The sequence below is a fragment of the Eucyclogobius newberryi genome, unplaced genomic scaffold (genome assembly GCF_026437365.1).
Source record: "Eucyclogobius newberryi isolate DKJ021-1_F unplaced genomic scaffold, fEucNew1.0.hap1 SCAF_10, whole genome shotgun sequence".
NCBI lineage: Eukaryota > Metazoa > Chordata > Actinopteri > Gobiiformes > Gobiidae > Eucyclogobius > Eucyclogobius newberryi.
In genome coordinates, this window is record NW_027315724.1 from 32,940,203 (window position 1) to 33,052,920 (window position 112,718).

At 41.3% G+C, this 112,718-nt stretch overlaps 4 protein-coding genes across 5 annotated transcripts; 1 reads left to right on the plus strand and 3 right to left on the minus strand.

Annotated features, from left to right (window-relative positions):
- Positions 1 to 32,828: 32,828 nt before the first annotated feature.
- LOC140368441 (serine/threonine-protein kinase pim-1-like) lies at positions 32,829 to 77,743 on the minus strand. 2 transcript variants are annotated; one of them, XM_072455482.1, is made up of 5 exons: positions 77,526 to 77,743; positions 60,776 to 60,823; positions 60,303 to 60,690; positions 60,009 to 60,179; positions 32,829 to 32,964 (listed from the first exon to the last, which is right to left on the minus strand). In XM_072455482.1, exons 1-5 carry the CDS (start codon positions 77,592 to 77,594, stop codon positions 32,873 to 32,875), a joined length of 768 nt encoding a protein of 255 aa, XP_072311583.1. In that variant the 5' UTR covers positions 77,595 to 77,743; the 3' UTR covers positions 32,829 to 32,872. The 2 variants fall into 2 exon arrangements, with proteins under 2 accessions (XP_072311583.1, XP_072311591.1); XM_072455490.1 differs by lacking the exon at positions 77,526 to 77,743 and adding an exon at positions 60,897 to 61,071.
- On the minus strand, positions 33,177 to 33,955 carry LOC140371999 (serine/threonine-protein kinase pim-2-like). The gene is made up of 3 exons (XM_072459245.1): positions 33,540 to 33,955; positions 33,244 to 33,414; positions 33,177 to 33,181 (listed from the first exon to the last, which is right to left on the minus strand). Exons 1-3 carry the CDS (start codon positions 33,880 to 33,882, stop codon positions 33,177 to 33,179), a joined length of 519 nt encoding a protein of 172 aa, XP_072315346.1. The 5' UTR covers positions 33,883 to 33,955.
- Positions 51,888 to 55,270, plus strand: gal3st2 (galactose-3-O-sulfotransferase 2). The gene is made up of 2 exons (XM_072455315.1): positions 51,888 to 52,387; positions 54,258 to 55,270. The coding sequence occupies exons 1-2, from the start codon at positions 52,109 to 52,111 to the stop codon at positions 55,185 to 55,187; spliced, it is 1,209 nt and encodes a 402-aa protein (XP_072311416.1). The 5' UTR covers positions 51,888 to 52,108; the 3' UTR covers positions 55,188 to 55,270.
- Positions 76,275 to 77,492, minus strand: LOC140372009 (serine/threonine-protein kinase pim-1-like). Its single transcript, XM_072459257.1, has 4 exons — positions 77,442 to 77,492; positions 76,967 to 77,354; positions 76,671 to 76,841; positions 76,275 to 76,389 (listed from the first exon to the last, which is right to left on the minus strand). Exons 1-4 carry the CDS (start codon positions 77,490 to 77,492, stop codon positions 76,298 to 76,300), a joined length of 702 nt encoding a protein of 233 aa, XP_072315358.1. The 3' UTR covers positions 76,275 to 76,297.
- Positions 77,744 to 112,718: the final 34,975 nt, after the last annotated feature.

Here is a 112,718-nt window from a genome sequence, read left to right on the forward strand (position 1 = left end):
TAACCGCCCTCAAGCGTTAAAGCGCCTGATGTCTCTCAAACGCAATTTTGAAAGAAACCCAGATATGAAAGACCATTTTCTCAAGTTCATGGATCAGATGTTTAAAAATGGTCATGCAGAGTTAGCCCCACCTCTGGCTGAGCAAGAAGAAGCATGGTATTTACCAACATTTGGTGTGTACCACCCAAAAAAACCTAAAAAGATCAGGGTGGTGTTTGATTCTAGCGCCCAATATGAAGGTGTTGCACTCAATGACGTTCTGTTGTCTGGACCGGACATGAACAACACCTTGCTCGGTGTGCTCATACGTTTTCGCAAAGAAGCAGTCGCCTTCACTGCAGATATAGAACAAATGTTCTACTGTTTCTTTGTCAGAGAAGAAGATAGGAACTTTCTACGGTTCTTGTGGTTTAAAGACAACAACCCCTCAGAAGATGTGGAATGTCGGATGCGTGTCCACGTATTTGGTAACAGCCCATCACCAGCTGTAGCTATTTATGGCTTACACCAGTCTGTTCTGAGCATTGAGATCCAGGCCGACCCCGATGTCAAAGACTTTGTGATGCATGATTTCTATGTCTGACGGACTGAAGTCCTTGCCAACAGTTGAGGCTGCAGTTGACCTCCTAAAAAGGACGCAAGGCACTCTATCCAAGTCAAACTTGAGGTTGCACAAGATTGCATCGAACAACAAACAAGTTCTGGATGCCTTTCCATCGAAAGACCACGCAAGTGATCTCAAAGATCTTGATCTAGAGGCAGACATAGTTCCAATGCAGCGTAGTCTTGGACTTAACTGGAACCTCCAAACAGACTCATTCTCCTTCAGCGTTTTGGACGAAGTAAAACCGTAAACTCGACGAGGTGTCTTGTCTTATCTCCAGTCTCCATCCAAGGCAAACACATCCTAAGAGAACTTACCATCAATAGGGGAGTGGGACTGAGATGCTCCTTTGCCTGAAGAGATGAAGGATGCCTGGGCATCGTGGAGAGCGTCTTTAACAGAGTTGTCCAATCTGTCAATCTCCAGACCTTACACTGAAATTTCACCATCCGCAGCAGCCAGACGAGAACTTTGTGTCTTCTGTGACGCTTCCACAAAATCCATTGCTGCTGTTTCATACCTAAAAGTCACAGATATTGCTGGTAACAACCATGTGGGATTTGTAATGGGTAAAGCCAAGTTATCCCCTCGTCCAGAGCATACTGTGCCACGACTGGAGCTGTGTGCAGCAGTTCTTGCTGTTGAGTTGGCAGACTTAGTTTCAGCTGAACTGAACCTCACATTTGACGCAGTGAGCTTCTACTCAGACAGCAAAGTAGTCCTGGGTTACATTTGTAACGAATCTAGACGTTTTTACGTATATGTCAGCAACCGTGTTCAGCATATTCGCAAGTCGTCCCATCCGAACCAATGGTTTTATGTGCCCACAGATCAGAATCCTGCAGACCATGGTACACGATCTGTCTCTGCAAGCCATCTGGAACACACAAACTGGCTCACGGGACCAAGGTTTTTGTTGTCTTCCGAAACTCAACACAGAAATGACTCCTACACTCTGGTTGAGCCCAATCAAAGACCTCAAGTGTCTACATTAAGCACTACAATGTCTATCAATCTGTTTGGTTCCCAAAGATTTGCCAAGTTTTCAACTTGGAAGACTGTGATTCGTGCAATCAGTCGCCTTATTCACATCTGCAACTGCTTTAGTTCAACCGTGCCAAGGACAAGCATCCGTCGAGGCTGGCATTACTGTAAAGCAATGATCACTGTTGAAGAAAAAGCAGCAGCTTCAAGAGTCATCATACAAACAGTGCAGAAAGAAGTCTATGCTCAGGAAATAGAATGCATTCACAAAGACAAGGAAATTCCTGCAAACAGTCCTCTCAAACGTTTGGATCCTTTCATTGACCCTCAAGGCATGCTAAGAGTGGGAGGTCGTCGACACCATTCACACTTAGAGCAGAATGAAAAGCATCCACTTATTATTCCTGGAAAACATCACATAGCCGTTCTACTTATCAGAGAGTACCACGAACAGGTCCACCATCAAGGCCGTCTTATCACCGAAGGAGCAATACGCGCTGCTGGATTTTGGATAGTAGGTGGAAAGAAAAAGGTGAGCAGTATCATTCACCAATGCACAACCTGCAGGCATCTCAGAGCTCCTGTCGGTGTCCAGAAAATGGCCAATCTTCCTGCAGATCGTCTTTCTATGGCCCCACCTTTTACCAATGTTGGACTTGATGTCTTCGGCCCCTGGAGCGTGTCCTCACGGCAAACTAGAGGAGGCTTTTCACAGAGCAAAAGATGGGCTGTAATCTTTACGTGCATGAGCGTACAAGAGGTTCATATTGAAGTTATTGAGTCTCTGGATACGTCATCCTTTATCAATGCACTACGTCGGTTTATCGCTGTTCGTGGCCCTGTCAAACACATTTGTTCAGACCGCGGCACTAATTTTGTTGGTGCAAGTAAGGAGTTTAAGATTCCCTCAAACATTGATGGCACAACATTAAAGACTTTCCTGACAAACCAAGAATGCTGTTGGACCTTCAACCCTCCACACGCCTCTCATTTTGGAGGATCATGGGAGCGTATGATTGGTATTGCAAGAAGGATTCTCGACTCAATGTTTCTTCAGCTGAAAGACAAACTCACGCATGAAGTTCTAGTAACCTTTATGGCAGAAGTTGGAGCTATAATTAATGCCAGACCGCTTGTTCCTGTCACAACGGACCCGATGGATTTGTTCATACACACCCCAGCTGCTCTTCTCACACAAAAAGTGAACTGTGTACCTGCTCCCCAAGGTAACTTTGATGCTTCAGACTTATTCAAATGTCAATGGAGGCAAGTCCAGCATCTTTCCAATATTTTTTGGGATAGATGGCGCAAACAGTTTCTTCCAACACTACAGGCAAGAAGAAAGTGGCAGTCCACTCGTCCAAACATCAAAGTTTGATCTATTGTTCGCATGAAGGACAGTCAAGTAAAGAGAAATCAATGGCCTCTCGGACTAATCACTCAAACCTTCCTCAGTAACGATGGTAATGTGCGTCAAGTTGAGGTGAAGATTGCCAAACCAGGAGGGACTACACTCTTCCTCAGACCAATAACAGAGGTTGTTCTCCTGCTCCCGCCGGACTGTTAATGCTTATTGGTTTATGGTGGCATTTAATCATGCCAGGCGGGGAGTGTTCTGTTTTTGTTTTGTTTCAGTACACTAGAGGGTGCTGTTGTTGTGTAAGTTAATGTCTTGGGCGCTTACTGTGTTCTGTCCCTTTAAGAAAGTGAGCGGTAGTTAGGTCATGTGACACTATCAGGAAGTTTCGTCAGGAAGTGAGGCTCTGAAGCACATTGTTGTTCATCTAAGTTATCCACCAACATCTACATGCATCTTATGCCTTTGTTAGCATCGTGGGTACGTATGGATGTGTTAGTTAAAGATCTTTATGTGTATATGATTATTTTATTTCATGTGTTTGAAATGAATGTGTCTCCAGTTTCACCATATCTTGAACCATTAAACCTGTGGACAAAGAGCTACTGTCTTCAGAGTCTTGATGTCAAGAAGGAGTTTGGCTGGCTGTCTAGTTATATATCGCACGTATGGCGAGGGCAGTACAATTGCACATAATATGAAATGAAAACAAGCATAGTCTTTAAACATTCTACTTCCAGCCAGAGTATGTTCTGTCTGCTCCATATGTGACCGGATCGTTCCTGCGTTGTGGATTAATCGAGTGGCCACGAGACACGGTTTATCCGTTTATTCTCTGGTAAACAGAAAAACACAAAAATAAGTTCAAATGTGCCACGAGGCAACTCCAGCCCAAACTCTTCCCCGCACGGAGATAATAAAAGGGCATTAAAACATACCTGGTAAACAGAAAAACACAAAAATAAGTTAAAATGTGCCACGAGGCAACTCCAGCCCAAACTAAAAGGGATATAACACAATTAAATCAATATACAACAAATAAAACATGAAGGACGACACAAGGGATGACTGACCTCTTCCCCGCACGGAGATAACAAAAGGGAAGAGGAATTCACGTCCATCAAATTTACAAAGGGAACACACGAAGAAGAAGGGGCTGGAGGACACTTACAGCACAATAAAACAAATACCAGGCATGTCGAACATAATATAAAACAAAAATAATAAATATTTTGTGTGATTATACAACAATAATACACAAACTGGTTACATTCTATGGATAAAACACTTTAACCACTTTTAGTAACATGGTTAGTCGGTAGGTACAAAAAAGCATCTGGTTCCCTGCGCAACTGGATCTGGCTTGATGAAAAATGTGCGGAAAAAACGCTGATAATTGTAATTGCAATTCTGAGCGAGGGAAAACCAGGTCTGCCAGACGGTACTTAACCAGATTATACACTTTCCTCCCAAAAGTCACACAAACCCCGATATACCACCATCAGCTGCTTTCTACTCGCTCCAAATCCCCTGAACCACTTAAGCAGGACGTATGTCAAAGCTCACTGCTTAAATGCTGTCCGACAGGCGGTGTTGGCGGGGGCTCTCGGCGGTGCATTCAGGGATCTGGATTCGCTGCGTGCAAACGAGGACCGCCGCCGGTAAAGGTTAGCGTTTTCAGAGGAGAACATGACACGCCTGCTTTGTGCGTCGAAATGCCTCCGCTCCAACAATGACCCACTGTCCGGCCTCATTCATTCAGTCGGAGCTCACCTGTCTCCATCGAGACCTTTCCTACATCCATTTTAATCAAGACTATATTTAGATCAGGCCTTTTCATTCACTAGACTTTTGATACACTGCTCCCGGTGAATCATAAGCAGCACTCTTTTCTCTAGCTCACAAAAATATGCTAAATTGAGAACATGGAGTGCTTTTAAGAAGATTATAGGATGACAAAGAGGTTGTGTTTGTATGATTTTATGCCCAGACTTTAAAACTCAGGTGGAGAGCGGGCAAGGAATCCATGGTAAAAGGGTACAAATGATCTGTAGTGGCATTATTCAACCACGAAGCTGAGATTGTTGTTTGTTGAAAGGACTAAAATGAATAAGAATAATTTAGTCAACTTGTGGACTTCAACATTTAAAGGTAAACAGCGATTGATAAGTTTCAACATCTCTATTGAGACAAGCAGGTGACCAGAAAAAACAGTGCTCCTTTCACATATTGTGCATTCAAACGTGTTCTTTATTTCAGACAAATCTCCTCCTTTTTCCACAGCCTTGTATTTCCCTGTGGTTTGTCAAAATGCTCACCACATTCAAATGGAAACACGGCACATGAGGAGCACACTTAAGCCACAACCAGTCTTTCTGTCATTTCCTTTTGCCAACGCGCATTTGGAAAAACGCACACACTGCCAAAAGTCTAGACCAAAAGCTAAGAAACCCACGCTAAAGGGAGTACAGCAAAAGGCATTACGTTACCACAAAGAACAGCTTATAAAAGTCAACGATGGTTTCAAATCACAGTCAGTCGTATCCAGGAGCCTCGCGGTTCAGATGCATGATTAAATAGTTTGAGTTTGAGCCTGTTTCATCTTAGTTTTGGTTCAGTTTTCTTTCGAGCCATTTGTGTATATCGGACCTCATTGTGGTTGATCTTTGTGCTGCTCTGAGTGAGTGACAGATTAAACCAATGACAGTAAAGTGCAAACTCTTGAAATTATGATATTGATATTGTGACGTATCCATGGCTTTTGGAATGATGAGAAATTAGGACCATTGTCAGAATTTTTGTCTTTCAAAGTACTTGTATTTAAATGTGTAAGAATCTCTGTCAAATTTAAAATAGTGTTGGAAAATGTGAGCAAACTTTGACCAGTCGCAGATACAAAACGTGTCTTCATGGCTCATATTTCCTCCCCCAGCCTGGAGTAGACAGGTCAGATCCTTTGAGGGCACAGACATTGGCCCTCGCTCACCCCCCTGTCGGACCCCCGCTGATACATATTCATCATGAACTCAGTGCTGCTCCTCTGAGGGGGCTCCAAACTCCAGCGCAGTCCATTAGAGACTCAGAAACCAGAGCATAATGACGGGAATAGACGCTAAAGTGGAGCATTTATCTAAAAGACCAATGACCACAGGGACGCAGGGAGGAAATATCAGGCCTAATTCATTGTGCGACCGCTTAAAGATATGCTGCGTTACCTGGTCATGTTACATTTACTTTAACACAATACGTTTGACTCTCCTGAGATGGTGAATGAGAGCATGGCGCCACATCTCCAAGATGAATTGGCGTAATATTTTAGTAAGACAAGCGCTTTGGTGGGTAAAAGTTGAGAGGAATATATTATTTCCACTACAATGAACTCCCATGTAATTTGGAACTACCGTATGTTGGACGTTTTCATCCGAATGTGCCATCTTCTAAAGAAATTCAGCTTTATTTCATCTCACAGTACAATCTTTTGGCTTTAGTTTAGTCTCGCTTGTTGGACTTGTGGCTTAGGCCTGATTCAGACCAATTTTGAACCTGATTTAAGGCTGGAAATCTGGTTCAAAATTGGACAAATTCAGTTTCAGCAAATTTCACCTGATTACTAATGATGGCTGGAACTGGTGATTTTTGTTTCAATCCAATACCAAGTAATTCTATGGCAAGTTTTGCAATATCCAATTCTGATCCAATATTAACAAGAATGAGTTTTGTATTGAAATTTACTAGATAGGATTTTCCCATAGTGTCATTTTCCTTTCTCCAGTCCATCTTGAACTATCGTATTTTCCGTACTATAAGGTGCACTTAAAAGCCTTTAATTTTCTCCAAAAACAACAGTGTGTCTTATAATCCAGTGCGCTTTATAAATGGATTCATTCTGGTGCTTTATGACCTCGAAGCGATTATGTGTTGTATAAAATAGGTTAATAGACCATTCATTGACAGTGCGCCGTATACTCCAGTGCGCCTTATAGTGCGGAAAATACGGTAATCTAAAAAAATAAATTGTGCACATACTACAATAAACAATGTATTTAAAAAATGTGTTGACACAGGAGAATAGGTCATTGTCGATACCTCAGTCGGTATCGATATAACAATATCTGGCATCGGTTTGTACATCACTTGCGTTTACTCCTGTTTGTTTTGCATTTTTTGTTGAACATGGGTTTTGACCAATTCTTTCTTTGTTTACTCCCTATTCAAAGCGCCTTTCACTTTCTTCATGCGATATCCGTGCCCTGGTGTGGGTCTTTTGTGTTGGCCACCGAACACCACCACGCGAACTTCCTCAGACACAGAGCCAGCGCTGGCGGGACCCGGCCCGTCCACAATGCCATGTTCACTGCCTCCGCGTCTCCCTTTACCTCTGTTTAAACTGGACAAAGGGCATCATTGTGAGTCCGGAGCGGCCCCGCAGCCTCCCCACCTCCAGCCCTTCAATCAACACCAGCCGCCGGACCCACGAAACCCCCACCAGGCTCCAGAGGCCTCCCAAATCTGGACAAGAGGAAGAGCCAAATCTGGATTACAAACTTACTATGGAGGAAGGAAGTTCTAGTTTTACACAGATCTGTTTTCTTTGCAAATTTCCCCAAGTATTTGCAAGATGTATATTTATAATGCCATGGGAAAATACACAGCACACTGGCAGAAAACCTTCTTTATTGCGTTTCGACAAATAGCCTTCTTCAGATCATTTTCTTTCCTTGGGCCACAGTGTACCAATCTTTTTCTGCTTCAGGATTAGCATGTTATTACTGTCTCTCGGCAAGGTAATCTTCAATAAATCTACAAATCTATCCCATCCACAGCGTTTCTAACACCAGTATTGAAATGTTTTGCTGATGCGAGTCTTTTTAACGTGATGCAGGCAGGTCACAAACCCCTTTCATCCCACATCTGTTCAATTATAACAATTATGCCATGAGCCGAAGCCGAACACACTTTAAATACCAATTAAAATGAAACCGCACTGTCATAAAAATTACACCAAAATGTCTGGGGATACAGTCGTGCTTTTTGCTGATCCAATACAAAAAATAGAGCAGATGTACAGTGATATCCGCCAGATTAAATTTGGAGTCTGTGGTCTCCCATCTATTCACCTGCTTGTGGTCTATTATTATTAATACTTCACATATCGAAAGGTTCATGTTGTGTCATCGATCTGCCCATTATAGACCAAGATAGAAACCAGAAGCCCAGAGCTAGAGAAGATCGTGTCATGATAACGCAAACGAAGTAAGTAAACCAATGGAGAGATTTTACCATTTTAAATCTAGGGATGTAACGATATATACAAATCTCACAATATAATATTTTTTGGGTATGAACCATAGTGGGAATGCTCACTGTAACGTCGCTTATCGTCGTGGCGAAACCAAACTGCATCTGGGATTTCAAAGCACTACTCTCTGCTCGGCTTCACTCTCTAATCCAGTCGTTGTTCTTTGCAAACGGCACATTTTTTCCACTGAAGTGAACTTGGAGCTACTATTTTATCAACGGAAATGAGTTAGCGTTCAATAAAAGGTATTCTGACACCCGTGAACCCTTTTGATTCTTCGCCACCTTAACATTATTCTAAAATATCCACCGGGAAAAATGCATAGGTTCAAAAAAACATCCATCCATCCATTTTCTACCGCTTGTTCCCTTTCGGGGTCGCGGGTGACTGGAACCTATCCCAGTGACTTCGGGCCTTAGGCGGGGTAAAAAAAAACTATTCTTGTAAATTTATACACATAGTTTAATTGTATGATTGTAAAAGTTGTGACAAAATGAGACTGCTGTGTCCTGCCTGCGTTCCGTTGCCAAACATTGTGTTGATCGCGAAGCTAGAATAAAGTGTCCGACAGGTCGTTACCGTTTGGGATGAGAACGGATCGTGGGTGCGTTGGCGGTCCACCTCTGGCGTCTTAAAACACGGTGGAAACTACAGCCATGTATAAAGGGTTTGTGAACTAGTTGGACACTTCCTCCTTTCAGCTCGAACATCAGGTACAGCAGCTGTTAACGCCTCACCGCGGATCTGTCTGGACTAGATATAAAGCTGTACAATCGAGACACGTCACTCCCAAAGGCTACAATAAAGCCACCAGTTAAAAATTAAAAAGAGGTCAGGCCCCACGAGTGAGACAACCACGCAGTGTCTGATTCTAGTTATTAGTCACCGCCAAACAAACAAAGGCTATTTCAGGAGAATGAGCCCAGAGGGAGCGGGCGATTCCCTGAATGAGTTCAGCAAAGCAGCATGTCTGAAAAATCCATCCAGGCGGCACAGTCTGCCTCCACATTTTGGGTTTGACAGTTTAACAAGGTCTGTGTCCTGGTTTTAAAAGGTTTACACATAACATTCATTCTATATAGGGATTTGGCTATAACAGAGGGGCAAATGGCAAGTATAGTAATAACTGAAAGCATTAAGTGAATATTTCAAAGCAGATACTTTATTTATTTATTTATCTATCTCAGGGACAGTGCATATTAATATTGTATGTTCCGGATTATAAGTCGCACCGGAGAATAAAAAATGCACAATAGAAAAGAAAAAACATATATAAGTCACACTGCAGTATACGTTGCATTTTTGGGGGAAATGTATAATCTAAGACCAAGGGCAGACATTTAATTTTGAAATGCAATTTAAAATAATGACAGATTAAATAACATGGTGAATAACACGTCACAAAGGCGCTGGTACAGCTGGCAGCCCGGTGTAAACGCTCTACTCTTTTCTCACACTTTTTTCACACTTATTGTGCTTTATCTTCTATATTTAGTAAATATTTTTTTCTATTTTACTGTACGATAGGGACACGCGTTAGAATCGTTTTTAATTCAACTGTTTTTGACTTTTTTCGGCTGAATATTAAGTGTTTTTCGTCCTGTCGTCGTGATGTACGCTAGCTCTGAGCTAGCCCCCGGCCCCCCCGCGCCCTCCGGCCGCAGCTGACGTACGCCGTGCCGCGGTACACGTTTATATAAAAGAGGAACTTCACGAACAATCGGGACACGCACTGGAATCGCTTTAATTCAACTTGTTTTGACTTTGTTCGGCTGGATTGAGTGTTTTCGTCGTGTCGTCGCGATGTGCCTCGGCTCCGTGCCCCCCCGGCCCCCCCGCGCCCCCCGCGCCCCCCGGCCGGCACCGGTGCGTGTTTACACAAAGGAAGAACTCATGAAACTGCGGAGTATCGTCGTCTTAGCCGGAGATCGTCACGTTATCCCGGCGGACATCCTAAGGAAAACGCAAAGTTTGACATGGTCTATAAGAGATCTTCTACTGAGAGTGTTTTTCAAACTTCCTATAAGTGATCTGTTCTTCTGTATCTACCTCTGTATCTACCTGCGTTGCATCAATGAAATTTCCCCATGTGGGACAATAAAGGAATATCTTATCTTATCTTATAAGTGTACGTATGCTAACGCTAACACATTCAGCTTGTACAACAGCTACGAACTGTCGTAACTGTCTGGTATGTTAACGTAACATATTAACAGTTATTCAGATAACTATCTTATCTTATCTTATCTTATAGCAACGACTCCACAAACTCTGGAGGTAGAGGAAGTGCAGATTCTTCTTCTGCGTCGCTTAGAGCCTAGAGCGCCCTCTTGTGGTTGTCAGTGTGAAAATAATCGACATGTGAAATGCGGTTGCCAGTGTGAAAGTAACAAATAATATCCCATATAAGTCGCTCTGGAGTATAAGTCGCACCCCGGCCAAAACTATAAAAAATCGTTGCGACTTATAGTCCGGAAAATATGGTAAACATTTCTGTAAATATGCCAGAATTAGCGAATAGTTGACAGGCACCAAATTGTATAAGCTTCTTGCAGTACTTTCTATCTACCCCTGTTTAAAAATGTTACAATTGTCACATTGTTTAAGCGCTTTTTCAAATGAAGGCACAAACATCAGGGAACTAGCCCCCCACTCACACGTTCATACTCCAGTGCACACGGACACTCGAGAGGGGTTTAAGTGTCTTGCCCAGTGTTCACACGAGGGAGCTGAGATCCCACCGCTAGAAGATCGGACCACTTTACCAAGGATGTTTTTTTGTTGGGTATTATTCATGTCTGGAGCGTGATTCCAAAGCGCCGACCTTCAGATCAAAGGACAACTGAGCAACTGCCGCTTATTTTGGCAAAGTACTACCAGCTGAGGACGTCCCATCGAGATTCAAAAGAGGGACACGACCAAGGTTACAGCCAACACAATCAACACAATACAAAACAACATATTTCATTGTAGAAACAACAACAAAATGGACAATATGTGTTCTAATGCAAGATTGTTCAGTCGTTTTGGCAATGGCGCAATAGTAGCTCAGCTTTTCGAATGGTTGTATTATAACAGAGAGGTTGGTTGCTGTATCTCAGCTACGACCACTGTTGTTGTGTCCCTGGAAGCGAGACACTTCCCAGAATGTTTAGTGTTTTATGGTGCTTGGAGAGACTGTTGGTCGCAGATTGCCAAGCACATCGCTAACATTGAGCCCCGGGACAGTCATTTATACAGTTAAAAAAGGCAATTGCTTTTCCATAGGTGTATTTTACCCATTTTTTATAAGTTCATTCTGGTTCTTATAGACCTCGTATAGTCCACTATTAGCCCTGATACGTCATTAAAATGCCTCTTACTGCTAAAGTCATTACAGCACTTTATTCCCAGTCCCAGTTGTTGTTAATGGGCCCATAAATGCCATACGCCTAATATCCCACACACATACATCTCTTTTCACTATAGGCCTGTAGAACGAGCAGCGCTGGGCTCAAAGGTAGTTAAACTCACCCCGAGCAGCTGTAAAGTCACTCAAACGTCCAGACCACAGTCCAGATGAATGAGCCTGACGCTTTTATGAATGAAATATGAGCCGAAATATGGCCATAACACAAAAGTACTACTACTAAATGTAATAGGTGTCAAATGGATTTTGGGCTAAACTGCACAAAGAATCGGTTTATTATCATAATCGCAGGTAAATGCACGTGTCAATGAGTGAAAATAGCTTGAGCTTACGTTGTTTGGTACCTGCTGTTGATAAGTTTAGGTTTTGTTGCGAAAGTCCACAAATTGTAAAAGCATAATTCTGTTTGGAACACAGCCATAAACATGTGCAGAAACTCATTTCCTCACTCTGATTGTGTGTTTGGAGAAGATTGCATTAAGAAGGCTTTTCAGTGTAAAATCTAACTCATTATGCAGCCCATTCTTCCTTAACTTCCTGACACCTTGCATGCCAACACACTGAGCTGCTGGACCACTCTTTGTCTAATTGTTTTTGGTAAGAGAATCTACGCCGTGAAATTATTTCTACCAAAAACAAAAGAAAATGGTCCTTATGGCCATAATTTCACAGAGATCTCGAAATTCTTTTACATTTTTAACGCACTTGGCTCAATTCAAATGGCAGACCCTCCTCCAGAAATGTTACATAATAATTACAATCTTTTTCAAGCTGTTCAGATCTCTCATTTGTTGTTTTCATGCCAGATTCTATGGTTGTTGTTTACTCCAGTCTCACAGCAGAGCACAGATTTATTTCTAAATTGAAATGCAATCTTTCAGTCCTGGCGTTACCTTTATCTTCTTGAATCTATGACTTCAGATGAGCATTTTCTGACATAAATAACTGAGCGCTGGAAGAATTTGTTTGCCCTTTTCTGTGCACTAAAAAATAAATGAGCGCTGGAGGGAGATGAAGGTTTGTGGAAAATCTGACAGGGCTGAATGTGTCGGAGCAGGTTGTGGTTTTAGGAAAATGAGACAGAACGCTTCAAAACATGGCTGCTGTTTTCATTACTAAACTCACTAAGAATGGCGAGTATTAAGAACGAGTATTAGGAAAAAAGTGCAAAAAAGTGCTCAAATAAACTTTTTAAAATTGCAATAGATCAAATGCACGTTTCATTCGAAGCCTTTACTTTTATTTGGATGAGCGATTTGGTAAAAGTGAGATATTAAACCTTTACTTACTACCTATATTTAAGTTATTTTGAAAAATGTTTATATTTTTTATGAAATTACCATAACAACTACCACATATTTTATTCATTTATTCTATTGACCTTTATTTAACCAGGTAAGAACCCAGTGAGATTGACACCTCTTTTTCAAGGGTGACCTGTGGCAAAGTGAAGACATAGCAGCACACGCATTTGAATACATTACACATTTAAAAAACATTTAAGAAAATGAAAGGAAATTTACAATAAAAAGCATTTTTTTTTTCTTTTTAAAGATTCACTCTCTTTGTCTTTTAAAATTGAACAAAATCCCCATAATTGAGCCCATTTCACGCAGTCTCAACTTCCCCAGTCAGTCCTCACTGGCGGGACAGACACACCAAACAGATCACCCTGCAGCAGGGCACACAAGTAGGAACGTGCACAGCCACATATAACTTCTACACTAAAAGCATCCAACGTGTGAACCTCCTGCACCCAAAGAAGGTCATCCAGCCTTGGCATAGAGTTCACAGTGATGGGAGAATCCAGCCATCTCAGGCAGTTTGCAGATGCATTTATGTATAGGGCATTGCTATAATCCAACAGAGGCATACAAGTGGCCATTACCAGACATTTGCAGGCCTCAAGGGCAAAACAGGCTTTATTATGATAATAAAAAAGTTTATCTTCAATTTCTAACCAGGTTTTGCAAGTGAGCTTTACAATGTGATTTGGTCCAATCTAAAACCCAATAGTCTTTCTCTGTACGGAACGCCCACGCAACAAGATATTTTGTTTTGTTCACATTCAACACTAGTTTGAGGGACTAAAGTGAGACTGCATTATTACAAAGGCCGACTGTAATGTCTCAATGGCCCATTCCAGTGAACGTTGTCGGCATAAAACTGGTTCATGACATCAGACAGCTCACCACAAAGATTATTTACATAAACGGAGGATAAACTTGGTCCTAAAATGGAACCCTGAGGCACTCCCTTGGTCACACTCAAAAAAGAAGAGGAAGCTCCTGTTAATTTCACACATTGTGAACGATTTGTTAAGTATTTGGCAAACCAGTTTATGGCCTGGTCAGAGCTAAAAGCTAAAAGCTGAGGATCTAGTGTCAAAAGCCTTAAATAAGTAAATAATCTAGAACCCTGTTTCTTTCTAAAACCAGACTAAAAGTTAGATAAAATATATTTCAATCGGAATTTTGGCAACGACGCAAAGTTTAGAAATGGGCCTGTAGTTCTTAACTTCATCGGATTTCCACCTTTTCACAACGGGAAAAGAAGAGTTCAAGATCTTTTTTAGCATAAATGTAAAAGGTGCATTAGCATCTCAGCTATATAATCAACTGCCAGTTTCAAGAAAAACTGTTATAGGTTATCTGTAATCGGGCCTTATTTTAGCCCAGTGATTTCAGCTCACTGAGAACTTCACCAATGGACAGTGAATTCAAGTTAAAAGAGCAATAATCCAGACATTGGCCTCCAACGTGGATTTCAGAACCAGCATTTGAAGCAAAAAGCAAACCAGCAGATATAAAGTTTTCATTAAAGAGACATTAGACCATCCTTGTTCAAAAGAAACATTCTCATTGTTGTAGTTTTTCACATCTGCAATAAAAGGTACGCTATGTATATTTCAGCTTGGGGTCTGCCACTTGCTTGTCTCCATGGAGATGTGATATGCTCCACAGTATGGCATTAAGGTTGGTTCAGGGTTCTATCTGAGGGTTTTGCTGAATTTGAGTCATTCATACAGTATATGACATTGTTCCTGAATATCTTCTACACTTTGTCAAGGCAAAGGTTTGGTGCATTTTTAGGTTTAAATATGCAAAAGACAATTTCCACGTTCCATTGTACTAAAGAAGTTGTCAAAACTTTAAACCTAAATATCTCAGAGCTACTTAGAATGCAGCCAGAACCCTATAGTTCAAAGGAGATGCATTGCTTACCTCTTCACAGATCTGAGATCTCATTTACGAAGCGATCATACATAAATGTTTTTATTTAAATTCCACATTTTGTTTGGGATCTATACAAAAACAGCAACATAATATGGTCCAATCCCTAGACTCTAAATGTTCATATATTCAGATATGAGCAAGGAGTCAATCTGAGCTCAAAGAGGACAGTCTCAAATAGGTCAGCAGGCTTGAGGGAGCTTTTATTTGTATATTACCACTTTTAGTCAGAATTCGACTTTTTTTTATAAATAAGATCTCAGTCTACAATCCAAACAATAGAGTAAAATAAAGTCAAACTTTGTTTTTTCATTTTGAATGTATTTATTGTGCTTGGTCCGACTTCGGTCCCTCAAAAACGACTAATCATGCATTTCACCTCCAGACAAGCTGTTACTTTGAGCAGAGAAGTTGCAGCTCTGCCTCTCTTTAGTCACAATAGTATAGACTCCCTCCTCCACCTCAAGTATGTGGAGGAGGAGTTTTTAATTGACTTTGGCTTTAGACAGGAGCATATCAGTTATAACAAGGTGTTGGTGCTGCATTGTTGGATCCTATGACCTGTCACTCCTCACAGTGAAAGTGCTGTGACCCACCGGCTGCTCGGGGCATGTACCCGGCCCTACCCGCGGACGGAGGCAGCTGCGCGCGTAATAACCCCCCTCCAGTGACTCCAGGCTGCGCCCCGCACACGCTCCCCGCGCCTCGGTGATGGTCACAACACAGCGGGACACACTGCGAGAAAGCCGCTTAGACCGACACCGAGCGAGCGCAACCGGAGCCTCCGGTGTCCGCGTCCCGTTTGGATTGAAAGCGGAGAGAGAGGCGCAGGCGAGCGAGCCGTAACTTGTAGCGGAGCGCGCGGCGGAGGTCACCCCGGCAGAGGCACCGCGAGCCGGGCAGAGTAACGGCAGGACAAACCGGCACCGCACAGCAGCGGGAGAAGGGAAAACGCCCGCCTCGACGGAAAGCCACCACGGAGACGCAATCAGGCGCCACCGGGGGAGAGATTTTCCGCCACCGGAGCGCAATTAGCGGACCGGGCAAGCGGCGCGTAAAAGAACCAACTTTTGCGCACGACGGAGCGGCGGCCGGAGCCGGAGCAGGAGCGCGGGTGAAGTCACGAAGTCACGCCCGCCGCGAGCGACTCTGAGCGGCGTGAGAAGAGAGACGCGCGGTGGCTGGAGCGCTGACCGCGGGTGGGAGCGGCTGTTGTCCCGGGGAGATGCAGAGCCCTTCGAGGAGATGGAGCCACGCTGGACCCGCGTAAGTGACATGTTCTTTTCACAGCTGAGTCAGTTTGATTGTGTTTTATTCCTCCCGGGGCAGAACTCCGCGCGGGTTTTTTACTGATGCTTTTATGGCCTCGTTGACAGGTTGTTTTACGCGCACACTTTGGTGATGAAGTGATGCAGCCGGTTGGGCAATATATATGGGCAAAAATGAATATGTCCATGTTGTTTGGGAGTATAATAATATTTAGACGATATTATGAAACTTGTTAAGTCATTTATTAATTTAAGGTTTAATTGTCAATTAAACTAATCACAGAAATGCAGAAATGTCACCTTTTACCCTTATTTAAAACATGACATCACATTGTTTATTTAAAATCAGCTCTTTTGACCTATTCTCTTTTGACTATAAATGATAAATCCATTCAAATTAGCATATCTTCAGATTATTGTCTAAATGTCAATATATTGCCCATGAGTTGGACGGGCTGGTGGTTTTTGAATCAGTTCAGTAGGATTTAGCATAAACACATTTGCAGGATATCTTGCAGCCCTGCTTTGAATGTTTCACCGCTTCAGATGAATCCAGATGACTACAACTGACTCTTTTTCTCCAATAGGTTATTCACCTTTTGGATGTCCTGAACTCTGCCTTTACCTCTGTTAGGTTTTGTTCTGTTTCTTTATATCATGTTGTGTTGAAAAGCATCATTTGTTGCAGTTAAACAATAATCAAATGCCATACTTTGTCATGTATCAATTTTAGGGGTTAGTGTAACTTTTGCATTCACAGTTTTGGGAAGTGTCTAGCCTCTTATTGGAAGAGAAGATGGAGAACTGGACTGCATCTTTTTTGTTGTTGCAGAGGCTGTGATTTGGCTATTGATTAGGGCTGCAACGATTAATCAAAAAGAATCGTGACTCGTAATTGTATTTTAATAATAGCAATTGTTATTTGGAATTTACAGACTCTAAAAAACATACAAAAAGACGTTTTATCACAAAGACGGTGGCATTATTGAATCAAAATGTGTGATTTTCAATACATTTTATTGGTATCACTTTCTCTATCTTGAAGCCGTCAGTCACCATATTTTAACATCATTTGGTTTAAAATGTGTTTAACAGATTCCAATGTAATATAGAAATATTAGTTTGACTAGTCGACTATACAATAATCATTAGTTGCAGCCCAGATACACTTTTTTTTCTTTTTTTAACGGTAGCAACAGTGTCAGACATGTTTAGTACACAACACCCTAATGAGGAAAAATGAATAATTTGACCTCCAGCTCAATTTAAAAAAACATTAGCTTTGATGGGTCGTTAAATAGCGCCTGTTAACATTTAGGCAAGCTCTATGATTATTTTAATTGGGCCATACTATGTTATTAAAAGAACAGAGTATGAAAATCCCCCTTTTTTCCACTTACATTTTGAAACATGATTTATTCATTACACAGAGCGAGTGGAGAGTCCATAGATAATGCATGTTAAGTTCAGGTTCTTCCTTGTTGGTTGGTTTTGGACACGTCCTTAAATGTGTCTTTACACTGGAGTTGAACCTGCTGCATGTCAACACAGTCATGGTGGACAAATGAGAGTAGATCTTTTTGCTTTTGGATAAAGACTGGGAGGTACTAACTGTGAAATTAATTATGTCAATATGTAGATTTTTGGTTTCAGCTTTTTTTTTATATATATTAAATAACATTTTGAGGATCTTTTCCCATTCAAAAGATATATGTTGTTCTAAATGTTTAATTACTTTGGCAGCCCTAATTCCTCATCCACCCTTGAATATAGCAATGTCAATGTCTGATTGCTTAAATGACCACCTTCTTAACTGCATGGCAAAAAAAATATAATGACTAAGGCTATTAAAATCAAATGCATTATTATTACTATTAAGTGAATTGGGGCATTAGTCGACTTAAGACAGGCATGTCCAAACTGTGGCCCGGGGGCCAAATGCAGCCCTCAGACCAATTTTTGTTGGCCCTCAGGCTTCCTGCTAAGTTGGCCCAAACATCAAAAAGTAGTATTTTTTACTGTAAAATTGGAAAAATTCAAACATGGGTGTGCTATACCAACCTAATATTAATGTTCCAAGTCTTATTAAGGGCGTGGAGCTCATCAAAACCATGTTAAATGGTTACATTTTGAATGGTTCGCTTCATTGTCAGGTTGTCTGTCGCCCTCTGCTCAGTGTAAACTTCAAAATACAGCACATGGGGAAAAAAGTTTGGACACTCCTGACTTGAAATCCTTGGTTGACTAAAAGGAGGCATGGCACTGTCAAAAGCTCTCAAAAGTATTCAGTACCATGTGTTTCTGATACAAACTGCACTCAAAAGATCACAAGCTCATTCATGCTCACGCAGATGTAAATAACTGCTTAGAAATAGCACATAAACAATAGATGAATAAAGCTCCCATTTGCCTCCCTAATCCAGCTAATTTACCTACTTGTGTCCTCCTTTGTTGTGCATGGAAATACTTACAATCCAAATCAACAAATAATAAGTTGAGTTAGACACCACTGATCGGTTGATTGATTAAATGACTAAAGGTTCACAGTCCTAATCTGTTCATGCTTTGATTTAAATAGATTGAGTTACCGGTAGTTGCCAGTAATTGAAAATGTACCACAAAAGCAACAAAAATTTCAACAATTTATATATACATTTGTGTTGACTCTATAGGCGTCTTCTGAATGAAAGGTTTATTAATAGTGGTGAAAAATGATGCCTGGACATGTGAGCGGCTCCATGTGATTCAACAACAGACGGGCATCAGATGAGGAACTTCTGCCTCCGGGGCTCAGAAAATACATTCAGATATTAATAATGAGTCAAAGCTGGATGTCGCGGGCAATGTTTCCTTTAATAGAGACGTGACAAAGATGTGACGAGCGGAAATGTCCACGAGCGATGTATTTAAGATGATAGATATGTCAATTATGTCAACATTTATGCGTCTATGTCATATAGCGGCAATAAGTGACCTTAGTTATGACAGGTTTTTACGATTTCTAATTTTCACTTTATTTGGTGTATTTTTTTTACATATAAATTACAGTTTCACACCAATGGAGCAGGTATTTGTGTGAAAACTTTGAAAAATCTATAGTAAATGACATCACACCAGGGACATTCATTCCAGTTCATGCATAATTTACACAAAACAAACTACCTTTTTGACATTCTAAACATTAATTCAACAAAGTAAAGGTGCTCTCATATATTTTTATTTGTTAAATAAAATCATTGTGACATTAGATGAGTTTTGGCCCAATGTCTGCTGGGTAATTTCCTAGTGTGATGTCATCAATTACAAACAGGAAGTGAAATTATAAAGTGCATTTTAGTTCAATGAGTAGTCCAAGCTGTCAGAGGCACTTTAATGACATACTGTGGAACATTCCAGACAAGGCACAAAGTCGGTGACACAAATCCTGTAAATAACTCTTGAATTTGTGTCAATGTTGCTATAGTTCGTTACACTGACTATTATTGTCATACTTCAAACAGTAAACAATGTTTTCTGTCATTTAGTCTTTATGTGCCATCCATATATGTTAGAGTTTGTAAAGAAAGTTTCATTGGGTTTATTTTTAGATATAAACATGTAAAATATTGCACCTGCGTAATCACCTAACACATACAATTTCACACTTAAGTCAGTTTACTTCCATGTTTCTCTGCACTGATCTGTTTTCTTAGGTTTAATAGCATAGCATAGTTCATAAATACCTTCAAGGAGATATATCATGCTTGTTTCCCGGTACATAGTATTGAACTATAACATAAGCAGGTCATCATTTAACATTTTGTTAATTGTAAAACACAACGTTGATCCAAAACGGCTTTATAATAGAAATAGGTCCGACGACTTCCTGTTCAAACCTGCCGAACTGATAAGCCCCGCCTCTTCATAGTGACATTTCACCGTAAAAAGCAACGGATTGTCAGTTACATTACTTTTATTTGTGAGTGTCTACGTGACATTTTAGAAGCCTACGTGTATCACTGAGTATTCATTTGTCAAATAATCGCAACCAAGTACTGCGATGTGGGCGGGGCTATAGAGGATAGGTGGAGACAGGAGTTTTCTGCGGACTCACTTATTCAAATAAGCACGAATCAATCGATCAAAATACAACTCTGTGTAAACTAATGGTGAGTACAAAAGTAAAAGTACCGTACTGTAGGTTTTTACAACAAGCAAAACGAAAATATATAACAAAAATGTATTGATTCAGTCGCCTTTGTTGACTGAGAATCCGCACAATTCTTTATTAAGATCACTACATTTGACTCTTACAAAAGTTTTGTGAAATACTTTACTCTAAAAGTACATTTCACTGGCAAGGACCACACTACAACAATGGAATATGAGAGAATCTTTGTCGATAATAGTCGAGAGAGCAGAGGCAACACGCGATGCTGGGATAGGCCTGTATAAATAGGGCTTCTGGGTAATTAGAGGTGTGGTTAAAGAGTAGAGGCGTGGTCCCTGGAGGTTGAGCATGGTCATCATCAACTACACTTTGAACAGGGTCTTTTATACTTTAAGTTGATTTTTTAATGTAGTACTTTTACTTAAATCTTTTTACTCCTTACTATTTACTACTCATGTATTTGTACTTCATACCAAAATTAACAAACAAAAGTAACACAATTGAGTACTTCATCCAGCACTGGTCATGTGGACAGCTGTTTATGAGCGATTACACGGACATATTATAACTTCTAAAGACTAAAATATCCTTCTTGGGCTTGAACGTTCCACCATGTTCATTTGGCTGTACTTGTGGTTGTTTTTTTGTGTCGGTGGAGCCGGCCCGACCTTGGCTCGGTCCATATCTCAGCCGCAGTGGATTTCGGTTACAGACCCCAGCTTCAATCGGCCGGGTGTACTGTAACGCGCAGACTCCTCTTTCACCGCGGCTCTCAGTGGCCCCCGTCGGATCCCGTGGCCACAGCGGGCACCACGCGCAGATTTGGGCTCGGGTTTCGGCTCTCACACGCTCGGGCTCGGCTTTTAGAGCGAAACACTGCACGGGACTGAAAGATGAATGAGCGGCGCGGGTACAGACACCAAGTTAACAAGCTTGTTTCTTATTGACCTGAGATTTTAGTGCCAACTTTCTCAATAACACACAACAGAGATGCAAAGATGCAACTTCTCTGGTCCGCCACCTACTTTTACCATGAATATGTAGTCATTTTAGCTCAAATGTTCCACAATATGGCATTAAACGTACCGATCTTCATGGAGAAACGCAGGTACAAAGGAAGATTATTCAAGTTTTTTTGAAAATATCTGGCTTGCAATCAAACATCTGCAACTGAATAAGAAGAATGTAAGTGAAAGTACATAAGTGGAACATTCAAGGCAAAGCAAAAGCCGTAGAGACGAGCAGGTAACGGAAAAGTTACACACAGCGGCTTTAAAGCTGGCGTTTCATTTCAGGCCAATCATCACAAACATGCAGCTTTCTTATTACCAGTTTGCGACATTGCGACATGTCAAATTGATGAACAAACAAACAAATGACAAACAATAAATGTCCATTCTGTTGCCTGGTGAATGTGGCTGTTTTTAGACCTGGGCTTGTAAGGTTTTAGGTTCCAACATGATGTCAGATAAGTGCTAAAAATATCTGCCCCGAGAGAAGCTGTTTTGATAAAGCCTGTGATAAGAAACTGCAAATATCCCTTAAGACCCAAGCAGTGTGAAGGCATTTGGCCAAGTATCCCAAATAGAACCCAGTAAGTGCAGATATAGTCCTGCTTGTACAGTACGTCAAGTTTGCAGGCAATGTTATAACAAGAATAATACGTTAAAAGTGTTATTGAACGTACTTAAAGCAGACGTATTATGCTTTCCCCCCATGCACTTCAGTAGATCATCAACTTAGTGATAGAATTGGGTTCATTGACTCTCCACGGCGATATTATTTCTTATTTCTGAAAAGTGTCTACGTGACATTTCAGAACCGTGCACGGATTGTCTAATTTTTCATGGGGGGTAGGAGAAAACTGAACATTTCTGAGCACTTGAGCCTCAGTTGCAGGACAATACAGTATTACTCACATGAACGGATCAATCACAATACAAATTTGTGCAACCTGATGTTGAGGAACCACTGTTACTCGGTTAAAAGCTGATTAAAGTTGATTTTGCTGAGTTTAGTTATCCAAGAATGCTAATGGCATCAGTAACGCCAGGTCAACATCCTCCATTGAGACTTGATGCAGTGCTAAATATATAGGAAATGTATTAGAAGCACCTTAAAACCAGCTGAGGTAGTTTTAAGACTGACTTTGGACACCTTTAAATCGCCATTATATCTATTTGGAGTTTGCTGATTAATCGACCAGAACTAGAAGAATATTTGTGATTACTTTTGAATCAACAGAGAGTCATTCAATGTATAGACTAATATTCTAAAAAGAAAAAGTTGCCAAAACATTTAGCTAATTGCACCGAATCCCCAAGACAAGTTCCTATGTAGTTGCAAATTACAGGTAGTCAATAAAAATATGATTCTGTCGTAGAACGAATTTGGTTTAGTTAAATGTCTTCCACAAAACATGGGTCATGAGGAAATCCTAAGGAGGAGGACTGCATGTGCCCGGATATTGTCGATTCAATGTTATTATGAATCAGTCATAACTTCCATCTTTTGTCTGTCTCAGATCAAATGTTACGTCCTGAACACGGGTCACGTTCTCTGGGAGTGGTATCCTCACGAACAATGGATCACTAAAACTATTTATTTTCTCCAATGGGACTGTTTGTGCAGATAAAGACCAAAGACCAGCATTAAAGAGTTATTGTGTTTAAAAAAAAAAAAGGTCAAGCAGAGGAGAAAGTTGCATGTGCTCTGACAGTCCTTGTTTATGTGACAGTTTTAATGAACACGTGCAAAGCTTTAGAACAGCCTTTTCAGACGGACCACCCAAGCACAGCCAATAAGACCACTGCTTTTGGCTCTTTCTTCCGGGTTCTAAAGAAATAAAATACTTGATTATTAGCTGCAGTATCCTATTGTTACAAAGTGCTGATTTAAAACACAAATTTCACTCAGATATATATAAAAAAAATCCAGACCCCAGCTTTATCAATCCCTACTCATTTTATCTTAGATACTCTCAACATTTTACGAGTATATAATAATATAATAGTAATACATAACTATAATAATGATCCGCTCTATCCAGATGTTATTTGGACAATATCATCTCAATGCGTCAGGAATGTGTAAACGTCGTGGTTAAAGTTCAAGTTTTAATAATTCATAACATTCTAATTTTGCTGCACAACAACAACCGGGATTTTATCTAATTTGCGATACGCCGCATCCACCGCATCCACCGCCCACGGCTCCCGACGAGAGAGCAGACATCTCCTCCCATGTACTAACGTTTAGATGATCGCCATTGTGTCGTTGAGCAACACACGCTTCCCCACCATCTAAAACAGAACGTACAAACGCGGCTTCAATTGCCAATCCCCCCGTGTACATGAAGTATTGTCTTTTCCTGTCCTTGTGGAAGTACTGCATGCACATTAGTTAGAGATACTATTGTTTGCAGTGTAAATGCGACTTCCTCCACTTCCTCCTGATATTTACAGCTGTGTTGACTTGAAGTGTATGTGAAGGTGTGAGGCTGATGGGAAAATGCTTCACCATTTACCTCTTATCAAGCGTGGGATTTGATCTGTGCGATAAATTATGGACCGATATAGATAGATTCACCTTGTCCAATACGTAAATACACCGGCTTTATGAAATGCAACGACATGAATGATATATGAAGTTATGCAAATGTGACAAAACATTTCCGAGTAAAGATTCAATTACAATGACTTATTAGTTGCTTCTGAAATGGTGACTGTTATAATATTTTAGTTCTTGCGTTTAAATTGCGACCTTTGTCATCTTGAATATTGATTGAACAGTTGATGGAATGTGCAATCTCTTTCGGAGCTGATTAAATTGTGATGGTACTGGTTTGCATAAACACCACAACACCATCTAAAATGGTAAGATTAAGCCTCTTTTTGTATGACAGTTAAGGATGTCTTAAACCTAAAAGAATGTTATATAGTATTATTTTATCCTATTTCCTTTGATTAATTTATTGCATAATACATTTTTATTTATTTAAACTACAGTATTTATATTGTTGTACCCTCAAAAACCTCAAAAGTCTATTGACCGTATTCTGCCCCGCCCACTTTCCCCTCGTTTCCCACATGATCGCCACTTCCGTTCCAATGACAGGCTCCGGAATGAGGTGAAAACCCTCAAAAGCCTCGGTCTTGTCCCGGTCTCGACACTCAGCGACCCTGGTCTTTTCTCTCGAGACCCTGTGTCCCCGTGTAGGTCTTGGTCTCGATTAGTGTGGACTTGAACGGCCCAAAATGTCCCCCAAAGGACAATAAAGGATTATCTTAAATTATCTTAAAGAAAATGAATCTTGACATCCCTAATAGCTTAAACATGATTTTAAAAGCAGTGGTTTATCTTTACACTATGAGTTTAACAGGCAAAATGTGAAAAGACTGAAAAATTACCCAGTAAAATGTAGTAATATCACTTGTTTGAAAGATTATAACTAGTATTCCATTTATAATAACATGGTTTGACTAATCCCTTCTAGATATTATCACTTTTATGGTCAAACCCCTCAATGGAACTAAACATATAAGATATTTTATCTCCCTGAAACAAATGAAAAGGGATCCAAGCCAAAAACGTGCAACAATTGTTGGAAAAACCATGAGAAAAGAAAAGACGCCAACCTCTGCCAGACCATGTAAACACACTATAACCTCTCTACAGTGCAGTAAAGTGTTTTCTTGAAAGTTTTGGACGTTGGAGTCTTGTGCGTTGTGTACATACTGTCCACATAAATATGAGTGAGAGACACAAAGGCATAGTCCGTGAGAGAAGGCATTATTCCCGACACAGAGCGATCATTCATCGGGACAAGCTCCACACTGTTCGCTCATAATGACACGGAAAGCACCATCAAAACGCATTCAATCGCACATCAAATCAGAATGACACACTTTTACATGTCCAGTGTTTGGGTGTGACCTTTGTAAGCGCTGTAACGCAATAGTACATCATTATTTTACTATTTAAAATCACGAAATGACCAAAAATAGCTCAATTTTGACTTAAGACATATTTTATACAACTTATTAGTGTTTGTGAATTGAGTACAAATATTATGGTATAAGAATCTACGCTGTTTTTCTCTAAATAAATATTTCAACAACAGCTTGAATCAGAACGTGGGCCAAACCGTGGTCTATATGCTAAAAGGCCTCTCAATAAAACTCTGTACTGCAAATTAAAAAGACTACAGAAAATATAGAAAATACAGAAAATATTGAAAATATAGAAAATATAGAAAATACAGAAAATACAGGAAATATAGAAAAAAACCTGGAAACGTGTATAAATGCTGTTTGGAAGTGTACCGCATTTTCCAGACTACAAGTTGCACCTTTTTTCATAGTTTTGGCTGGGGTGCGACTTATACTTATATTTGTATACTTATACTTATACTTCGGAGCGACTTATATGTGATATTATTTGTTATTTTCACACTTGTAACCTTATTTCATACTCCAGTGCAACTTATATATATTTTTGTGTGTATATGTATTACTTTTTGCATTTACTTGAGTGACTTTTTGTGCACTATTTAATGTTTTGTCTGTCCGATTACATCAACTCTGAAATCTTAAATCATTGTCCAACATCATACTCAAATTTCTCCAAATACTTTTCCACTTTCTTACTTCTTCCACAGCTACTTCGTCTTACTACCCTAAAACAAAAATAGGTCCATATAGAAACAGATATGCCTTTATTACAAATGTGTGCCAAAGCCCTTTGATTGAACACAATTTTGCATTTTACTTGCATTTTCAAACTAGATATTTTATGGATAAAGTACTTTTAACATGTATTTGCACTGGTATTATAACGTGCGACAGGGAAGACGTGGGACTGACTGAGGGTCGGAGAATGTACGAGTATTGTTGCACTGTAAATAATGCACTGCGAGTATTGTTGAGCTGTAAATAATGCACCGTGTTTTCCCTTCTGCCTTTTGAAGACTGCAAAGAGAAATCAGATTCCAAAGGTAAAATCCGGTACAGGCAGCTGGGCTTTTGGGCATTATGTAAGCGATTGTCCTGTTGAATAAATTAATGAAATGTTATTTTTTAAGTCATTTTTCTCTTACTTGAGTACAACTTAGTAGTTTCTCTACACAACTCTTTGTATAATAAGTCTGCAGTTTGGTCCCTTGTGCTCCTGACTGACGTTCCCTCAGCTCCGTTGCTGTCGCGGGCACAAAGCAGGGACAATTGGTCATTAGAACAGCGTCAGAGTCATGTGAGATTTCATCAATAATGCAGTTTCTTTCCACTGAATACATGCATGAAGACTACGATTACAGCACTTTCTTTTGGAGTAAACAGGGAACCCAACACCAGCCGAGGGCACAGACTAAATCCTGAAATCCGCTCCACCACTTCAAGCAAGGTTGACTCTTTTACACCAGAGCTTTGTGAAGGTTGTCACTGCCAGTCACTGAAATAAGGCTTTTGTCGTCCATTCCTTATACTCAATTTGAATTTCTGCTGCTTTGTCTGGAGCCTTTGAATACATTAAAGTGCATATGACATATAAAGTATTTCAGTAAGCACTTATTCTGTCATTTTCTATATTTAATTTGTATTTTGTTTGTTATATTGTATTTTCTATCTGTATTTGTATTATTTTTCACTTTTCTTTACTAACTTCCTTTTTGACTTGAGTAAAAAAAACAATAATATATTTACCACAGATACCATCCCACAGTAATATTTCATATGTACTGGTATTTTATTGCTGAGCGGGTTTAGTTTTGGATTTGTCCTTGTTTAGTTTTGTTTTAGAATTGATTTAGTCCTCGTTTCAATCTGATTGAATCTTATTTGACTTATTGGCATTGATAATTCGAGATGACAACGGATCACCCGGAGCAATAAGGCCAAAGGTTAGACCGTTTTTGCTCGTTTATTCGCTTTAAAGAAATGTTCTTGGCAAGTTCAACATTACCACGTTCACGCTGTGGCCCAAACGCTTGGAGATCGTCCGATAGTTTAAACTACAGGTAGAATAAAGTCGCCACATGATTTTCTGGAGCTGAACTGCTGTAACAGGGCTTTTAAATTATGAATCACATTTGGCCGCTTTGTTTTTTCCACACTTTTAGTCCAATCCTACGTGGAGACTGTGGCGCAACGGCTGGAGATGCCTGGGATTCCTTTAGGCAGAGCAAATACCTGGGTCGGTCCGTACCTCTGCTCCGAGTTCAGGGTGAGGAGTTCATGTTTGTGAAGAAGAGCAGAAACACGTGTGCAGGACTCCTCCACTGCTGCTCACGGCGTAATAACAGAGCACAGCACATTAGACCGGGCTGTTTGCAACGTTACTAGCCAGGACTTCTTTACACGCTTATTACCATCTTTCAAGTCAAGTTTAGAAGACAAGACAAGTTCACAAACAGTATTCATCCGCAAGGGGAATTACTCGAACACAGATTAGCTCATAAATTACAATATGTAAAAAGGGCAAAACAGACCAGTCGAATGAAAGTAAAATATTTCTGTTTAATTAAATTTTGTATCGAAATAATGGTAGAATGATAGTAATGATGATGAAGGTCGTGCCCATGACTTGTTTAGTTGCAGCAGTAAACAATGACTACATTTTTAGAGGTAATTCTGCAACCTTCATTGATAACATTTAGAGGCTAACTGATATGAGGCCCATTCATACGTAATACAAAAGAACTTGTTTGGGGTCAGACATCTCCTGAGTTGGGTACTTATTTAAGTACTCAGTTACATTTACTTGAGTGAACTATTTCTTTTGTAGTGTGTTCATTGGTAAGAATACTTTAACTTGCGTAAAAGTGCTGGTTCCTCTTTTCACTGTGAGTTTAGCTTCATGTAAATGATTTGAATATTTGTGTTTCTTGCACTGCTCCATTAGATATTATTACTTTTTAAATGTATATTCTTTGAACATTTTGTACATTATTTCATGTTTTGTCTTTCCAATTCCATAAACGTATAAAACTATAAATCGGATGTTACGTCTAGACAGTTACTCTTGAAGTTACTCTTACTTGAATAATAGTTCCCCAATTTTTTTTATAATTATATTTTAAAATTTATTTTTTTTCAACTCTTGTTAGAGTAATTTCCTGGACCACTACTTTATACTTTTACTTGAATAATGCTATTTTGAAGTAAATACATGTTTTGGCCACTCCCCTCTCCTCAAGACACTTCATACTTCATCAGGTCTGCTACTGAACCACTCTAAGCCCCTCCCCTAAGAACTCAAACAGCTGTTGCTATGGAGATGATCTACTGTACAGAGGCCACAGAGTTTCTAACGCTTAAAAAAAAGAAAAAGAAATTTAGAATTAGTTATGTTGAAAATGTAACCAATCCTGTAAGACTGGGCTGATTAGTAGTAGTAATAGTAGTAGTAGTTGTAATAGTAGTAGTGGTGGTAGTGGTAGTAGTAGTAGTAGTAGTAGTAGTAGTGGTGGTAGTGGTAATAGTAATAGTAATAGTAGTAGTAGTAGTAGTAGTAGTAATAGTAATAGTAGTAGTAGTAGTAGTAGTAGTAATAGTAATAGTAATAGTAATAGTAATAGTAGTAGTAGTAGTAGTAGTAGTAGTAGTAGTAGTAGTAGTAGTAGTAATAGTAATAGTAATAGTAGTAGTAGTAGTAGTAATAGTAATAGTAATAGTAATAGTAATAGTAATAGTAATAGTAATAGTAATAGTAATAGTAATAGTAGTAGTAGTAGTAGTAGTAGTAGTAGTAGTAGTAGTAGTAGTAGTAGTACGATAGTATGATTCTGGTTCTGATTACCTGACACCGTTTCGATCAATACTGTTTGTGACCTTTTTACATTCATTCAGTGAAAAACTAGCAGTCACTTGAACGCTCAGGCGTCTGCGGCCGTGTGATTTAATGGGTCTATTATTGTTTCCAGACTGTGGAGTATTTGAGTGTGTTTTCTGTCTGAGTTGTGTGGTGCACTCACATATTTGGATTTCTGTCTGGGGCTTTATCCGATTACCTGTAACTATAGCTCTGTCCCTCGCATTTTCCCGCTTTATGTTAAGGGTTGTGGAGAATTTAAATCCATTAAAGTAACGTTTTTGCACTCATGAGCCAACTAAATTGAGCAAGTATCGATGCAGAAATAGGACTGAATTTGATCTTTGACCTTTCCCGAATAGTTTTAGAATGATGTTAATCTAGACCACAGGGTAACTGTTTTTATGTTTTTTAACCGGAAGTGAGTATATATAGTTTTAAGAAATAATTTGACTAAGTATCAATAATTGTACTTATCGTGACCACACTATCCTACTTTCATCTGGTTCTATATTTCCAACATCCTTGATATTTTATGTGAGGTAAAAGTGCACAGTACGTTGTGATCTGGTTTGCTTCTGGTCTAGTTCAGGAACACATGCATTTATGTTAACTTTTTGAACACATTTGAGCGTCAAATTAAACTCCAAATAAACAGTTGTAGCTTGAAGTATTTATTCACCTCCTTTAGGGTTTGGGATTATGCTCAGTTTACGCCTGATGTTAAACCAATGGATCTTCTTCTTCTTCTTCTTTGATGTTTTATGGAGGTTGGTATCCAAGTGTTGCATCACCGCCACCTACTGTAGCTGTACGTTTTTAACTTTAGCCTTTATCCTTTAGACTTCTATTCTTTATTCTTTAAACTCAATACATTTTGCATTTGTTATATTCTAATACATTTTGTATATGTAAGATCATTTGTTTCATTTGACTTTTGATTTGAAAGGCTAATTAATTTCTAAATCTGAATGTTTTACCCTGAAAAATGATCTTGAATTGTTTTTATTCTATTTATTCAGCTGCAGAACTTTGTTGTATTTATTTTCTTTTTTTCTTCTTTTTATTTATATTATTATTTTTACTATTATTTTTTTTTCAGTTAAAAAACTCAAAATGAAAAGATTTTCAAGCCATACAATTTGACGGTTTAATCTAAGTGTGGGAAATTCACACTGAAAAATTTCACAACGAAGATTCAAGATGCCAACATTCACACATCGTTAATGCCTCACTTAAATTTAAAGTCACTGCAAATTTTAAACTGTGGAATTTGAAGGATCGAAATTATCTGCATTGAATATTAAACAGGCAAATTTGTCATTTTGAATGTTTAAACTAAGAAAATCACAATTCACAAAAAATGAATTTACCAGCAATTAAAATTCAACATCGTGAGTGCCCACAGGTTGTTCCACTGCTCTTTTTAAATATTGTTTGGGTTAATGCATCTCTATGGATGGTTTTCACACTGGTAAACAAAAATGGCGGATTTGACTTATAGCGTCCTTATGTCGTTTTCTGACATTTGACACATTTCTGCACAAAGTTGAACAACTCTATCTCTCACTGCCTGGTTTATTGGCACCACATGTTTTTTCCTGATTTAACTTCTTTGCTCATTGCACTGTATTCTATTTGCATTGACAAGAGAAAGGATTCATTTGATGGATTGAAGTTGTGACCGTGCGATGATCTGAAGGCCCCACGGGGATTCTGTTGGAGCACTGGGGAGTAAATAAATAAATGATCACATCTTTTAGTTGCTTTGACTGTCTATTAAGCACTAAATATGTAATGTATTCTTTAAAAAACATTACGCAAACTCATGTGTTTAATAATTCACTTTCAGTCAGGGAGCCCTGGGTTAAACTTACATTTTTGGGATATTTATTGAAAGTCTAGAAACTAAAATGTTCCGATTATTGTTTTAATTAAAGCCCACAACTTTAAAGCCCACAACTTTTTTGTTTCTTGTGAAGGCCAACATTCCCACCCAGAGTTATGTCTGAGCTTCTGAACTGCAAACAAAGCGTTAAAGAGTTAGTTTGAGTTACAAAAACAGCTTCAAAGTGGAGTCAGCGGTTCTTAAATGCAAATGTTTTCTGTGGTCCCCCGAGTACCCATAAAAACCTCAAGTCTGTGTCATGACATCAGTGGTCCGCTCTAAACTGGGAGTGTGCTGACAATGTTTCAGTTACCTACTCCCAAATAGCTCAGAGATGAAATCAGAGCCTTCTCAAACACATATGGAACATGCCTTTTGCTTCAGAGTTAAACGTTTGTCTGGTTCAGTCCTGATTTGCTTTGACTTGGTGTAAAACTCACAAAATAAAAATACTACACTTTTCATTTTTAAGTCATTTTCACAGTGGATATATCTTACTTTCACTTTTCTACATTTGAGAGCTACATTTGAACTGGAAAGTAAAGTATTTTTCTTATGGATTTATAGAGACATCTCACCTTTTTAGAGTTCCAAGTCTTGGCTTTGAGCGAACAGAAGTAAGTTTAAAAGTTACTGCAATAGATTTTTTAATGTTGTACTTTTACTTTTACTTCAGTAACATAATGAGCTTGCACCACTGTTGATTTTGAACCTGGTTAAGAGTTTGGCTGGTTTCTAATCTTATAATGACTTGAGAAGAAATGACAAAGGTCCAGAGTCAAATTTATTGAAGAGTGAAAAAGGTGGTGTCTATGTGTGTGTTTTTTTAGCATTTACGCACACGCACGGCCCACCTCCAACACAACGCACCAGGCTCACAGGTAACACTGGTCTGGAATGGTTGGGTTTAGATCAACCCCTCGCTAACTCACGGAAGTGACGCAGCGGACGATGAAAAAAATCCAATATGGCGCGGATGCAAACGTAAACAAACCAGGTTTTGGTCTTGCTGATGAGCGCATTAGTGATTTTCTGTGCTTTTGATTCGAATCCCCAATGATTATTAGTTTGGCCGATTAGAGGAACACAGTACTACCAGCGGTAACTTTGTCTCACAACAAACAGGCCCTACTTACTGTCAATTCACTTTGTCACTTTAACCCTTAGGCTACAACAGACAGTTTCGAGTGTAGTCGAGACTGAGTAGATTAGTATTGGCTAAAGAAACTAAAATGAACTAAGATGATGTACTTAAAAAAAAAGGCCTGGTCTGGGTCTTACTTTTGTAACAATTGTCAGGCCTACAATTTTATGAAATTTTGTTTCCCCAGTTACGTAATCGAAAGTTAGGCCACCTTAATTTAATAGGCCCTAGTCATAGATCCATGGCCCGAGTGCCTTTTATCCAGTTATATCCAGCAGGCATAATAGATTAGGCCAACTTTTTAATCACAATCATGAAATATTGTTATAAAATCACCACATAGAATGAGAACTGAAGTGATCCTAGTTAACAGAATGCTATTAGTCATATAAACAAATTGGAAATGTCATTGAATAATTCTCTCTTGTTTTTATTTTATTTTTTCGTCGTCCGCTTCCGCTGCATCACTTCCGTGAGTTAGCGGGGGGTTGATCTAAAGTTAAGATCAACCGCTCCGGTTCCGGTCTGGAATCTGGAATATAGCGGCGCGCACAGGTGAAGTGAAGTGGGTCAAACCATTATGGCAAAGGGGAAACGTGGGATAGTCTAAACTTTTGTTATAACAGGGGATTTTGTATTTACAATGGGTCACTCCTGGACAAATGAGTGATTACACTGACCAGATCACTACAGCAGAATCTTTGAATTAACAGTAACTGCTCAATGATGGTTTAATGGAGCCAAGGATGACTCTGGAGCTTCAAAAAAGAAGCCCTTTTTACAGGGTCCGGGGCCAAGCAGCATTGCAGAAAGTCCCGACACTCTGAAAACACACGAGGACACAATAAGTATCCAAAATGTGTGAATTTTACAAATAAATGAATAGTGTTATAAAATATGTGTTGTTGTAGTTTAAACATTTAGAGTGGCAAACTAAAGAACAATTACTTCTAGTTGTATTAAAAAGATGAACGAACAAAGTATAAGTAATACCAGTCGTGTTGCAAAATAACTATTAATGTATTTCAAAATAAACTATGCTTTTACACAAAAACTATTGTAACTGCATGGGCTCGTACTGTATGTTTTAAAAGTATCTTACCTTTGGACAGGCCGGTCTTGACCCTCCTCTTCCTCCTCAGGTAGCCGCGTGTCATAAAGTACTTTTGATGGAGGAGGTCATAGAGGAGAGTACCCAGATGGTACACTGTGGTGGGCTCAGCGCTGTATGCCTTAGAGGAATACCACTCAGGAGGGGCAAGGCTGTTGGTCCCTGAATCACACAATATGTTTTAGACCTCAAAAAAGTTTTTTTCATTTCTGTTGAAAACAGTGGCCAATTTATAAAAGGAGATAAGACGAGATAACATATATATAACATACATAACATACATATACCTGCATAGTAATCATAGGTGCCTTCCTTGACGAGACATCCACAGCCGAAGTCAATGACCCAGGCTTTGGGGACCGTGTGGCCCATCTCCACTAAAATGTTCTCCAGTTTTAAATCACGGTGGAAAACACCGCTGTTGTGCATCTGGATGGAGGCTTCCACCATCTGCTTCAGAATCACCTTGGCCTCTTCCTCCTCCAGCACTCCTCCCTGGGCTTTTTTATATTCCACCAGGTTCATTGCAGGATAGGGCCGCTCCATCACAAGGATGACCTCCTCTGGGAGCTCATAGCAGTCCAGCATACGAACTACGGCAGGACAGGGGCCCTGGGCCACTTTGACCATGAGAGCTACCTCATCTATTAGGTTATACTCAACGCCATTCTGCACCTGACAGCACAGAGACAAAGTTATTGTAATATATTTTTGTTTTGGAGAACTCAACCAATCAAATAAACGGTCTATTCCAGGGGTGTCAAACTTATTTTAGGCTACAGACCAAATTTCAACAAGCTGGGTCGTGGGCCGAACATACCGTAAAACAAATATTATCAATAGTTTTATATTGCCTAGTAATAGTTATATGTAGAAACGGTTGCACAAATCTGCAGCAGGTGAAATATTATGAGTCAATATTCATGCTCAGCAGCAGGAACAGAAATATGGTCTTGTGATTTGATTTCTGATATGACATTTTGATATCACACATGTTGGCTGTTGCTGCTCAAACACTCTTATGCTTATCTTAGTGATAAATTATTCAATGAACAAAATGAGTGTTTTGTGTATGTATTTACAGTCACATTAGTGTGGACAGTCAGAGATCATGGCAGTTTCACTTTGTCTTCGTCGTTCATATTCCCAATGTCTTTGAAAACTGTGGTCATAAAGCCTCTCCTAAAGAAGAGCAGTCTTGATGCTGCAGTACTGAGTAATTACTGGCCCATCTCTAATCTGCCATTTTGGGGCAAAGTCCTTGAAAAGGTTGTTTACCAACAGCTCACAGATTTCCTCTTAATAAGCAACTCATTTTATGCTTTCCAGTCAGGATTTAGACCTCATTACAGCACTGAGACTGCTCTTGTCAAGGTGATAAATGACATCCACCTGAACACTGACACGGGCAAAGCCTCAGTCTTAATTCTGTTAGATCTGAGTTCTGCTTTTGACACTGTCGATCATGGGATCCTCTTACAGAGACTAGAGGACTGGGTGGGCATCACTGGCACTGCCCTAAACTGGTTAAGGTCCTATCTGGAAGACAGGAAGTACTTTGTTGAAATTGGTAGCTGTGTCTCAGACCACATGACCCTGACCTGTGGGGTTCCCCAAGGGTCAGTCCTTGGACCCCTTCTGTTCAACCTCTACATGCTGCCGTTAAGTCAGCTGATACGCAGCGAAAACATGTCCTATCACAATTGTGCAGACGACACTCAGATCTATGTTTCACTGTCGGCAGGTGAATATGGACCAGTAGATTCACTCTGTCGCTGCATCCAACAGATCAGTTTGTGGATGCAAAACAACTTTCTCCAGCTGAACTCAGACAAGACAGAAATCATTGTTTTTGGCCCACAGAAACAACGAGAAAGGTGTCACCAGGTCACCTCCAGAGTCTTGCTCTAAAGCCTACATATCAAGTTAGAAATCTTTGGGTGATAATGGACTCAGATTTGAACAGCCACATCAAATCCATAACAGCATCTAAAAATATTGCCAACATCAAAAATATAGTGTCTAAACCAGACTTGAAGAGACTTATCCATGTGTTTGTCTCCAGTAGATTAGACTGTAACGGCCGCTCACTGGCCTCTCCAAACGAGCTGTAAAACAGCTGCAGTGCATCCAAAACGCTGCTGCTCGGGTCCTGACTAGAACCAGGAAGTACGATCACATTAGTCCTGTTCTCAGGTCTCTGCACTGCCCCCTGTGGCTCAGAGAATAGACTTTAAAGCAGCTCTGCTTGTGTACAAGTCTCTCCTTGGCCTAGCACCAAAGTACATCTTGTGCATGTTAGTGCCATATGAACCATCTCGGACTCTGAGGACCTCAGGGAATCTGCGTTTCAGTTTCATGCAGCTAAAATCTGAAACAGTCTTCCTGAAGATGTGAGACAGGCTTCTCTTTTATTTCTTAAACTGTTTTGTGATTTCTGTAAATTCTTTGTGATTTTAATGCATTTTTGCATTGTGTATGAAATGTGCTCTACAAATAGACTTGCCTTGCCTTGCCTTGCCTTGCCTTGCCTTGCCTTCATAGACGTGTCCAGTCATATATCACTTTCTGTGCCACCAGAACGTCCCCGCCCCCTTTTGGGTGAAAACAAATTGTGTAAACAGATACACGGGAGATGCAAATTGTTAAAATGTTATAGTTTTGCTCCAAAATACAACAAAATATTGATTCTGGCGACACAGCAGCCATGGATGGAGAAGTTGGTGAATATTTGAATTCAATTACAAATATTCACCAAATTCTCTTCATGGCTGCTGACCCAAAAGGGGGCGTGGCTGTAGCGCTAGCCCAAAAGTACACGTATGACCGGAGACTTTATTAGACTCTGACCTGGGTTTTTTACCTGTGGCTCCTGATCCGTCACGGTTTGCACTGGTTTGGAAGTTTTCCTCACAGAGCATCATCACAGAAGATTGTTTTCTTGTGGTCAGCTCCACATTAGTGCCACTTTTAGCACAGCTCTAACGTCCACAAAACTGTCTCCTTTCTTTCTTCCATGTGTTTCCCAAAACCACACGCCGGCACTTCTCAGCCCTCGGCACTTGCTTTTGTTGTTTTGCAGGCCGGATTAAAACATTTGGTGGGCCGGACACCCCTGGTCTATTCTTTAACTTACCACTTTTTTATAGTACACAAGGTCCTGTGGGATGTGTTTAATGGCCACCTGTAACAGTTATCAAATATTAGTGCTTTATATTTTTGGATATTGAGGTATAAGTCGGATAAATGCTTACTGGGCAGTCGTCCTGCATACGTACGCCCGCAAACACACATCCAAAGTTTCCTACGCCCAGAATGTACATCTCACGGTATTTGGACTGGAAATCAGCTCTGCTGGTGCTGACCTGGAAGGTCACGTCATACAGTTCGTCCTCAGAACTTTTCCAGGCCTGAAATTTTGCCTTTTTTGGTTTAACCTCAGCCTCACACTCGGCCTTCCTTTTCCTCAAGACTGTCAGTCTTTCCAGAGAGGATCTTAACAAGCTCTCAGACAGACCCTCTAACCTTTTTCGTTCCACCTCAGTCTGACCCCCGGCCCTCCGTTTTCTCGTCCGTACCTCCACAGGGACGTAGGTGTCAGTACCTAACACAAAAAGATCATTAGTGAAAGTGAAACTTTTTGAATCAATACCTATGTTCAGGTAATTTCTAAACTACAATTTATCAACCTGAAGAGATTTCCATGAATTACTCCATTTTGTGTCTGAAATTCCTCCCTCAGCTCTCCTAACATACCTGCACATTTGGCACTGTTCTCCTGCTCAGAGGTCCTGCACCTCCTTCTGGCAAGCAACTGCCCCATTGTCTTTAGTTTAGTTGAATTGGGGTACAATACTTTCTCTGTTTTCTGTCTATAACTGTGTTTTCTCTTCTTCTTCTTTGGTGTTTTATGGCGGTTGGTATCCAAGTGTTGCATTACCGCCAGACTTTATTCCTCAGACTTTGTCGCGTTACCAGAATCAAACATAAGGACACTAAGAGCATAGTATTGAGAATTTTGTCTTTGAGACGCATCACCTACTGTACTTGTACATCTTAGACTTTAATCTTTAAATTCTTTAGACTTTATTCTTCTTCTCCCCCCCTCCCCAAGAAGAAGAAGAAGAAGAAGAAGAAGAAGAAGAAGAAGAAGAAGAAGAAGAAGAAGAAGAAGAAGAAGAAGAAGAAGAAGAAGGCTTTTAAAGCATGTATTTATTTAAAGCCTTCCCCTTGAATGTTCTAGTTCTAGGTTATAGTGGTCATTACTTTTTTGATTTCTTGATTATAGTAAGTATAGTTCAAAAAGGAAAAACATGAAACCCCTAATCTTTGGCCTAGGCACATGACAATTGGGAGAGTGATAGAGCTACCTTTGACCTCTGACCTTTGACGAGGAAAACGCACCTGGCAGCATCGCTCTATGATAAACAGGAAGTCAGCAATGTCGAATCAAAGTGGCACCGCCACGCTTGACTTTTTTTTTTCAAAATAGTACTTGTCCTTTTTTGTCCATCTAAAGACATTGAAATTGAATAAACATCCAAAAGAATGTTGATATTCTTTACGGTCTCCGCGTAACACGCCCTCAGAAAAGGCTTAATTTCCTGTTTTTTCAAGGACAAGTCACGCCTATTGGAATTGATCTATGGAGCTCTTTCACTCACTAATGCATTTTTATGATCTGATTGGAAATAAATACCCACGTAACAAATTTACTCTATAGCGCCCCCTACCCATTGTGTGAAAAACTCAACATTGTCTGATTTGTTTGAAACTCATGGATTATATTCTCCTCGAGACGTCATGAAAAAAAATTGGATTATGGATATTGTGTATTTTCACAATTGACCAGCAGGGGCGCAATGCATGCCTTCACTTCCTCTTCCTCTTTTATTTTGATGGGACATTTCCTCTTGTGCCGCGGTCTTAGCATTAGCATTAGCATTAGCGTTACAATTATTATTCTTTTGACATTATTCTTTAGGCTTTATTCTTTAGACTTAATTATTTAGGCTTTATTCTTTTGGCTTTATTCTTTAGACTTAATTCTTTAGGCTTTATTCTTTAGACAACTACGCAATCATCGGACTACGACAGAGTCTGAGGAATAAAGTCTGGCGGTAATGCAACACTCGGATGCCAACCGCCATAAAACAACAACAACAACAACAACAACATCAACGGTAAATTACTGAGCTTCGTCTGGTACGCCGCAAACGCAGCAGAAAACATGAATGGGCGGGAAGGCGGTCGCGCGGGAAGGCGAGAGCCATCATCGCCGCTACCGCGGCTTTAATATGTGATCATCTTTTTTACAATCTAATGAAAGACTTTTATACCTTTTGTAATCCAGACCTTGAATCTCAAGAGAGACTTTAAGTTTTTTGTACATTCAAATTGCATCCAGATATTGGACCAATATCATGAAGGAAATATATAATATATACTTTATATACTGTAATTGTTGCATTGTTTTATTGCTCAAAATAACCTGTAAAACTCACATTGTTACGTTGAATGGAGATGTCTCTCCACAGATCTGACCTGTAACTGCTTCTTGTCTTTATTGAGTTAATGTAATAACACCTATGGCAGAAAAGTTACATTAAGCAAAGATACTACAGAACACTGATCTATTCTGTGACCACTTTTGACCTTTCAATTTTAAGACAATCAAATGTTGTAAATTGTGGTCTATTTATATCATACATGTTTGTCTGATTGCGTTTCCGTTTGTGTTACAGTTGTGTGCGCCGAGCTCTGTGCAGCAGACGACACTCTCTCTGGATCCTCCTGGTCTTGGTCCTGGTCTGCATCGCCTTTCAGACTTTTGTAGCTCGCCAAGCCAGGTATATCCACACTGTTTACTGTGCGATGATCAAATTAGGAAGCAGAGCACATTTCCATTGTGTTCAGTAACAGGTTTTGTGTAAACAGAAATAAACATCCTGTGCAAAATGTGCAAATTATATGTTTTTTGAGAAGAAACAAACAAATAATGATGTGGTCCAGCATTTGTGGATCTTTCATTTTGATATCGCAGGGGTCCCCAACCTTTTGTGCACCATGGACCGGAATAATGTAAGTTTTATTTTCACCGACCGGCCAGATAAATATGGCAAAAATAAGTGCATAAAAATTACAACTCACCACACCGCTGAATCAGTATAGCAGCTATAGCAGCTCTTAGGGCAGACCTGGGCAAACTATGGCCTGCGGGCCACATACGGCCCGTTTGTCTTTATAATACGGTCCACCAAACATACCAAGTAAAAAAACATTTTTTTGTCGGTGGTAAGTCAAAATAGCATTAAATTAAATATAAAAAGCGGTATTAAGTCAAACGATAAGAGCGCATGAAGCAAATTTCCCTGCTGGAGTCTGTGACGGACCCTGCGCGCGGCCCTGGGAGAGCATGAGAAGATGCGCGCGCCCATTTCGCTGTCTGCTAGGCACCGTGCCAACGCTTTTATATCGCAGATACACATTTTAAACCCGTTTACCACATTTGTGACTGAACGTGGCCAATCCAGTTACATGTCTACCCGGAGACATTTTGAGTTATTCACAGATTCTGAAAGTGTGAATTCAAAGCTTTCCAATGATGTCTCACTCATGTAGATCTGATCATATTTGAGTAAGTTGTGGTCATTTGAATGTATACAACTCTCAAACCCATTCACTGAGAAAACGGCTTCCAAAGTTTCTCACCGGAGCGAGCCCAGAGTCACAGGGGGGCGAGGCTCATTTGCATCTCATTGAGATAAGCCCTCCCCCCTGTCACACTGACACCACCTCCCCCTACAGCTGTCACTGAAGACTCAAGAGGAGTGTTGTTATTGATGGTAACTGGACTTGAATCAGAATTAGAAGTTACTATATTAAAATGGAAATACTTTGATTACAAAAGGCCCTGAATCGAATCAAAGAATCAGAATCAGAATAGGGTTCATTGCATTTGTCGATAAACATAATTCACAGGTGATTCAGTGCACCAACAATGGTGCACTGAATGATTCAACACAAACAACAAAAGATAAGATAAGATAGCCTTTAATGTTACAACGCAGTAGATACAGGGGGAAAGGACAGTAACTTATAGGAAGTTTAAAAAACACTCTTAATAGAAGAACTCTTATAAACAGATGCCAGGGCCAGGTATACGAACTGCAACGGGTCCATGGCTTTGAATATATGAGATATGAGATAATAGATATGATATGTACACCACCAGAGTCCAATTACATCAGAGATCACATCCTCATCCTCTTCTTCGTCTGTGCACTCTTCTGTGCTGTGACTCTCGGCTCTTGGCATCAAAGCTGTAAACAAATAACAGGACATTTAAGAAATGGCAAACTATTTCACATAAAACACTCATTAACTATTTCTTTTTTTTAACACAATGTGAGAGTTTCAATATAAATAACTGAAGTGCTGATAACTCTTGATCTTTGGAAACCGTCTGAAGAAGGGACTCAGATGCTTCTGCCAGTCCAAGTTCTTGACAAACACTTTGCCATCCGCCGTTCCAACAAGCTGTGGGATATTGAGGTGAGACTCAGGAGAGCCGTTTTCCACTACCTGATGACAAGGGCGACAATGTAAAAAAATGAGAACAGAAGAAACATATCTTAAGCAGAGAGCAGCACTGAAGTTTTGCCAGGCTAATGTTTACACATTACAGTAGTCAAATAATATAAACTAACCTCAGCGATGTCTTCCAAAGTGTCAACCCTGGTCTTCATGTATGCTCGCTTGATAATCTGATGATCTGTGCGTGGCCTGCAGCTTCTGATGTGTTGGAGAAGCTGTTTCCACAGTGATCTGAAGCTTGATGTACAAACTGCAGGCTCACCTGAAAAAACAGATGTTGCTTATGGTTAATTATACTCTAATCATTAAAACACGAAAATCACCAAAATAATGTTTTACACTTACCACGCTCCTTAGCAGACTTCACGTAGAGACAGGTCATGTCAGTCAGGGTGTCTTTGCCAATTCTGAAAAGGGGGATAAAAGGATTAGGGTTAACAGTAATATGGGAATAACACGCTTCACAGATAACAGTTCACATTGTGACGTTAACGGTGTATTTAAGATGAAAAACGCGGAGATATTGGGACATCTGCCCTCGGTTAGCGGGGCTAGCTAGCTCACTTGAGATAACACGGCTCGTAAAAGCAAAACACTTGCAGAACAGCACACCAAAACATAAATATACACTCAAGTTTAAAACCGGCGCACATTAAAGTGATTAAAAGCGGGTGTTTTAGTCGCAAAGCTTACCTGGTTCAGCCGTCCTGTTGTCTCTCCCAACACCGAGACACACAGGAAAGCTGATAATGGCCAGGCAAGCGCGTGATTGGTTCGAGTGACGCAGTGCGTGCGTGACGTGCAACGTACGTAAGCCACGTGACCAGAAGTGGTATCGGGAGTTGTAGTTTTTTTCTCTTCCCACGCCGAAAAATTACCCGATAACATAGCAAAGTTTAGCTTACAACTTAGCTCCGAATAGCTGCGTTTAGCTCCGGGCTGTGGGGCTAACAGCCGGTTTAGTCCACCATAAAACACACACAAAGCACGACCCACACAACCCACGGGTCAACCCACGCCGAAAAATAACCCGATAACATAGCAAAGTTTAGCTTACAACTTAGCTCCGAATAGCTGCGTTTAGCTCCAGGCTGTGGCGCTAACAGCCGGTTTAGCACCATAAAACACACACAAAGCACGACCCACACAACCCACGGGCCAACCCACGCCGAAAAATAATCTGATAACATGGTGATAACAGCAAGTAGCCACATTAAGCTCGTATGTGGTATGTGACCACATACGAGCGCTTGAAAAGAGATCCGACCAATGGCTACAAGAAGAAAGTGATAGACTGTTTACAAAGGCTGGAAAAAGAGGAAGTGATAGACCGGCCTCTGTATTACAGACTGTATCCTGGTGAAACCATGCCTTGCATTTATGGCCTTCCAAAAATACACAAAAAGGAGGTTCCACTCAGACCCATAGTGTGCAGCACAGATTCCATCACTTACAATGTGGCCAAGCATTTAACAACTATATTGGCTCCGCTTGTGGGGAATTCGGTACATCATGTGGAAAACACGCACAACTTTGTGGATAAAGTGAAACATCTCCAACTGGACCCAGATGACCTCATGGTTTCATATGATGTTGTGTCCCTGTTCACCTGCATCCCGACCTCTGATGCAGTAGCAGCAGTGAGGATCAGACTGCAGGAAGACACCACCCTACAGGAAAGGACCAAACTGACACCTGAACACATATGTAAACTGTTGGACATCTGTCTGAACACCACCTACTTTCAATTCCGGGGACAATTTTACAGACAGCTTCATGGCTGTGCCATGGGCTCGCCCGTCTCTCCCATAGTGGCCAACCTGTACATGGAGCACTTTGAGAAGAAGGCACTGTCCTCATTCTCAGGCATAGCCCCAAAACTGTGGCTCCGCTATGTCGATGATACGTTTGTAACAATCAAGAAACAAGAGCTGGAAACCTTCTCTGATCACATCAATGCTGTGGACCCACATATCAGGTTTACAAGAGAAGACGCTAAGGAGAATCGCTTGGCCTTTCTTGATTGTTCCACGATCAGAGGAGAGGACGGGAAACTCCAAATAGAAGTATATAGGAAACCTACACACACGGACCAGTATCTGCTCTTTGGTTCCAACCACCCACTACAGCACAAGCTGGGTGTGATCAGAACCTTACAACACAGAGCTCAAGGTGTGCCCACCAGCTCAGAGGGCAAGAAGAAAGAGGAAAAACATGTCCGAAATGCCCTCTCAGCCTGTGGTTACCCCGCTTGGGCTCTCAACAGAGTGAAGAGAACCAAGAAGCAGGACAAAAGGGAAACTGAACAGAGAAGGAAGGGTGTTTCTATCCCTTATGTGTCTGGCCTGTCGGAAAAACTGCAGAGATTTTTTAGACAACACGAAGTCCCTGTTTATTTTAAACCAGGAAACACTTTAAGACAAAAACTGGTTCACCCTAAGGACAAGTTGCCGACTCAAAAACAGAGCAATGTAGTTTATTCGATCCAATGCAGTGAAGAAAGCTGTAAAGAACGGTACATAGGTGAGACAAAACAGCCTCTACACAAGAGGCTTTATCAGCACAGAAGAAATACAAGTTCAGGACCACAGAGTGCCGTGCATCTCCATCTTGAAGCCTCTAATCACTCGTTTGAAGACGGTGAGGTGAAGGTTTTAAGCAGGGAGAAAAGATGGTTTGAAAGAGGAGTCAAGGAAGCTATTTTTGTTAAAAAAGAAAGACCTTCTTTAAACAGAAATGGAGGGCTAAGGTTTAATCTTCCTGTTATTTATAATGGGTTACTGAACCCCTGGAAAGGTAGAGGACCAGGACCAGGACATTTAGATGCTAATCAGGTACTCAGGGTGGTTGAGCCAGGGTCTCACAAAGACAAAGAGGATTCTAATAGCCCATTAAGATTCTGAATAGGCTAGCTCGGTAGATACAAGGGGGGAGTTTCTGTTGAAACAAACAACTCTTTCTACTTCAGGAAGGCTCCTCCCAATGGGCGGGTCTTACCACAGAACAGTATTAATATCGGAGTTCTCAATCTAAATTCTTTTATTGACAATGACTCTTGGATGAGAGTCGAAACGTCTATTTTTCAAACTGAGTCCAGATGACTACAACTGAAGCTTTTTCTACTATGGAACACGCCTGGACGAATGAGGGATTACACCGACATACTTAGCTCCGAATAGCTGCGTTTAGCTCCGGGCTGTGGGGCTAACAGCCGGTTTAGCACCATAAAACACACACAAAGCACGACCCACACAACCCACGGGCCAACCCACGCCGAAAAATAACCCGATAACATGGTGATAACAGCAAGTAGCCACATTAAGCCCGTATTGCAGAGTGCACTGAAGCAACATGTTAGCTTAGCATTAGCTCCACCGGAGCAGACAAGTAAGATTCTAAAGTGATCACGAGACTGCCTTAAAACACAGCGTTAAAGCAATAATTTAGTAGTAAAGTAAAAGTGTACCTGAGTAAACAGTTCCGTTGCAATGTAGTCCAGGAAATGTAAGCTCTGAAGACTGTGCTCTGCAGACGGTCTGGAGTAATGAGAGGAAAACACGGAGCACGCAGCTGTAGCCATGCGGATCACAGCTGATTGGTGGAAAATGTAAACAACACGTTGGCTAGAAAAAGGTGACGCCCCCCAGGAGAGCAGGAAAAAGACCCGAAAACTCCACATTTTTAACAGCTTAATGTATACGTTTAAGACAACCAATAGTGTTATCTGAAGCACACAGGGGCTTATTCATAACTTCAACTAGCACATTCTGCAAAAAAATGAAAATCACAAATTTGGGGGAAAAAAAGTAAAATGCTGTTTTTCTCAGTTTCACCGAGGCCGACATGGTCCGACAATTGCCGTGGCGAGTCACATTTTCTCCAGCGCGTTTTGCCGTGACTAAGGGTGCACACTTAGAAGTGTCAATTCTACCAATGCAAAACACGTTAAATCTAGCGCTCAGAAGCGTGTAACCAATGATCGCGGGCCGGCCCTCCGCTACTTGCCTGGATTCGAATATGGCCCTTGGAGGAAAATAATTGCCCACCCCTGCTCTATAGCCTAACACAGTATATATAATACATTAAGTAACATAGTTTCTTAATGTATTCATACTCGCTCAGTGTGAACCCTGGGCCTGTTTAGATGAACACAAAGGTGATATCCTGGCAGGAATGGAAGAAAATGGAAGAAATCAGTTGGGTTAACCCGTTACCATCTACCTATTTTGCCCGGTGCACAATGGTTGGACATACCCAAATGGCATTGCTTAAAATCTGGCTCTTGACTGCTTTACACACGTGAATAGAGACGATTCTGTGTGAAGAAGCCCTAAGTCACCGTTAGCATGCGCTATCTTGATGTCAACAGAGAAACCACGTGCGTTGGAAGTGGCGCATTTTTTTTTGCAGAGGCTGTATCTTTGTGGATGGTCTCATTCTTTAGCTAACAAGAAAAGATCGATGCCAAACACCATCTCATAAGTCAAACAGGTCATTTGTTGCCGGACGAGCGTTCATCGTGAATATTTTCACAGAAGAAAACTTTGTTTACTTGACATTATCTCGAAAGCGGATAACTTCAGGAAAAATACAAGTGGATATTGTTTTTCTATGGATTCTTACGGACAGACTACAGTACAGTAGAGTACAAGAATGTTCAGATTGAACGCAGATTTGTCTGTCATAAACAGCAAAAAGGTAGGACATGGGTTTGTAAAGTTGAGACTTCTCACAAACTATTGGCAATTATTCAATGCAAATCAATGACATATATTCGTTTTGTTGAGCAAATAACCTTTAAATTGATGTATAACTTGCTGGTATTGACCACGAAAATAAAAGTGATGATGTAATAGAACTTTTGTAATTTGGTAATTGCGTGCCGGCGCATAGGTGGATGGTAACAGGTTAACAGTGCTTTTGTTGTGTGAAACCCAAATCCGTTGTTTTACAGTGCTTTTGTTGTGTATATCCCAAATTCATTGTTTTACAGTACTTTTGTTGTATAAAACCCAAATCTGTAGTTTTACAGTGCTTTTGTTGTATAAAACCCAAATCTGTAGTTTTACAGTGCTTTTGTTGTGTAAAACCCAAATCTGTAGTTTTACAGTGCTTTTGTTGTGTAAAACCCAAATCCGCAGTTTTACAGCACTTTTGTTGTATTAAACCCAAATATAGAGTTTTACAGTGCTTTTGCTGTGTAAAACCCCAATCCGTAGTTTTACAGTGCTTTTGTTGTGTAAAACCCCAATCCGTAGTTTTACAGTGCTTTTGTTGTGTAAAACCCAAATCCGCAGTTTTATAGCGCTTTTATTGTATAAAGCAGGGGTATTCAATTAAAAGTCACTGAGGTCCAGTTATTAAATTTTGTTCAAGTAGAAGGTCCGAACCGAAGTCCAGCTTTTGTCGACATTTTCATCTGATTTCAACAATACTTATTGTTAATATCCAATGCAGGAAATGAACTGGGTGCATAACTATCTCTCAAGGCCTTTATTTCAGATTAAAGAAAACAAAAACCTCAGAATAAAAAAAAAATTAAAAAGCGCAAAGTGTAATAACTAATTGATCTCTTAAATAACATAAAAACTAAAATGTGCAAATAGAGCATTGACTTAACATTCACTCATCTTTGTTCTTAAAATAAGAAGGTCCCAGCCCAAAAAAAAATGAAAGCCTACTTTTCCAGAAAAAAAGTCCACATCTTCAGAAAGTGGCTTTTTTTAAGGGGAGTCCTTTCTCTGAACTTTTCTCTTTTAATTATTTTTCTTTTACTTTTCTTATAGGGTCCTGGACCCTACCTTTAATGAGAAAAATGAGCATGTGGCTGACCTGCCAGTCATTTAAATCTTGGTTGGAATCATATATCATCATATATAATCAGAAACATATCTAGGTGTTCATTGTTGAGCCTAGAACGGTACTTGTTTTTGACAATGGTCATTGTGGAAAAAGCTGACTCACAGCTGCAAGTCGATCCAAACATAGTCAAGGTGTACAGTGCTACTTTGGTTAGACCAGGGAACACACTCTCAGAAACAGTCTGTAACCAGAAAGTACCAGGGTCAGTCTCAAAATGCTCTATTAATGCAGCATTTCCCTCAGATCAATGAGTTCAAGCTGTAGAAATCCTGCTGAAGCCATGATGGACGGCACTGTCAGTACGAACACTGACAGTGAAATTCTACAAACACCACCTTCACATTCACATGGCCCTGCACCAAGGAAGAACGAATATCCCCCTCAAGACAGCCCACTTGACTGCAGACTGGCGCCTGGAAAGGATCAGCAAACATCACGTTCCATTTCTAGGGTGAGAAGGAAAGATGCTCAGCCATACATGAAGAAACCTCCAAACGCCTTCATGCTGTACAAAGCTGAGCAGAGGGAGAAAGTCATGTTGGAATTTAACATCAGAAATTCAGCACATGTGAACACAATTGTCGGGGAGCGATGGAGTAGGCTCTCGGCGGAAGAACAAGCCCCCTACTTTGAACGGTCGTGGGCTGCCAAGAGGGAGCATAACGCCAAGTTACTTTGGTTCTGTATGTGACATAACTTTGGAAAATGAAAGAAAACCACAAACTAACCAACTAATTATTTTAACAATCAGTCCACCAACCAACCAGGCAGCACCTTGTCCAGCTGAGACATTTTGACCTTCATCCAGATGAACAAATTCGGAGCAGCTTCAGGTCAAAACTCCTTCCTTGGGACAAGACTAATCAAGCTCGGGGCAGTGTAAATACTAGAGATTCAGATCAGCACCTTCAGATTTAATATGTTATTTAATATTTTTTACATTGATTACTGAAATAAATTAAACGTTCTTATTCATCATTGTCAGAGTGTTGTTATTTTTTTAATTGTTCATTGGGAGGAAATAAACAATTCCTACTACTGCTGATTAGGGCTGACCTAAATGGCAAAAGGAAGGATGGTGGGTAATTGGCTAAAGAGCTAGATCAGGGGTGGGCAAACTACGGCCCGTTTGTCTTTATAAACTTTAAAAGTAATATTATTTTTTATTTTTATTTTTTTGCCCTTAGGCATCTGTCTGCACTTGTATCCTTAATAAAGATATATATTTGTAGGGGAATGGAGATGGACATTCCACGGCCAGATAACAGAAAATCTCTCTTTGAACATTGGGGGTTTTTCGTTCTCTCTGTCTCCCTCACCGCAGGGGAGCTGCTGTGACTTTTTGTGATAACAGATCTTCTCCCCACAGTCTTACAGGAGGATGCCCCGATGAAAACTATGTTTTATGTGATTATGCCATGAATGTTTGTCCGAATCAACTCCGTACACCGCATGTTTCACCTTGTGTTACGTATTTTTCCACTGTTTGAGGTTTTATATTCCCAATGCTTTAACTCTAGTGCCCATCACAGGTGAAAGAAGATGTAAAATGTGTCTACCTCAAGAAATAATGTGCACAAACTGCCAAAAGTGTTTAACGTGTAAATGTTAAAACAGGGTTCAATGTTTCAATGTTTTTGCCATTATTATTTACGTTACTCCAGTTTTATTTTCTCGGCCAGGAAGTTTTCGCTGTAGCGCCCGCCCCTTTCGCTCCCAGCATGCCCTGCGGGCCAGGTATCAAAAGGACGCTCCAAGCTAGAAACGCTCTCTTGCTCTTGCTCTTCTCTTCTCATCCACTTTGTCTCTTCTCTTGGGAGCCGTCTCCACGGACGAGCCTTTCACTTTTTCCTTTGTCTCAACAAAAATCCGTCCGTCACGTGGTCGACAAGGCCATGCCAGCCCTGGACTCTGAAACCACCTGAAACCACCTGGAACCACCTTGAACTAAGCTTAAGCGCTAAACCGGACAGAGACTTTCTTTGCTACTTCGTTTCTTTTCTTTTTGAAGTAATCTACGCCGTTTACGTGGATCAGCGCTACGCTCTCATCTGAGTAAAGGCCGCGTAAGGAGCTAACACGCCGCTAAAGCGTTCTACCGCTAAGGAACTCTCGGATATCGCCTCCGTTGCCACCGGCGCCAAGGACCTCACAGCCGCCGCTGCCTTCCTCGCTCCATGGCCAGCACACCGCTCCACGGCCAGCACACCGCTCCACGGCCAGCACACCGCTCCACGGCCAGCACACCGCTCCACGGCCAGCACACCGCTCCACGGCCAGCACACCGCTCCACGGCCGCAGCCCGCTTCACGAACCTTCGCCGCCACACCGCTACACGCGACGCCTCGCTACGGACCTCGTCCGCGGACAAGGACCAGCCGGACCGAGTCTCTACAAACCGTAAGCCAAGTTCAGCGTGCGGTCCGTTTTGTGGCGTGGTTTGGGTAGAGCTCAGCTGTTCCTCCTCCCTTTTAGCTTCTCACTTCCCCCTTTTTGATATAGATTAGCATAGACACGTTTGATTATCAAAGGCAAAACCCTGGTTTAACATTATCTGCATGAAATTTGCTGTCAAATCTGATATAACATCACCTGTGTTTTACCTGCGCACATTTCTGCTCCGGTGTTTTTGATTGCCCTTTGGATAAATAAACTACACGAAAGAGTTATTGACTATTGTTTGTTTGAATAGACTATGTGTAAGTCCCTGAATCGTGAAACACCCTTCAGACCTTTTTAACGAGCGCGATTAAGGACCGTATCTTAGCTCTTTGGGTTTTACCCTGGTGCCCCGTCTTGTCTCGTTTCTGCTAAGAAATCTCCCTTAATCATAAACTGAATACATGTAGTTTGAGACCCTACATATTCAATGGCCTATATTTGACAGAAAAGTCATATTTTATTGAATTATTAAAAAATGTTTGCACCAATGATTGTGGGCCGGCCCTCTGCTACTTGCCTGGATTCGAATATGGCCCTTGGAGGAAAATAATTGCGTACCCCTGTCTTAAGGTCATTCTGCAATCATACAGTGTTTTATTCTCCAAAAGCCAGGAAGTGCGCTGTTAGCATGCTAGTTGTTGTTAGCTTCACTGTGATGACAAAACTCGCTTGTGTTTCTGAAACTTGTGAAATGCACTTACTGTATAATTTCATTGCAGTGAATAATTAAGAGGCACGGAAATACGTGAGAAAGTGAAAAATAACTGTGGACAGTTAAAATTTGTTAAGAGAATTAAATAAAATTTTAAAAAAAATCAGGTGCAGTGCCTTTAATATGAGGTCTATCTCACACTAATATGTTTGCTACTGAAGCTATAATAGTAGAGAATCTCAAACTTGTATTTCTGACGAGGATCTGGATAATATGGACCACTTCAAGAAACCCGAGGGCTAAGAATGATTGGTTAAGGGCCCATTTGTCCTCGGGGCCATAGTTTGGACTCCCCTGATCTAGGCCTCCTGTCAGACAACTCAAACACAGTATCCTTCAAGTCACTTTCACTGTTCCTTCTCTGTACTTGTCCAAACCTCAAAAGTCCAAAAGGGAATAGTTTACTTCTGCTCATTCCTCATTAGAGACCAAACCGCTTCAGCTGCAGCAACATGATATGCAATGTATAAGAGTCATTTTAAAACAGACTCATGGGTGTTTTACACACATGGGTTACAAACTGTATTTTCAGGAAACATAATCAAAAGCAAAAATTGGTCAAATAATCAACCATTTCATTGTCATTGATATGACAGTAAATTAAATTAAGATTTATTGATTATGAAAATAGCGCTGGCTCCATAGTTTAGTACAGAGATGCATTTGAATATATTAAATGCTTTTAAATTTGGTCGGTAATAACGTTCTCTTTCATAGTCTTGTGCCATTTTTGTTCCTGATAATGACTTGATCTTGTGTGCGCTCACGCAGCCACAGTGTAAACACGTATCACATTGCGTCTCTCTCTCTCTCTGATCCATAGATTTTGTATGAAATATTGATTTGTGAGGCAGCTCGTGTTTCTGGGTCAGGACCGTGTCTAGACTAAGACTGATCAAAAGGGAGACCAGGGTTCAAACACGACTATGCCGAGCGAATGGACCACAGGAAGGAAATGTCTAAAGTGCGGGCCCTGTAATTACTGCAGGAAATGAACACTTAGTAAATGAGGCTGTGACGACACTAACTTAATGTGCGATTGGGTGATATGGAGAATGTGAGGGGTAGTAGTGAGACTTTATGGATAAGAAAGAAAAAGACTAATGAGCCACTGTCCAGAATGAAACAGCCAAAATCCATAAGTACATCAAGGAAAGATCTCACAATGTGCTCAGTGAACGTCTCAGACATTGAGGCGCAGGAGGGACACTCGTGGGAGGACAAGCCCTTACATGGGATGTACCACAGAAAAATCTGAAGTGGCTGATAAATCGATGTAATCCTTCATTCAGGAGTGGTGTGGTACAAGGACACCCTAAATGGGCTTTTCACAAATATAAAAGACTCAAAAATAAAATAAAAACAGAACAAAAGGGAAACAGAACCAAGATTGAATGGGGTTTCGATCACCTTTAATCTGCTCTGTCTGGGTTTGTAGACATCGTGACATTCACTTCAAACCTGTATTCATCCAAAGGCCCACCCAAAAACACAGTTATATAGTTTATTCTATTCATTGCAGAGAGCAAGGCTGCAATGAGAATAACAGTAGCAAAGGACATTGGTCTGTTAGTTAGATGGGTTAGTCTTTATTTGAAGGGACAATGAACAGGGACATTAAGCTCATAGAAAACAGATGTTCTGCTGCAGATTATGCCTGAATAGCTTGTTGCCATTGGCTGTCCCTGATTCACAGGAATAAAGTCTACAATGCAATTACACCTGAAAACCTCTCACAATGTCCACACTCTGAACACACACACACACACACACACACACCTCAATCAGCAATGTGCATTAAATATTTACATGAGTCGCTTCGTCCTATAAAATATGGTACATACATCTTCCATTTTCATCAGTCCATTATTATTCTGGTCTCATAATTCCTACCATACTGGATTTTACTTTACGAATAAAGATTCTCTCATCTTATACCAGTCAGACCAATGTACTTGTACTGCATTCCACACTAAAACAATTTTCTTTTGTCTGTATTTCAGAAACGACAAAGTGTCCGGAGTGGCTCTCCTTCACTTCACCGAGAACAAACCGCAGTCTTTTTCTCTGGACTCCTTTTTGGGAAACTTTTGGTCCAGTTCTGCCCTGACCGAAGGGCCTGGACTCACACCACTGCGCAGCGAGGAAGCCGACTCACAACTTCAAAACCAGGACTTTGCTAAAACGTCCGTCCATTTCACAACCAAAAGAAACGGCAAAACTACGTTCACGAAATCCAGACACATGTCATCAAGTTCGTCGTCGTCGTCCGTTGCTGGGAAATGCAGAGCAAAGACTCACATTGTTTTCTTGAAGACCCATAAAACAGCGAGCAGCACCATCTTGAATATTTTGTATCGTTTTGGAGAAAGAAGGAACCTGACTTTTGCGCTGCCGTTGAATAAAAACAGCCAGTTGTTTTATCCTTTCTTCTTTGCGCCTCATTTTGTGGAAGGAGTGACCAGCCACCGCTTCCACGAGTTTCACATCATGTGCAACCACATGAGATTCAAGAAGTCTGAGGTTTGTTCTGCCAAAGAACAAGGACTTAACTGCTAAACTAAACCTGGATTTAATCACAAACTGAGAGAAACAGGAATACATTTAAGGTCATGTTAAAATGGAAAGATAGAAAAATAGCTCAGCCTCAAAATCTGAGTTTTAAATTGTAAAACTACTACAGTGAAGCAGGTCGAGACTGAGATTTAAACCAGGACTAATGAAATACTTTGTCCGTGGCGCCTTTGAAACCAGCCTCCAATAAAGCAACAAAAACAATTTAAAAAAAAAAAGGCAAAACTTGCACATCCAAAATGAAACAGGTGTGTAAGAGAAGGAGAGCTCGGCAAACTTAGAAAAGAAGAAATCTCTTGCACTACATTCCTTGCAGCACCAGTGATTTATACATCGCAACGTTTTGGCTCGTGGCCTTCGTCAGACAAATGGTTCTATATGTGGTGGAGAGGCCCCTGGCTGCACATTTTAACGATGCCCACCATGATGTGACAACACTTCTTATGTTGGCATAGGACGACCATGACACGAGAAGAGCAGCTGATTGGATCGAAACACTCCAAACACTTGCACCTAAGGGACTCAATGATGAACTTATTTTAAATACGTGCACTTTGGTGTCTCATTTATATACTTTTATGTGATATTTTTTGTATATTTTAATACATGGTGAGGTCACCTACTGCAAAAGTGTATAGGTAACTTGTTGCAGGCGCCCTTATAATGGCACCCTGTGACATAACTGACCACACCCTATTTGAACACCCTAGGACGGCTTCTCCACCACATATAGAACTATTTACCTGACAAAACATTGCAATGACTATAAATCACTGGTGCTGCAAGAAATACAGCGCAAGAGATGTCTTGTTTTTTACCCAAAAAGAATCAAACAAAGATTTAAGATTTAAAATTTGATTAAAAGTTATTGTGTGTGAAGCAGCTTGGAGCTCTTTGCCATGACAAAGTCTAGTTTCTCCTCCACATAACGCTGTGGACATGTGTGGTCCACATGTTGTGCTTGTTAAGATCACTAACAGATGCGAGGGACAGGAGCAGCTAAATGAGCTCGACAAACTGTATTTATGTAGAGTAAACATGAGCCTACGGCGCTGGAGGTCTCACTGCCCCAGAGCGAGTGACGCGGCTCCAAACATGAATATAGTAACCATTTTTGTTATGCCACGTAAGCTTTATTTATAGAGCACCTTTTGTACAGAACTGCAATTCAAAGTGCTTAAACAGTAAACATGTAAAATATACAGTGCAATTATGTAAAAGCTAGGATGAAAAAAAAGTGTTTTCAGTTTTGTTGCAAAGTCAGCAGGAGTGTCTAATGTCGAGTGAGTTTAGCTTTGGGAAATAACCAACAAAAGCTGCATCACACATTCTATCCTCTATTGACTTGTAACAGACCGGCTGAGAAGGACCACGCTGTACTGCTCGGGGCAGTGGTGGAAGAAGTACCGGAAGAAGTACTCAATTGTAAATCCAAAGTGAAAGTAAATACAAATACAAGAGCATAAATGTATTCAAATAAAAGTGTAAATAGCACATTCAAAAAATTTACTTTTTCAACTAAATCTCGCGCGACCCGGCCCCAGATAAGCAGAAGAAGATGGATGGAAAGTTAATAAATAAGTGGAATAGCAGAAAATGTTTAGGAATATTCTACATTTTGACATTAAACATATTTACTGAAATCTTTTTACTCAAAAATCTTACTGTGAGCTAGAAACATTTTAGGAAAATATATGGCCATTTTTCTGTTCTGTGACTGTAGTAGTAGACAGATAGTCTCATTTGCATGTGCAGGTGCATGAACGGTCATCCTTGCTTTTATTGCACTGTCAAACACACATTTCCTGTCTGTTCCCAGGTCGCCAAGGTGATGCCCCGCGACACCTTCTACTTCTCCATCCTGCGAAACCCTGTGTCCATGATGGAGTCCATATTCATCTACTACAAAAGCATCCCGGCCTTCCACGGCAAACGGACACTGGACGATTTCTTCAACTCCAGCGGAACTCAGTACAACGGCTCGCTCATCAACAACCACTACGCCCACAACATCCTCGCCTTTGACTTCGGCTTCGACAACAACGCCACTTTCCAGTCCCCGGACCTCGAGCGGCAGGTTTCCACAGCTATTTCTGCCATTGAACACGACTTCCACCTCATTCTTATCTCAGAATATTTCGACGAATCCATGGTTTTGCTCAGGCACGCCCTCTGCTGGTCACTGGAGGATGTCGCGTCTTTTAAACTGAACAGCCGCAGCGATCGCACGCGTCACAAACTTTCCCCGGAAACCGCAGACAAAATCAGAAAGTGGAACGCACTGGATTGGCGGATTTACTCGCATTTTAACGCTACTTTTTGGCACAGACTCAACACCGTAATTGGACGACAACAACTGAAAGAAGAGGTTGCTGAATTGAGATTGCTACAGACTAAACTTGCCGATATTTGCCTCAATGATGGCGGCGCCGTGGACCCATCGAAAATAAAAGACACCGGTTTAAAGCCTTTCCAGTATGGAGCGGCTGTTATTCAAGGGTACAACTTGAATCCAGACGTGAACAATCAAACCAGAGCAAAGTGTGAGCGCTTGATCACGCCTGAATTGCAGTACACAGATAAGCTTTACGTGCAGCAGTTTCCAGAGAAGGCACAGTGGCACAAACAGGGCTCCAACATGGGACAGGCTTGGCCCCGAGACCACAGACACTTTGTAAAACGCAGATTCACTCATTTAAAAATGCCCCAAAGTGCCCTTAGTCCACATAACAAAACCACTGCGCCCTGAGCTGTAAGAGGACTCTCAATAATAAGACATAACTGGTGTTCAGCCATGACATTAGGACCACCCACGAGAGCCAAATCAGACACCATGATTTCAAATTTAAACTGGATAATATAGTTTGTATAACACGCTTATAGTTGAATGACTGTGTAATGCGTCACACAGTCACTATTAGTTCTTGTAGCTCTTTATGATTATAGAAACCCTGTTTTTCGGCACATATCACAGGTCACATCTCTGTCCGATTTTTGTCATTCAAAGTTCATTTTATAGATAGACATTGTCTGATTCTTGCTGTTACTTTCTGTATCTCTCGGTCTTATCGTTTTTTTTGGGATGCGTCGTCAACTTTGCGATTTTCCCCTATATCTTAGAGTGAGGGAATGTTGGTGATTGGTGACATCATCGCCAGTGACATCACTGTCATGGGAGCCGTTGCGAGTGACTGCGTAATGCAGGCTAAAGGCGCTAAATGGGAGTCGGAGTGATGGGGGTCTGCTTTTGGGGAGTCAGAGTGATCAGAGTGACGAGATGGGGGTGGGGGTGGTCTCCTGTCCTCGTCCAGTCTCGTAGACGCACGGCTACCAAGCAGCGACATCAGTGGAAATATTAAAGCCTATAGAATGAAGCCTAAAGAATAAAGCTGTACGGTGGAAGCACCGAACGTCAAAGAAGGAGAGGAAGATGAAGAAGAGTCTCCCTGGAATAAAGCCGGTTGTTGTTGTTGTTGTTTTATGGCGGTTGGCATCCAAGTGTTGCATTACCGCCAGACTTTATTCCTCAGACTTTGTCGTAGTCCTCAGACTCTGTCGTCTCTGAAACAACAACTATTCTAGTCACAAAGACATATCATGACCTCATGGGTTTTGTAACACCAAAGCAATGGAAGGAGTTCTTTTACGGACTACGACAGTCTGAGGACTACGACAAAGTCTGAGGAATAAAGTCTGGCGGTAATGCAACACTTGGATGCCAACCGCCATAAAACAACAACAACAACAACAATGCATGGCCATATTTTGTACAGTTGCCGTGACGATGATGTCACGCCATGACTTTAAAAGATAGGGACAAATCTAGAAATCCCTAAAAAACTATAAGACCGAGAGATACAGAAAGCAACAGCAAGAATCAGATGATGATTATCCACAAAACGAACGTTGAATGATGAGAATGGGACAGAGATGTGACCCGTGATATGTGCCAAAAAACAGGGTTTCTATAATCATAATAAAGAGTTACAAGAACTAATAATGACAATTTAAGCCGCTTTGATGAACATATAAGTTACGGTAAGTTATCAAAACTCTGTGGCCTCTGTAGAGAAGCAACAGCTGTTTGAGCTCGTGGGGGCGGGGCTTAGAGTGGTTCTTCAACTGCAGAACTTCTGATGAAGAATGACATGTCTGAGCCCATAAGAAGTCTGCTGCACCTGAAATTCATCATTTAATTCTACAACGTGAACACAACCTACTGAATACCACCTATATTTTGTGCAGTGAGCTTCACTGTTTCAGTTGTATCATGTTTCATCAAAGCGGTCCGCGCTACATGAGCTAAAAGGAGAAAGAGAAATAATTTCATGCCCTTTAGAGATGGGGCCAAAATAGAAAAAGATCAAAAAGCTTCAAAATGATCAGGTAAATCCAATTAAAGGAAAAACTAGTTAAGAAAGACATTCCACATTATTAAGCAGACTACAGTTTACAAGCAAAATGGGAAAGAAAACAGATCTCTCTAGTGCCGAAAAGCATGAGATATTTGAATATCTTTGACAAGGTATTACAACTTAGATACTGGAATGAAAACTTAAGCGTGATCATCATACTATTTGTAGATTTGTAGCTGATTCAGAGCCCACAGATAATGAGGAAGGTTTCTGTCTGTCAAATACATCAGATTAAGAGAGCAGCTGCTAAAGCTTCAAAATGATCATCTTATTTTTACTGGTGGTGTTCACATTCAGATCCAGACCCTTTATTTTTTACAATTGTGAGACAAGATCAGTGCCTTAGAAGTGGTCTGCTTTTTTGTGTTGTTTTCCAAATCAGAAAGATTGACCTCCACTTTTTACAGACTATCCTCACTCTATGATGTTTCAAGTGCACTGGTATTTGCAATTTGCTGTGAAAACAAAACATATTTAAAAACGGCTTTGTGGGGTGGTCAAAATGTTTTGGCTGATCAATGTAAAACTGCTGTTACAAGTGTCTGTTTAAAGACACTTGTTGAGTGGAAAAAAACTGGGTTGTCCTTTGTTAAGATGTTGTAAACTGTTTTATGTCTTGTCAACATGGCACTTGAAGGAAAAAGCTCTAACATTTCATGGCAGCTCTGAGCAAACTCTGCTCGTCTGTGTCACCAAAAGAAACCAAACAAACCGGAACTCATTGCTTCAAATCCAAAGATCACTCTCAAGTCTCTACCTGCTTCACATCTGACCTCACGAGTACGACCACTTTTGGGTTTTGATTCTGTAATTTCCTTTAACATGTTTTAAGTCTTAACCTATAGTTCTCTGAAGGTTTTCACTGTTTAAGTTTGATCCTAGCTACTGTTCATGTAAATTATTTTGATCATCTAAACATTGTCCTTTTGCTGCATTAATCCCCCTTCATTGTAATCTGTGTGACCATAATCATAGTTAAACATTAACATTGAAGACATTTCCCATGAGTTCAGCTGGGATCACAGGGCAAAACACATTCCACAGTGACATCTTGTGTTTAGATGTGGAAGTGCATAATACAGACCACAAATGGACCACAAATCTGTTCAAATAGTTCACATCACACAACTTTTTGAATTCATTTATTGAGATGTGTTGAATATATACTATATAATTTCCCCCATGTTTGTGGTTGTTGAATCAGACCATACACAACTATTCTTGAAAATAAGGGAGAAACTGTACACTTGGCTTCGCTGGTGGTTTGACGTAAAGGCTTCCCTACAAGAAGAGTTTATCACAGAACAAGCAGCAGGCGACTCTATCTGTCAACAATACAACTGCAAAAAGGCTATTTAGACTTAAAGCTTTTTTATGTTTTCCATTGAAACTCATGAATGGTATTGCGTCTCCGGGAAATAAATCTCACTGGCAATTAGTTTGCCAGGTAAATCCAATTAAAGGAAAAACTAGTTAAGAAAGACATTCCACATTATTAAGCAGACTACAGTTTACAAGCAAAATGGGAAAGAAAACAGATCTCTCTAGTGCCGAAAAGCATGAGATATTTGAATATCTTTGACAAGGTATTACAACTTAGATACTGGAATGAAAACTTAAGCGTGATCATCATACTATTTGTAGATTTGTAGCTGATTCAGAGCCCACAGATAATGAGGAAGGTTTCTGTCTGTCAAATACATCAGATTAAGAGAGCAGCTGCTAAAATGCCATTACAAAGCCGTTAACAATATTTGAAACTGCTAGTGCTGTTGGAGTCCCGCAAACATCAAGGTGAAGGATCCTCCAGAGGTTTGCAGTTATGCATAACCCTTCTATTCGGCCCTTAACCAACGCTCACAAGCAGAAACGGCTCCAGTGGGCCCAGAAATACATGAAAACTCATTGTTGTTCACTGATGAGTGCCGTGCCACCCTGGATGGTACAGATGGAGTGGTGAATGTCCTGGCGTCATGTTTTGGGCCAGAATCATGGGGAGAGAACTGGTTGGCCCTTACAGGGCCCCTGAAAATGACCCCTGTAAAGTATGTCGCGTTTCTGACCGACCACTTTCTTACAAAAAGAAGAACCATGTATTCCGTAACAAAATCATCTGCTATGGGTATATCTATGACCTCAACCCTATTGAGAACCTTATAGCATCCTCAAGCTAAATATCTGAGTGCGGTGTACAGTTCACATCCAAACAGAATCAGAATCAGAAAAGGTTTATTTCCATTGTCAATGAACAGAATTCATGAACAAGGAACTTGCTTTGGTCATATGGGAGACTATTCTGACATCCTGCAAAAAAATTCAAGCTGAAACTCCACAAACTCACAAGTTCAACGGATGCAAGAATGGTGAAGCTTGTGTCAAATAAGGAGGTCCTATGTTCAAATGTGACTTGACCTATTAAGATGTTTTGATGGAAATAGCTTTTGATTTACGTAAATATGACCTGCTAATGCTTCTAATTTAACAAATGACCATTTTTAGTTCTTTACAACAGTTATCATTTGGAGGTTGTTCAATTACATTCAAAAAGTACTCTAAAGGTTGCTGACTTGAGAATCATGATGACTGTCATTCATATTGACTACCTGGCTAAATCATTAGAAATATATAATAAGAAAATATACTTTGCATTATAATTTGGAACAGTGTAGATCTGCAGATTGAGAATGACTACTGAATGAAAGTCAAAATGTCCAGAAACGTCCGTGTCCAGAAACGAGACGTTTCGACATCCAAGAGTCATTCTCAACTGAATTGAATCTCAACTTAAGTTAATGGAGCCAAGGATGATTCTGGAGCTCCTCAAAAGAAGCCCTTTTTTCAGGGTCCCGGGCCAGGCAGCATTGTAGAAAGTCCCGACACTCTGAAAACACATGAGGAGACAATAAGTATCAAACATTGTGCATTTGACAAAAAACATAATTATTTTAATAAGATATTCGCTGTTGTAGTTTTAGATTTAGACTTTCTAGTGGGGCAAACTAAATAGCAATTACTTCTAGTTTTTATTAAAAAGATGAATGAACAAAGTACAAGTAATACCAGTAGTGGTGGTGCAAAATAACTTAATGTATTTACTATGCATTTACACAAAAACTATTGTAACTGTATAGGCTTGAATTGTATGTTTTCTTTACCTTTGGACAGGCCTATCTTGACCCTCCTCTTCCTCCTCAGGTAGCTGAGTGTGTTAAAGGACTTTTGATGGAGGAGGTCATAGAGGAGAGTACCCAGATGGTACACTGTGGTGGGCTCAGCGCTGTATGCCTTAGAGGAATACCACTCAGGAGGGGCAAGGCTGAAGGTCCCTGAATCACACAATACTTTTAAACCTCAAAAAAAAAAAATCATTTCTGTTGAAAATATTGGCCAACACATAAAAGGAGATAAGACGAGATAACATATATATAACATACATAACATACATATACCTGCATAGTAATCATAGGTGCCTTCCTTGACGAGACATCCACAGCCGAAGTCAATGACCCAGGCTTTGGGGACCCTGTGGCCCATCTCCACTAAAATGTTCTCCAGTTTTAAATCACGGTGGAAAACACCTCTGTTGTGCATCTGGATGGAGGCTTCCACCATCTGCTTCAGAATCACCCTGGCCTCTTCCTCCTCCAGCACTCCTTCCTTGGCGTTTTTATATTTCAGCAGGTCCATTGCGGGATAGGGCCGCTCCATTACAAGGATGACCTCCTCTGGGAGCTCATAGCAGTCCAGCATACGAACTACGGCAGGACAGGGGCCCTGGGCCACTTTGACCATGAGCGCTACCTCATCTATTAGGTTATACTCAACGCCATTCTGCACCTGACAGCACAGAGACAAAATTATTGTAATATATTTTTGTTTTGGAGAACTCCACATGATATAAACGGTCTATTCTTTAACTTACCACTTGTTTATAGTGCACATCCTCCCGTGGGATGTGTTTGATAGCCACCTGTCAAATATGAGTGCTTTATTTTTGGATATTGAAGTATAATCATAATGTTAGATGGCTGATAAATGCTTACCGGAAAGATGTCCTGCATACGTAAGCCTGCAAACACAGATCCAAAATTTCCTCTGCCCAGATTGCGAAGCTCAAGGTATTTGGACTGGAAATCAGCTCTGCTGGTGCTGACCTGGAAGGTCACGTCATATAGTTCATCCTCAGGAGAACTTTTCCAGCCCTCATATTTGGCCTTAACCTCACGCTCTGAACTTATCAAGCGCTCAGGCAGACTCTCAAAATGTTTGGGTTTGACTTTATCCTTTTTACTTTTTGGGCTGGACCTCAGCCTCACTAGTTTCACTACTAAAATCTTCCTTTTCCTCGAGACAGTCGGTCCCTCCAGATAGGAACTCTCCAAACGCCGAGAGGAATGTTCAACTTTGTTTTTTTTTTGTTTAACCTCAGTCTCCAACTCTGCCTTCCTTTTCCTCGAGCCAGTCTGTCCTTCCAGAGAGGAAATTACCCAGTTCTCAGACAGACTCTCAAACTTTTTTGGTTTAGCCTCAGCCTGACCCTCGGCCCTCCGTTTCCTCTTCTGTACCTCGACAGGGACATAGGTGTCAGTACCTAACACAAAAAGATTATCGTTAATGAAAGTGAAACTTTTTGAAACAAAGTGTTGTGACTAAAAACATACAGCTTACAGACCTAACAGTTATTGCTCTATCTATGTCAAGTTATTTCTAAACTACAATATATTAACATTTTCCTGCTTCCGAAGAGTGCAGAGGCTTTCCTGCTTGCTCCGGTCTGCTAATGCTGTTTTCCTTTGTTATTTTTTATTTTTAATACGTTTTATCTTTCATTTGTTTTCAATTATGACTTTTTTGGCAAACCAAGGATTTTAAGAACATTTTTACAGTTTTAACAACATGATGAACCATCGACATGTCCGGGAGAAGGGAAACCAAACGCTGTTGGAAAGCCTAAACGATACAAAGATAATGTAAGACAGAGATAATCTGTGCCAGACGTCAAGGTACAGAGTCTGTCTTGATAGAAGACGGCGCGATGTCATGTGATGCAAAGCATCACTGTTTCAAAGATAACGTCACTAATGTTTTGGCTACACATCGAGGAGTAAAAAAGCTGATTGTTCACGTGGGGGCAGTTGACATACAACGGGAAAAGACTGAAGAATTGAAGTTATTCAATGTGCTCGATAAAATGGAAATCAAAACATTCATAAGTGGACCTCTGTGCTGTGGGACTAATAAGACTAATTTCTCAGTGAATGTGATTCTGATTGTAATAAAACACACAGCGTTTTGAAACTAAAAATATAGAGAACACGACGTGTCCCCTGGACAGTGCTTCTACTGTCCACAAGAGTCTTCTACAGTGTGTCAAACTCTGGCGCTTCCTGCTTGATTGCCCCCGGTGGCCGTTTGTGGTGAATTTTTTTTTCTTAGATGTTCTTGTGTGCGCGCACTATGTGCGAGCAGTGCGCAATTGCGCTGGCGCACAGTTTAGAGGGAACAGTGCCCATCTCTTGGGGAAATGTGGGCATTACAGGCGAAAGGTAAAATGAACGGTCAGCCACAGTATCGTGAATCCGAATCCCAACTCCGACATTTGCTGCATATCCTTATTTCTTTCTCATTCCATCTAAGGTCTAATAAAGCCTACAGCCCAATTTTTTTTAATTATATTTTAATATTACTTGGACAAGCTTGGCGGGCCGGATTGAAAGGCCCAACGGGCCGGATGTGGCAGGCGGGCCGTAGTTTTCCCACCCCTGACCTAGAGGATTGCACTACATGGAGAACTTCAATCTATTCTGGAACTAAGAGATGGCCCACATCTCTTAAACAATGTGGGCCATTGTTTAAGAGAAATGGCCCACACCTATGCAGAGGTGGAGTGAGGCTGCTGACAGAGAACCTGCTGCACGCTCTGAGGCATTGAACTGGGCCTGGACAGGGTCCTGAGCAGATAGTTAGAGAAGAGAGGAATGAGAGAAGAATTCCTGCTCCATCTGCCAGAGACTGAGTCAATTTTTCAACATCAGCAGCACCACAACCACAGCCTCCACCAAAGGATTCATCAGCAATGTTTACCACCACCAGCAAAAGATTCAGCTCCAGCTGCTCCATGATCACCTCCACTGCCTCTATCGAAGGACTAATCAGCAGCAGCAGCAGCACAACAATCTTCACTGCCACCGGCACAGGAGTCATTCCTATCATCGCCCCTGCCCTCAGAGCAGCCCTAGGTCCCCTCTGCAACATTTACTCCCACTACCGAATCCTCACTCGCCATATTGAAAATCTGATCCAAGCAGGCATTAAGATGGTCCCACTCACGCCCAATATAGAAAGATCAAGAGTTCTGATATCAACAATGATGAACTCTTCCCCGCACAAACCTGTGTGCCGCACCTATACCCTTCGGCATTTTACCTGGTCTCAAACTCTTCACCAACAAAAGCCCAATCACATATCCCCCTTCGCCCTTCACCCGGCATCTCCCATAGCTAGGATGCACTGAGTCTCAGCGTTAATATGACTTATAGTCATATTAAAAATCAAACCAACCTGGGGCCTTGTGTAAAAACAGCCTCCCCTAGTGCTATTTCTGTAGTCACACCACAGATGGGAAAACAAGAAATGTGATCCATATTCCCTGTGAAAAGATAACAACCAGTCCCATTGAAACTAATGTTAGATCATTCTTAATTCTTAATTTGTATGTTTTGACTGAAACATGGCTTGACAAAAAACACAGGGAATGTAGTTCTAATTGAATCTGCTCAAAACCAAACTTTAAGTTTGAATCTGAAACATGAGTCAACAAAAACGGTGGAGGTGTCCAGGGAAGTTTGAGATGAAATAATTACCCACAGGTTGTTCTTTGGATGTTTTCATCATCTGAGTATGTATCCTTTAAAACTGAGCTAAAACAGTCTCCATCGATTCTCTTCATTGTTCAAGCCTCCCCAGCACTGCCAAAGATTTATTCATGATTTTACTGAGATGTTTTCAGTTGTATGCACAGACTTTGATAATTTGGTCATTATAAGTGATTTCAATTTTCAAAAGTTGGTAATATTTGTGACAGAAATATGTCACAAATTTTGACAGGTCCTTGAAAACCTTAGGTTTTACTCAGCGTGTGAGTGGCCCCACACACATCAGAGGGCACACTCTGGATCTTCTAATTACAAAGGAGGTTAATATTTCAAACATCAACGTGGTTGATGTTGCTCTGATTCTGCTCTGGGGAGACACATACTGTAAATGATGGCACAGGAGCACTGTTCATGGAAATGATCAACTTTGAAAATGTCTCATGTTCTTATGTAAATTATTTGTTGAACTCTGTTACATCTAGTGTTTTGAATGTTCTGGACTGAAAAAAGTTTTGTCAATTACAGGTGCAAAGTGAGTCATGGTTAGTTTTGTCACAAAACTAACCATAAAATCATCACCAGAGTTCATCTACATGCTGCCTCGATATGTTACCAGATTTATAAAGTCTGTGCTGAACAGTTTGTCTGCACCACTCACTCGCATAGTTAAAATGTCTCTTCAATCTGGAACATTCCCAAGGGCTTTGAAAACTGTGGTCATAAAGCCTCTCCTAAAGAAGAGCAGTCTTGATGCTGCAGTACTGAGTAATTACCGGCCCATCTCTAATCTGCCATTTTGGGGTAAAGTCCTTGAAAAGATGCTTTACAAACAGCTCTCTGTTAATAAACAACTCATTTGATGTTTTCCAATCAGGTTTTAGACCTCATCACAGCACTGAGACTGCTCTTGTCAAGGTGATAAATGACATCCGCCTGAACACTGACACGGGCAAAGCCTCAGTCTTAATACTGTTCACCAACAAAAGTCAAGGTCCTATCTGGAAGTCCTATCTGGAAGAGAGGAAGTATTTTGTTGAAATAGGTAACTGTGTCTCAGACCCCATGCCCCTGACCAAGGATCAATCCTGGGACCCTTTCTGTTCAACCTCTACATGCTGCTGTTAGGTCAGTTGATACGTAGTGAAAATGTGTCCAATTACAATTATGAAGACGACAATCAGATCTGACGGTTTGTAGTTTGGCCACTAACACACATCAGTGTGTAGTGGCCAAACAACTTTCTCCAGCTGAACTCAGACTGAAATCATCATTTTTGGCCCACAGAAACAAACAGAATGTGTAAGTGGTTACTTCAAGGGTCTCGCTCTAAAACCTACAAATCAAGTTAGAAATCTGGGGGTAATAATGGACTCAGACTTAAACTTAAACAGCCACACCAAATCAATAACATCACCAGCTTTTTACCATCTAAAAAACATTGCCAAAATCAAAAGTATAGTGTCCAAACCAGACTTGGAGAGACTTATCCATGTGTTTGTCTCCAGTAGATTAGACTACTGTAACGGCCTGCTCACTGGCCTCTCCAAACGAGTTGTAAAACAGCTGCAGTGCATCCAGAACGCTGCTGCTCGGGTCCTGACTAGAACCAGGAAGTACCATCACATTAGTCCTGTTCTCAGGTCTCTGCACTGGCTCCCTGTGGCTCAGAGAAGAGACTTTAAAGCAGCTCTGCTTGTGTACAAGTCTCTCCATGGCCTAGCACCAAAGTACATCTTGGACATGTTAGTGCCATATGAACCATCTCGGACTCTGAGAACCTCAGGGACCGGCCTCCTGCTGGTGCCCAGAGTCAGGACTAAACATGGACTGGCCTCCTGCTGGTGCCAGAGTCAGGACTAAACATGGACCGGCCTCCTGCTGGTGCCAGAGTCAGGACTAAACATGGACCGGCCTCCTGCTGGTGCCCAGAGTCAGGACTAAACATGGACTGGCCTCCTGCTGGTGCCAGAGTCAGGACTAAACATGGACCGGCCTCCTGCTGGTGCCAGAGTCAGGACTAAACATGGACCGGCCTCCTGCTGGTGCCCAGAGTCAGGACTAAACATGGACTGGCCTCCTGCTGGTGCCAGAGTCAGGACTAAACATGGACCGGCCTCCTGCTGGTGCCAGAGTCAGGACTAAACATGGACTGGCCTCCTGCTGGTGCCAGAGTCAGGACTAAACATGGACTGGCCTCCTGCTGGTGCCAGATTCAGGACTAAACATGGATCGGCCTCCTGCTGGTGCCAGATTCAGGACTAAACATGGACCGGCCTCCTGCTGGTGCCAGAGTCAGGACTAAACATGGGGAGTCTGCGTTTAAGTTTTATGCAGCTAAACTCTAGAACAGTCTTTCTGACGATGTGAGACAGGCCTCTTCTCTGGCAATGTTCAAATCTAAGCTAAAAACTGTTTTGTTTAGCTGTGCATATGACTGAAATTATTTTCTTTGTGCTCTTCTCTTTTACGTCTTATACTGTTTTGTGATTTGTGATTTCTGTCATGTCTTTGTGATTTTAATGCATTTTTTTCCTGTTGTGTGAAGCACTTTGAATTGCCTTGTGTACTTGCCGTAACATAAACATTTTCATGAATTGGTCCATTTTGAGTCTGAAATTCCTCCCTCAGCTCTCCGAACATGCCTGCCCATTTTGCACTGTTCTCCTTCTCAGAGGTCCTGCACCTATCTCTGGCAAGTTGCTGCTACATTGTCTTTAGTTTGGTTTATTTGGGTTGAAACTTTGTCTACTTTGTCTGTTTTCTCTGTAACTACACCTTCTCTGGATGCTGGTTAAGTTAAGAATCTTTCTTCTTTGGTGTTTTATGGCAGTTGGTATCCAATTACCACTAATCACTAGTAACAGTGATAATCCAAGATGGCGCTGCTGAAGGCTGCCTCGGCAGTTTGGTGCTCATTGTCTTGTCTGTTTTTGTTAGTAAATTGTGTGTCTGCGTGCTCTTACACCCGTGAAGAGCTCCTATACATCCGGACAACAAGTCCTACGGATACAGTTTCAGTTATTTTAGCATAGGCTGCAGAAATAGCTATTATTTTGGCTAAAATCGTGAGACGAAGAGGAAGGCGCGCTCGTGCCTAATAACCTAGATCCTGACCTTTTGATAATATTTCAAATCTTCCCGTTGTCTCTAAAATCCTTGAAAAACTTGTAGTTAAACAGCTTTGTTGCCATCTACAGGACAAAAACTTATTTGAAGTTTTCCAGTCAGGGTTCCGAGCCCACCACAGCACTGAAACTGCACTAGTTAAAGTCACAAATGATTTGTTGTTAGCCGCTGACGATGGACTGGTCTCAATCCTGGTCCTGTTGGACCTCATCGCAGCGTTTGACACCATCGACCACAACATTCTACTGCAGAGGTTAGAATGTGATGTAGGTGTCGGAGGAACAGCCCTCAGCTGGTTTAAATCCTATTTATCTGATAGGTACCAATTTGTTAATGTAAACCAGAGCTCTTCACCTTGCTCTACAGTAACTTACGGTGTGCCACAGGGATCAGTACTCGGTCCAATACTGTTTACGTTATTCTGCCGTTAGGTAATATTATCAGAAAGCATGGCATTAACTTCCACTGATATGCAGATGACACTCAGCTGTATTTATCAATGAAACCTGATCAGAGCGATCAACACTCTGATCGGACAGACTTACTGCTTGTGTGAAGGATATAAAAACCTGAATGACACATAACTATCTACCTGAAAAAAACGAAGTCATTGTGCTGGGCCCTAAAAACTACGTGACGCAGATAGTCACACGGACAATGTCAGTGTAGCCTCCAGTTCAAATGTAAGAAACCTCGGAGTCTTATTTGACCAGGAGCTCTCATTTAAAGCACATTTAAATCAAGCCTGTAAAAAAGCCTATTTGCATTTGCTTAACATAGCCAAAATCAGAAGATTCCTGCCTAAAAGCGATGCTGAAAAACGTATCCATGCATTTGTAACATCTAGACTGGACAACTGTAACTCCCTGCTTGCAGCGTGTCCTAAAAGCTCCATAAAAAGCTTTCAACTGGTTCAAAATGCAGCAGCAAGATTACTAACAGGAACTAAAAGAAGAGAGTACATTAAGCCAGTGCTCAAGTCCATTCATTGGCTCCTGTCGAGTTTAGAATCAAATTTCAAATTCTACTCTTGACCCACAAAGCCATAAATGACATGGTCCAATCCTCAAAGATGCTATGGTACCATATCATCCAAACAGAGCTGCGCTCTCAAAATGCTGGCCTTCTGGTGGTCCCAAGCACAGTAGGAGGTAGAGCTTTTAGCTCCCAAGCGCCTGTGTTAGGCTTAAAACGTTCCTCTATGAAATTGCTTATGGTCAGGCCTGTTAGGAACAAAAATTTAAAACCTAGTTTCAGCTACGCTGCCCTAGGAGCAACTATGCTGGGGGAAGTATGGCAGCTTGAGCACTACCCTCTGCTCCTGACTTCTATCAAACAATATTTCATATTTAATTCCAGTTGCAAACTGTTCGTTGCTTTTTCTTTTTCACACTCCCTTCTATCCCCGAGGACCTGTGGACCCAGATGCTCCTCTCCTGGTGAAGCGGTCTCTACCCCATATGGTCCTTCATCTGCCTGGAAGATCTGGTTCTCCTCCTGAAGAACTGGTTCTCCTCCTAAAGAACTGGTTCTCCTCCTGAGTTGGTCCAGCTCCACTGTCTCCCTCGCGTCCGCCTGTCCATCTGAAGGAGTCAGATCCTCCCTTCACTTTGGAACTCCTTCAGGTTTCTACTTTTTCCCAAGGAGGTTCTTTGTAGTTTTTCCTGGCCGAGAAGGAGGGTCTAAGGACAGAGGACTCTGGAACATCGTCCCTCGCCCCCACGGACATTGCTTCATCTGTTTTTTACTGTCGCCCTCAGAGGTAACTGTTGTTGTGGTTTTGGGTGTTACAAAAATAAATTGAATTGAATTGAATTGCCTAAGCACCTTGCACTCGCTGCACTGTTCACTTCTTATTGCACTACATATTTTATTTATGTACATATCATGCCAATTTCTAACCTCATTTTAACTTTACTTATTTATTTTTTATATAGCTGGTAGCTATTCATTGTTCATTGTTTTGTATACATTGTTCAATGTTTTGTTGTTTGTGTTGCATCGAATCACCAGGACAAGTTCCTATGTTTGTGAATTTTGTTCATTGGCAATGGCAATAAACCTTATTCTGATTCTGAAGTGTTACATTACTGCCACCTACTGTAGTTGTACATCTTTGACTGCATTCTTTAGACTTCTTCCTTGGTGTTTTAATAGTGGTTGATATCCAAGTGTTACATTACTGCCACCTACTGTGGTGGTAAGTCTTGGACTGTTTTAGACACTAAGAGCCTTCTGTTAAGAATTCTGTCTTTGAGACTGATCAGTTTTGATGACATCATAATTTACAACTGTATTTCATTCTATGCTAACTCAGCAAGTCATAACACAGCGCGGTAATGTAACACTTGGATACCAACCGCCATAAAACAACAATCATCAACAACAACATCACTGGTTTTATAAACTAATATTTTCAATCTGGGTTTTAGCTAGGCGGACACTGTATTATCAGACTCTCACCTTTCTGACGATTCTGGTCTTATTTGTTTTCACTTAGAGTTTACCATATTTTTACTACATCATAATGTTGAGGTGTTTTCATAAAAGATCACTGACATACCGGTACCTAGATGTTTTATGAGCACAAAAATGTGACTTGTCCGCTTCACACTGTATTTTTTAAATTTTGTTTTTAATCTTTTAGCTTTCAGGATACAGCACCCTCTAGTGGATGTTTTATTATTTAAATGGACTTAAGGGGCCTCCACACCGCCGCGGCCGAAGCGTCCAGTTTACATTCAAAGTCTAGAGTAAACGCGCGTCGAGCGCGTAGTGCGTTATCCGCGGCGCGATTAGTGCATTTTCTTACGCTCTCGACGCTTTGAGCGCGCGTATGAGGCGGCCAAAGCGACGCGCGACGTGCTCAGATATGTTGAGGTCTCTGCGGCAGACGCGCAGCAGCCGCCTCAGCAGCCAATCAGAGCTGACGCTCCAGTGACGACGTACGTACGTATTTCCCCTCGCATTTCCGGTATTCCCCGTGGAATTCCCCAAGAAGAGCCACTTTTTCCTTGCTCGTCAACAATGGCAGATTGAACGATTGATTGTGGCTGTTTATGGGAGAAAGGAGCTGTACGATGTATTCACGGTGGAATACAGAGACAGAAACAAACGCGAAAACAACACTCTCGATATCTGCAATTTTACACAATGAAAGGCCACACCGACAACAACTCCACTGCTCATGCGACAACACCTCTACTGCGCATGTGCGCAGACAGCTCGAGTGTGCCGTACGCATGCCTGTGTATAGTGCCCGGGGCGTCGAGAGCGCGCGCCCGGTGCGTAAACCTTTCAAATGTACACGCGCTCAAATTGTGCGTCCGGCGCGATTAGGCTGTACGAAGCTTAAGGCCGTAGTTATTTTATTACTTGGTTTACGGATTTTTTAATGTAATATATTGCACAGGCGGGCGAAATATAAATATAATTTCAATTTCAAAAGATGTTTTCTTCCGGGTTTGCTCAAAACGCACCACAGGAGGAGAGAGGGGCGCGTCTCCCCCCCGTGTAAAGGGGCCTCCACACCGCGGCGTGTAAAGGGACCTCCACACCGCGGCGTGTAAAGGGACCTCCACACCGCGGCGTGTAAAGGGACCTCCACACCGCGGCGTGTAAAGGGACCTCCACACCGTGGCGTGTAAAGGGGCCTCCACACCGCTGCAGCTGAAGCGTCCAGTTTCCATTCAAAGTCTATGTAAACGCGCGTTGAGCACGTAGTGCGTTTCCCGCGGCGCGATTTCTTCGTTTTTGCTGACGCCGCAGCAGTCAATCAAAGACAACGTCCTACGCACGACCCGGGAAAAGACCCAAAACAAACCACTAAAGATAAAAAAAAAATCCTTAAAACGCAGCTCTTGGAGCAAATAATGATATTGACTAAACTCTGCTCAGCTCTGAAGTATATGCGGGTCCCAGACGGGCCCCGGAGCCCATCGCCTCCGCCTTTGGACTTTGTAAAGTTAATAAACCAAAGCCATGGTCCAACATTAAACTCTATTTACGCCACGAGAAAAGCAACACAGCACAACTCCTCCACTGCGCATGTGCGCAGGACGACTCAGACGCACGTCTGCTGCCGAGTGTATTTTACGGACATGAGTCCGGGACGTCGAGAATGTGCGTCCGGTGCGTTTGTCTTTCTAATGTACACGCGCTCAAATTCTGCGTCGGGCGCGATTCGGCCGCAGTGGTGTGTATGAGGCTTAACAGTAGATTTAGCGCGTTTTAGACAGACAGAACTGAGGCTTAAGTGTGCACCCTCCCCCACCCACCCAGTCACGGCAAAACGCACTGAAGAAAATGTGGTGAACGGGTTTAAAATGTGTATTTGCGATATCAAATCAAATCAAATCAATTTATTTTTGTAAGGCCCAAAATCACAACAACAGTTGCCTCTGAGGGCCACAGGGAGAAATGAATCAACAATGTCTGTGGTGGCGAGGGAGTCAGACAATGTCTGTGGTGGCGAGGGACGATGTCCCAGGGTCCTCTGTCCTTAGACTCTCCTTCTCGGCCAGGAAAAACTACAAAAAAAACCTCTTTGGGAAAAAAGCGTAGAAACCTGGAGGAGTTCCAGTGAAGGAGAGATCTGACTCTCACAGACGGACACGAGGAGACTGGAGCTGGACCCACTCTTCAGGCAGATGAGGGACCGACTGAGGCGAACTGGACCCACTCTTCAGGCAGATGAGGGACCGACTGAGGCGAACTGGACCCACTCTTCAGGCAGATGAGGGACCGACTGAGGCGAACTGGACCCACTCTTCAGGCAGATGAGGGACCGACTGAGGCGAACTGGACCCACTCTTCAGGCAGATGAGGGACCGACTGAGGCGAACTGGACCCACTCTTCAGGCAGATGAGGGACCGACTGAGGCGAACTGGACCCACTCTTCAGGCAGATGAGGGACCGACTGAGGCGAACTGGACCCACTCTTCAGGCAGATGAGGGACCGACTGAGGCGAACTGGACCCACTCTTCAGGCAGATGAGGGACCGACTGAGGCGAACTGGACCCACTCTTCAGGCACTCTTCAGGCCAAATATAAAGGCGCGCAGCAGAAAGACGGGCACGCGCTCTGCCCGGGACAGCGTGCAGGGACAGAGTAGTCTCTCACTCCTGCAAGAGTTTGGCGAGAAATTACTTAATGCGCTCTTATCTTTTGACTTAATACCGCTTTTTACATTTAATTTAATGCTATTTTGCGTTGTTGGCGGTACTTTATAAAAAAAAAAATATAAAAATTAATTTTATTTATATTGTAGAAATCAATCATCTATGTGCGGCGGATCCGTAAACCAAGTAATACAATAACTAAGGCCTATGTTTTAATGTAATTGTTCATAAGATAACCTTTATTTGTCCCACAATGGGGAAATTAGAGTATGTACAGAAACAGATTAGGCACAGAAGTAAATGATTAAAAAAAAGTAATTTTATGTAATTTTGGGGATATCTTTCCTGACTGCTAACCATCAAATATTGTGATGTTAATATAACACAACATAGTAATATAAGTGATTTATATTTTGAATTCAGACTTTTTCACAATGTGGGAAAATGAATACATTACATGTCGGTGTAATCCCTCATTCGTCCAGGCGTGTTCCATAGTAGAAAAAGCTTCAGTTGTAGTCATCTGGACTCAGTTTGAAAAAATAGACGTTTCGACTCTCATCCAAGAGTCATTGTCAATAAAAGAATTTAGATCGAGAACTCCGATATTAATACTGTTCTGTGGTAAGACCCGCCCATTGGGCGGAGCCTTCCTGAAGTAGAAAGAGTTGTTTGTTTCAACAGAAACTCCCCCCTTGTATCTACCGAGCTAGCCTATTCAGAATCTTAATGGGCTATAAGAATCCTCTTTGTCTTTGTGAGACCCTGGCTCAACCACCCTGAGTACCTGATTAGCATCCGAATGTCCTTGCCCTGGTCCTCTACCTTTCCAGGGGTTCAGTAACCCATTATAAATAACAGGAAGATTAAACCTTAGCCCTCCATTTCTGTTTAAAGAAGGTCTTTCTTTTTTAACAAAAATAGCTTCCTTGACTCCTCTTTCAAACCATCTTTTCTCCCTGCTTAAAACCTTCACCTCACCGTCTTCAAACGAGTGATTAGAGGCTTCAAGATGGAGATGCACGGCACTCTGAGGTCCTGAACTTGTATTTCTTCTGTGCTGATAAAGCCTCTGGGTGGGTGCCCAATGGGTGGGTCTTACCACAGAACAGTATTAATATCGGAGTTCTCGATCTAAATTCTTTTATTGACAATGACTCTTGGATGAGAGTCGAAACGTCTATCTTTTCAAACTGAGTCCAGATGACTACAACTGAAGCTTTTTCTACTGTATACATTACAATTATTTTATAAAGTAGTTGTCAATAATAGTACATATAATAATAATACAGCACAAAAAATAATAACAACATATCATTATGTTTTATTATTTAGAATACTAAAATTAGAAAACATATTTACGTAGATGTCTAGGTGCTTTTCAGTGCAGGGATCAGTCTTGAATGAAACGTATAAAGAAGCATAGGCACTCAAAAAGGTCAAAAAGTTGTTTAAAAGCTTTTATTATCACATGGCCATGTAATGTTGAAGGCTTTAAAATAATGTATTCTCATATTTAAATCATAAACAAACATGGTGTAGTGTGACATGCCTTGTCACACCACACTGGACCCACATGTTCTCAACTTCCTTCTCTCCGTCTGTTCGTCTGTCTGTCTGTCTGTCCGTCTGTTTGTCCATGTTAAAGAAACACTATTTAAATCTACAAGAGGATAAAAATAAAAATAGGCTTACTATATACACACATTTTACAGTAAAATATACAGTTGTAGTGCAGAAAGTGAACAGTGCAGTGAGTGATTGATTAAATTATAGTTGAAGTGACAGGTGTTTTAAAGTGTTCATGAGTCCAACGGCAGAAGAGAGGAAACTGTTCTTGTTGCTCCTGCCTGAGGGGAGTCACTCAGATAGTCCATGTCCAGCGTGAGAAGCACACCCCAGAGTCCTGGAGACGTACAGGTCCTGCAGAGATGGAAGTTTGCGGCCGGTCACCTTCTCAACAGAGCGCACAATGCGCTGTAGTCTCTGTTTGTCCCTGGCTGTGGCTCCAGCGTACCACACGTGATGGAGGAGGTGAGGATGGACTCAATGATGGTGTAGAACTGCACCATCATCTCCGCAGTCAGATTGGCTTTCCTCAGCTGCCACAGGAAGTACATCCTCTGCTGGGCCTTCTTAATGAGGGAGCTGAAGGTGGTCCTGATCCTGGGTGGTGGTGGTGCAGATATTTCAGAAAAAACACAAATTATGACAAATTAATCATATATTATATTATTACATAATATATGATTTGATCAAATATGATGAAATAATATATAATATATATTTGTTACCAATTTGCAAAGCCTATTTCTGTAAATTTTTAGCAAGTTTATTTATTCCTATTCTAACAATATGAGGTATTGAACACCAGAGTTGAGGGTAACGCGTTAGCTGGTAACTCGTTAGAGTACTCAAATTATTTTTTTAGAGTAACGAGGAACGTAATGCATTATTTTTGTGCACTCATGTAATCCAGTATCCCAAGTTACTTTTTCAGATCACTAACACGTTAGTTTTGGTTCGGTCTCATCACACAGGGCTTGGTGTGTTGTGAGCATGCACACTGCGCAACCAGTGACTAGGAGTCTTGTCGTCGCACCAAAGAGTAGTGTTATAGAACAGTTATGGCAGTGTAGGTGTTAGGAGAAAGTTCCAAACCAATTCTATACTCACGTCAGGTTTTACCTCTGCTTTGTAAAGCGTGAATGAAGGCAAAGAAAAAGGTTATACAATAATGTTAATTATTGGTAACGCAAGAGTACTCTTACACATTACTAGCGCAGTAACGTAGCACATTAGTTTTCCAGGGCAGTAACATAATGAGTTACTTTTAAAAGTAACGCTACTTTCCTCTCCTGGCTAATAAAGCCCACGGGCCAAAATATTAGAGATGTCCCGATCAGGTTTTTTTGGCCCCAATCTGAATCAGTCATCTGATTTTGAGTATCTGCCAATACCGAGTCCCGATCCGATACTTTCGTAACCCATTTTAAAAAATGCACAAATGCAACATAAACAGGTTGTCCCCAGTTTTTATTTTATTTTTTAACACTAACAGTGCACCTTTCTTTGTGGTAGCTTGAATAAGAAATAATAATGCAAAATTTGAATTAAATAAAAATAGCTGCTTTACTTAAAATACCCAGCAGGCATGTAAACAAATAAGCAAAGTGTAAACTGTTGTGATCGATTCATGCATTATACGGAGGTGAGAGACTACTGCAGTTTATGTCTAATAATAAGCTTGAAATGTATAGCGCTGATCAAACTATTGTTACATTCTTCCCCTGCCCAGTAATCTCCAAACCGTAGTACAGAGGCTGAGCAGGCATATGACTCGTTTGCAACACCATTTTATTTAGTTACATGAACTAGACAGAGAGCCTACGGACCAGCAGCGGCAGACACACGCGCACCCCGAAAACACAACAAAAAACACCAACACACTTCCGAGCTACCCACAATGCCCCCCTCTCTCTTAAAGGGCCGGGCTGATAAGACTAATAAGAGTAAAATGTATATCCGATGATCGGGACGCAACATCCGATTTCAATCAAGTCTGAAACGACGTGATCGGGCCCGATTTCCGATCACGTGATTGGATCGGGACATCCCTACTATATATATATGTATATATATATATATATATATATATATATATATATATATATATATATATATATATATATATATATATATATATAAATAAAGGGAGAAAATGTCAGACCAGATTCTGCATTGAATTGGCAAATGCCTCTTCATATTTTATTTTTTTTCCATTTATGTTAAACCTCAATTTTGCAGGATAAAGCAGATCATATCCTACGTTCTTCTCACTCAGGCGAGATTTCACCAGATCAAAAACTTTGTGCTGAGTAGTAGAAAGAAACTTGTGGCTTGGTTGATCTGGGTTGTGCCCACGACGAGACGTCTGGATGCAGCCTTGACAGGCTGTTTGTCACTGGGTACCAGGGAGCAATGCACATGATTTATCTGTATTTTCCCACCTTTTGTTGTAAGTTTAAGATATTCAGTGATCCTGGTCTCCATATACCTGACCACATCCTTACCCTCAGTGGCCTCTGGAATGTCAACAATCTGCCAATTACATCAACGTTCTCGGTTCTCTAGGTCGTCCAGCTTATCACGCAGGTCAGAGAATCATTTCCATTAGGTCCGCATCTATCTTTTATCCACTGTCTTTGGAGACTAATATCTCTATCTCGTCAGTAATCTCTCGTAAATCCACCATAATCACTATCTATTTCCACTGCTCCACCCTGAATCTTTGAGTTAACAGTAACTGCTCAACGGTGGTTTAATGAAGCCAAGGATGACTCTGGAGCTCCAAAAAAGAAGCCCTTTTTACAGGGTCCGGGGCCAGGCAGCATTGCAGAAAGTCCCGACACTCTGAAAACACACAAGGACACAATAAGTATCCAAAAATTGTGAATTTGATAAATTAATACTGTTATAAAAGAAGTCATTGTAGTTTTAGATTCAAACATTTTAGAGGGGCAAACTAATGAGCAATCAGTTGTAGTTGCATTAAAAAGATGAATTAACAAAGTATAAGTAATACCAGTCGTGGTGCAAAATAACTATTAATGTATTTCAAAATAAACTATGCTTTTACACAAAAACTATTGTAACTGCATGGGCTCGTATTGTATGTTTTAAAAGTATCTTACCTTTGGACAGGCCTATCTTGACCCTCCTCTTCCTCCTCAGGTAGCTGAGTGTGTTAAAGGACTTTTGATGGAGGAGGTCATAGAGGAGAGTACCCAGATGGTACACTGTGGTGGGCTCAGCGCTGTATGCCTTAGAGGAATACCACTCAGGAGGGGCAAGGCTGGAGGTCCCTGAATCACACAATACTTTTAAACCTCAAAAATGTTTTTGTCCATTTCTGTTGAAAATATTGGCCAACACATAAAAGGAGATAAGACGAGATAACATATATATAACATACATAACATACATATACCTGCATAGTAATCATAGGTGCCTTCCTTGACGAGACATCCACAGCCGAAGTCAATGACCCAGGCTTTGGGGACCCTGTGGCCCATCTCCACTAAAATGTTCTCCAGTTTTAAATCACGGTGGAAAACACCTCTGTTGTGCATCTGGATGGAGGCTTCCACCATCTGCTTCAGAATCACCCTGGCCTCTTCCTCCTCCAGCACTCCTTCCTTGGCGTTTTTATATTTCAGCAGGTCCATTGCGGGATAGGGCCGCTCCATTACAAGGATGACCTCCTCTGGGAGCTCATAGCAGTCCAGCATACGAACTACGGCAGGACAGGGGCCCTGGGCCACTTTGACCATGAGAGCTACCTCATCTATTAGGTTATACTCAACGCCATTCTGCACCTGACAGCACAGAGACAAAATTATTGTAATATATATTTTTGTTTTGGAGAACTCCACATCATATAAACAGTCTATTCTTGAACTTACCACTTCTTTATAGTGCACATCCTCCCGTGGGATGTGTTTGATAGCCACCATAATTATAATGTTAGATGAAGGTTTAAAGGTTACCGGGAAGTCGTCCTGGTTACGTACGCCTGCAAACACAGATCCATGGCCTCCGCTGCCCAGATTGTACATCTCAAGGTATTTGGACTGGAAATCAGCTCTGCTGGTGCTGACCTAGTAGGTCACGTCATACAGTTCATCCTCAGGAGAACTTTTCCAGCCCTGAAAATTGGTGTTAGTTTTAACCTCAGCCTCACACTCGGCTGTCCTTCCCCTCGAGACCGTCGGTCCCTCCATAGAGGAACTTTTCAGGCTGAGGAGGCTCTCAACTTTGGCTTCTTTTGGTTCTACCTCAGCCTGACCCTCGGCCCTCCGTTTCCTCATCAGGTGTTAGTAGCTAACACAAGATTATTATTAGTGAAAGTGAAACTTTTTGAATCTTTGAAGTGCTGTAACTAAAAACATACAGCCTACAGACCTAACAGTTATTGCTCTACCTATGTCAAGTTATTTCTAAACTACAATATATTAACATAAACCTAAAGAGATTTTCCTGAATTACTCCATTTTGGGTCTGAAATTCCTCCCTCAGCTCTCCTAACATACCTGCACATTTTGCACTGTTCTCCTGCTCAGAGGTCCTGCACCTCTTTCTGGCGAGCAACTGCCCCATTGTCTCTAGTTTGGTTTAGTTGGAGTGAAATCAGTAGCATAGGGTAACTTTTATGGGCAAACATCATTGGGTTGTTCAATATTTAGAGGATAACTCAAAAGTGAAATAATAATAATTTAAAAAAAAACTTCAAACCCTTCTTCTTCTTTGGTGTTTTATGGCGGTTTGTATCCCAAGTGTTACATTACCACCACCTACTTAGACCTCATTCTTTAGTTGTACGTCTTCTTCTCTGGTGTTGTTGTTGTTAACCCCAGCCTCCTGCATTTAGAGCATTCTGTTGAGAATTCTAGTACTGTGTGTCACATTAGTTCTGATGACATCATCTTTCACAACGTATTTATTCTACGCGATAAGTCGCACCTTTTTCATAGTTTGGCCGGGGTGTGACGTATGGCAATGATGAGCAATGAGCTCATGAGCAATTTATATGTTATTATATGTTCTTATATAAGTCGTTATTTTCACACTGGCAACTGCATTTTACATTTTGATTATTTTTACAGTGACAATCACAAGAGCTCTAGGCTCTAGACATCAGAATTCAATGGATTTAGTGATTTGGGGTAAAACTGATGCTTTGGTAAACTTGTTAGCATGTTCTTTATGCTATAGTTAATATAGTTATAACTGTTAATATGTTACATTAACATACCAGACACTTACCACAGTTCGTTGTCTATGCGTCATGTAGCTGAAGGTGCTACGTTAGCATACGTACACCTATTCATGTTGTCTAATCTCTTATTATCTTAAAATGCATATCAAGATGAAATGTCTGTTTTGGGTACTGGATTTTATAAAATGAATTTCCCCCAGTGCGACTTATACTCCAGTGTGACTTATATGTGTTATTTTCTTCTCTATTATGCATTTTTTTGCTGGTGTGACTTATACTCCTGACTGACTTATAGTCTGGAAAATACACACAAACTTCAGTAGGTGGCGGTAAATGCACCTTTTCAGTTGGCTGCCAACCGCCATTAAAAGCAACACAACTACAATTACAACACTTTTTTGTATTCAACACGTCGTATCACAGTAAATCTAAGTTTCATCACAAATACAATTATTATGAATTAAAGCTTATTCATCTAGGTTTCTATTGATAGCTTGTGTGGCAGTATAGCAGGCGGGCTCTACCACTGATCAGACTTGCTATTGGCTGGCGGTGACGTCAACTAGTCTTAGAAGCGCTTCCCTTACCTTTTGCCCTCTGACCTCTCGCTCTGACTTCCGGTCTCCCAGTGTTTATGACGCGCACGCCACTCTCAGGTAGTATTCAACATTCAGACATGTGAGAGCGTTAGCGTTATTTATAAAGCTGACTGTAACTGTTTAATTTAGTGCTTGCTGCCAGGCCAGCTAAACGCCCCTCGGAATACCACACTTGCTTCAATGGTTTTATTAACTAATATTTTAAGTCAGGCTTGTGAAAGTCTGATTATTTTCTGTTTTTTAGCCAGGTGGAACTATTGTTCATGTACGAAAACGTTCATTCTATTATCAGACTCACCTTTCCGACTTTTCTGGTCCAAAAAGTTGTGTTGTGTTTCCGGTAACCCGACCGACCTGAATTTAAAAAAAAAAAAAACCCGATCTTAAACATTTTATTGCATATTTACTGGCCGTACGTTTCGAGAATGTCAAATTGTGAGAGAATCCAAAAGCTGCGGGAAAAAAATCATCTGGGGCTTGTAAAATATGAAAATTGCTGCACTTTTGATAGGTTTCGTTTTACCTATGGGCACATCCGCAGGGGTCCTTCATAACTTCAACCAGCACATTCTGCAAAAAAACGAAAATCACACATTTGAAAAAAAATAAAACATTTTGGCTTTATCTCAGTTTCACCGAGGCCGACTTGTGGCGGTTTTACGGGTGGTCGATCACATTTGCGCAGATGCTCATATTTGGTCAGCATGCAGACCAGCTGGGTCCGCACTAGATCATACACTCCTAACTAACGGAAGTCAGAATCAGTTAGGAGTGTATGACCTAGTGCTGACCCACTGGCTGCCATGGCGACAGGCACGCCCGGGGCATTAGCGGAGAAGATATTTTGCGTGATGGTCAAAAAGTGTTCACATCACGTAGTGACAATAAGAAAAATCGTGCGACGCCGACACTGGCAGCCTGTCACGGGTTCGTTCGCCACTTTCAAAGTTCCAACTACTGCTGGGAATGCCTATTAGCAAGTGATCCATTTGGTCAACGAGACTGCAAAGTACGGCTGGGCACTTACACGCAATGGTGCTTTGGAAAACTTTTTGGGATGAGTGGAACTACAGCTCATCAAACATGCGCCCAGGACCACAGCGCTCTGTTGTCCGCTCTGTTGTCGTCTGCTAATGGCTCTTTTCCTGTGGTAATTGGTTGGACTAGTTTAGATGTAGATAACTATTTTATTCAATATCTGCATACCAATAAGGCCACTTCAATGCGAAGCGCTCACTTCTGAGAAAAGAAAACTGTTTGCAGTTTTTTTTACTATTATATTGTTGATTTATGTTGCACCTTTTCCCCAAAGAGAGATCCTTGTTTGTGAATCTTGTTTTTATTCACTGATAATGGCAATAAAGCTTTTTCTGATTCTGATTAAACATTTGAACACAAGATGAAGACATTGAGCTCAGCTGGGATCACAAGGCGAAACGCAATAAACAGTGACATCTTGTGTTTGGATGTGGAGATTACAAGTACATTATACAGACCTCAAATGGACCATGTGTTCATTTCACATCACACAATCCTTTTAATTGATTGATTAAATACATAATCTATAAACACGAACAATTCCCCCATTTTTGCTGTGGTTGAATCAGACCATACACAACTTTTCATAAAAATAAGGGACAAACTGTACACTGGTTTTCACTGGTGGTTTGACTTTTCTCAGAGTTTGCACGTAAAGGCTTCCCTACAAGAAGAGTTTATCACAGAACAAGCAGCAGACGACTCTATCTGTCAACAATACAACTGCAAAAAGGCTATTTAGACTTAAAGCTTTTTTTTTTACCCCATTGATATGTTAATTTTACAGGTCAAATGCATTGTTTTATACCTTTGTACTCCCTGCATTGGTTTTCTCGAGTAAATTCAATGACTCCATGAAATTTAATTCAATAATTCATAAAACATGCCTCAGACATTTGCAAATTAGATTTATGCATACTTTTTTTTTTAAATAAGAAAACATGATGACAGCCCAGGATTTAATGCTCTAATATTTGAATAAGAAAAGCATAATTAAAGTCCAAAGTAGTATATACTTTCTGAATTCAAGTACATGTTTAACTACCTGTAATATACTTCTGGTTCTCTGGCTTCATTTTATTGCATGTGGTGGGTTCTGACTCGCAATCACAATTATAATCAGTTTTTTTCCCCAACCGACCAACTGTGGATTACACACGCATCATTTGGAAGATTTTAAACACCACTCACTTTTCCAATTTTCACCAATTATATCCACGTCAGTGAAGATGGCTTCCAGAAAACCATAATAGACACAGGAAATGCAGTCTCCTGTTGAGAGAATTATAGCCTCACACTGGGCCGCTGTTGTCTGCTTCAGATGGTTGAAGACAAAAGAGAGTAATTCAGTGTGAAGAATTTAGGATTCAACTTCCCAAGCGTCCATTCATCTTCTGTTTGGCTGCAGCCCATGTTTAATAAAAAACCCAATCTGAATTATCAGTTGATTGCACACAAATACAGTGTGATTGATGCAAGTTTTTAAAGCTCCTTCTTGTGCCGTGAATGGGATTTTTTCAGCATTTTGATTTCAGAAGAAAAACAACTTTGTAATTTAAAGTGTGCAGCTGATGTAGCTCCCAGCAGCCACAATGCTTTGACATTCAAATTCTTTTATTTACAATTTATAGTGCTCAGCAACTATGGGCCATGGAGCGTGTATTATAGCACCTTATAATAAGAACAATAAGGCTTTACTCTTGTACTGCACTTCACAGGCTTGTTGAAGCCACTCAAAGTGCTTCACTTTTGTCATTATTCATTCACTCCATTGGTGGGGTTAAGTTGTCCTGGGGCAGACTGACAGATGCGAGGCTGCTAATCTGCGCCATCTGCCCCTCTGACCACCACCAACCATTCACACACTCACCAACCACTGCTCTAACCACTGAGCCACTGCCGAAGTATCGATCTGTTATCTGAACTGAAGAAGCTGGGTTGGTGTATCACTAATCGTGACAAGCAGGTCATGCTACAAGGTCAAGTTACAAGTCAGATCTGTGGAAAGGCAACATTTTGTTTTAGCTAGGTAAAAACAACATTTTATTTTATTTAGAGATTTTAAAAATGCCTGTAATTGAAATGATGCAGCTGGGTTAGTGTAGCTAGTAACTTCGACATGCTTCAATTCAATTTGGCGGGCGACAGTGAAAAAAGGTTTGTCCATGTTACTGCTTACATATTGTGTGCATATTGTGTACAAAATTTAATTAAAGTCAGACCAGCTGCATGAACATTAGCAGATACATCCGATGCAATGTAGCAATATTTTATAGACAATAAGACCTCCCAAGTCATATTTTGTGGTTTTCAGAGGACATTGTACTACATATTACAGAACTTTTAATTTGCAACCATTCATATTGATTCCGTTGCGGTCAGGTGAGATTATTCCTGTCGCTCTGATCCAAGTCTGCATCTTTCATTAAGGAAAACAGTTGCAGAGTTTGATGGAGTCCAGACACTGATCAGACCCGTCGCTATAAAAAACGCTCACATTATGAAACACTCAGTAAACTGTAACTTTACTGCTCTGCTTTGAATACACATGCAACTAGAAGTAGAGAAAACAAACTGTCTAGACGCTATAAACCACAAGCACTTAAACTGATCCTCATGGCAACTGACCAACTGCACTCCGGGCCAAGTCCAAACATCCATTGACTTTTTCATTCCCCAGACGCCGTATTCTGTTGTTGTTTATGAAAGTAGCAGGCAGCGGCAACGTAAAGAAGCGCTGACACAGGTCTCAAAGGCACCGGCGAAGTCTTGAGGCAAGCTTTTTTTTGATCCATCTTTCAGTTTCGGCCTGTCAAATACAAAGGTGAGCGCAGCCAGGACTGTGGAATGTTGCAAAAGAATGAACGAGCATTAGGAAGACGAAGCAAGGCTTCTTGTCTGGAAAGCTACCGACTCTAAGTGGATATCGTGCAGACGGGAGAACGGTGGATCACGCTAACTCTAGGTGGAAAAGCTCCACTAAAGCAGGGAATAGGAACCTTCTTCTTCTACAAACCGTCTTGCTGGGAGAGAACCAACAACTACGCCACGACGCCAGCCACAGTCATAATTCCATGCTGTTCTAATTAAACTGGGCATTGTTTTGGTCAGTAAATAACAATGAAGCGTGTGTACTTGTTACTTTTTCCCACCGTGAAGATGTGATACGTTTGACTTTTGCAGTATGTAGTGGACAGTGTTTGGCTGGACGTGAGGAGGCAGTGAAGCAGAGTGTTTTTTTTTTTTATCTGGACTCAGAGTAAACAGAGCGGTATCTCACCGCAGCAGGGACGGACACGGGCCACTGGACCATCAACAGATTTATCACACAAATATACAATGCGCACACCTATGACTTATACTGTAGTGGTGACTATAATGTGGATAACTTCTGGTGTAGTCTGTTCATTGTATTTTCACGTATATAATATGTTTATTATTAAATGTGACTTTTGTAGGAACTCGGTGTGTCCTTACAAGTCATTTTTGTTCAGTTAATCTTGAGTGTCTAATCGGCGTGTGGAGTGACTGAATAAGTGTCTTTGCGTGTCTGGAAAAGCACTTATTATTCTCCGAAACCCACCTATTATTGTTCAGCAAAATTGGTTGGATAAGAAATTTTCCTCTTGACTTCCTCGCCATCCGTAACCTGTCATTTCAAATAAAGAACACAACATGTCTTTCTTTGTAATGAGAAAATACCACTCGACTTCAAGCTTTTATAAAAGACAAACAAACATATATATATATATATATATATATATATATATATATATATATATATATATATACCGGTATCATTTGAACATTCATAAACATAGGTATTAAGTAAAAAACAATGAAAACATTATTAACATTATTAATTCATTCGACACCACTTATGGTATATTAAGAAATAAATACAATGTTCGAAAAGCAATACAGGCGATGAATAACCTCTTGCAGTAGTGTTTTCATGTTATAACAAAATTGACTCTAAATGTGAGATTACAGTATTTGTGTGTTTTACTGTCTGCCTCGCATTTACCCTATTTGTCCATAGTTTGGCCGTGGTGCGACTTATATGTGATATTATTAGTTATTTTCACACTGGCAACCGCATTTCACAAGTTGATTATTTTCACACTGACAACCACAAGAGGGCGCTCTAGGCTCTAAGCGACGCAGAAGAAGAATCTGCACTTCCTCTACCTCTGGAGTTTGTGGAGTTGTTTAGAAGTGACACAGAGGAAGAAGAATTCAATGGATTTAGTGATTTGGGGTAAAACTGATGCTTTGGTAAACTTGTTAGCATGTTCTTTATGCTATAGTTATCTAAATAACTGTTCATATGTTACGTTAACATACCAGACACTTACCACAGTTCTGTCTGTGCCTCATGTAGCTGAAGGTGTTAGCGCTAGCATACATCATGTAGCTGAAGGTGTTAGCGTTAGCATACGTACACCTATTCACCATGTTCTCTCATCTGTTATTATTTTAAATTGCATTTAAAGATGAAAGGTCTGTTCTTGGTCCTGGATTTTATCAAATAAATTTCTCCCAAAAAGTGACTTATATATGTTTTTTTTCTTCTCTATTATGCCTTTTTGGCTGGTGCGATTTGGAAAATGGCACGATAAATATTAATAGAGTTGACATTTCATTTTTGTTGAGTATAGTTTTTGGGAGTAAGTCGAAAAATTCAGTTGCATAATCGATAAGTACCATAAAAAAAAGCAACAACAACAACAACAACAACAACAAAAGACTTGTAATAGAACAGTGTTTTTAGATAACTAACAGTAATTCCTTCTGAATTCATTGTGCTCTGAGCAGCCAAAAAACACTCCTGAACACTCCAAAAAACAAAACAAGAAAAAAGTCAATCCAATGTTCACAGCTTCAACTGCAGTGAGCACAGTCTCCATTGGGGGGCACTGTGTCCCTATGCGACTGTAAAAGTGTAATTTTCCTCATGGCAGTACATTTCTAGGCAACGACCAGGATCACCTCTGAATATCAAACAGTTTAGAGGAGCCAAAATGAGAAGTCCGGCCCATTGTGACCCGGTGACATCACTGCGCCGCCGTGTGGTCCTGTCCAGCCCCCTGCTCCAGCTCATCTTTTGTATTCTGAATGTTGTATGTTGAACTCAAACGCGCTTATTCGTCTGAGGTGGGCCAGCTGTATTGAATTTGGCACCAACGTTTTGCATCTAAACTGTTCAATAAACGGATTGTTCTAATTGATGAAGAAAAGAGAAAAACAACTTGATTTGTGCACAAGCTTTTAACTCTATAAGCACTTATTAGGCAGGCACACATCTTCTTACCAAATAAACTTTTTCATTCAACATTAGACCCTAATACACCATTACCTAATCAATTTTAATAGCTGCCAGAATTGACTTGGAACTATTTGTTGTTTCGGTTGTTTAATCATCTATACAAATGAAAACGGAAAGCTAACGGCAAACAAGAAGTGACAAAGCACGACGAATGTGATGTTGTTTTATCAGCCAAGAAAGAAACGTGACGTATACGTTTGAGTTGGATGCATGGTTCAGTGGTGTAGCAAGCCACATTTAGCAGAGGTGGAGAAACCTTATAGTCAGGGCCGGATCGTGGCATAAATGATCCAAGATAATGTCTAGGGACGTCACAACCAAGCACATGCTTCAGTTCACTCGTAAACTCTAGCTAGCTCATCTTTAAATAGAGAAAAGGACCCAATTAGATGAAATAATTAGACGTGGTGGAAGAGAACAAGTATTTGGAGAGTAAAACGTGGCTAGGGCAAGAACGTGGACGCTGTTTACAAGAAGGGCCGGAGTCGCCTCTACTTTCTGAGGCCATTTGACATCTACAGGACGATGCTCAGGATGGTCTGCGGGGGCCAGTGCCATCGTGAACACGGTGGTCTGCGGGGGCCAGTGCCATCGTGAACACGGTGGTCTGCGGGGGCCAGTGCCATCGTGTACGCAGTGGCCATCGTGCACGCGGTGGTCTGCGGGGGCCAGTGCCATCGTGTACGCGGTAGTCTGCGGGGGCCAGTGCCATCGTGCACGCGGTGGTCTGCGGCGGCCAGTAGTCTACGGGGGCCAGTGCCATCGTGTACGCGGTGGTCTGCGGGGGCCAGTGCCATCGTGTACGCAGTGGCCATCGTGCACGCGGTGGTCTGCGGGGGCCAGTGCCATCGTGTACGCGGTGGTCTGCGGGGGCCAGTAGTCTACGGGGGCCAGTGCCATCGTGTACGCGGTGGTCTGCGGGGGCCAGTGCCATCGTGTACTGCAGGGGCATCAGTCTGCGCGTAAGAGACACAAATAAGACTCGATAAGATGGTGAAAAAGGCTGGGCATGTTGCGAGGGAGACGCTGGGTTCTCTGAATGTCATGCTGGAGAAGTAGATGTTCAAAAGCACGAGGGCTTTACCTCCGATCCGCTCCACAACGTACTGGTCAGATGTAAAAGACCGTTACTGCCGCGCTGCTCCACCGAAAGACAAGGGGAATCAAACAACTCTGTGCTGGACTGTATCCGACTGTAAAGCTATTGTGCAATTTTCAGTTCCCTTCTATTTTCTTCTGCCGGTCGGTTGCGTGTCTGTAAGAGAATTTCCCATAATATACCCTTTTTTAAATTTAAATGCTGATGAATGTTCCCTGTTCCAGAGATCCTGCGTCCTGATTTAATTATTTTCCATTGTTATGTCCATTTATTTAATCTGTGTGTCGTTTGATGGGGCTTAAACACAATCATGATTAACCAGCCCGGCTTAAACTCAAGTTAAACAGCTTTTTTAGATTACTAAAGTAGAAGTGCGACGGCAACGACGTCAAAGAAGATACCAAGTAAGAGTAAAACTAAATTACCTTGATAAACATAATAAGAAGGACAATGTATGCACAAAATCTGGTACTTTCAAACTAGATATAAAGAAAGAAGGTACATAATATTCTCTGGAGGAGCGGTGCAAGATACACAAACATTCAAATCAGTTCACATCGATTACGATCAAAAGATGCAAAGTCTTGTTAAAACTTGCCAGGCGAAATACTGCTCACTATGAGGAAGTCAGCACTTTTCTTCACAGTTTCCCCGAGCTGCACGTTCCTCTCAGTTTTCCCGAAGTTCAGTGTGGCTCAGCAGGACTCGGCGAGCGTTGAACAAAGCATCTCAAAGTGTAGCAGAAAATCACGTTTTTTTCTGTTATGACAAAGGAGGAAACGGCTGGATGACAGAATCTGCAAAACCCGTGTTGTGAGGCGTCCCCGATCTTCTGCAGGGGTCAGCAAACGGGCAACACAAGTCACCGTCCAAACATGTCAACAGCATCGCTTAGCTATTGTCTGATATAAAAGAAACAACAAAGGTGTTCTATAAAAGAAGACAAGACAAATGTGAACAGGCTCGGGCAATGGTTGATTCTAAGGTCAATCGTCCTTCAGGTTTGGCCGTTCGTTTTGCTCATACTTTTGTGTTCTTGGGACAAATCCCTTCACATACTTTGCTAAAATATGTAAGAGTGGAGTAAAAATGTAATTGCTAGTGCTCAGTCAGGCAATATCTACTGTAAAGTTCTTTGTGTTTTGTAGACGTTGCATTAATACTTTACTAACTAGTCCACAGTATTGCGTTGATTGGACAAGGGTTGTCAAAAATCAGATACGAAACTGGACACTTTAGATTTCAATTAAAAAATCAATCAATCAATCAATCAATCACATAAACAAGATGCAATTTCACACTTCCTGAGCAGTTTTAGAACAAACTTGTCAAAACTAAACCCAGATGCTCACAGTAGTAAACATAATTGGGTACTTTTAACTCGAAATAAGTTGAAATATGTTTGATTAAGCAAAAATTATTCTTCACAACATTTTTATTCCACTACAAAGTAAAATTGTTTGACCATTTTAGTGATGTTCATGATGATACTTCCTGCGTAGTTGGACGTGGGCATTAATTAGTTTCCTTAGTTTTATTAATTTTCTTTATCCCATTAGGTAAACCAACTACACACATTTTTTCCAACTTGACAGTTTGAAGAAAGTACTTTTATTCTGTGTTGAAAATGAACCATTGTCTAAATACAGAGCTTTTTTGTGATCATTGTGGTATCGAAATCGGTATCGAGTATCGAGCCTATTCCTTAGCATCAAAATCGATTGTCGTGCAGACTGAACTCTTGTTAGTATTGTGGTATCTTAACTCCATCCGCACGGCCCTCTTTTTGGTCTTTCCTATTTCGTTCTGCTCCTATATACTCCCAAAGTAATCCAACCTTGTCCACTTTTCGCCCCGTCTTGTCATGACAAATCGATGTCCGTCGATACAATCCTCGTAAAGGTCCGCGAAAACGATCTCCCCCCAAAAGCTTCTGTTGACGGACCGGCGACGTCCATTCAAGAGCTCAATCAACCCCCGCGGTCCGTTTCAAATCCAATCGACCTCCGGCGCGGGACGACAATGGCGGTACACGGCGGAGCTGATAAGTGCGGCGCAGGGTGACGGCCTTCCGAGAGACAGGTGTCGCGGCAGCGGGCACGGCCGACAGACGCGCCGTATCTTAAAACTACGATAAAAAGAGCAGGGACGGACCGAGCGGAGGATATGAAGGGGCAGGACACGTGGAGATAACGTGGGCTGAAGAATGGCGGCGTTATCGGAGTTTAAGACATGCACAGAATATACAGGGTGAGAGAAGAGCTTCACATCAAGTCATGGTCCCCCACCGACCACACAAAGAATGTAAAACTGTTAATATATAACTCTGAGTGTCGTAAATGTAGGATAAATCTAGTATAAAATATAGCATAAGAAACAACTATTATTGTTTGTTTGTTATGGCGGTGTCATTGTGGTATCAAGAACCGTATCAAGGCTTTTCTTCTCTTTTTTTCCCCTTCTTTTTAAAAAAAATATTTTATTTTTCATCGGCACACAGAACAACATAAACTAAGCAACAACATAACAACAGAAGAGAGAATAAAACAGATACAAAAGCAAAATAAACAAAAAAAACGCAGGAAAAAACAATACAATACAAACCATCCATCCATCTATCCATCTTCTTCCGCTTATCCGGCGCCGGGTCGCGGGGGCAGCAGTCTGAGCAGGGACTCCCAGATTTCCCCTCCCCAGACACTTCCTCCAACTCCTCCGGGGGGATCCCGAGGCGTTCCCAGGCCAGCCGAGAGACATAGTCCGTCCAGCGTGTCCTGGGTCTTCCCCGGGGCCTCTTCCCGGTGGGACATGCCCGAAACACCTCCCCAGGGAGGCGCCCAGGAGGCATCCGGAACAGATGCCCGAGCCACCTCAGCTGGAGGAGCAGCATTTTAAGTCCTGAGGTTATCGTTTCCATTGTGCGTATGTCTGTTATAATTTGTATATAATATTTGTCCAAACCTTAATCGTCTCAAGGCTTTTCATTCAGAATTGAGTTTTAATATCAAATCAACATTTTTGATTTTCCACAAACAGAAGTTCTCCCTGAGTTGTTTCCACTGTTGCTCCGGGTTACAGTCAGTCAGCTACTCCTGAGCAGGTTTCTTTCTCCGTTTTGTGTTATCTCCCACTTCCGACTGGGGGAGATTATTACGGTAGGCTAATCAATCATCGTGATTATTTTGGCCACAATATAATCGTAAGAACCAAATAATAATAACCATGACCATTTTAGAAGCAAAATCAAGTCTTTTTTTAGTTCAATCTATCGAACCAAAAGTAGACATAAATGTAAAAACTGTTTTTGTCTTTCAGAAAGTTAGATATCGTAAAGCTGGTCACAAACTTGAGCAACAGTAATATGTTAGACCACGAGAATAAAGAAAATTAAATATTTCACTGTTGTTTGGTCACAGTTTCAAAAAAATCTTGAATAATCGTTAAATCATGGTGTTTTTCCCTCACAATAATAGCAACACTAAGATTTGATGCTGTGACGTCCCCGCTTCAGACACACACCACTCTTTATACACAATAACACTTTAAATCACCATTTGAATCCCTACTATTGTTATTTCATGTTTCGTTTCGATTCCCGTTTTGATCAGAGGGAAAAGCGGGCATTTCAAAATAAGACAAAATTGTCACTTAAATTTGACGTTGGAGAGTTCAAACTCGGCGCTTGATCCTTCCACTTCGTAACTTTGCTCGTAACAAGTTTATTAGACTTTAATGTCCTGCCAATAAAAATGTTTCCACCCGTTTTAATAAAGTCAGGGTGTTGGTTATGGTCGCCGCGGAGACGAGCTAAGTTCATTAATGTTGTGAGTAGAATCCTGTGAGCGCTCGGTATCATTAAACCAAAGCACTTGGCTGAAAGTGGGTCTCAGGGGCCTGCGCCGGTCTTTAATAAACACTGACAGAGCTTTTACACAGCGCCGAGAACAGCACGGGATTATGGGTAATGCCGTACATGACGGAACTGAGAGCAGATTCAACAGTGTGCTACCTGTGCCCCTCAAACACTCCCAATCCACTTTCAACCTCACCATTTCCTCTTCGCCACGTCGTTCGATGACATCGCTAACAACCAGGTGTCTATTCTGTGTTGCCAGATCTGTTTCCCCACGGAATTGGCCGGCTTTTTAGGCGCTGCAGCAGGAGAAAAATATTGTCCACAATTTGGGCCGAAGCTAATACAATTAGCACTAATATATTATATTAGTGCTAATTTTAGAGTACCGTATTTTCCACACTTTTTATCGTAGTTTTGGCCGGGGTGACTTATATTCCAAATAATATAGGATAATATAGGATATTATTTTGTTTGTTATTTTCCCACTGGCAACCGCATTTCACATGTAGATTATTTTCACACTGACAACCACTAGAGGGCGCTCTAGGCTCTAAACGATGCAGAAGAAGAATCTGCACTTCCTCTACCTCTGGAGTTTGTGGAGTTGTTTAGAAGTGACACAGAGGAAGAAGAATTCAATGGATTTAGTGATTTGGGGTAAAACTGATGCTTTGGTAAACTTGTTAGCATGTTCTTTATGCTATAGTTATCTGAATAACTGTTCATATGTTACTTTAACATACCAGACACTTACCACAGTTCTGTCTGTGCCTCATGTAGCTGAAGGTGTTAGCGTTAGCATACTGTATTGCAAATGAACGTCTGGAATTTCAGTGACAAATCTTCATGTCCAAAGCCATCAGCGCTCTGCGGAGCTTCTGTTTGTGTGTTAGAGTGGAGGGGATTGGTCTGTGTCATTGGGGGAGCGCTACCACATACAATGGAACAGCTGCATTGTTTGTTTTGGAGCGCTCTTGTTCAGGTTTGGTCGCTGAAGCCTGCCCAACCTGGATCTAAGCGCCACAATTCATCAAAAAAATACTGAAAATCAAGGTAACAATACTTACAGAATGCAATAGGACAATACGGAAATAGTGACGTAGCTCGTGTTTTTGATGTTTTATTATTTCTGTTGTATCAATGAAACAGAATTAAACCTTTTCATTAAATCCAATAGGCCTGATCTACGGAGACTGACGATTGAACAACAATTTCAAATGTTTTTCAAATAAGTTTGGGTTTTTCATCCAGCTTTGAGTTCCAGTCGCTGAGAAAATGTAACTCTTAAGCAATATTCTGTCTTTATTTCAACCAAATATATGATCTAGTGACACAAACAGTTCTCTAGTTCCCCTTAAGCGACGTCATAATTGAAATGTTCTCCTTGGGTCTTGGTCTCGATGTGTGGAGGTCCCTCGTGGCCAAAAAAGCCTGACGTTTGAGTGCAGTCATTACAGGACTGACAGAGAAAAGGAGGTCCCAGTCCCCCGACCTTCTTCTCCTAATAACTCTGAGTCGTGTTCATGTTTCATTAAAGAGCTCCTCAGCCATAATTGAAAAATGTCCGTTTTCATGTAGCGATTAATGTCGGTTTTAACACGCGATCACAGCTCGAAGCCTGACGATGATTACGGAAGCTTGTCGTAAACAAAGTTACAGCTATTGTCGCGGTGACATTTTGGACCAAATCAAGCCAAAGATACTGCACAAGTAGAAGTATTAGAGTGGAAATGAGAGGTTAAAGCCCTTTTATGTCCCTTTTAGCCCCGAAATTTACTTAAAAGCATGAAAGCATGTCATTTTGGTTGTTTTTATTGCACTGAAAAACGTAGAAAAAAGCGTAGAGCGTGCGTGCATTTCCACAAACCTGACTTGTATTGACTGACTCCAACTTGTTTCCATGGAAATGCTGTTCCTTAGCCTTTAAAAAATCCCACTTAATGTTGCATAGTATGGCATGAAACTTATTATTTAACATTACGGATCTGCATGGGGACTGTTCCATAGTACGGTTTTAACTGCAGACAACTTCTTCCACCTCCAGTAAATGACACACTTTAATCGGCTTCAATCTGCACGGTTTTGTTCGAACAATGGCAAACGGATCTGTAAAATAGTCAAAATGTAGGAAAACACCAGCTCTACCAGAGCAGTGCATGTGATTTTGGAATCATTTCGGACACTTATGTCGCATTGTTCATTCAGTTGGTTCTCGGTCGACTGACGGACTTTAGGCTGCTGCTGTCGCTGACCCAGGTCGTCGTAGCAACTGAGAAATAGCTCTCAATCGACCTAGAAATAAAGATGAAATAAAGGCGATAAGTGGCGGAAGCGAGGCCTGGGCGAACCGTACCGTCGTCACCTCCGACCGCCACAAGTCGCTCGCTCACACAACAAGAAGACACAGACTGACCAGTGAGAGTCAATTTCTCTCTCTCTTAATGCAAATAGTTTTACATTTTATACTTTATTAAGTGTTGTGTGTGTGTCCTCATTGACCTGGTAGTTTCAATAGACAATAGAACATGTTTAATTTACAATTTACTGAATATATTACAATGTGCAAAGAAAGCGGGTAGGATTAAATAATGCTTCCTCCTACTCCTTTTTAATATTTTCTTTGTTACAATTCCCCCCCCCCCCCCCCCCCCCCCCCCATAGGGATTTGGCAAATGTATAATATGTATATTTAAATATGTGTTTTAAGATGTGTTCCCTTTTTCTTTCCTTTCCTTTTAACACTATCATATAAATTAAGTAACGCGCTGACTTTGGTCTGCGTTGGCAGGAAAGAAAGTGGTGTTGCAGTTGAGGAGTGAAATTTTGAAGTTTGTGAACTAATTTACCTTTTGCACAAAATTCCAATCAAAACTTTTAGTGTCAGAAAGTTTCTCACAGTTTGTTTCATAATGTGCATTAGAGTAAAAGCATTAAAAGTAGGCTAAACCCTTTCGGTCGTGACATTGCTATGGCTACTGTGTATAATGACCCAATACTATTACTACTACTACTACTACAACTACTTCTACAACTACTTATTCTACTACTACTACTACTACTATACCAACTACTACTAAAACTACACTACTAAAACTACTACAACTACTACATCAAGAACTACAACTACTACAAGTGCTCCAACTACTACTGTTCTGTTTTTGTTTTGTTTCAGTACACTAGAGGGTGCTGTTGTTGTGTAAGTTAATGTCTTGGGCGCTTACTGTGTTCTGTCCCTTTAAGAAAGTGAGCGGTAGTTAGGTCATGTGACACTATCAGGATGTTTCGTCAGGAAGTGAGGCTCCGAAGCATATTGTTGTTCATCTAAGTTATCCACCAACATCTGCATGCATCTTATGCCTTTGTTAGCATCGTGGGTACGTATGGATGTGTTAGTTAAAGATCTTTATGTGTATATGATTATTTTATTTCATGTGTTTGAAATGAATGTGTCTGATTGATATTTGTACATGTTCCAGTTTCACCATATCTTGAACCATTAAACCTGTGGACAAAGAGCTACTGTCTTCAGAGTCTTGATGTCAAGAAGGAGTTTAGCTGGCTGTCTAGTTATATATCGCACGTATGGCGAGGGCAGTACAGTGAAACCACGGCTCTCAAGCGGGCAGGATAACGCAGTCCAGGCTGGAAAACGAAGACAACACTGTCCCACGCAGTAAGTGGAACATCATCAGAGTAAAGAGGAACATTATCATCACACAATGGATGAGAAATCAGCCTCATACAAAACACGATCATGTGCTTCAATAAGATCAAGTGTGTCAAATGGATCAGCTGCGGCAAAGGCCAGAGCAAAGGCAGAAGCAGCAAAAGCACGCTTTGCATATGCTGAAAAAGAAATGAAACTGAAGTTAGAAAAAGCTAAAGTGGAAGCATCCATGGAAATGCTCAACTGTGAAAAAGAGACTGCTGCAGCTATAGCAGAAGCTGAAGTGCTTGAAGCCGCATGTGATTTGGAAAGTGAAAAGCACAGTCTTGAGCTAAAGTTGGACTCAATACCTTCTCTTGAAGCGGCAGAACGCACCGAAAAATATGTTGTTGAGCAAGCCAAAGCTGTGGAGGCAAGAACACAAATGTGGGATGATGAAACATCTGTAAAAGTGGAACAAGACCCCACCCACAGCAAATTGGATGTAACTTTAAAACCTGAGGCCAAACCTTTTATTCCACTACAAGCAAGCACTGATTTGCCATCACTCCATATTACCCCGCATACATCCCGCTCATACAATGATGAGTATTTCTCCAGGCCACGTGAAGTCAGGTTTCAAAACGACAATGCTACACATGTGCATGCTAATTCACCAAAGCTAAGCTGTGATAGCCAAAACGTGAATGACTTTGTTAGATTCCTGGCCCGTCGTGAGCTTGTGGCTACAGGCTTGCTCCAATTCAATGATAAGCCTGAGAACTACAGAGCTTGGAAACGTTCATTCCTAACTGCAACTGATGGTTTGAACCTCTCGGCAAGTGAAGAGATGGATCTTTTGCTGAAGTGGCTTGGCAAGGAGTCTTCAGAACACGTTGAACGGATAAGAGCAATACATATCAATCGCCCTGAAGCAGGCTTGGAAATGACTTGGCAAAGACTTGAGCAGATCTATGGTTCAGTTGAAGTTATAGAAGAAGCTCTGTTCAAAAGACTTGACACCTTCCCAAAGATGACAAACAAAGATTATTCAAAACTGACAAAACTGAGTGATATGTTGATGGAGCTGCAGTCTGCTAAGGATGAAGGGGACTTGCCCGGCCTTTCTTTCCTCGACATGTCAAGAGGAGTTAATCCGATTGTACAAAAACTCCCTTTTCGTCTGCAGGAAAAGTGGACAGTAGTTGGCGCTGCCTACAAGCGAAAAAATCAAGTGTCTTATCCTCCGTTTTCCTGTTTTGTTGACTTTGTCAGACAAGAAGCCAGTATTATCAGTGATCCAAGTTTTAACTTCATCTCTCACGCTGACACAGTCCCCAGATTGGAGAAAACAATCTGGACAAACAGACGGCGGGAAGTTGCCGTGCACAAAACAGAGGTGTCTCTAGGGGGAGCCACAAACACTGGCCAACCTCCAACAAAAGCTGATGACTGTGACAAAATATGCCCTATTCACAGAAAACCACACCCATTGCGCAAGTGTCGTGCATTCAGAGAAAAGTCTATTGAAGATCGCAGACAGTTTCTAAAGGAAAATTATGTGTGCTTTAAATGTTGTTCTTCATCATTTCACATAGCAAAAAGTTGTAAGGCCAAAGTTCAATGCAGTGAATGCAACAGTGAAAGACACACTACTGCAATGCATCCTGGACCTGCACCTAGCATTTGAAAGACTGAGCCCCCTCCTGAGCATGGCGGGGAGGAGAAGGAAACCGAAGCTCATCTGCAAGACACAAATGAATCTCAGCCACATGTCACCAACAACTGCACAGATGTGTGTGGTAGAGGCCAATCAGACCGCTCTTGCTCCAAAATATGTCTTGTTAAAGTGAATCCAACTGGCCAAAAGCAAAAAGCGGTAAAAATGTATGTCATCCTAGATGAACAGAGCAACCGGTCATTGGTTCGTTCACGATTCTTTGATCTCTTCGGCGACCAAAGCTCAAGTGCTCCTTATACATTGAAAACATGTGCTGGAATTAAGGAATCAAAAGGAAGGAGAGCTAATGGATACGAGGTGGAATCTCTTGACGGAACTTTCAACATTTCATTACCAAGTCTTATTGAGTGTAATGAGATTCCTAACAACAGAGATGAGATTCCAACTCCAGACGCAGCTCTTAACCATCCACACTTAAAGTCACTGGCTCCTCAAATACCAGACATCGACCCTGAAGCTGAGATCATGCTCTTACTAGGGCGAGATGTAATCAGAGTGCATAAAGTCCGCAAACGAGTAAATGGTCCAAATAACGCACCATATGCACAGAAGTTAGACCTTGGATGGGTCATCGTTGGCAATGTATGCCTTGGAGACGTTCACAAACCACTCACAGTCAACACCTTTTACACAAACACTACAGTGCAAGGTCGACCCACTCTCTTTCAACCCTGTCCTAACGTGTTTCAAGTAAAAGAAAGATACAGTGATGCCCAGATTATAAGTGGATCTCCTCAGTCTCAGATTGAAAACGCCTGTGAGCCAGACCATCTCGCATGCACAGTATTCAATCGTACTAAAGATGATAATCAAGTGGCTCAATCGATTCAGGATACACAATTCATGAAAGTAATGGAACAAGAGTTAAAAAAGGACTCCAGCAACAGTTGGGTTGCACCTCTGCCATTTAAATATCCACACCGACGCCTCCCCAATAACCGCCCTCAAGCGTTAAAGCGCCTGATGTCTCTCAAACGCAACTTTGAAAGAAACCCAGATATGAAAGACCATTTTCTCAAGTTCATGGATCAGATGTTTAAAAATGGTCATGCAGAGTTAGCCCCACCTCTGGCTGAGCAAGAAGAAGCATGGTATTTACCAACATTTGGTGTGTACCACCCAAAAAAACCTAAAAAGATCAGGGTGGTGTTTGATTCTAGCGCCCAATATGAAGGTGTTGCACTCAATGACGTTCTGTTGTCTGGACCGGACATGAACAACACCTTGCTCGGTGTGCTCATACGTTTTCGCAAAGAAGCAGTCGCCTTCACTGCAGATATAGAACAAATGTTCTACTGTTTCTTTGTCAGAGAAGAAGATAGGAACTTTCTACGGTTCTTGTGGTTTAAAGACAACAACCCCTCAGAAGATGTGGAATGTCGGATGCGTGTCCACGTATTTGGTAACAGCCCATCACCAGCTGTAGCTATTTATGGCTTACACCAGTCTGTTCTGAGCATTGAGATCCAGGCAGACTCCGATGTCAAAGACTTTGTGATGCATGATTTCTATGTCGATGACGGACTGAAGTCCATGCCAACAGTTGAGGCTGCAGTTGACCTCCTAAAAAGGACGCAAGGCACTCTATCCAAGTCAAACTTGAGGTTGCACAAGATTGCATCGAACAACAAACAAGTTCTGGATGCCTTTCCATCGAAAGACCACGCAAGTGATCTCAAAGATCTTGATCTAGAGGCAGACATAGTTCCAATGCAGCGTAGTCTTGGACTTAACTGGAACCTCCAAACAGACTCATTCTCCTTCAGCGTTTTGGATGAAGTAAAACCTTACACTCGACGAGGTGTCTTGTCCACCATCAACAGCCTTTACGACCCTCTTGAGTTTGTATCTCCAGTCTCCATCCAAGGCAAACACATCCTAAGAGAACTTACCATCAATAGCGGGGACTGGGACGCTCCTTTGCCTGAAGAGATGAAGGACGCCTGGGCATCGTGGAGAGCGTCTTTAACAGAGTTGTCCAATCTGTCAATCTCCAGACCTTACACTGAAATTTCACCATCCGCAGCAGCCAGACGAGAACTTTGTGTCTTCTGTGACGCTTCCACGAAAGCCATTGCTGCTGTTTCATACCTAAAAGTCACAGATATTGCTGGTAACAACCATGTGGGATTTGTAATGGGTAAAGCCAAGTTATCCCCTCGTCCAGAGCATACTGTGCCACGACTGGAGCTGTGTGCAGCAGTTCTTGCTGTTGAGTTGGCAGACTTAGTTTCAGCTGAACTGAACCTTACATTTGACGCAGTGAGCTTCTACTCAGACAGCAAAGTAGTCCTGGGTTACATTTGTAACGAATCTAGACGTTTTTACGTATATGTCAGCAACCGTGTTCAGCGTATTCGCAAGTCGTCCCATCCGAACCAATGGTTTTATGTGCCCACAGATCAGAATCCTGCAGACCATGGTACACGATCTGTCTCTGCAAGCCATCTGGAACACACAAACTGGCTCACGGGACCAAGGTTTTTGTTGTCTTCCGAAACTCAACACAGAAATGACTCCTACACTCTGGTTGAGCCCAATTCAGACCCTGACATCAGACCTCAAGTGTCTACATTAAGCACTACAACGTCTATCAATCTGTTTGGTTCCCAAAGATTTGCCAAGTTTTCAACTTGGAAGACTGTGATTCGTGCAATCAGTCGCCTTATTCACATCTGCAACTGCTTTAGTTCAACCGTGCCAAGGACAAGCATCTGTCGAGGCTGGCATTACTGTAAAGCAATGATCACTGTTGAAGAAAAAGCAGCAGCTTCAAGAGTCATCATACAAACAGTGCAGAAAGAAGTCTATACTCAGGAAATAGAATGCATTCACAAAGACAAGGAAATTCCTGCAAACAGTCCTCTCAAACGTTTGGATCCTTTCATTGACCCTCAAGGCATGCTAAGAGTGGGAGGTCGTCTACACCATTCACACTTAGAGCAGAATGAAAAGCATCCACTTATTATTCCTGGAAAACATCACATAGCCGTTCTACTTGTCAGAGAGTACCACGAACAGGTCCACCATCAAGGCCGTCTTATCACCGAAGGAGCAATACGCGCTGCTGGATTTTGGATAGTAGGTGGAAAGAAAAAGGTGAGCAGCATCATTCACCAATGCACAACCTGCAGGCATCTCAGAGCTCCTGTCGGTGTCCAGAAAATGGCCAATCTTCCTGCAGATCATCTTTCTATGGACCCACCTTTTACCAATGTTGGACTTGATGTCTTCGGCCCCTGGAGCGTGTCCTCACGGCGAACTAGAGGAGGCTTTTCACAGAGCAAAAGATGGGCTGTAATCTTTACGTGCATGAGCGTACGAGCGGTTCATATTGAAGTTATTGAGTCTCTGGATACTTCATCCTTTATCAATGCACTACGTCGGTTTATCGCTGTTCGTGGCCCTGTCAAACACATTCGTTCAGACCGCGGCACTAATTTTGTTGGTGCAAGTAAGGAGTTTAAGATTCCCTCAAACATTGATGGCACAACATTAAAGACTTTCCTGACAAACCAAGAATGCTGTTGGACCTTCAACCCTCCACACGCCTCTCATTTTGGAGGATCATGGGAGCGTATGATTGGTATTGCAAGAAGGATTCTCGACTCAATGTTTCTTCAGCTGAAAGACATACTCACGCATGAAGTTCTAGTAACCTTTATGGCAGAAGTTGGAGCTATAATTAATGCCAGACCGCTTGTTCCTGTCACAACGGACCCGATGGATTCGTTCATACTCACCCCAGCTGCTCTTCTCACACAAAAAGTGAACTGTGTACCTGCTCCCCAAGGTAACTTTGATGCTTCAGACTTATTCAAATGTCAATGGAGGCAAGTCCAGCATCTTTCCAATATTTTTTGGGATAGATGGCGCAAACAGTTTCTTCCAACACTACAGGCAAGAAGAAAGTGGCAGTCCACTCGTCCAAACATCAAAGTTGGATCTATTGTTCGCATGAAGGACAGTCAAGTAAAGAGAAATCAGTGGCCTCTCGGACTAATCACTCAAACCTTTCTCAGTAACGATGGTAATGTGCGTCAAGTTGAGGTGAAGATTGCCAAACCAGGAGGGACTACACTCTTCCTCAGACCAATAACAGAGGTTGTTCTCCTGCTCCCGCCGGACTGTTAATGCTTATTGGTTTATGGTGGCATTTAATCATGCCAGGCGGGGAGTGTTCTGTTTTTGTTTTGTTTCAGTACACTAGAGGGTGCTGTTGTTGTGTAAGTTAATGTCTTGGGCGCTTACTGTGTTCTGTCCCTTTAAGAAAGTGAGCGGTAGTTAGGTCATGTGACACTATCAGGAAGTTTCGTCAGGAAGTGAGGCTCTGAAGCACATTGTTGTTCATCTAAGTTATCCACCAACATCTACATGCATCTTATGCCTTTGTTAGCATCGTGGGTACGTATGGATGTGTTAGTTAAAGATCTTCATGTGTATATGATTATTTTATTTCATGTGTTTTAAATGAATGTGTCTGATTGATATTTGTACATGTTCCAGTTTCACCATATCTTGAACCATTAAACCTGTGGACAAAGAGCTACTGTCTTCAGAGTCTTGATGTCAAGAAGGAGTTCAGCTGGCTGTCTAGTTATATATCGCACGTATGGCGAGGGCAGTACAACTACTTCTACTACTACTACAACTACTTCTACTACTACTTCTACAACAACTACAACTACTTTTTACTACTTCTTCTATGACTACTACTTCTTCTATGACTACTACTACTTCTACTACTTCTACTACTACCACTACTACTAGTACTACTACTACTACTACTACTAGTACTACTCTACATAATGGTGGGCAGGTGGTCTTGACACAAATAATAGGCACAAGTGACACATTCAAATAGATGTGTGTATTTTATGTCAACATTGCTTAAGTCAGTGTGTTTTGACCCGGGTTCAAAGGTCGGTGTGTTTTGACCCGGGTTCAAAGGTCGGTGTGTTTTGACCCGGGTTCAAAGGTCGGTGTGTTTTGACCCGGGTTCAAAGGTCGGTGTGTTTTGACCCGGGTTCAAAGGTCGGTGTGTTTTGACCTGGGTTCAAAGGTCGATGTTGTGCAATGCTTAGCTTGGCGTTTATCGTTGCCAGCTGCAGATCGGCGCGTGGCTCCGCCTCCACTGCAAGCTTACCATTTCAAAGAGCGACTGGACAGAGATGGAATTACTGCTGATTAGATTTCTGATCCAATTAACACTTCAATAAAGCAATTACCCACCAACCGCACTGCCCAGGCTTCAACTGCAGCACCACAGACTCCCACAATCCCCTGGGGCAGAGCATATGCCACGCCCCCTTCACCCCATCTCTGAACCGATCAAAATGAGCCCACACAAACAGCCAATCTCTGCATTCATTTAAGCAGACTGGTAATATTTAGAACTGAGGTTGTTGTAATTGAATTTTGACCCTCAAGGGCTTCCACTGAAGTGATTTTTGATTAAACTTTTGATTAATATTAACTAAGCAGTAAAATCAACACATACAAAGTGTTCCTGGCTGCTCCAACCTATAATATTCTCCCCTCAAATCAAACTATATGACTTCAAATATAAATAAATCAGAATCAGAATTACTTTTATTCCTCCCTAAAGGGAAATTATTTTAATTACGGACATAATAGACACAATAACACAAGGACAGAAGCTATCGTTAAAATAAGAACAGAGAAAGAAAATCTAAACCTGAATTAAACATCAGTATTAAAATACAATAAAATACAATACTATTTTTAACCCTCGGTATAAACAACATCAACAACAACAACAAACTGGTTCTAGACTTTCCTCTGGTTCTCCACATGACACTCTGCTTCAGCCCGGTGCAGTTTACAGCCTGGAACATACAAACACAGTTCACTAAAGAAAGAAACAAGACGGCTACTGAAGAAGTTAGTTATACTTCATCAGGGGCCCTCAGACCAATTTATGCTGGCCCTCCGGCTAAGTTTGCCCAAATCCGTTTCATAACAGCAGCATCAGAGCAAAAATGTTCAGACTTCCCACTCCCAAGACATTTTCAACAGTCTTACAATGAATTCTCGCTGTATTAAAGGTCTTTTAACGTTTCTGGAGGGGCGTCTGCCACCTGCTTCTCTCCCTGCCTGCAATGTCCCGCAGTACGACACTAAATATTTCAATTTTTTTGCATTTATTCAATTACAGATGTCTTGAAAAACGTTTGAGCGGGTTCGGCGGTCCATAGATCTGACCTGTAACTCGGCCTGGTCAAATTAACACGATGAATGTCATTTTTCTAGGCAAAGCAATAACGTGGAGACAATTGTCAGAAAGCTCCACCAGAAAAGTTACATAGTACACCTCTAACAATACCATTATCCAGTCAAACCATTAATCCGTAATAAGCACAGCCTTTGCAGTGAACCGCACACTATAAACCCCTCCACACCCAGTAATAATTTGTATGCATTTATGTGGATTTGTGCTGGTGTTGAGTGCCACTGCTGTGTGTGCGCTAGAGCTTCACGCAGATGCTGAGTCGGCCGCGTCGGTGGATAATCGGCTCGTAAAATGTGAGTTTCATCCGGTTAGCGTCGCCGATTGCAGACGCTAACGACAGGGTCCGGAGAGAAGAGAAGAGAACTGCCACTCTCTTCCGCCGCTCGGATAGCAATCAGTTCAAAAACGTTTTAAAAATGCATTCCCCCCACTGCATTCGGGTGGTCGGGTGTTTACGCACGGTGGAATATAATGATTGCACACTCACACAGCATTCAATTTCACCATATTTTGAATTTTATTTGTCATCTAATCGTGGTTTCAACCGTTGACAGTTCCCATTCACAAATTCAGAAACACAGCGCGAGGCGATTCATGCACAAATGAAGAAAATTGACTTCAAATCAGACATCAAATCAAAATGTGACTTAGAGATCACCATAGAGAATCATTTATAGGTTAAAATATCCAGTACCACGTTCCAATAACCTTAATTAGCCCAACAAAAGTATGAAAAAATACTCTCACATGAACAAATATGTGTTGCAAATGATTCAGGCTTCCTTAAGGGTCTGTTAATTAAGTCAACTATTTCATAAAAAATCCTTACAAGGGCATTTATAATCATCATTGTATTGTTTTACTTACTCCTATGGCAGTTGAACACCACGAACAACAGCCATTTACATGTTAAGGTTTAGACCGTTTTACCGATTTGCCTACACAGCGTATTTTACAGAAGTCCTCGGGAAATCCACCTCGACGTTGCAGCGAACTGTATGTTTCATTTACAGTCGAAACCCGGTAACAAAGCAGGTCTCAGCGCCAACTGTTTGTGCAAAAACAGGAAATAATCAATGTTTCCTCAAATTAAAGGGATTTAAGTGAGCTGTAATGGATCCCAGGTGCAACAGCGTTCACTGGATGAAATGGAACAAACCTCCACAGGAGCGCTACAAGAAGTGCTGTAATTAATCATCCAAGACATCATTTCAATGCCTCTTTTCATATCTAACTGTAACATGTCAACGGAGGGAGTGCCACTCTCAACATTTGATAGATTTCGATGAATGTTGATTAAAAAAACCTGATAATTTCTTGGAGATTTTAATGGTCTGTGTCTAATTCTTCTCACCTGTCAATTATTACATTTAAATCTGCAGAAATCTTTACAAGCCGCTGACTCAGGCTTTTCTTGGACGGCGCTTTCAAATCTTAAATGTTTGTATTTGGCTCGACGTTTCCACTCTCTAAAACGAAACAGGAGCGAAATGGACGAATAATGGAATGTGAAATATCTTTTGAGCGGCCTATTGCGTTTTATTCGCTTGAAAATGCGTAAAGGGGGAAAGGTTTGCTGTAAACTTTGCCTTTTTTGCAGGTGAGCGTTTAAACTTTTTGCCGGGGTTGACGTTGAAGTGAGCCACAGTCGACAGATGTGACAGTCTCAGTGCAGATTTCACACAGGCAAATCAAATCTTTGAGGAGCCGAATGTGCCGAAGGTAAAAGAAAAGTACACACGCAGCAAAACCTCCTCTTTTATGGCTCAAACTCATCCAAACTTTTATCACTGGCGCCTCTGTCACACTGTTTTCTCACAATTCCCAAACAATCGCATTATTTTTCTGTTTCGTCGCTGTCCAGTATTTTTGTGAATTTAGGGCGAACTTTGTGAAAGTTTATGACGCATACAGGGAAAGAGTTTAGAGTTTTTGGATACGCGTGCAAACTTTCCACACCAAGATTATGTTTGGGCTTTCTGAGCACTCACTGCCAGTTATTATCAAGTTTAAAATCGAGCTAAATATGGTCTAAAAGGAGACTAAACTGTGGATGAGATACTTCCAAATGATTAAAGGGAGCACGACAAAACATGCATGGAATTGTCTCTAAATAAAACTAATTCCCAAACTACGCACTCCGCAGTTTGAGAATGCAGGGGGCGGTGTAGTGCAATAATTGACGTGAATATTGAATTAACTATTAAAATGAAAGTTAATAGTCATCATATATAGCCGTGTACTGCATGGTCCTTTTAAATATAACACAAAAAACTCACTGACAAAACTACCAGCATTGTTCTCATCACTTTTTTCATCACTTACTATGTCTAGACTTAACCTACTACTACTACAATTACTTCAACTAAAAAGAGTCTAGCCCAAACCCAGCGAGAGTTGCGAACAGCTAAACATACTAAACGCATACAACACACAATGGACCAATTCTGAACAAAGAGGAGCTCTGAGGTCAGTAAAAGCAACTCGTTAAAAAAGACATGGCATCAACATTATCACTTGAAGTTTAGATTTAAAGTTTAAATCTATATGTATGGCTCAGAAGGAGGAGAGCGACCTGGTCCAGGAGCATGACCCAGTACCCAGAATAAGCATTAAAGTACTATTACTACTACTACGACTACAACAGCTACTTCTACAGTCATCCTGGCTGTAGGCTTGTAAGTTTGTGAAACCATTATTTCTTGAATAATGAGCTGTATTCTTAATTTGTCAGATTTTTTGGAGCAACACATTTTGCCCATTGCCCACCTGTTTCTTCCCTTTTGGTTTATGTCAAGTGACTTGGGTAATGAAATAATGTAAACCCACAATTATCATCAAACTACCACTACTACTATTACGATTACTACTTTTTATTCAACTTAACCCAGGGAGAATAAAAGCTGTGTCTCACGGTTGACTCCAGCATGTTGCACTTCCTTGGACAGGTGGAGTGTTCACAGGTGTGAGCCTCTGGGCGGGTGGAGTGATCACAGGTGTGAGCCTCTGGGCGGGTGGAGTGATCACAGGTGTGAGCCTCTGGGCGGGTGGAGTGATCACAGGTGTGAGCCTGTGGACAGGTGGAGTGATCACAGATGTGAGCCTCTGGACGGGTGGAGTGTTCACAGGTGTGAGCCTCTGGGCAGGTGGAGTGATCACAGGTGTGAGCCTGTGGACAGGTGGAGTGATCACAGGTGTGAGCCTCTGGACGGGTGGAGTGTTCACAGGTGTGGGCCTCTGGACAGGTGGAGTGATCACAGGTGTGAGCCTCTGGACGGGTGGAGTGTTCACAGGTGTGAGCCTCTGGACAGGTGGAGTGTTCACAGGTGTGAGCCTCTGGACAGGTGGAGTGATCACAGGTGTGAGCCTCTGGGCAGGTGGAGTGATCACAGGTGTGAGCCTCTGGACAGGTGGAGTGATCACAGGTGTGAGCCTCTGGGCAGGTGGAGTGTTCACAGGTGTGAGCCTCTGGGCGGGTGGAGTGTTCACAGGTGTGAGCCTCTGGACAGGTGGAGTGTTCACAGGTGTGAGCCTCTGGACGGGTGGAGTGATCACAGGTGTGAGCCTCTGGACAGGTGGAGTGTTCACAGGTGTGAGCCTCTGGGCGGGTGGAGTGTTCACAGATGTGAGCCTCTGGACGGGTGGAGTGATCACCGGTGTGAGCCTCTGGACGGGTGGAGTGTTCACAGGTGTGAGCCTCTGGACAGGTGGAGTGTTCACAGGTGTGAGCCTCTGGGCAGGTGGAGTGATCACAGGTGTGAGCCTCTGGACGGGTGGAGTGATCACAGGTGTGAGCCTCTGGGCAGGTGGAGTGTTCACAGGTGTGAGCCTCTGGGCAGGTGGAGTGTTCACAGGTGTGAGCCTCTGGGCAGGTGGAGTGATCACAGGTGTGAGCCTCTGGGCAGGTGGAGTGATCACAGGTGTGAGCCTCTGGACGGGTGGAGTGTTCACAGGTGTGAGCCTCTGGACGGGTGGAGTGTTCACAGGTGTGAGCCTCTGGGCGGGTGGAGTGTTCACAGGTGTGAGCCTCTGGACAGGTGGAGTGATCACAGGTGTGAGCCTCTGGACAGGTGGAGTGTTCACAGGTGTGAGCCTCTGGACGGGTGGAGTGTTCACAGGTGTGAGCCTCTGGGCGGGTGGAGTGATCACAGGTGTGAGCCTCTGGACAGGTGGAGTGTTCACAGGTGTGAGCCTCTGGACAGGTGGAGTGATCACAGGTGTGAGCCTCTGGACAGGTGGAGTGTTCACAGGTGTGAGCCTCTGGGCAGGTGTTCCAGAAGGAAAAGAGCAACCTGACTGAGTACTGCAGGACTTTATCTTTACTTTACCTGGCCTCACCTGCTAAAACCCTCCCTGGGGCTCAAAAGGATGGGCTTAGAGACATGCCTACAGCGCTTAAAGAAAGAAACTTCTTTTACCTAGGGGTTGTTTGTCTCGTAGACATGTGTTTTGCTGGTGAACTGCAGAAGTTGCCGGCTCCTGCGACCTGACAGGACTGAAGCCCCCAGCAGGGTTCAACAGGATGATGCCCAGAGCGCACCACGAGGTGCAGGGGTTGGTAATCCTGTTAAATTAACATACAAAGGTTTTCCAAACGTAGCCCTCTGGATATTCCCTTTTCATCCAAACAACTGTTAATTCTTGAATCAAATTGAACTGAATCACATTTTCCTAAGAATATTTCCAAAGAATATACCTATCTATTAAGAGTGTGTTTTTAAACTTCCTATAATCTGTCCTTTCCTCCTGTTCTACTGCGTTGTAACAACGAAATTTCCCCTTGTGTGGATATTAAAGGATTATCTTATCTTATCTTATCTTATACCACTTCTAGCGCTACTAATTTCACTTACTGCAAATATAAATGCTGCAAAGACCAGTTTTATTCCTACTGTAATCTTGCTACTGTAACACCTTCCGCTGCTGTTCTAATGCAAAGCCAGTGTGTGGTTAGCTCTCCCATCGCTCTGCACCTGTTTGCACTTCTAGGTCACAGGTCGTCCCAGGCTAAGTACTGTTTCCGTGCGATTGTCCCAGACTTGGCCCCGAACACTGGCACCACGAGTGAACAGATGGTCCACAGCTGCTCATGGCGGGACAGGCCTGGCTCACACAGGCGGCAGGTAGCACCCGTTCACCGCGCTCATCCATTTTTAACCAGTCACACGGCTTAATGAACAAGGCCAGATGCACAACAAGCTATGGGCAGGTCCTTTGTTTTCATCATTCACAAACAATAATTAAATCCAATGTGTAAATTATTCATTTTGTCATTTGTGGTGCAATAGTAAAGTCTAAAGCCTCGATTAAAGGCACATTACTGCGACTTGAATGGGAATCAAACCTGCAACCCTAGTGTTCAGAGATGATTGCTTAACACCCTATGTCACCTTCATACCATCATTCTCAATCATCAGTCGTACAAAATATCTGTTATAGTGTAATATTGAGAATCAAGCGTGATGGGATCTGATTCAAAAAGGTTAAATAAATAATGAGCCAATCTCCTGCTTAAGATTAAAATGGAAATATCTGTAATTTAATAGTCTTTGATTTTACATTTTCACACAGTTATCCGTGGTTTTTGAATGTTTGGAGAATCTGAAGTCATGTCATACTTTTTCCAATCTATCAGATGAGCTTTACAGTCTAGCACGGTATTTAACATAAATTACTTTGCATTTTTACACTCATAAACCCATTTACCTTCATACTATTTACACTCATAAACCCATTTACCTTCATACTATTTACACTCATAAACTCATTTACCTTCATACTATTTACACTCATAAACCCATTTACCTTCATACTATTTACACTCATAAACCCATTTACCTTCATACTATTTACACTCATAAACTCATTTACCTTCATACTATTTACACTCATAAACCCATTTACCTTCATACTATTTACACTCATAAACCCATTTACCTTCATACTATTTACACTCATAAACCCATTTACCTTCATACTATTTACACTCATAAACCCATTTACCTTCATACTATTTACACTCATAAACTCATTTACCTTCATACTATTTACACTCATAAACCCATTTACCTTCATACTATTTACACTCATAAACCCATTTACCTTCATACTATTTACACTCATAAACTCATTTACCTTCATACTATTTACACTCATAAACTCATTTACCTTCATACTATTTACACTCATAAACCCATTTACCTTCATACTATTTACACTCATAAACTCATTTACCTTCATACTATTTACACTCATAAACTCATTTACCTTCATACTCATAAACTCATTTACCTTCATACTATTTACACTCATAAACTCATTTACCTTCATACTATTTACACTCATAAACTCATTTACCTTCATACTCATAAACTCATTTACCTTCATACTATTTACACTCATAAACTCATTTACCTTCATACTATTTACACTCATAAACCCATTTACCTTCATACTATTTACACTCATAAACTCATTTACCTTCATACTATTTACACTCATAAACCCATTTACCTTCATACTATTTACACTCATAAACTCATTTACCTTCATACTATTTACACTCATAAACCCATTTACCTTCATACTATTTACACTCATAAACTCATTTACCTTCATACTATTTACACTCATAAACCCATTTACCTTCATACTATTTACACTCATAAACTCATTTACCTTCATACTATTTACACTCATAAACTCATTTACCTTCATACTATTTACACTCATAAACTCATTTACCTTCATACTATTTACACTCATAAACTCATTTACCTTCATACTATTTACACTCATAAACCCATTTACCTTCATACTATTTACACTCATAAACCCATTTACCTTCATACTATTTACACTCATAAACTCATTTACCTTCATACTATTTACACTCATAAACTCATTTACCTTCATACTATTTACACTCATAAACCCATTTACCTTCATACTATTTACACTCATAAACTCATTTACCTTCATACTATTTACACTCATAAACTCATTTACCTTCATACTCATAAACTCATTTACCTTCATACTATTTACACTCATAAACTCATTTACCTTCATACTATTTACACTCATAAACTCATTTACCTTCATACTCATAAACTCATTTACCTTCATACTATTTACACTCATAAACTCATTTACCTTCATACTATTTACACTCATAAACCCATTTACCTTCATACTATTTACACTCATAAACTCATTTACCTTCATACTATTTACATTGTATAACTTTTTGCTTTGCATGTCCCCACGGCTCAAAATCAAGAGGAAATCATCCATTCTGAGAGCGGATCTGACTTGTAACTTGGCCTGTGTTTAATGCCATATTGTGGAACATTCCAGGTAAGGCGAAATAACCATAGAGATGAGCAAAAAAGTTACATCGTGCACCTTCACACACAGGCTACTTTGACTGAGTTTACTGTTATCTTTCTCTGCATTTTTAGTTAAATTATATATGCACAATTTATGAAACATTACAAACAGCAATTCCAAACAAAAGCTTACAGGACACGTATTGTGCAAAATGTACTTTTAACCATGTTGGATTGTTGTCCCCCACATAAAGACATACCTGCAGTTATATATATCTTATTTTCCGGACTAAAAGAGTCGCACCAGCCAAAAAATGCATAATAGAGAAAAAAAAACATATATAAGATGCACTGGAGTATGAAATGCAATTGCAAGTGTGAAAATAACAAATAATATCACATATAAGTCGCTCCGGAGTATAAATATCTGGACGTCTCCTGGTCAGTCCATAAACCATCACCGGAATTGTGTTCATTACGAATGCACGGCTCTATTAGCAACTGACAAGCATGCACAGTACATGCATAACAACACAAATACATACCAGTACATTACAATACATAATAGATGATAGTCAGGGATTGGTGCGGTTTACTGAGGCACTGTGTCTAAATGCCTGATTGGAAGCGGAGATCGTTTTTATCAACATTATTTTAAGTTGTTTAAGTTATTAAATGGGAAATGCTACTCCTAAAGTGACCAAAAAGCCAGTTAAAGCCACAAGAATGTCTCCTCTTTGAATAAACCTACATCGTTTGTTCAAAGTGAGTGGCTCTAGCTGCTGGTTGAATGAAAACCTGTGTATATTGCAGCTTGAGGAGTGAGGTGTTTGGAGACACTGTTCTGGAGCTGTCTGGTGTTGAGCAGTGCAGATGCTTTCTGTGGCGTGGTAATAATAAAGTGTTTCTGAGCTGTCAGCAGTTCACACTCTGGATGTGTCAGCTCCTGTAGAAATAATGACGCAACGGCTACTGCCACGTTAATATTCATTATCGCTAAACCTCCAGGGTCAAATCAGAGTTCAAGGGTCACACTACATGGGTCGCAACCCATTTACTAAACTTTATCTGCCTGGGGCCTAAACTGTCTGCCTATACAACATTCAGACGGAGAAAAGTGATTTAAACATGTTCTACTGGTGCAACATTTAGTTTTTTCCTTCCTAAAATATTTCTTCAGCTAATTTGGCAGGATTTATGTGGTGCAGTGTTTTATTGAGATTTTGCTTTCCAGTTGGACAGCCTCTTTAGCCAACTTAGAACAGAATACATTATAGAGTCTCACTAATTGTATTTATAATGAGTCTCACTAATTGTTGCATTGTGCAATTCAAACATGAACTTGGTATTGTACAATAAATTTAATAAATCATTTTTATTATTTTGGCTCATATCATAAAACACAATGTTACACCAAGACAAATTCTTTGAAAAGTCAATTTGCAAAAATCCCATTTTGGTACCACTTGGCCTAATAGTACTTCCAGCAGTGGCGCGCAGTCAGAAAAATCAAAGCAAGCTGTGAATGACAAATATAATATAACATAACTGTGTGTCACAACTTTTTCATTTGTCCCGAAAAGTATCCAAATAAGTCATTTTTCCATTCAAGTCACAGTGTCTTTAAATGGCCCCTACAGGCCTCTGAGCAGTACTGCAGGCCAGGAACATTCTCTCACCTTGAACAGTTCATGCTCCGCTCTCTTAACATGAGCTTTTACAACCAGAGCAGACAGGAGCTTCTTTTAGAGGTCTGCACATGTGCTCTGAGGACAAACTCAAACCACTCTGAATAAACCTGTGTGGGAATCTTGGATGTTTGTGTCCAACTGAGCATGTGCAGAGGAGAAGTGAAGCAACAGCAGCGATTCAAAAAGTGACCTAAAAACTAGCTTTTTGAGACAAATCTTTGTTTGCACTCAAGGCTCTGTTCGCGTTACATTTAATACATCAGAAAGCTAGTTCATGTGATGAACTGAGCAGTGAAGTAAGACTAGTAAGTCCATTCAGAGCCCAGATCATGGCAGTTTAGCTTAAAGTATTAGCCTACCGCCGCAGGAGACCCGAGCTCCGAGACCAATCTTTTTTTACTTTTGCATCTACCAAACATTGCATCTTCTTGCCCAGCCCATTCATAAAAGTCACTGCACACTGCTAACTTGTGTGCCAGGTAACACCATTGTTTTGTGAGGTATTGCCAGGTGTGCCTTGGAAAAAAAATCAGTTTGAAGAGGTGCAAACCTATGAACCAGAAAAATAAACACAACAACTGCCAAATCCAGACACAGTGGCAGGGAAAATATGCACACCACACTATTCAAAATTATATGAGTTGATAATAATTTAGTGGCTGGTGTGCCACATAATAATTGAATCCAAAAAGCATGCCGTGACTCCTACAGCCGGTAACTTTTATTTGACTTTGTAGTTAGACCACCCCTTGAACACTTAAACCTGGATATATAAACTGCACACATTTGCTGTGGCATAGTTTCAATGCAATATTACATTATTGATTTGGGGTTCAGATCTGTAGTAGATTAGTTTCTGCTTCTCCTTTAGATGTTTTCTCTGCTCGATGCCAGTGATTTGACCCTTCTCAAACACACTGACATCTCATCCATGACCACGGGATTCGTCTTTCCACATGGTTGTTTCGGAACTGAGAAGCCGCGTTGCAGCTGAAAGATCATCACCTACAGCAGTTCTCCACTAAGACGAGAGGACCTATTTTCTTAGGAATCCAAGTGGCGACTTTTCTTTTGCACAGGCAGTGTAAATCATTACAGAGAAACGATATAGTCGTGGTTGCCGTGGTGATATCTTGAAACGGCAGCTCAGCTAAACTCCGGAAGAAAATCCTTTATTACTGGATTGTCGACTCTGCTGGAGGCTGCACCGCTTGGCTGAGTGCGAGTCTCATTTAAAAAATAGCCCAGCGCTGATGCTATAATGAAAGGTAATTGGTTAAAGGGGGGCAAAGGGAGGGGGTAAGAGCTTTGTGTGTTTGTAATAAGTCAATGCAAAATAATAAGACTTTTTTCGCATATTAAGGCCCCTATAGGCAGCGAC

Bases quoted from the DNA above. Each gene is read 5' to 3' on its own strand.
- LOC140368441 (XM_072455482.1), bottom strand. From the start codon at position 77,594: ATGTACAATCTGGGCAGCGGAGGCCATGGATCTGTGTTTGCAGGCGTA. The intron at 60,180-60,302 runs GTATATGTATGT...TGTGTGATTCAG, and splicing joins CACCTATGATTACTATGCAG to GGACCTTCAGCCTTGCCCCT. The intron at 32,965-60,008 runs GTAAAGAAAACA...GTGTGTTTTCAG, and splicing joins CAAGATAGGCCTGTCCAAAG to AGTGTCGGGACTTTCTGCAA.
- gal3st2 (XM_072455315.1), top strand. From the start codon at position 52,109: ATGTCATCAAGTTCGTCGTCGTCGTCCGTTGCTGGGAAATGCAGAGCA. The intron at 52,388-54,257 runs GTTTGTTCTGCC...GTCTGTTCCCAG, and splicing joins TGAGATTCAAGAAGTCTGAG to GTCGCCAAGGTGATGCCCCG.
- LOC140371999 (XM_072459245.1), bottom strand. From the start codon at position 33,882: ATGGTCAAAGTGGCCCAGGGCCCCTGTCCTGCCGTAGTTCGTATGCTG. The intron at 33,415-33,539 runs GTATATGTATGT...TGTGTGATTCAG, and splicing joins CACCTATGATTACTATGCAG to GGACCAACAGCCTTGCCCCT.
- LOC140372009 (XM_072459257.1), bottom strand. From the start codon at position 77,492: ATGGTGGCTATCAAACACATCCCACGGGAGGATGTGCACTATAAAGAA. The intron at 77,355-77,441 runs GTAAGTTCAAGA...CTGTGCTGTCAG, and splicing joins ATGTGCACTATAAAGAAGTG to GTGCAGAATGGCGTTGAGTA. The intron at 76,390-76,670 runs GTAAGATACTTT...GTGTGTTTTCAG, and splicing joins CAAGATAGGCCTGTCCAAAG to AGTGTCGGGACTTTCTGCAA.